Source organism: Indicator indicator, chromosome 13, assembly GCF_027791375.1.
Source record: "Indicator indicator isolate 239-I01 chromosome 13, UM_Iind_1.1, whole genome shotgun sequence".
NCBI lineage: Eukaryota > Metazoa > Chordata > Aves > Piciformes > Indicatoridae > Indicator > Indicator indicator.
In genome coordinates this window covers 7268899-7413077 of record NC_072022.1, presented here as the reverse complement: position 1 = coordinate 7413077, position 144179 = coordinate 7268899, and the positions used below count along the sequence as shown (strand labels likewise).

Here is a 144179-nt window from a genome sequence, read left to right as displayed (position 1 = left end):
ATTGCTGCTCAGGAGAGGAGACACTCAGTCTCACTGCATCCTGCTCTGCACAGGGTCATTTTCCCCTGATGCTTGTCTGCCAAACTGTGACATTAAGAAGGGAAAGAGCATTAGCCACTCTCCAGCAGCCAGCATGGCATCAGCAGCAGCTGGGAGGGCTGGAGCCATGGCTGTGTCAGGGCAGCTGTGCTTGTGTCCTCGCCCTGTGATCTGTCGACGTGTCCGAGTTTGCAGCTGCTGTGCTGCTCTGCTTTGCAAATTGTTTTCCAATACCATGGTCCTGTCAAGTGTTTTAGCACAACCTGAATTCTGCCTTTTTATGGATTAAACACGGGTCTGTTGGCACCAGCCAGGGCTGGTCTCTGGCGAGACAAGCAGCTGCAGAGTAAGTGGGTCAGGGAAGTGGCTTTTGCAGACACTAGCCAGAGCTCAGAGATGTGTGCCTGTGAGAGGTCATGTCTGGCATGCTGCTTTCCTTGCACAGAAACTCAGCAATCGCTTGCAGATGTGGCTCAGCACAGGCAAGCACCAACCACTCAGGTATTTGTGGTTTTCAGTGTACCACTATCCTGGACCTGACCACAAATCCATTGGTGAGAGTCAGGCAAGGGTGCTGAAAAGGCTGCAGAGCACATTGGCTTGACTGTCACATCTAGTGAATGCCAACCTGACCCACAGGAGGACACAGCAAGAGTGAACACATAGGTCTTCAAGGAGAGCAGGGGGTTGTCCCCCCTGCCTCAGGCAACACAGCTTGACCTGACCTCCCATCTGGCTCCTCTGCTCTCCTTAGTATGGGTAGAAAACAAAGAGCTCAGGTAACAAAAGCAGAACCACTTGGTACCTGCCTGCCCAGAGCATCTGAACTGTACTCTGACCTGTACCAAAGCATTTGCCAAGGGCAGGCTCTTGTGGGGTCAGCACTTTCCTCATGTTCCCTCTCTAAACCTAGCCAGAGTGTCAGTGGAAAATTGTGTTCAAGAGAAAATAAACTGTTTGACACCGACCACTCTCAATATGCCATCTTTGTCACTGCCTCATCCCACCCCTGGGTGTGGACAGGAGCAGACCCAGCCAGAGGAGCACCACTACTAAAACGGGTGGCTCAGGCCAGTATTTAAGATATTTACCCCACCAGCAGCCCCCATCTTGCTGCTCCATCACAGCCCTGGGCACAACTTCTCTTCTAAACCTCCAGGAGAGCATCTTGCTGTAAATCATTATCCTCACCAGCACTTGAAGTTTGTTCCTCCTTAATCCCTGTGTGACTTTTTCCCTCCTTCTGGGGAGCATACAAATACCTTTAGAGCTGATTAGGCCTTTCTGTGTCAATTTTGGGGTTTATTTATACAGTATAGTGTCACTTCATTATGATGCAAATGGTGGAATCCCTGGGAAGCAACCAAAGAAAGCAGAGAGGTTTGTTCACACCACTGCATGTCAGGCAAGCCAGGATGAAAGGAAGGGCTGGCAAGAATCACTCCCTACAAGTGCCACCAGGCTTCTGCTGTTCCTGTGCTGCTCATGCTCCTGCAGGCACAAGGCTGGGGCAAGCTGGGGCTCTTCTCCAAGCTGGCTATGGCAGATAACTTATCTCCCCCTTCACCTGTCTCCTGGCAGCTTGATCAGTTGTTGCTACCAGAACAGATTCCCATGAACTGCAGCACTTTCTGCAGCTGATGGCAAGGTGCTGCTGGGCCAGCTTGGCAGCTGCTGCCATCACCCAGGCACTGTGCAACCCTGTGCCCAGCAGCTGCCCAGTCCATTGCCCAACACCTGGTCCTGTCCCACAGCCTCACGCTCAGTCCTGTCTCCTCACCCTGCTCCTGCATCTCCATCGCCAAAGAGCAAATCCAGCCCAGTAGCTCATTGTGACACTCACCAAAGGAATATGCAGCAGTAGCTGGAAAACAGGTCCCCAGGAGGGGAAGGGCTGGGGGCTGTTGTTCCTCTGACCAGGCATGCAGCAGAAAGGGGCAGCAGGGGCAGCATGGCCAGTGAAAGAGCTGGCATGGGAGGGCATGGTGCATGCCAAGCAGCCATGAAAAGTACCAGAACACAGCCTATCCCCAGAGATAAAAATAGGGACCACAGCCACCATTCCCTTGTGTGGGAGTGCCCAGCTCCCCTCTAGATGCCCCGAGAAGGGCGATGGGGTATGAGTACAGCATTGTCTCCCCAAAGGCAGTGGCACTACCAGGACACCCTGCAAGGCTGGGGGTGTTAGCTGGTTTCAGTAAAGCAGGCTAGGCAGTGAAGCAGGTTAGGTGTTTCCAGCTGGTAAAACAGGAGGCTGCCTTGGGCACAGGCAGGGAGGCAGGGCTGTGCCCACAGCCCCGGGACCAGTCACACACAGAGCACTGGGGAAAGAAGGAGCCTGCTCCAAAACAATCACCCTCTTTGTGAGCAGGGAGGCAGCAGGATGCACGGAGAAGGAGAGAGGCTGCTGGAGGCTCACAAGCCACAGACCTCAAGTGCCGTTTGAGGGCTGAATATTTGCAGTCTCAGAGGACTGGCACAGCTTAATCCAGCTGAAGCAGTTGTGCTCAGATAAAGCCAGCAGGCACAAATGGCTGGTAATGAGGGAGTTTAGCTGGATGGGTACTGCTGGAGTAATTGCAGCTTGGCTTGGTAATGCAGCCAGCCTAAATGGGTTCCCGATATCCCATTATACAGTGAGCAGAATGCTCAGTGCTTGGTGACACTGCTCCTGGCCCAGCTCTCAGGGGATGCCCAGTTTCCTCCACCAAGGTAAAAAGGGCTGATTTTCCCTGGCTTCTGACTGTCTCTCCTAGGGTGCCTGCCAGAGGAGTACCAGCCAGGTCACCTGGCATGGGCAACTCTCCTACCTGAGCAGCACCCTCCAGGTCCTGGGACACCAGACCGTGTGTCCTGCTTGCCCTAAGGGGCCTGCATTCCCAGCACACCCCTGGCATGAGCTTGACTTGCTCCAAGGGCCTCTCCATAGCAAGATGTCAACATCCCAGAAATAATCAGCCCATTTTTAAAGGTTAGGAAGGCTCCTAGAAAATCCTCCCCTGGGTTTCCTTCCCTCGAGCTTTTTCTCACCCTCTGCCTCTCCCCTGAGATAGAAATCAATGATACTGCAGGTTTAATTAATGTTTTTGACTTCCAGCACAGGGATGTGATTTCTTCTCTGTGCTTTTGCCAGAAGTTGTCTTATCCTGCCAAGTGGGCAGGTAATCTGGGCAGGCAAGACTGGCTTCATACCTGCAGCTGCTAACAAGTCAAGAGGCTGTGCCTTTGGGATCTGTGGAATGCTAGCAAGGCAGACGTTGCTGGAAAAGCTGAAAGCTGAGGCAGAGCAATGCCAGGACCTTCACTGAGAGGGGAGGAAGAGGAAGGAGCTCCCAGCACAGGGGCAGCCAGGCTGTTTCTCCCAGAGAGCACCCTGGTGCAGGAGGACCATGGGCAGGACACTGGCCTTGGGAAGGGACACAGGAACCACTGCGCCTCACCAGATATTCCTCGATTGCAGGCAGCATCAGCACTGCCCCTGGCTGCTGCACCACAAGCCTCAAGTATGAAAAGTACAGGCAGTGGCTTCTCCCAACAGCAAAAAGGACGAGAGCTGAGCTGCTCCCATGAGACTCCAGCCCACTTCTCCAGCCTGTCTCCCCAGCAGCCCCTCAGCCCCCACTGCTTGGCTTGCCTGCCATGCAGCACCAGTGATGGCATGGGCTGCTGGCACCAGGGCACCCCCAGAGCCCTGATAATAGCCCTGATAATAGCTGGCACTTTGCTGTCATCTAGGGCTGGTTTGGGGCCCTTTTAGTTTTGTCCAAGATACTCAGACAATGTTAAATTAGGTTTAGCTTTGCTGGTAAAAGAGATGCTAATATCACTCAGCCCGAGGGCGAGAGCTGGAGCCACCTCTGTTAACACCCCCACACCTCTGCCTTCCAGAGTGGGATTTCCAAGCCAGCCTGCTCCAGCACAGACTAGGACTCACTGTTGCTCAAGAGCCAGCTTTAGCCACGACTCCTTTTTTATTCTGGGTGGCAAGAGCACGTGATGCTGGTGGCTACTCTAATTACAGAGAGGGCTTTTTCCTTAGGGTGTTTCATTAGTTCTGATCAGCAGAGATGTGCCATTAGAGCTAATGCAGTCTCTGTAGGTCAGTGTGGTTTGGAAGATGGTCAGGCAGCCCTGGGGTCAAGGCAGTGATGGAAGCAGGAGGAATGGGGATCTTGCTGCATTGGGTCTACTCAGCAGGCACAGCCTGGTACAGGGGCAGCAGGGGATTCAGGTTCTCAGAGGCATCAGTGCCAAGCTGGGAAGGCAGTACGTGCTGGCCAAGGCAGGGGAAGAGGGCCCAACTGCTGCACCATGCTGTAGGTCTCTTTTCCCTCATGCAAGGCAGGTGAAGATGGGAAAAGGAAAGCTCAGACCTGCTCTCCTCTCAGCAGCACCCGCCCTGTCCCAGGTGGAGCCAGGAGACATAAGAGGAGGTGGTGATCCTGCTTTTCCCACTCCTTCCTGTATTCCCATGCTACTGTGCTTCTGATACCCTCAGAAAACCTTCACATTAAGCCTATTAATTACTTGTGTTAAACTGTATTTGGGAGTTAAAAGCTTTGCAGAAGGGTGCTGACTGCATACAAAGCAAATGCCCCTCTGGTGTGTGGCTGAGCAGCAGTGTCTGTAGGCAAAACCCTTTCCCTTGCAGCTGCTGGTGGCTGCAGCAGGCAGTAACTGGAAGTGCTAGGCACAGTGTGTGCTGCCCATCAGCCAGCTTTACACCTCTGATGATCAAAGGGCAGGAGGAACAGCAGGTTTCTCCACCTTGCCACCAGCACATGGCTGAGCCAGGTGTGCCTGGGCTGCTGGGAATCAACTGTGTTGGGGCAGAGGAGGCTACAGGTGGGGCTGGAGGGTGCTGGTAAGGAATTTGCTCAGTGCTTGCCACGCCATGCTGTGGTTTCTGTGGAACTCAGAGCAGAGATCTGCTCACTTCCAGGCATGCCTGCTTGGGCAATCAATGCACCCCAACCTTGCTGCTTACTCAGCTTTCTGATCAGGCAGCTTAGCCCTGGCTATCAGCTACAGAACAATTTCCCTGGCAGCAGGGATGCACTGCTGGAACTGTGTGCAGCAAGGATGGAGCTGGGGATGCTGGGGGCTGTGAACTCTCCCTGACAGATCCCTGCTTCACCACAGCCAGACTAGCCACATCAGCCCAATGCAGTCCTCAGGAGCAACCTTGGCTCTTGCTCCTGGTAGTATCTGCCACTTCTCGGGGTGGCACACACCACATGTACCACAAAGGCAAGCTGACAGGAAGCATCATACACTCCTAGGATGGCTGTGCAAGGGGCATACTGGAGATCAGCAGCCTGAGAGGGGATCTGAACAATGCTCAGGAAGAGCTAAAGGGTGGGGGGCAAGAGGATGGGGCCAGACTCTTCTCAGAGGTGCTCAGGGACAGGACAAAGGGCAACGGGCACTAATGGGAACCCAGGAGGAGAAATTTCTTTGGTGTGAGGGTTCTGGAGCCCTGGAGCAGGCTGCCCAGAAAGATTGTGTCTCCTTCTCTGGAGAGATTCCAAACCCAGCTGGACATTGTGATCCTGGGCAAGCTGCTGTGGGTGCCTCTGCTTTAGCAGTGGGGTTGGACTGGATGATCTGCAGAGGTCCCTTCCAACCCCCACGATGCTGGGATTCTGATTCTATGACCTGCTCCAGCCTCCCCACACAGTCTGGGCAAGGAGGCAGCAGAGCTGTGTCACTGTGCACAAATCCTGTTAAATGCTCCATGGCTCTGAGTGGCAGCTCCCAAAGGACATAAGGCTGCTTAGGACATCCTAAGCTCTTCATGCAGATGAACACTTGAGGCCGTTAAAAAGGTCTTAAAAGCTTAAGGCAGGTAAGTGTTTAAACTGCTCTAAGCCCTCACAGTGTCACAGCTGGGCCAGAGGGAAGTCACCATCTCAGAGCCACCCCTGCATGGCAGAGCAGCCCTCCAGGGCCATCATGTTCTCAGCTGTGTTTCTCCCCTTAACCTGTCATCCTGTCCTCACCATCCTCCTCAGACTTCATCCACATGACAAAGGGTTGAGCCACCACATCCCTCCCAGCACTGTATTTATTTTCTGTCTAGACACTAGCACCCCAGCCATGGATTCCACTCTGTCCCATCAGGACAGTGATAAAATGAATGCGTTGTGTTTTGTTTTGTTTTGTTTTGTTTTTTTGGGCAGTTACAAGCTTAATTCAAGCTCTGCCCACTGAAAAGCCTCAATGAAATTGCAGAGAGTGCATTTAGTGCCTCTGGTGCCTCACAAGTGTTCTCATAAATAAATCTGGAGGCTTCAGTGCGATCTTTAATACACACTAAATAGGAGCCTGTCACAAACGTGTCCTCTTGCTAAGAGACAGCAGAATATATCTCACCCACAACAGCAGATCAATCCACACAGATTTTCCTCAAGTGGTTTCTCAGTGCCATTAATGACTCCTTCCTTCTGGTTGCAAAGAACTGTATTTGCAGTAACAGGATACCACAAATTACTTCACTTGCTTCCAAGATGCTGAAGCTGCCTTTAAGCTTAATACTGCAAGTTACTGCAGGTATCAGCTCCTCTTTCCTCTGAGGTACCATGAGAAAAGCCTTGCTGCCCGTCTTCCTCCCAGGTCTTGTGTTCCTACATGTTTATTTTTGGTGTGGGAACTAACTGAGCTCTCCAGTTCAGGCTGTGATTCTGCCCTGGAGAGGACCCCGGGTGCAGGGTGGTCACCAGCTAAGCTTCAGCCCTGCACCCGCAGCCTTTCCCTTCCCAGACTCCGTTACCTCAGCCAGGGCTGCCTGCACAGCGCTTCCAGACGCACTGCCACGGGCAGGAACGCTGCGTCCCTTCCCAGGGCTGCCTGCCTCGGAGCAGGGCTTGCTTTTAGGCTCGTAGGAATATCACTCTTCAGTTGGCTGTTTCACTTGGCTGGGATACAGCCCACCTGAAGCACACAGGCAGCACAAAGCCAAATCAAAACAAATGATTGCTCTCTTTCCACACAAGAGGCGCCGCATCCACCCCCTGGTTTGATACCTGAGTGCATTCTTTCCAGCAGCCTCTCCACCCCAAGCCAACCTTCCCACCACAGTATCCTACCCGGTGCACAGCACTGCTGCCAGTCCTGCAGACAGTCTGGTCTCAGCCATAAAAGACCTCTTGTCATCATCCCATCTTTTGCAAGATGGCACAACTGCCAGTTCTGACCAGGGCCATCCCTAACACACTGCTGCCTCTGAAGTCCATCCCGGAAAGCACCTCGGCAGCCTCGTCCCCAGCACCGTGCTGTGGGAGGGAGGGGTGGCCAGCATGTGATGGATCACCACTTTTAGCCCTGTGACAGGCATGAGAATCTACTGTTGGGTCTTTCATAGGTTTTTATCTCGATGTGGAGCCATAAAGAAAGTGCAAAAGGCAGCCAAGCACTTTGATGTGGATCAACACAGAGAGTTCCCAGCATTCAGGCAGCCACCTCAGGCTCCCCAGGTCACCAGAGGACGTTTGCTTCTTCCAGCTAAGGGCCCAGACCTCTGAGAAAAGCCTGTTCCAGCCCCAGGAGCCTGGCATGGGTGAAAATGTATTTGGAGGGAGGAGAAGATTTCCATATGAAAGAATGAATTGACTTGGGAAGAAATAGGGAGACTGCAGCAAGATGCTGACATGAAAAGCACACTCATGAATACGGACTGGGTAGGAGAGCCTACAAACAGCCATCTACACACTTTGTAAACGCATGCAGGACAAATGCTTGTGTGTCCAGCTCAGCACTGCACTGCCAGAGGGGCTCCAGGCCCTTCTAGCAGAAACCTGCAGCAGCATGCTCAAGATGCTCCTCTGCTGCTGCCATGAGCCTTGGACCCAGTGGATGGGGACACACCTGCAAGTCTCATCCTGAAAAGCTTTCCAAGACTTCCACTGCTGGAATAAGAAAGAGGGCTCTGCAGCATACTGCTCACAACACCACATATTCCTCCTTCTCCCCTGTATGCAGCCCTGCTCCCTAACTCATGGTCACTGTATGAGAGACCCTGGGACTCCAGCACAGCAAATACTGGGAAACACTGTCCCCTAAGGCCAAGGCACCTTTGTAGCTGAAGGATCCTCACATGTATTCCAGTTTCTTCAAACAAAATCCAGGCCCAGTCCAGCAAATTGAAACCTTTACCGTGGTGCTAAATTTCATACAGATTTTTACAGCCCCCCCAAAGCAATTGCTTGTGATGCTAGAACCAGACAATTACATCACAAGGGACAGGAAAAGAATGAGGGGATTTACGAAAAAAGCCAGGCCTCCTCAGCTTTTCATGTAGCACAAGTACTCACTCAGACATCCTTGGAATGAGAATTTTGCATTAAGGCTGATGATAGCCTGAAATAACTATCTCCATTCTGTCTACAAGGCTTTTATTCTATTAACTCCTGTGTCTTGAGCAGGATGATAAATTCACTCACTAGTGGTCAATTAGCACTTTTTTTTCCTTACAGCTTGTATTTTCTGCAGGTACCATCTCTGCAATCCAGCCTCTGCTGCTGCCCAGAGCACTTGCAAAAAGCTTTTCTATGCCACTGATTTTTAGTGACTGAGAAGCTTTGCTGCTGGGGAAGTTTCAGTCCCTAGGATGAAAATAAATGGGACATGGCTTTATGTCTTGCTACTCTGTGCTTTGCCAGTTCATTTTTTTTGTACAGAAATACCAGCTGAGTCCCAAGGACATGGAGCAGCACATTCAGAAACCCATCCCTCTGATCTCTGCAACCTTGTTCACCTTCATTTGTCCTCTCTAGGTTCACCCCCCCCTCATAGTTTTAAGGAATATCTTACCTTCATGAATTGGCATTTATATTCCACACCTGCTCTGTCACCAATTTTGTGCCAGGATTGCTGCAAGGGTGACAAGGACACATGCTGACAAGAGAGGCCACTGAAAAGCAACCACCACGAGACCTTGCTTCATTGCACAGCCACCAGCATCCTGAGGATCCTTATCTGTCTGTGGCACTTGGAAGCTACTGTGGAAAAAAACAAAACCAAAAATGAACAAACAAAAAAAAGAGGGGGAAAAAAAAAAAAGAATGACTTACTGTTGTGAGCTACAACACAATAAAAACATACTGAACAGACGAGCAGCTGCTCTGGGTCACAGCAAGGGTCTGCCTTGCTCAGGATGCCATCTCACCCAGCATCCCAGCTCCAGCAGACTCCCAAAGAAGGATGCAAGAAGACAGTAAGTCCAGTGGTACATCCCAGGATGTGCCACCAGCCCTCATGAACTTGTGGTGATATCTTGGCTTTATAGCCTCCAGTCCAGCAACAGCATCAGCTGCCTGCCTCTGGCCTTCAGCCCTGTTGATGGTCACCATCAGGACACCAGTGATGGTCCTTTTCCCACAAACAGCAAATTTGCCATTTTGCAAATGGCAGAGCTCTCCCAGGAGTGCAACCCCCATGCACGTAAGCAAGAGGCATTGCAGTGAGGCCCTGAGGGGCTGAGGAAGGCAGACAGACATGTTTTGGGACCAGCTCTGGATGAGAGCTGAGCACAGCATGGACACTCTCACGCCACACCAGCTCCTTTCCCACAGCACACACCAAAGCAGCGCTTCTGCTCCCAGTGCTCCTGAGATGTTTCTTCATTCCCATGTCTGATTTGGGAAGTGATCTGGTTAGGGAAAGCACACAAGTCCCATCTTCAGTTCATCTCCACCAAGCAGAGCCATTCTTTCCCAAAAGGGGTACAAAGGGAGATGCAGCAGAGGGATCGATCCTACAGCGACTGAGAATTGCCTTAGCAGCAGTTTCTTAAAAGACCAAGGCCACAGGAGATAATAGAGGAGGAGAAGCAGAAAGCCACCATCCTCTATGTCTGTGGCATGCCACAGAGAGGAGGAACAGGGTAGACCTGTCCCTGGCACTGCTGCAGGAATGCAGAGATGATGGAACAAAGCCTTGCCTCAATACTGTGTGATTTTTATGGACAGCAGCACAGAGCTTTGCTGATTTATATACTCTGAACACAGGTACAACAAGCAGCTTGGTAAATAATATGAAATGCCAAATGGGAAAGGCTCAGGGTCCCAGGAATATTTCTCAGCTCATTCTTCAATAATCTGACATTGAAAGTGTCCTAAATTCCTCAGACTGGACTCATAACTGGAAAATGCAACCATGGTTATCATCTCTGTAGTGACAAAGGGGAAAAAATCAAGTTCTGATTCCCTCAGCCCCTTCCTCTGCCTGGTATTTTTCCATGGCTTGGTTATCCTTTGGACTTATCCCAAGTTCCTTCCTGTGGTGGTCTCTGAAATTCATTTAAATCAGGAAATTACCCTGCCTGTTTTTCTCCATAGACTACATGTATCCAGGCTGACAAATCACAGCAGGACTGGATGTCAACCATGAATTAACTCTTCATATCCAGGGCCCTTTTGAAGGACACTTGCCCTGCCAGCTCCATGATACAAAGTGTGCCAACACCACAGCTTCTAGGAGAGGCTCCTTGGAGTTACCCTTTGCTGGATCCTCCCTGACTCCCCTTCATTGTCATTGGGACAGCTCCCAGCACTCAGGATGTGGGCACACCATGGTTTCATGCAGGTGCATGCTCTATTGCATGGTGGCAGCCAATGCATGAAGCAGCATGTGGATGCTAGCAGCATGCAGGCTGACCAACAGCAAGACCAACAGCACTGCTGTTGCAGGCTGGAGCAGGCCAGGACATGTCAGCATGAGGGAAGGGGCTTCAAGGAGCCCAGCCGCAGGGCTGTGCAGAGAGTCAGCTTATTTCTCAAAGGCACCAGAAATATTGCAGGTGTTGCTGCAGGAGGGGACCTGGTGGGGGTTGTTCTGCAGCCAACAAGCTTGCTGGGGCTGTATTCTTACAGATACATCAGCCTTTCTGGTGCATTAGCTCCAGGGGGAAGACCAGTGACTTCTTTGAGTTTGGAGCACTGCTGGCACAGATCACCGAATTGTCGGAGTTGGAAGGGACCTCAAGGATCATCCAGTTCCAACCCCCCTGCCATGGGCAGGGGCACTTTCCACTAGATCAGGTTGCTCAGAGCCACATCCAGCCTGGCCTTAAAAACCTCCAGGGAGGGAGCTTCCACCACCTCCCTGGGCAACCTGTTCCAGTGTCTTACCACCCTGATGGTGAAAAACTTCTTCCTGACATCTAATCTAAATCTGCCCTCCTCTAGCTCAGATCCATTCCCCATGCACAGATGCCTTTGCAACAACCAAGGAGAGGTGCCACATGAGCTCTGTGGTTGACTGTAGCCTTTACACTCACATTGGGAATGATTTGGAGACCCCAGGTCCTTCTGCAATGATAACTCATTTTGCAAGCTCACATGGGAAACCTGTTGACCTGGGAGCATATTCCAAGCAGAGCAAGGTGGCAGCTGCCCCCTCCTACCACCTGCAAACTGCACAGACCACTGCCACCTACCCTACCAGGCAGAGGGCCAGGGTCAGGAGGAGGGAGTTTAAAGAACAGGGCTAGATCAAGGCTAACCCCAGCCAAGATTCCCATATCCTCCAGCTCAAAAGGCCAAGCAGAACTTGCTGCCAGAAGACAAGAAGAGTTGGAAAAGATGATTAATCGAGGCTCAGAAACAAAGCTGGCTTGATTTCTTTTGAAATGGAGAGCAACTCCTCAGACAGCAGCCCTCATGAGCATGAACAGCTTCCAGTGGGGAAGAAGATAAGCCTCTGCCTGGACACAGTCCAACCCAGTGTGAAGAGAGACGTGTTAAGGAAGTGAGTGGCTCACAAACAAACCCATGGCTCTTAGTCTCAAGGTGGTGAAATGGGTTTGTAGGGCCCCAGCCACCTCAGCTTGGGCAGGTGCCACCTCAGCTTGGGCAGGTGCCCTGACTTTACACCTGGAGGCAGTGCCAGGCAGCATGGCATGGACACAGTCATGTCCTCGCCCCCCAGCAGGAGACAGACCCAACAAAGCCATCTGGGCCAGGAGATCCAAGAGGCTGGTTTACAGCCTCTGGCAGAAGCCCCAGGTGCTGTGACAGGAGCTGGCCAGGATGGAGAGCAGGGCTGCTGGTTGTTTCAAAGACTACAACACACCAGCCCTACAAATCAAATGGGGAGATGCAGTAAACTCATCACAGGGGGATTGAACAGATTACTCACTGGTATTATGCCAATGCCATGGAGCCTTGCTTCATCTCACTCTCCTTTCCAAGGGCTGTAAATAAAAGCTTCTTCCCTGAGCTGTTTGTGATGTAAGGAAGCAAAGCTCTCCAGACCAGAGAGATGAGGAAAATGGCAAAGAGCATTTATACTGCACATCAACTTCTAGGCTATGGGGAAGAGATCAGGGTGAACTACTCCAAACCAGCAGGGAAAGGGAGCCCCAACCCCCTTACTCAGAAGCACTGGGTGCAAAAAAACAGGTGACCTCCACTAGACTGCAACAGCTTGAAGCTGTGGCAGGCAGTCTAGCCACAAACCACACAGGCTGAGGGAGTGATTCTTTTAATTAGAAACAAGCCTCATCCATTAAATAGCTTGCAACACTTGAAGGGCTGTTTGTAAGGAAAATGTTTTATTTCCAGGGAGATAGTTCACTTATGGCAGCTGTAAAACCCCTTTAATGAGAGGATAAGAGCTCTGGAGCTGTTATGAAATCCACTAGGTTCATTTCTTGCCTTTAGCATTGCTTACAATTCAACTTGCACTCAGGATCATTAGTAGTACAGCAAAGGCCAAGTTAACTGCATCCAGCTCCTCTTCACTTCCAAGGCACAGCTGTGTGCTCCCAGAAGTCTTTCTGCACGACCCTCAGGGGCAGCTGCACCCCACCTTGCCAGGACAGGGCCAGCACACAGCCTCTCCTCACTCCACGTACCTGGTCCCAGCCACTGCTTGCTACACTCTCCATAGCTACTCAGGTCACACTAGCCCACCTGCACCCAGGGAGCCTGGGGCAGTTCTGCTGTGTTCTGGAATCATTTGGGCTTTACCACACAACCTCCATAGTGCTCAGAGCACCTTGCAATACCCAGACCACAAGGGCAGGTCCCTTCTTGCAGCTCCACCCTTGTATGAGGTAGCAGACTGGCCTATGACAGTACTGGGGGTGGGAAGACTGGGGCAGTGCACTGTCCTAATCCTAGTCCCTCTCCCACATGGACAATAAAACCCCACATCTATTCCCATTGGAACACCATTTGGCTTTGCACATTGATTGGTGAAACCAGACAGCCTCTCCTGGAGCTTCTTCTGCGTAGTATAATTAAACACCACTGACACAGCCATCTTCAACAGGGAGGCAGGAAAACCCTGCAGGGAAAGCTCCACCACAAAGCTACACCAGGGTACAGATGCAGACCCAAGCAGGTAGGAAACATATGGGACAGAAGAGCTCCAAACTACACCAGGGTAGAGATGCAGACCCAAGCAGGTAGGAAAGATGTGGGGGCAGCAGAGCTCCCGAAGCTGCCAGCCCCAGGACTCCTGCCAGCGACTCCTTCAGGATGCTGAGGCAGGAGTGCAGCCTGTGCTGACTGTGGCACCGAATTGCTGTGTGCTGTCTCCATTTATTTGATTTGTATCGCCCGAAGGAAAATGCTTTTGCAGTCTTCATGCACTCTAAGCATTTGTCTTCAGAATAAAAGCTCTAGAGACTTGCCATCACATGCCTGCCTTCCCATAAAGGAAGAGCAAGATCCAGGCTTTTTGAGCTGAATTGCAGAAAAGTGCTCAAGCCCTCTGCTGCTGCTTGGCCTCGCTCAGAGATGACCTTGCAAAGGCTGCTTCTGGAAGCAGCTCTCTCTTCCTGCTCCACTTTTACATTAGAGATGTCACATCCTGGCTTCTCTGCATTACCAGGAGGACTTTGATAGCCTTTGGAGGAGCCAGAAAAGTAGTAGCATGGCTCAGGCTCTTCCACTCTGAACAAATGCTCTCCAGACTCAATCATGCATAGCCAGGCACATGAGTGCCTCTGCTCTTGCACTGGCATCACATTGGCATCACATGGTGCACAGCCCTGTGCCTCTCAGGATGGGCACACATGTCTGCTAGGGGTCTGGGTCATTCCCCTCTGCATCCAGTGAGCCCTGGCAGGATTTCTTCCTCTCCAGACATGCACAGGGCCATGGGGGAGGTATGTGATAGGGGTGTGCATGTGTGCTGTGCTTAACCCTGCTCCTCCAGCCCCATGCACATATGCATGGCACAGCCCACAGCTCCCAGGGACATTGGCCTGGGTGTGAATGGCCTGGGTGAGCCCAAGACACAAGCAGAGAGCAGAGCTGCTGGGAAAGAGTTTGTCTCTGCTCTTAGGAGTAACGAGTGGACATTTTGGCTGCACAGTTTCACCCAGTGAATGCTCTGGTTTCGTTTTCATCTCAGATATCTGCCTTTTGTACAATGCATTTCCTGTAGTCCATAGCCCAGATGTCCATCCTGAAGCATATTATGGGGGATGTCCTTGCCTGTGGGGAGCAGCTGCAGTGTACCCTGGGCTCCACATGCTTCCAGACACCTTCACACAGCTATGTGGCACCTCTACAGCTGTGCACACCCTGTACTACAGCCTCCCAGCCAGCCCACTACCACCAGCCAGGGAGACCATTCCTTACTCTTAGAGGAAGAAAAATGAATATTTTCATTATTTCCTTCATAACTGACCCAAGTCCCTCAGATGAAGATGGTCAGGCTAGCAAATAGAAAACATTTCCCTAACTCTGCCCTGCTCCAAAGCACTGTTTTGCTCTAACATACTCAGCTTGCTCCAACAGCACTGTTATGTTGTACCACATGTTACTCCTCCTGTCTCTCACTTTCTCTTTGCCTCTTCTCCCTTCCCCTCCTGTTCTTCCCACCTGTATTTGGGACAAAGGAAGTGGAGATGAAACACAGGCTGCTGGTTCTTCCTGAGGGCTCCGAGTCGCCCAAACCAGTCAACTCCGTTCAGCCTCTGCCTTGCTTCATCCACTTCTGACAAGCTCTGCAAGGATCATGCTGTGTTTACTCTTTCCCCAGCGTGGTGAGGAAGATGAAACATGAGTGCTCAGTGTTTTGTTACAGGAACTGCAAAGAGGTGCTTTGCAGATGCAGTGGTCAGAGGATCCCGGAAAGCTCTGACCCAGGACACAGCCCTGGTTAAATGATTTTACCAAGTGCTGCCAAGGGGTTCTGCAAGCATCATGCAAGGCAGCCTGCTGCTGGCTGCAGAAATTATCTGTTTATTCCTTTTGTTAGGGTTTGGTTTTCCTCTCCCTCACTGCCTCTGAAGGAAAAAAAAGAAAGTGGGTGTTGGAAGCTTCCTTGAGTTCTGCAGTGAACTGTGGCATTGAGGATGCAGAGGGAGGTGACCCCACCAGATTATGGCTCATTCAGCAGCAGCCTGTGGGTGTTGCTCACCCAGAGAGCGGAGCTGTCTCTGGCAGCTCCCTGCCCTACTTCTCTTTCAGAAATGCATAATTGTGACATTGTGTTACATAATTTATCACGTTACATCAAGACCAGTGCTGTCCTTGTGCAGTTCATTCTGCTGGGTTTTTTGAGCTGCCAGGCAGGGGAGACAAAAAGAGCCTGCAAGCTGTTTTATCAATTGGAGGATTGACTTCAGAAGGCTCCGTGCTGCAGCCCCACAAACAGCCACTACTTTAGAAAAAGCTTTTAGAGTTCAGAGCAGAGCCTGAGAGACTCTGTCCCACGGCACACAAGCAAAATGAGCCACACAGTTGCACCTGGTACAGGTGCATACAGATGGCAGCCCCTGCCTGCACCCCACGCATGCCAGACCTTCACCACACCCTGGCATGCTGCTCTAACCATGGGGGGCTGGAAAGGACCTCAGTACACTAGGAAAAGCTTCCTCAAACAGCCAGATGCTCTCCAGTGCTCCCTTATGTGCTGAACCAAGACACAAGAAAGAGGCAGCCATGAGTAGGTGAAGTCCTCCCTGCTGCTGCCTGCCCTGCCTGCCATGCCCATGGGCAAGGCACAGGCTGCAGAGCCAAGTGAGCTGGTGTTTGCTGGAGCATCCTCCTGCAGGAGGGTTCCACACTCACAGCCATAAGCAGAGGAACAATCTGAAAATGCCTGTGAGAAGCAGCAGGAATTATGGTGCCATGGCTCATTTCCCAGAAGGTGCTAGTGCAAGAAGCAAGCTAGCAAGAAGCCAGAACAAGAAGCACCACCGTGGTGCCTCTGCACTTCCCATGGGACAAGCTGCACATGCACCACGTTTCTGCCTCCTCCACCAGCCCTGAGCAGAGTGCTTTTGCTTTCTTGGGACATATGCTACCTGATCCCAGCTCAGCCCTAGCCTGGAGCACTGCCAGGCAGCACAGTCCCAGCTGCATCTCCCTGTCCTTGGCACATGGGATTCCCCTGGGCTCCTGTGTCGGTGTGAGCTGAAATTCCCCCCCCCACCGACAATAACCAGGCTAGCTCAGTCTGGAAGCAAATGAAAAGCTGTATTTACAAGCAGAGTCTAAAATCTACAATGAAATGCAACGAATATGTACAAATACACAAAATTAACGACATTCACAAATATATACAATCAACAGAAAAAGCACAACCGATCTCCCTTTGCTTCCCCCCAAGGGGACCCTCCCAAAGGGGCCTCTCCCTCTCCCAGGAGCTTCCCCTCAGACCCCCCTGGACAGAAAGCAGAGTTTGTTAAGCAGAAAGTTGTTAACTTAGCTGCCAAGGTCAGTGTGTTATCTTCAGCCAGAAGAGAAGAAGAAACAGCAGCCAGACAGCCCAGCAACTGCCCCCACTGCAGAACGCAGAATGTGCAGAATGCCTACTTTGTTTTGGGTAATAGTTCTTAAACATTTCTATCTATCCAATGGAAGTGTTTAGAACAATCGTTATTTTGCTTTCTTACACCCAATAGTGACTTATTTACATTCTTTCACTTTCTCTGTTCTGAACTTTGCAAGGAAAAATTAAAAAGACAGTTTCAAACCATCACAGCTCCAAAGACTCTGCTGATCCCATGTGCTGCTGCTCTCATCACAGCAGTGCAGGCTGGCAGGCTCCATCCTGCACCCTCCCCCGTGCCGGGGCAGCAGGCAGCTCTCACCTCTCCTCCAGCCCGTGGGCTGATGAGCTTTGCAGGCACTGCAGGACTTCCTCTGACAGCCCACTCAGCTGTTTAACCTGGAAATGAGTCTATCAGCTTCGGGAAGGACAGCACGGCCTCAGCCCTGCAGCCTCCAGCCTTCACCCAAGCAAAGCATGCCCAGCCGTGGGACCTGCCCAGCAGGGGGTTGGTCCAGCTGTGCCAGGGCAGGGCAGAGGTGCTGTGCTGCTGCTGGTCCTTGCTGAGGTTATTTCTCCCAAGGCCACAGCAGTGGCCCTGTGCACCCACACCATTGATGAGCCCCAGCACAACCTCGTAATTGCTGCCTGGCCCATGACCTTCTGCTAGACAGGGATGCTCTGCAAGGCACCACCAGGAAGAGATGGCAGGCAGCAAACAGTCCTTGATGTCCCCAGAGGGTACTTGCCTCTCCCATTAATGTTTTTAATGGCCTGCCACTGATTTTTGCTGTCCCAAAACCGCCTGTGCAATAGAGGAGCTGATACACCATGGTGCCCAGGAGCTGGGGAAAGGACAGACACAAACCCAGCATCAGGAGCCTCAGCTCAGAGGGGAACAAGGCAAGGGACTTTCCAGTGCCACCAACTACCTCCCATAGCCAAATGGCCAAGGCACCAAGACAGAAGGGGGTGTCCAAACACAGTTAAGCATCTTACAGACCTGCCAGCATGGCTCTTGTGAGAGATTTGTAAAACAGAGCTGGTTTTGTTTGGAAAAGACTATAACCCTTCCTGAGAAGCTGAGCTGCTGCCTTACAATCCAGTTTCCTCGAGGTTTTTAATGCCACCTGACATTCTGAGGCAAAGTATTGTGTGCAAACAGATGCTCTGACCAAGTGTGAAGTGCAAGGGAGCATTAGAGATGCCATTTGGCTGTTACAAGCAGCTCCTAGGGGATCAGCTCCTGGTGTTGCATAATTTAATACTTTAACCAATTAACTAAATGAGTAGAAAAATCTTTCCTGGTAAGACAAGCAGATGACACAGGCTGATGGTGCCATAAACAGCAATGAGGACATGCTGCTAGTGCCAGTGATCTGAATCACCCAGGGAACAGCCACAGCCCCAAAATACACCTTGAAACCATGAACACAAGGTCAGGCTGGGACCTGAGGGTGCAGGTGTGATGAAAGACACTTGGTACAGGGAAGCAATGGCTGAGAATGTGACCTAGGGGCCACAGCTGATGAAAGCAATTAGGCTGCCCTGTGATGGCAAGACCAGTGATGAATCACTGTCCTGTGCTGGACACATCATCCACAGAAAAATCAAATACAGGATAGAAAGGACCCCTGTGGGTCTCTGGTCCAACTAGCAGGGCTATTGCAAACACTGGATCAAGGGATATGAGTTTTGGAGACCTTGAAGGACAGAAGCCCCACAGCCATTTCTCTAGTGATGTGGTCCAACCCCCACACCAGCCTCCTGGCACAAACAGAAGGAGGAAAGCCCAGCAGAGTGGTAGGAAGGAAAAGATGTGGCAGGCATAGTTGGTGGACACTAACACATGGGAAGGGGAATGGAGCCTTCCATCACTGCAAAGGGAGACCAAACAGCAGCTCAGGGCTAAAATATGACACACAGTGAAAGCCACCTCAAAATCACTGCAGTTTTTCTACAGTGAGACAGACCAAACACTGCCCAACTTACTGGGAGCTGGGGGACCAGCTGACACTACAGACCTCAAACAGAAGGATGAGCAAGTCCTCTGCCATGAGCAGGGGAGTGCCTGTGCCTGCCTGCGCTGTGTAAATAGCCTGGTCAGGACCAGCTGGGCTGCACAAAGCCAATAAAAAAGTGAGGGAGACTCATACTATGGGATTGGGTTGGGTACCAGGAGAGCTGCCAGCCTTGCTCAGAGCCCTTCCAAGGTAGCTGGTGAAATGAAACTGTACCAGCTAAATCAGCCTCCCATCATACCTCTGTTAGCCTTTTTGTCTTGCTCATAGACTCATAGAATTGTCAGGGTTGGAAGGGACCTCAAGGATCATCTAGTTCCAACCCCCCTGCCATGGGCAGGGATGCCTCACACTAGATCAGGTTGCCCAGTGTGAGGTGCCATACCTACAGGCATCTGTCATCACAGCTCCCTAGGGTGTGGGGCTGTGGCTGGGGAGCAGTGCCCTGTGCTCTGGGATGCTGCCTTTCCTATGGGCATCTTCCCAATTCCTTCCCCCTTCTTAAGGCTGAGTCAGTGTCCACACAAGCCCAGTGGGCTGACAGCAAAGCAGGCATGTGAGCTCTTGCACAGGGCCTGCAGCTCTGTGGAAGTGCCTCAGGGCTGAGCTGGGTGCTGAGCCTTTTTGAGGTGTGGGGGATCAAGCTGGGAAACAAGTGATGCCATTTGGTCTCTTCTGTGTGGATAGGGAGCTCATGGGATGCTCCAGGCTCTGTTCTGCACAAGGGCTGTGCTTGGGTTGTAGAGCAATCCATGCACTTGCTGGGGTGAAGCTGGCCAAGGCAGGAGTGAGAGTCTGGAGCAGGGAGGCAGCCAAGGGGTACTGCTGTTTAGCCTGGTTGAAGAGCTTCACCAACCACCAGAAAGCCAGCTGCCACACAGCTCTTTGGAGACTCACAGGCAGAAATGCAGCCCAGCCTCACACTGGCCTCCTTCAAAGAGTGTACAATTAAAAAGCAAATTGGCAATTTGATAATTTGTAGAGAAGAAACTAATTGCTACCTGTGCCTTGCCTCGGTCTGCCTGCTGTGACGACCCATGGCACAAGCTGGGTCACAAGCTCCCAGGGAAGGGCAGTTACTGGGGGAGGGGACTGCAGGAGCATGGTATTGAGAGACCTCTTGCCCTACAGCCTCAGCCATGGCCGTGCCCAGGTGTGAGTCAGGCACACTGGGGTGAGAGAGATTCATGTTACAGCACCCATTCCCTGCAGTGGGGAATGGAACAAAAATAGAAATGGGTAGATCCAGATTGGATGTCAGGAAGAAATTCTTCACTATGAGGGTGGTGAGACACTGGAAGAGGTCGCCCAGGGAGGTGGTAGAAGCCTCATCCCTGAAGGTTTTTAAGGCCAGGCTGGATGTGGCTCTGAACAACCTGATGTAGTGTGAGGTGTCCCTGGCCATGGCAGGGGGCTGGAACTGGATGATCCTTGAGGTCCCTTCCAACCTTAAAAATTCTATGATTCTATGATCCTTCCTAAACAGGAGACATTCCTGCCTCCACCACAACCTGGTGGCAACTGCCAGCTTGCTTCAGCCATGCTCTCTTTTGGGGCAGGAGCAAGCTGGAACAAGTCCCAGCTGGAGGCCATGCTGAGGTCTCAGGTTGCCATGAGACACCTCTGAAAGCAGGTTTCTTTGATTTTTCTTACTGTTCCCGGAACCGAAGCACATTTCCTGTGCAAAGTCCTAGCAGCCCAGCAGATGTGGTGCCCAGGACGGTGTGCATGCAGGGGCACAGCAGCAGGCAGATGCTCACCCTGCTGTGGGGCTCTTTCTTTGGAGCATCACTCTGCAGGGGACCCCTACTCCCACCCCCAGGGGAGCCCCCACCCTGCGCTTTGCATGCGGACAGCTTTTGGGTGTTGGCTCCTGTGCTTTCCAGTGCATGTGTAGGTAGCATGAAAGGCTTATCTGCCCCTCCTGGGGATGAAAGGAGCCATCACACCCACCCAGCAGAAACCTGCCCAACCGCCCCCCTCCCCTTATGCTTTGCCAAGGGCTGCCTTGGCATGGTGGCCAGAGAGCCCGAGGGGATCAGCACTTACAGCTCAGTGCCCACGCAGAGGGCATGGGGAGCTAGATGGTGAGCAGCCAGTGTGCTGGACACCCCCATGCTGTGAAATCTGAAAATGACAGGCCAAGAATGGGGCATGCAAAAAGCAGCCCTAGAGCAGCAGCCAAGAGCTGCCCCAGCACAAGTTGGCCAGCTCCCCGAAGCTGTGATCAGGAGAAGATGTAGGTCTGCATGGCACAAGCTTTGCAAGAGTTGAAGGTAGCTGCAAAAAGAAAGAAAGAAAAAAAAAGGGGCAGAAATTTATGACAAGCTGCATGTACATCAGGAGCCCACAAGACTGATGACAGAAGCAGTGAGCACAAGGAGGAATCTCTGCCTGGCCCCAAAAGGCAGGGGCTAACAAATCGTGTAGGCAGCAACCCAGAAAAGGAGAGGTATTTGATAAATGTTTCTGCTCTGCGTTTGGGAGGCAAAAGCCAAACAACACAGCACGTTATAAAATAAAAGAAAACAGTTATAAAACACTTTCCATCCTATGAGGGCTTCAGGAAGATGTTAAACAATAGCTACTGAGGTTGGATTTTTAAATCAGCAGGGCTGACACACCGGCGAGTGCAGAGGAGCTGGGGAAGGAGCAACCTAATTAAGCGCCTGCGAGTCCCCAGGACTTCCCCCGGGGTCCCAGCGCTGGCACGCTGCCTGCACCTCCGTGGAGTAAACAGGATGTCCCAGGCCAGGCTCGCTGACATCAGTCCTGTGCTGAGGGGTGAAATGGCTGCAACCGGCTGCCATCAACAAAGGTTTGAGGAGAGGAATTGTCGTTAGTGTCAATTAGCACCCATTTAATGCACAAGAGGGCTTGGCGCAGCCCTCTCGAGATTGCCCCGATCAGGCCAATTTGTGACGGCGCTGATGCAAGAAGCTTGCGTAAGGTGTTTGGCACTTCCAGGTGCTTGGAGCCAGCACACGGAGTGAGTGTGTTGGAAATCCAGACGCTCCAGATGGCCCAGAGCCTTGCTGCAAACAGGGCCACTGCTCAGCCAGGTGTTTCCAGGAGGCTCTGCTGGGGATTGATTCTCATCCCTCCATTATTTAACACCTCCTTTTCTCAGTGAGGGCAGAAGGTGCCCAGGCTCTGGTGAAGCCATCCTGGCACAAACACAGCCCCAGGAGCAGGCTGCACCCCTAGAACAGCACCTAACAGCCAGCTGAGGGCACGATGCACCAGGGAGGCTGGGGGAGTCCAGGGGAAAGGCTGAACACAGCCACCTGAGAGGGGCTGGCAAGTGCCCTGCAAAGCTGTGCCCACGGTGGGGTGAGCACCACAGGAGAAGGCAAGGAAGCTGGGTAAAGCTCAAAGAGAGAGACAGGGAGCGACGACAGGATGGGAGGACAGACTTCTCACGGACAAACGTTCCCAGAACACCGTGCACACAGGCCACAACAAGGTTAAAGGGCCAACTTGGTCCCAGCTTATTAAAGCTCTTTCTGATGTGATTAAATCTTTGGCTAGTGCTCCTACTTGGCAGACAAGGGTGAAAGAAGGCTGTGGTTGGAAATAAGATGTGGATTTCAATGCTGGCCCCGAAGAAGCTCTGTCTAAGCCTGCAGTGTGTTCCCCACCCTTGGCAATGCTGTAACCAAGGCTGGGGTAGGCTCAGCTGCCTGTCCTGCTGACTTGTCTCTGAAGCTGCTCAAGGTCCTTGTTGCATGAGACAGATCTTCATCAGAAGTGTGCAATGGAGAATCCAGGAGCAGGTCTGTGTCCACCCTGGGGGAAGCCTGTGGTGCCTGAGCAGCCCCAGCCCCCAGGCCACACTGAGGCACTGCAGCTTGGACAGCAAGGAGCCAGCTGTTGTCCCATCAGGGATGCAACTGTTTCCTTAGGGATGGGGATACCTTGCCTCCACACGCCAGGTGACGGAGGACATGTGGCTGCAGGGCAGGACCAGGGCTGAAGTTAGTGAAGCCACCAACACCTGGGCACCCTGGGAAGGTCATGGTGAAGCAACCAGCTGCACTGAGTGATGTGCTCCTGGGAGACATGGGTCTCCTTACCTCTGCACCAGTGGTCCCTAGCATGACTGTCCTTTTCAGTCTGAACTTAGGTCAAACTGGGATGAACATGTTTCAGGCAGGACAAGGAGCGTGACACAGCCTTGCAGCTCCACTATGGGCAAAATCTGTGCTTATGGACCAGCCCCCTGCCATGAAGCTCACCCTCATCCCAGCCCTGCTCAGTAGGGTGTGCTAGGGCTGCAGGCAGATGGAGAAGCTGCTGATAGCCTTTCATAAGTTTCAGCATGAGGACAGCCTCAGGGAGGAATCTGGATTTACAGCTGGCCTCTCCCTGCCTGGCTGAGCCCCATCCTTCATCATTTACCTGGAGCAACAACTCGTGGTCCCCATGGGCCTGCCACTTGTCAGGTTTCGATGGACGCCTCTCCCAGGTAAATTCAGGTGAAGACACCTGGCTGCTTCTTTTTTAGAAGACAGTTTGGTGCTGACAAGAAGCAATAAAGAAAACTTGGCTGATTAATATACTGTCTTCTTTGGCAGGTGTGTTAAAACACAGGAGTGGATAAAAAGGTGATGATAAGCAGCGTGATTAGAGACCCATCCAGGGAAAAGAACATGTACTTCAGATTGAAGGCAGCAGAGCACAACACCTGAGCCATGATTAAAGATGGATCCTGCAATCTGTCCTCCTGTGGAGGCCACCAGCTTCTCTGTAATTTGGCTTGTAATTGGAGTAATTACTCAGAGCTCACCCTAAGGAGCGTGGTGGAACATCATGTCACATTGTTTCCCTCTCTGGTGATGTGGCAGCTTCTTGTAAGTCACTCTGAAGTACCTGGATGTGATGTTGAAGGAGCTGGCTGCAGGCAGGGCAGCTCCATGTCACTGCCATCATGCACCAGGGCCACAGCTGAGTAGGGCTGTGCTGGCTGCTGCACCCAGCCTGTGGGAATGCAGCTACAGTCCCTCAGCCCAGCACACTTATCGGCAGAGGTAGTGCCCAGAAATTAATGGCCTGGCAATCATTTAATTCATGCTCCTCTTTCCCCCTTTCCATCACAGCAACACCACCCAGCAGGCTGGGCTACCTGTAATCCCTGCTCCACACTCAGAGCTGCATCTAATCTCTTCCAGCAGACAGCTGCCTTTCCTGATCGCTTCCCTCTACTCCAGCCTTGGCACATCCCTCCTAAACAGCTCTCTGCCACCATCTGCCCCTTCCCTGCAGCTTGGAGATGTGCCACAGAGGTGTGCTGATGGTCAGCAGCAAAGCATCTTCCAGTGGTGTGGTGATGCCCACTCATCTCAATGAAGGCTTAATGAGCCAGCCATGGCATGCTCATTGTGGCAGGCAGCACAACCTTCAAAATCTGCTTTGAAGCTGTGTTTTTGCTGTTTCAGCCTTGCTTCATTAGTTTTAGCCAAACCAGGGCTTTCATACCTTCATAAGAACCCCTCCAGCTGCTTGGCAGGCCAGCTTCATGGATCTTCACTCCCAGAGACAACACAAACATCTCTTGGCTGTAAGCATCTCAGCCTTCCCTGAGAAGTGCATTCCTGCCCCACAGTAAGCTGGACACTTACCCCACAGGTCCCCAGTGGCAGCCAGCCCCCAGATGAGCTCTGTGGGCACACCTAGCCTGCAGCAGCCCTTGCCTCCCTGCCTGGCCAGCAACTAGGTGCTTCTGGCCAGCAAACATCCCTAACCGAGTGTCCCAGCCTGGGGCTGGAGGTACCTCCTGGGTGTGAGCCATGGGACAGGTGGGCAAAGGGTGACAGTCCCTGTCCCCTGGCACAGCACTGAGGGAAAAGCCACAGGCCAGCCAAGGGAACATGAGGACATTTATTTGTCTCCTTGGGGACATCAGCTGAGGAGCATGTTTTGCAGAGGAGGCAGGCCAGCTCACAGCTCTGACCACCAGCAGCATGGGGATGCAGCAGCTGGAGGGGATGTCTGTGCCCTGCCCACAGCGACCACTGCTGGGGCTTTGCTCACACCACAAAGCTGGTGGAGTGGAGAAGCAGAGGAACCTGGCCTGGCTCTGCTCATCCCTGCTCCAGCACAAACCAAGAGCAGCACTGACAGGTGTGAGGATTTGGGAGATGCTGTAACTTGATGGGCAGAGAAGACTCTGCACTCCACAAGCAGTAGGGCACAGACTGCCTCGTGGCCCAGTTTTGGTGGCTTCTCTTCCCAATGGAGCAGCTCAGCAGCCCTGGAAATCAGACTGTGGCATTATGCAAGACCTGCCCATGACTGCTGCTCACTTCTCAGAAGCCATGCAGCAATCCTGCTCCCCAGAGTGTGACCTGCTGAAAAGCACATGTCCTGCAAACTACCAGGGCTTTCCTGGCCATGGCCACTGCTCCCAGAGGACCTGGAAGACAGCCTTCCAGCAGGCAGAGAGCCTTCTTTGCCAACAGCAACTTGGCTGGAGCTTGTGGTGCCTCCCAGCACCGGCTCGAGCACACAGTCCATTTTCCTGGCTGCAGCAGTGCTCTGCTGGGAGGTGTTGATTAGCCTGGCTGCTGATTGCCAGGAAGGGCCCAGTGTGGAGGTCCAGGAAGCTGCTCTCTGGGAAGAAGGAGATCAGGGCAGCCACTGTGTGCGGCTGGCTTGGTTAAGTGGGAAAGGGCTCAGGCCCCGCTTGGGCAGAAGGGGTCCCACCAGTGCCAGGGCTGGAAAAACATTGTGCTGGAGGGTGGCTCCCTTTTAAACTCAATGGACTGACATCAGTTTTGAAAAAAACACAGCTAAACCCTTCAAATTTTCCATCTGCAAATCACTTCACATCTGCACTTTACATGTTGGAGGAAAACAAAGACCACAAGACCCAAAAAGTTCTTCCAAGGTGTATCGAGAGAGCAAGGCCAGGGCCATGCAGTGAGCTGCTGCTTCTTCCTGTGTTTAGCAGGGACTGGAACCTCCCTCCTCAGTCTTTTTTTCTTTTTTTAATTTTTGTTTTGCCTTTTTTTGTTTGCTTGTGTTTTTGTTTGTTTGGGGTTTTTTTGTTTGTTTGGTTTTTTTTCGGTTTTGGTTTTGTTTTGGTTTGTTTTTTTTCCCCCAAATCACCTGCAGCTCCTCCCTGGAGCTCCTGCCTCAGCCTCCTCCAGCACAATGCCTGCATGCCTGTGCAACAGGACCCACAGTCCTGTTCTGCAACGTGGCCACCTGTGACTGAATGCCAGGAAAAGCACCATCCCCCCCTCCTGCAGGACACTGCCTGTGCTGTGAAGGCTGGAGAGGATGGCATGAAAAATTCCACCTGCCCATGCACCAGTGTACACCCACCTGTGCTCACCCTCCCTCAGACACTTGTTTCCCTTGGGCCAAAGGTCCTGTGGTGCAGACAAAAGGGACAGGCTGCATTTGGGGCCAGGTGTTGATTGAAGCTGGGCTATGAGAGATAGTGAGAGTGTTTAGACTTGTGATGTCTAATAATGATAAGCCTTCTAAAGAAAAAAAAAAAAAGATGAAAGATGCCCTTTGGAAGCAAGAATAAGGCAGGAAGAGACACCAGCCTTAAATTACTGTGCAAGCTGACACCACCTGTTAACATTTAATGTGCAGATAGCCTGTGTCCCACCACGGCTCCAAAGAAGCCTCTTGCATTATGAGTGTGACTGACTATGAGGAGCTAATTCCTGCCTCCTCCTGAGGGGTGCAAAAGCTGCCAGCAGATATTGTCTTTCCTGCTATCATTTTTCCCTCTGGAGGGGTAGGTTCACAAGGTGTGAACACCAATCCATGCAGAAAGCCCAGCTGATGTTCTCCTGTTGCATAAAATATGGCAGAGAAGAGAAGCCCCAGCTTGGGGGCAAGGAATGGCCAAGGTTTGGGGCTTTCACCTGAGCATGCAAAATAAAACACCACACCTTGACTGATTTTGCTTTTTGATTTATACCCAAAGACTCCTGATCCAAAGCCTCTCGTGCAACACGCACACATGGGAATTGTTTCTTCAGGGCTGACATTGTTTACTGGGCTTCATACAACCAACAGGAGGCTTTTAGTTTCCTCTCAAGGCTTTCAAGGCTTTCAAGACAGCACTGCTGACAGGTATTTTCACCTAACATCATTCCAACAGAAGAAAAATAGCTGAGGCCTCAGGGATTAACAGCCCTTTCTGTGAGAAACATTCATCACTGCTCATGCAGCTCTCCTCAATCTTTATTTCTATCAAATGCCTGTGACCAAAGATCTTTGCCCTATCCAAAAGCATTTCTTCTCCATCAGACACAGATCATCCAATGCTCCCTCCTGCATACAGATTTCATGGTGCTAGAAAACTGCAGTTTCCAGATCCACTGGGCAAGGAGCTTCACTGCTCCAGTGTACTCTGTGGGACATGGTGTGCTGTTCCCAGAGGGGAGGACATGGGATTGCTGAGGAGCCTCTCTGCAGAGCCCTGAGGAGCCCAGCTCCAGGAGAAGGGTCCCCAGACCTGGGGACCTCCCCAGCACATTCTCAGCAAGAGCCACCCCATAAGCCAGGAGGCTGTCATGGACCTTACCACAAGATGCTCCCAGAGACAGAAGCCTACCTGCTCCCTTCTCTAACAGCAGTACTCAGAAGTCCCACAGGCTTGGTACTAATGCCAGAAGGTTGGGAATGACCCAAAAACCATGAGATCAACTTTTCTCCAAACCCAGCAAAACATCCACAAGGGGCTCACCCAAAAGGGACAGCCATGATTCACCTCCCTGCCCTGTGGTGGGAAGGGAAGCAGCCCCTCATCCCTCCCTATACTAAAATTTGCCACAGGCAACAGACTGAAAAGGTCAGGGGACACACTCCTAAAATACCTCTCTTCTATGATTTGCTTTGTTTGAGCAAGGAGAAAAGTGGTACAGGCAGAGGAACCACCAGAGAGCAATCCTGAATAGCACCAGGGGGACCTCAGTCTTGGCATGGGAGTCAAGCTGGAAAACCTAAATCCTTCCAAATAAACCCAACACAAACCTTGGTGGCAGTTTTCCTTCTGTGTGGTCCTACCAGCACCCTGAGCTGCTCTCCACAGGGAAAGCCCATGCTGGAACATGCTCAGGACTGGGCTTACCCAGAGAGGTTACAGAATCACAGAACATTAGGGGTTGGAAGGGGCCTTGAGAGATCATCCAGTCCAACTGCCCTGCCAGGGCAGGATCACCTAGGGGAGGTCACACAGGAATGTGTCCAGGCAGGTTTTCAATGTCTCCAGAGAAGACATTCAGCCTCTCTGGGCAGCCTGTTCCAGTGCTCTGTGACCCTCACAGTGAAAAAGTTTTTCCTTCTGTTCACATGGAACCTCCTCTGCTCCAGCTTACACCCATCGCTCCTTGTCCTATCATTGGACATCCCTGAGCAGAGCCTGGCTCCATCCTCCTGACACTGCCCTGCACATCTTTATCAACATGAGTGAGGTCACCCCTCAGGCTCCTCTGCTCCAAGCTCAAGAGCCCCCCAGCTCCCTCAGCCTGTCCTCAGCAGGGAGATGTTCCACTGCCCTCAGCATGTCTGTGGCTCTGTGCTGGACTCTTTCAAGCAGGGCAAAGGTTTATATTTATTCCTAACTACAGAAAAACAATGGATCTGCCCCCCTGAGCTCCCCCCTCTTTCTGCAGAGGTTTATCAAAGGTCTGGAAGGCAGGTTTTGTTGCAATGTTAGGCACAGCTGCTGGTGGTTCTAAGCTGCTGTAAAGGTTGTAGGAGACACAGAGATGAGCAGCAGGCAGAAGTCATGTGCCTTAGTTTTTCTTTCATCTGGAAAACAAACTATGAAAGATTTGCTTGAAAGGGGCATTTTCTCTGATTGCCATTGATACTTCCAGCTGTAGAAATATCAGAGTATTTCCAACAGTTGTTTGTTATGGCAGCTTGAAAGGAGGAGAACCATCATCTGATCATTTCCAAGGCAGTACTGAAATGGAATTCACAACGGTGGTGCAGCAGGCATGCTGGAAGGAAGGGATGCCATCCAGAGGGACCTTGACAGGATGGAGAGGTGGGCACAAGTCAACCTCAGGAGGTTTAACAAGACCTACTCAGCTCTGGTGAGACCCCACCTGGAGTACTGTGTCCAGTTCTTGAGCCCCTATTACAAGAGGGATATGGACATGCTGGAAGGTGTCCAGAGAAGGGCCACCAGGATGAGCAGAGGGCTGGAGCTGCTCTCCTATGAGGACAGACTGAAAGAGTTGGGGCTGTTCAGTCTGGAGAAAAGAAGGCTCTGAGGTGACCTTCTTGTGGCCTTCCAGTATCTGAAGAGGGCTACAAGAAAGCTGGGGAGGGACTTTTTAGGATCTCAGGTAGTGATAGGACTAGGAGGAATGGAACAAAGCTGGAAGTGGGGAGATTCAGACTGGATGTGAGGAAGAAGTTCTTCACCATGAGAGTGGTGAGAGCCTGGAATGGGTTGTCCAGGGAGGTGGTTGAGGCCCCATCCCTGGAGGTGTTTAAGGCCAGGCTGGATGAGGCTCTGGCCAGCCTGATGTAGTGTGAGGTGTCCCTGCCCATGGCAGGGGGGTTGGAACTGGATGATCCTTGTGGTTCCTTCCAACCCTGACTTATTCTATGATTCTGTAATATTTGAAAATACAGAAAGTAAACTACAAGCAAACGATTAGAACCTCAACAATATTTGCAGCAGACAATGCTGATGTTCAACTGGTGAGACATTATCCTAATGACACACTCCTGGAAAATGAGGAGGAATATTTGCTTCTAGCTTAATTGCTGAGCCTGCATGCTGTGTAATATCACAAAGTGCATTCCAAACAAATTACCATTTGATCTAGAAGGTTGTGCAACAAAACTTTTCAACTGCCTTTTCTCATCATCAAAGGAATTTTGGGATTACAGGGGAGATGTCTTTTTGTTTGTTTGGCTCTGAGTGCATGGAAATGCAGAGGCGAGCCCTGAGCAGCCAGGTGGCTTCATGCTTTGCCATCTGTGACAACCTTGAGGTGTTTCCCAGCTCAGACATTTCCTCCTGCATGAAGTGAGGGCTGCTGAGCTGCACTGCTTAAGATAGGGACAGTGGGAAGTGGGCAGAGAAGCTGCCAGTGCCTGAATCTTCCCTGGTGCTGCTGCCTAGCCCATGCTGTGCTGCAGTCTCTGTGATGGTCACACACAAAAACCAGGCAGCAGGAGCAAAGTGAGCCCAGGACACCCACTGACCCACCAGAGCTGACACAGCTCTGAAGAATGTCAGCCTGGGCCAATGTCCTGCAGCCCTGCTCAGAGCAGCTCCCTGGAGCCAGGGGCAGCAGTGCCCACTGCACCCAGCCCTACTGCTGAAGCACTGCATGTGCAGCCTTGACAACAACCAAGGACACTCCTGTGCTACAGTCCTCACAGCTCACCATTTGATCTTTTTCAGCATAATTCATCATTTCAGCAAAAACACTTTCTCACCTAACACTGCCATCCCAGGCAGGTGTCCCAGAGGGAAGCCCACCCTCTTCTTCTCCTGGGACAGGTATTGCCTCCTCCATATCCAAGCTGAGCCTCTTCACCGTCTGTTGCCTTCACATGACTCTTAAGTTCTTCCACAATGCATCACACAGGTTTTTTTTACAAGGCTTGGTTAAAAATAACATGGGTTGATCTTCTGTACGTGAAAGACTGTGACATGTGCTCTCTGAGGGGGAAATTAGAAGCAAGCAGATGAACTTAACTAAAACCAGACAGCAGTGGGGCACACAGCTCTGCCAGGGCACCTCCTGTAACAGGACTCTGTGTCTTCTGCAAACAAAATGAACAGGTTCACCTGTGCTCCCCAGATGTGGAATTTGGAGGAATGCTTTTTACTGTGCTGAAATCTGACAGCTGTCTGAAAGTGGAAAGTCTTCAGAGAAGCCCTGAGAGCCCAGTACAGGCTCAGGTGGTGGGCAGCATGCAGGTGGGCAGCCCCAGCGCTGCTGCTGGGATCCTCAGGACATCACTAACATCCCAGCACACTCCCTGCACCTTATGGCTGCTGAGGTGGCTGCAGAGTGGGACAGACACCTTCCCTGTGTGGGTGCAGGACAGCCACAAACATCCTGTCCCTCAGCCCACTCCCTGCTGCTGCCCTCAGCACTGATTTAGCCTGGGTCAGGTCTGTGCCTGCTCGTGCAGCACCAGAAGGCTTCTATTCTACAAGTAACTATAAAGGGCTCAGGGAGCATCAATTATGGTTTTCAGACAACCGATCCACAAAAAAAGCAAAGTTATTTTGAGAAGGATAAATGTAGCTGAGGCCATTATATATAATTCATGTCTGCCCACAGCATTCCTGCTCTCCTGAGCATGGCAGCACTTCAGACACCACGTCCCATCCCAGCTGTGACTTTGGGGGCACAGGGACTTTGCTTTATGTCACTGCTCCTTCACCAGGAGGACTTCTGACTGTAGGAGGTCTCCCCAGAGCATGCCCTGCCACCCTCACATACCACTCTGTGTAGCCACACACACCTTACCTGGTGCTTTTACAGGCACATCCCCAGCACCCTGAGCTGTCTCTCCCAGCTTGCATGCAATGCTCTGGGCACCTGCTGAACCAACCCATCCCAAGGGAGCAGGGTAGGCATCGCTGTCCTGGCAGCAATATGAGAATGAAACAGGGAACGGAAGCCACATCACCCCAGCACACCTGCTTCCCAGGTCAGCATCCTGTCCCTTCCCGTCTGAGACATTTGGGACTGGCAGCTGAAAGGACAGCCAGCAAGTCTAGAGGTTGCCTCCCAATTCCATGTCAGACAGTGGTTTCCCAGCCGGTGCTGCTTTTTTCCGCTCTAAAGCCAGGACAGGATGGTCCCTTCACAGGGGGGCTTGGCTGAGCACAGGCTGCAAAAACCCACAGACAGGACAAGCTGCAGAACTGCACATACCAGTAACTTCCTACTGGAGACCAGAGAGCCGTTTTCAGGCTCTGTATGTGATGCTCCTGGCACCCACTCAGCCTGCCCAAATTCAGCTGGCACGTTTATTCATGAAGAACCTGGTACTCCGTTTTTGTGACAAGCGAATGACTGCCTTGGCAACTCCCTACTCAGCCCAGCATTATTTAAATGCTTGCCCTATTATTACTCTTTGATAATGCATCCTATTGCACACAACTCCTGAGGGAAGGAGGAGGTGAAACACTCTGTGCATTTTATATCCTCCTCCTTTCTTGGAAATACTTCAGCAGAACAATGAGTGGCAAAATAAATCCCATGGTGCATGCTGACAAATGGTAGAAGTTTGCTTGCAAATGACTCACAATTGGATATTTCATTACACTTGGTTTAATTGCACTGACTTCTTGGATTTCCTATTCTTACAACATCTCCCTCTTGGCAAAAGGAAAACCCTGGTGTGTCAGCACAGGCACAGTGTGCTGGCCCCGAGTTTCTCTGCCACCATATGCTAATTTTTTTCTAGATCAGTTAGTGCTTCTTTTGAAAATGGGATGTCCAAAGCCCTCTTCACTGCCCTCTTGCTATAGGTCAAAAAGGTTTGACCTGGAAAGCACCTCTTCTATGAAGAGACACTGAGAGTTGGGGCTGTTCAGTCTGGAGAAGAGAAGGCTCCCAGGAGACCTTCTTGTGGCCTTCCAGTATCTGAAGGGGGCCTACAAGAAAGCTGGGGAGGGACTTTTTAGGGTGTCAGGGAGTTATAGGACTGGAGGGAATGGAGCAAAAATAGAAATGGGTAGATTCAGATTGGATGTTAGGAAGAAATTCTTCCCCATGAGGGTGGTGAGAGACTGGAACAGGTTGCCCAGAGAGGTGGTGGAAGCCTCATCCCCAGAGGTTTTTAAGGCCAGGCTGGATGTGGCTCTGAGCAACCTGATGTAATGTGAGGTGTCCCTGGCCATGGCAGGGGGGTTGGAACTGGATGATCCTTGAGGTCCCTTCCAACCCTGACAATTCTACAATTCTATGAAAATTTACTATGCAGTGAATCTCACACCAGTTTTCCCACCCTACTGCCCAAGCTGGGAGTCAAGCTGCTACCTCAGAGCTGCAGCCTTTTCTTTTGAACACTGGCACAGACTAACATCCTCCTCCCTTCTGCACAGACACCATAGTTCATTCCTGTTATTTAATGGAATATGCCCCAGCCCCCCTGCTCTCTAGGTGCTGCTTTTTCTCTTCTGCTTTACAGACCCAGGACATCTTCTCCAATTATGAGACAGCATTTGCTGCAGGACACCTCTGCCTATAGCACCAAGAGCTTCCCCAATCACTGAGCAGAGATCCTACTTAATTGCAAAACATAATTTGTTCCCAGTAGAGGGTGGAGACTTTGTTGATTCTCCTTAGTTACACCATCCTTGTCCAGAACCTGAAGGCTGCTTTAATCCCTGGAGAGGAGCGGTGCTGCTCTCTGCCCTGACCCTGGCTCTGCTGGGAGGTGCCTCGTGGGGGGTTCACAGATGTATCACAAGAAATCCTGGTTGTTTTTATCCTGAGATAATGCTTAAACCCCAGGAACTGGCAGAATCAGTTGGTGACTACTGCCACAGGTACCAGACACGAGGAAGCACCCACAGCTGATGCACGCTGCCCTGCCCAGCAAAGAGCCTCTGTGCCAGCTCCAGCAGCCTAACTGAGGAGACTGAGGCTGTTGTCAGGGCCAGAGCTGGGGCTCCATAAATGCAGCCTGCAGGGATAGGCATAGCCAGGCACAGCACAGACTGGCAGCTGCAGCCACATAGCCCACCTGCCTGCCCTGCACTGGTGGCTCTCCTGCCCACGGAGCAGCTGTAGGGGGGTACCCCCATGTGAGCCTGCTGAGGCACAGCTTAGCATGGCAGCAAGTGAAGAGAACTCTCACCCTGGTCCCCTCTGCAGCGGGGTGCCTGGCTTCAGCAAGGCAAGGAGCTGGGGTCCATACTGAGAGAGACCTGCCCATGCCAATTCCCAGATTGCGTTCCTGCTCTCCACAGCTCTTCCTTGTATCCTTGGGTGATGCCTTTCTGCCTCAGCACTACCCAGCACCTGTCAATGATGAATTTCGTTCCCATTTTATTACCTACTGCTCCACATCAGCCATATTCCCACAGCTCTTCATGTCAGCTCTGCACTTCCCTCTCCTGAACAATCTCTGCATCAGTGGCAGGTTCTGCCCTGTCACCAGTATTCCCCATTTGCCAAGGAATGGGTTTTGACTGGTTTTGCTGCAGGACCACAGGGCCTGTCAGCTCAGCTGAGCAACCTTTGCCAGGCCAGCTCCCCATGCCCTTGTTCCACGGCCCAGGGACTCAATCTCACCTGCCCATTCATTTGTTCTTTATTGCCACTGGTGATTTTGTATAAAACATCCCTCCTGAGCTTGGCAGGTCTTGCTGGAAGCTCCTGTCTTTGCTGTGATCCCCAGGTAGCCAGAGAATTCCTCCAGCATAAAAACGAGTCTGAAAGTAATAAGCATGCAGAAAAAAAGCCAAAACCACTTTCTGACACACTGCCTTAGAGCCTCATGTGCCAAAGGGCATCTGCAAGCAGCCTGTTCCCTAAACTGAGACCAACCTTAGCACCCAAAGGGGGCTGCTTATCCTAACCAGCTCCAGGTAGGGGATGTACTATGACAAAGACCCCAAACCTTTCCATAGCGGCAAAATGCACTCAGAACAAGTGGTCTGTAGGTGATAAATGGAGATACTTCATGCCGTGCCTTCTATGAACACAGCTCTGTGCAGCCTGTGGGTGCACAGCGTTAGGATTGTTACCAGCAGGGTCACAAATTGTTGCTAAATGGGAGGAGAAGCTGGTGCCAGGGCTGCACTAGTGAAGGCACTGGGGACAAGCTTCCTGGCAGAGCCACAGGGTCCCAAGGATAAGCTGAGAGAAAAAGTCTGTTCGGAAGGGAGCTGGAGCCCCAGGGCATGGTTTTCTACCTGCCACAACAATGGTGCACACAACATCTGCCCCAGGAAAAACACAGCTGGTGCTCAGGAACACTCCTTAAATCAGAGCATCTCCTTTTCCAGCTGAGCAATGCCAAAGCCTCCTGCCAAGGACAAACCCACGGCTAATTCTGGCAGCTCCAGACTCTGCTTTGTTTCAGCTTTTTTGGTCTGACAGGCAAACTGTGTAAATGAACGCTGAGGCTTTGGGAACAACGGAGCTAATTCCTGTGAAACATCTCAGCTGACTTGCTCCAAGTGCTCCCCCATTAGCAGCCGCTTAGCGAAAAAATAATTTCCAGAGGACTACACAAACCGAACCCCAACGGCACTGAGACCAGGCAGCAATTGCTCTGCAATTAGTAATTAAAGCCACAAAGGCTGATGATGGTCAGAGACTGAGCCACTAAAAACCTGGCTGAAATAGTCACAAGCCAGCTGCTAGGGAACTTGTCCCTCCATGGCACAGCACAGCTGCTGAGGAACAGCTCTCAAGCCAATGCAGCAACCTAATAAAAATGTGCATTAAAGGAAACAAACCCAGCAGTTGCCAACCTGCATCCTAGGCTTACTGCTCTTTTTTTTTTTTTTCCTTTTCCCCTCTTTCTCTGCTCCCTCAGGGCAGATTTCATGCTACTCATGGCTCTTCTGAAGGCAGAGGAGTGGTTTGGGTGCCTGCTTGCTCAGCTGCAGCCAGGCATTTCTTAGCAAAGGCAAAATAATAGGTTGGAAATACATCTGTGGGGATTTTTTTGTTTTGTTTTGTTTTGCTTTGCAAAGTCAGGAACTCCATCTTAGTGCTGAAGCCTGTTGTTATGGTTTGTGTTATTCTTGGCAGGCTGGCCGAAGTGTGCTCAGTATGAATAGCAGAGAGCTGAAAAGTAAATATCATATCCTCTGGGAGCAGCAGAGAGGGGAGGGGGTGGTTCTATTGCTTAATGGAGCACCCCCAGCGCCTGTTTGGGTTAGGCTTACAGTAATTGCTCCCTAGGTGAGTTTATAGCAACAATTGATCGTTTCAAATGGGAAAGAAGTACAAATGAGTAAGAGAATAAACACTGACAGCGTTACGAAACACAGGAGAGGAGAGGAGAGCAAAAATCCCATGCAGCAAAAGCACAGGGCTGGGAGCAAAGCTGGCCAGAAGCAGGGGACACTGTTTGCCCTACCTGCAATTTCCCATGAGTGCTGAACGATGCAAGAAAAGAAACTGAGCTTTGTCCTTAAGCTCAAGACACAATGCTACATTCTACAGCCTCATCTTCCAGAAAGAGATCAAGGAGAACCCCCTGCTAACCCTGGAAAACAATGGGCTCCCAGCACTAGCAGCACTTTGATCTCAGCCAGCAGGTGAGAAGACAAGGACCAAGCAGCCTGCAGGTGTGACAGAGGAGCTCTGGGCTCCTTCATGGAAAACCCACCAAACCCTTTCACAGGCCCTGCCCGGGGCCAGTATAGCTCTCCCACGGGTGCAATGCCCAAGACCCACAGGGCATGGCCCCAGCCCCGCAGCCAGCCCTGCTCCCTGTGTGTTCTCACCTGCTGCTCACCCAGGGCTGCCGTGGGCATTGCTGTGCCTTCAGTGGGGTCCCAACCAGTTCAAAGCCAGGCTCTACAGTCTGCAGATCCCCTCTGCTAGGCAGGGGACTGGTGATGGCCAAGGACATGGCACCAGCTCCCAGGAACCAGGAGCTACCCATCAGCCCCAGAGTTCCTACCACAGGGTGACCACAGCAAACTCCTGGTGTCCAGTGGCAAACCAGTACTGCTTAATGCTTTCTGAGCCCCTTTTATTGTGCTTGTGCTAGCAGCTGCTACTGCTGGTTGCAATGGCCCCAGGCCACAGTCACAGGAAAAAGAGGGGATGCCCAGGTCTGACCTGTGCATCAGGAGATGCTCAGGTTTGGTGTGGAACCCAGGAGGAGTTGTTCAGGCTTGACCTCGTGTGCCTTGAGCAGCACCTGCCTGAGGCTGGGTTGCAAAGCAGGAGGAAGTCAGAGGGCAGGGAGGGACGAGGATGGAAAGTCCCCATGCTTCCAAAAATTACTACTGAGTGCAGGAACTGCTTGCAGGGGATGAAGCCTCTCTGGGCAAACAGTGCCCACAGGTCAAGCACAGCAAGTTCTGCTTCTGCCCCAGAGCAGCCCCGGTGGCAGCACCCTTTGAAAAGGCTGAGTTGGCAGCTCCATGCTGGCTGGCCCCAGGCTGCCACGACGGCTTCTGTGGCTGAAGCTCATTAGTGCCTGCAATCAGCAGGGCATGAAGGGGAGATAATTACATAGGCAGCACGGCCTTGGCTGCGTGCAGGGTCTATATATAGCACTTTGTGGGGTCCGTGCTGCCTGCAGTGCTTAGTCACAGCCCTGGGGACCCTGGGATGAGGCAGGCACTGCTGCACAGAGAGCTGGGCCATCTGCAGTGCCCAGGGAAAGCCATCTCCTACATTTTTCCCAGCTGAAAAAACAGTGGGCTTCCCAGTGGACCACCATTTTGAACCATAAAAAGAGAGGAATTACTATTTTTTGGTGAAAATATCTAAGAAAAGGTTTCAGCCTGGAGCCAGGGTGTGTGCATCAAGGTGTACTCCCCTCACAGCCCCTGGGATCTCACAGAGAGGAAAAGGTGCTCCCAGCCCTATGGAGAGCATTCTCTGGCTGCAGACAGTGTGCCCAGTGCCTGGCCCAGCAACAGGGGTGGCTGTGGGGGAAGAGAATCACCTAGCCTGATGCAGCCTTGGTTGTCACCTGTGGCAATACTATCTCAAAACTAACGTGATGCTTTCAGGCCAGTGACCACACCCAGAGGCAGCCCAGAGCTGCTCAGCCCCACGAAGCAGCCCCGTTTGCACCTTACTGTACCACTCCCCAGGGCCAGTGACACATGCTGCCTGGCCTGTATTTCCAGCATGGCCCTTTCCAAACTGATGGCAAGGTCCTGCCTTGGCACATGAGACACTGTGCCACTGGTGCCAAAACGGCAAGCACAGGGCTGAGTCCCTGCAGTAGCACCCTGGGCACGGCAGGGGCTGTGCATGTGGGGCAGTGCCAGGAGCCACTTGGGGAAATCACCGGTATCTTGGGACACACCAGGGTGGTGACAGAGCACTAATGCCAACCATGGGACTGTGACACTCCACCAGGAAGCCCTGCCCTCTCTCTGTTTCACCCAGCAACTCCAGGAAAGCATCCTGGCACTGCAGGGCAGGGGTGAGGTGGATGGCTCCCAGGGCCACGCAGTGATGACCCCCACACAGCTCACATGTAAATGAGAGAGAGCACCAACTGAGCAAAGCCTCCCCTGGAGTTCTTAGGAAGGAGCATGCTCTCTGGGCAGAGCAGCAGCAAACCCTCCTTGTTCTTCAGGGTGCATCATCATGGTGCACCACCTGCCCCAAATCCTGCTCCACGGCAGCCTCCAGCACACTGGCTGCTTGCCTTGCCCTGCACAGTGACACCTTGGGGTTTGGTGAAAACGTGAATCTAATACAGCAGGCTAATCACTGCTGCTTTCACTCACCTTTAGCCACCTCTTCACTGTTCCTTCCCTGGGGATGTGAAAATACCTGAAGCTGAGCTTTTGTACTGTTTGGAAGTGGACTGGTTCAGCAAAACATAGAGGGTAGGGTTAGGGCTGCAGCCTGCATTGCAGCCAGCCCTTCCCCTTACATCAGTTAGAGGGAGGAGAGCCTCTCCCTCAGCAAAGATAAATGGTCACCCATGGGCACAGGGGAAGGAGCTTAAGGAAACTCCTGCCACACTGTGTGCACCATTATTAGCTTAAGCCATCACTAGATTCCCATCCCTTTCTCTTGTACGTGCACATCACACAGGTGCACAGAGACACACAGCAGAGGCTGAGGGGAAAGAAGCAGGGTTGAAAGCAGGTTAATGTGTGTGTGTGCATCTCCTCCAACAATGAGCTTGCACTCACTAGCCAGGCCAGGGAGCAGAGTGCTCATGTCTGAAACCTGATCATTCACAGCACAGGCAGTTCCTGGATCCTTCCAAACCAACCTGCCTGGATCCTTCAAACCAACCTTCCCCTGCATCCTTCCAAACCAACCTGCCTGGATCCTTCCAAATCAACCTGCCTGCATCCTTCAAACCAACCTTCCCCTGCATCCTTCCAAACCAACCTGCCTGGATCCTTCCAAATCAACCTGCCTGCATCCTTCAAACCAACCTTCCCCTGCATCCTTCCAAACCAACCTGCCTGGATCCTTCAAACCAACCTTCCCCTGCATCCTTCCAAACCAACCTGCCTGCATCCTTCCAAATCAACCTGCCTGGATCCTTCAAACCAACCTTCCCCTGCATCCTTCCAAACCAACCTGCCTGCATCCTTCAAACCAACCTGCCTGCATCCTTCAAACCAACCCTTGCTAAGGTGATGATCATATATTTTTTTAATCTTGCTTATTTATTTGCACCATGGCCCACCTACTTGCATGACTTGCTCAGGACAGACACGAGCTAAATCAGTGATAAGCTGTGGGGCACCACATTCAGCTGTCCCAGAGATATACAACAACTGCTTTTTAATCATGGTGAGAAGAGCATGACACCTTCTATCGCACAGGACTGAGCCACAGAAAATCAGCCAAGAGTGTCTCACATCTGCAGCTTTATTCTTGTGTGAAAGGTTAAAGGCAAAGGTAGAAAAACAACCCTCTTGGGACACGCTCACAGAAGACTTCCAGGACAAGCTGGGCCAGTAAAGCTTTTATTGCTAAGAAGAACCAATGGAAGGCTCACCTAGCATTACATTTTTGTTTACAAGTAGCAGAATTTAAAGCACCTTTTCAGTCTTTAAAACCCTTTTGCCTTTCTGGAATGCTTCAAAAGGAAAAAGACCTGAGGACAGTGTCTGCTCTCCAGGCACACATTCTTGTGTGAAGTGCAGAGACGGACCACTGAGGAATGCCTGAACAAAACCCAGCTGCCTGGCTGAGGCCTCCTGCTGATCATCAGACAAGGCAAGACTGCACAGCACCCAGGGAGAAGCACCCTGCCACCTGCAAAAGCAGTGGTCACCTGATGGCCCCTCGGCTGTTTCCATGCCCCAGCCTGTGGCACAGACAGGTACCATGGACTTGTCCCAAGGCTGAGTCCAGCCATGGTGACTGCGGATGTCCTGCTGCAGCTACCAGACTGCTTCCTCCTGGAGAGATGAGGCGACAGGCAGTGGGATACTGAACGCTCTTGGAATCCCTAGGATTTCCCCTGGGATACAACGGAGCAGGGCTGGTCACCCTTCCACAGAGGCTGCTGGTGTAGCCCCGATGGCTCTGCAGGGCTTGGTGCTTGTGTGAGCAGCAGGTGGCCTAGTCCTCGGGGATGGGGGTGTTGCAGTTGCCGTGGTAGATTTTGACTTCCCCCTCGCACTGGAAGTACTGGTCAAAGACGTCGCTGTATCCGTGCTCCCTCCACCAGGTGCACAGCTGACGGTTCCACGTGCAGTCGAGCACGTGGAAGAGCTCTGGGTGCTCCATCCCCACCATGGTGAAAAAATCCTGGTCCCCGAGGTGTCCCTTGAAGTGGTACTTCTCTGTCAGCTTCTGCACCATGGCGGGCTCCAGCAGCTGGTTGTAGAGCTTGGACTGCCTCATGGCTTCCAGGTTCAGGAGCAGGACGCCGCTGTTGAAGCCGGGCAGCCCATCAGGAGGGGGATCCCCCACTTTGGTTTGGGGGTTCTCACGGCGATACTGCCAGAAGGTGTGCCTGCAAGGAGAGGAACAAGAGGAAAGTCAGGGAACACAGGCCAAAGAGCAGCCACCTCAAGTCTGGGCAGATCTGGATCACAGCACAGGATCTACCACTCACCCAGGGGATCTTGCAGTGCTTGTCCCCTGTTGGCTGGAGGCAGCCAGCTTCCCAGAGCAGCCTGGTGCTTCACAGGCTGTGCCTCTCTCCATCCTGCTTCACAGGATATTGCCCAGCCCTCAAATCACTCCTCTTGCTCTCCCCAAAAGCCTTTTTTGTTTCTAATCAGCATCACTCTGGTGAGCCAACTGGACACTGCATGACTGCTCGCACGGCTGTGCAGGGAGACCAAACTACATCCTCAGTGCTCAGGGTGAACCACCAGGAGTGTCCCCGTGGCTGGTACACACCAGGAAAATGTCCTGCAGTTAATGGAATCTCAGCAGCTTTGCTCACAGCATCATCATTATTACTATTTGATTATGGGGAAGCTCTGGATCTAAGATGAGCCCCAGTTTGAGGATGTGCAAAAAGAAGGCTTGAAATCAATCTGAGTGGCAGAAATATTTCTTCAAAATAAAACCAGAAATCCAGTGGCAACATCTCATTAGCTAAACAAGCACTGCCTTCAGTATTTGCAGCCCTGGGAAGGCTCAGCAGTAGCAGCTCAGGCAGATGCAATCTTCACCCTCATTTCCAGCTGCCATGCAGAGAAGTGGTACATACCTCGCAATACACAAAACTGACTTCAGAAGTTGATTCAAATACATGTCTAAGCAAGCAGCCCAAAAATGCATTTGGCTCTTTCCCCAGCCCTGGAGTAGTGAGCACACCTCAACATACACATGCTGGCTGCTCCCACTTGCAGGAATTGAATGCATCAAGCTATTACCCAAGCAGCTTGGGTTGAATCTGCCCTCAAAAAATCGCTTCCATTAGGAGTGAAATTCTTCTGTCCCCAGGCAGCACCCTGCAAAGCTGGCAGCTGAGAGCTGCTTGAACCAGTGGTTTGGAAGAGGGCAGGAAGGATCCATGGCCTCCACACAACTGTCTGACAGCCCAGGACTGCCAGCACCCTGCTCTCCTTTGTAGCTCTAACACTTAAGGGTAAGCTACAGCAGGTTGGTTTTTGCACTTTGCTGTGAAGATGCTAGGGAAAAATCAGTGTTAGAAAGCATGAGGCCAGCCTGCCACTGGTTCCTTTCTGAATCTGTCAGACATTGACCAGCTACCAATGACCTACCCCAAAAACTGATAAGAATCTGTTGGTAGATGGTGTGGATTTAGCACACAAAAGTGGTTTTGTGCTTGGAAGCTGAAGCTGGGCTAATTTGGGTGTAAGAAGATGCAGGGACATCAGGGACAGCTGCAGAGTCACAGTGGGTACTCACTCACTGCATAAATTTGAACTGCATCACTCTTGTAAGCTCCAACAAGCACTTGCTCAGAGAGTCCTACAGCTTGTAGAGAGATCAGACTATGAAATCCGTCCTTCTGGCTTGTCCTCTGGGTCCCCAGCACAGCACTGAGAGACAGGATTCAACAGCACCTGCACAACTATCCCAGCAGAAAACGTGGATCTATCAATGATGTCCCCCACGGGCACCTTTTCTGTTTCCTGATCTGGAGAACCACAACCGTCCTGCAGCATTGCTCTCTTACAACTTTCCGTTTCGATGCTTTAGATTCAAACCTCTGGCATTTCTCATTGCATTCAGGGTCTTTACACTGCTCCCTTTTGCCAGGATGGAAAGGGTTTTTCCAAATGCCAGTTTTCCATGGAAAGAGGGCTCAGTTTTTGAGCAGCTGTCTCCACGTCTCCTGGGGAAGGAGAGCGGAGGTCTGGCTGCCTCATCGGAGCCCACAGGCAGCAGTGCTCATTTGATCTAAAGGGCAGGGAAGGATAAAAGGGCTCTGCCTCTGTAAAGAGCAGTTGTGTCTTAGGGACAGGCACGAGGCCACTACTGAGATGACTCGTGGATACTCATGAGAGAAGGAAGGCAAAGTGGCCTCCATGCAGCATTAGGAAAGAGGGAAGTGGCCAAGACAAGATGCGGCCTTGCACTCATCAGCCTCCCAAAGTGCTCAGGTTCAGGGATCTGAGGAGAGACTGGCCCAAGCCCTCCTCTGCATAGTCTGCTCTCTCTGCTTCTCCCTAGCAGTGCCATGAAAGCCATCTCCATGCCCAAAACAGGATGCTGGAAGCTGGCAGGAGGGAGAGGGGGAGCAGTGTTGCAGATTCACGGATGAGGGCAGCTTTCCAGCTCCACAGCAGTGGAGCCAACTCTTTTCAAGTTCTTACCCCCAAAACCATGCTGCCTAAGATACAGGATTACGTGCTCTGCACGAAGCTAGACCAGTAAAAGACCAGTGCCTGAGCCCAAGGCAACCACTGCCAGGCTGCCGTGGGTAAGAGCAGGTCTGGAAGAAATTACTCTTCAGCCACGCCACTCCCCAGTGGGTTACTCCCTGAAGGCTGATCACAAGGAGGGAGTGACGTGCCCCTTTCTGCAGGGAGAGGAGGCTGACTGACAAGCAGCAATTGTTTAGCCCTTCCTCCTGGCGCTGGCGTGATGGGGCCATCCTCCCCTGGCCACACATAGGGACCACAGGGTTGAGGGGGAGGACAGGGCCACCCCCAGGGACCAATGCTGGAGCAAAATCCAGGATGCGATGAGCTGCAGGCAGCCCCATCCGGGAGCCGCTCAGGAACCTGCTTGCAGCACCACACCACAGCCTCTCCAGGGCTGGGCTGGGGCCAGCTGAGGGAAAGGCGTTCTGGCTGGGCTGCCGGCAGCACCTCTTCAGCCTGGATTTTGCTTGGCTTTTGGATGCAATGGAAACGTCTCCCTGCCCCAAGCCTCTGAAGCAGCCAGGATCACCCTTGGAGCACGCAGCTCAGGCAGGGCAGGGTGTCACCAGCCCCGGCTCTGGGGTGTCCTTCTCCCCACCCACTGGCAGCCCAAGCCAGGGCAGGAAGGCAGCCTGGATATGCTGACCATGGTGGGATGCAACAGGGCAGGAAGCTGCTGGCTGGGAGGAGGGGAGGAGAAAGGAAGAGGAGGCATTTTGGGCTTTTGTTAACTGCCTTGGCCCCTCCAGAGAGGAGGGGAAAGAGGTGACCCTGGGCCCCTGACCCTGTAGCATGGTGCGGGGGAGCCGTGCGGGGCCAGTGCCACGAGCACCGCCTGCAGCCCCGCTGGGCTTTGCTTTGAGGAGCTGTTTATAAACACAGCCGGCATGTGCTAGGAAACATCTGGAGAAGAGCATTTCCAAGCATTCAAACACCAGACCCAGGCAGTCCAGATAAAAACCCTGCTTCCACCAGGACTTCCCTTGCTGGCCCCGCACAGGGTGCTCCGGCCACACCTCCCTGGCCTCGAAGGGCAGCAGTCAGGAGCCTCAGCTTGCAGAGCTGCCATCACAGCCTCCACAATGCCTGATGGGCACAGCGGCCAAAGGCAGAAGGGACCACTCCATCTATCAGCTCTGTTCTGAGGTTCCTTCTCTTGCTTTCCTGTACAGCAACAAGTAGGGAGGAGACTCTGTCCTGACCCATGTACTCCCATGCCTGTGCCACATTTACTTCAGCTCTGGGTTATGGAAGAACACTATGGGATGAGCGGGAAACTGCTGGTAAAGTAGCAGGGTGCCCTCACTTGGCAGGAAAGACAGGGTGGAGGACTTACTGCCAGCTGGGTGACCAACAGCAAGCCCAAAGCACTGTCCCCACAGGCAGCAGACTGGGCTTGCGTGTCTGTACCTTTTTGAGACATTTAGGAGGCTGCAGCCCCACCACGCTAGCTGTGCAGCACCACTGCTGGCCTTGCTGATGAGGACGTGGATCCTCTCCATGTGGCCACATCTGAAGAAACCTGGACAGCCTGCAGGATTCCCTCCATGTAGCTGGGGAACTAAGGGGATAAGTCAAAAAGATATGAAGTGAAACCAGACACTGGGCCAGCCCGGGGTAGCTGCTGTCAGAGGATGTTCCTAGAAGGCTGCAGGGTCTCTGAATGCTGCTGTGCACTGTACATGGGCACTGCATGAGCCTGAGCAGCAAGGTACCCAGGGAGGAAGGCTGCACAGCCTCTCGCTCACCAAAAGGACAGGCAAAGCCAACAGCCACAGGATAAATCTACAAAAAATAAGGGATCAGCAAGATTCTGGATGCCATAAACAGCCCTAGACCAGCAAACTCCTTGATAGAGCTCACTGGTTTGGTCCCAGCTCTTGCCAGTGCTGGCAGAATTTGGGCCAGCTGCCCAGGAGGGCAGGATGCACAGCAGCAGCAGGCCAGCATCTTTGCCACCAAGGCTCTGTCACAGAGGTCAGGGGCTGGGGGACCCTGAGTCCCACCCCACCAGATACATGGCTCCTGGTGCAGAAGGTAAGCACAGGAGGCTACCAGCTGTCCCTCTCTGCACCACTCTGACAGCAGCCCTGCCACCCCAAACACCAACTAAAACAACAAGTGCACACTCTTGGTACCTTTGCACATGCTTTTCAGTTCCTGAGCCAGAAAAAGATGGGTGCTGCTGTCATCCCCAGCTGCAGCTGCTGGCAAACACTGCTGTTCCTGTGCCTTAAGCAATGAGGTGTGAGTTTGCCATGCTCCTTGCTCTGTGTCACTGCCAGTGGCCCCCTGGGGCAGGCAGGACATGGCACTTGGCTCCAGACCCACCTGCCCACCCACTGGTGCCCAGTACCTGCAGAGCCCCAGAAAGTTGAGGAGGCAGATGGGGAGGATGTGTTTGAAATGAAAGGGGAGAGAGCGAACAGACTAAATAACTGTAAAGGCCTCTGGGGACGACAGATACGAGCTTAAAAACCATCTGGCTCCCACAGCAGCCTGGAGAACCCTCTGACAGTGGCTTCTGCCCCACCCAGAGGAGACAGTGTGGGTGATGGGGAAGGAAGAGTGATGGAATGGGGATGAGGGTGTCATCTGTGCAGGGGGTGACTGTGGCTTTCCCACCTAATCCTCATCAAGAAGAGCACAACTTCTTGCTCCTTTCTGCCCACTTCTCCTCTTGGTTAAACCTCACTGTGGCAGGCAGCTGCCAGCCCTTACCACCACTATTCAACCAGGATTAGCCCTCAGGAAAAGGCCATTTCCCCTCCACCCAAAGGCGTCCCTGCAGTGAAGATGGGCCCTTAAAAGTCCCTGTTGCAGCTGGAGGAAGATGCCCCAGGGCTGTACCCAGTGCAGCACTCGACCCACAGTGCCCCTTCCCACCCCGGTGCTGCCAGATCTTGGCTGGGTGAGCTCAGCCCTGCCGCAGAGGGAGGCTTTGCAACAAAGCAGCCCTTGTCACTCGATGCTTATTTCCATATGCAAACATTAAACCCCTTAAGGAGCTGAGGTGGCAGGGTCAGTACCAGCCGGGCCCAGCATGCCTCAGCTGAGGCTGAGCAGCTGAGCACAGGATATTCCATGCCCAGAGATGAGCATCACCAACATGGCTCTGCAGGGAATACATCACCCTGGGGCAAAGCAACAGCAATTCCCAGCCCAGGACAAAGGGTAGGATGTGGAGAAGAACATCTCCCTCGTGAGGACAGGCTGAGGGAGCTGGGGGGCTCTTGAGCTTGGAGCAGAGGAGCCTGAGGGGTGACCTCATTCATGTTGATAAAGATGTGCAGGGCAGTGTCAGGAGGACGGAGCCAGGCTCTGCTCAAGGACAAGGGGCAATGGGTGCAAGCAGGAGCAGAGAAGGTTCCATGTGAACATAAGGGAAAAACTTTTTCACTGTGAGGGTGACAAACCCTGGAAGAGGCTTCCAAGAGAGGTTGTGGAGTCTCCTTCTCTGCAGACATTCATGGACACGTTCCTGTGTGACCTGCTCCAGGTGATCCTGCTCTGGCAGGGGAGGTGGACTGGATATCTTTCAGGTCCCTTCCAATCCTTCATGTTCTGTGACTCTGTGTGATGGTGTGCACACTGGGACCACTTTATCCTCCCCTGAGGGATTCATAGCAAGGGTCCAGTTCAGGCTGGACCTCCAGTCCTCCTCAGAAAATGCTGACAAACTGAGCTCGTCAATGCAAACATCAGTAATTGCTTAACAAACTTCTCACACAATGCACAGATTATGTCTGTGCCTGGCTGGTCTCAAGCACAGCACAGTCTGCATGCCCAACTTTCCAAAAGGTAGTATTTGGAGCAGCAAATCAATTCTTGATGACCACACTTCTGCATGGACTTAGCTGTCCAAAAATGGTCACACTTAAACAGACGATTAGTGGCAACTGGTGAATGTAGCTCACAAGCAAAACTCTCCCTTGGGATGTGGATTTTCAAGGTTGGTCCCCCTCACCATCTGAAATATTTGCACCCCGTGCTGGTGCTAAAATTAAAATCACCCTGCAAAAAGAGAGGGGACCATAAATCCCTGCCTGGGTCACATTGGTGTCCTTCCCTCTACAGACCAAACGTCTGTGGCACTAGGGGCACACAGTGTGATCAGCTCTATGTGTCAGACCATGTGCCTGTTCAGCACAGGGATGGACGAGGGCATCCCCTTCAGAGGGGCACTGTAAAACACCACAGGCATAATTACTGCCAAAATGGCAGATTTCTGTTAACAACGGTGAATGGAGTCTGCTCCAGCAGTGCTCTCCTGCCTGCTTCCCCCCAGGCCACCCTTGCCCACCAACAGGGCTCTTGGCAACAGGGGAGATGCTCCCCCTTCACAGATGCTCCCCTACTGTGGTGGGGAGGAGAAATCAAAGGCCTCTATCCCTCCATCCCTGCTTGAGAATTCCAGCTGTATGACACTAATGCTGCAGGGCAGTCCTGGTATAAAGGGAACCACCACTGAGCTTCAGAGAGCAGGAGGGCATTGTGGGAACCCCTCCAGAGGATTGTTGGGAGCTTCCTTGTGCAGTCTCAGCACCACACTGCTCCAGAAAGTACCCCAGCTATGCAGCAAGGCCTCTTGATTTCCTGCTGTTTGTTTGCTCCTCTATCAAAGAAAGGGATTCAGCTCTTGGGAGCTCCTTCTCCCCCAAGTGCTGGTGAGGAAGCCCTTGTCTGAGCAGCACCAGCTGCCCTCTGGCTGCCAAAGTGGCCCCATCCACTCCTCTAAGCTCACATCTGGATGCTCAGCCCCAACAGTCACTTTCCAGAGCAGATTCAAGATCCAAGCTCAGATGGTTTATGATCTCTGTTAGCATCTACAGCCCAAACTCCTCTCCCTCCCATGCTGCAACACCCTTGCTGGGGTGCAAGGAGTCACAAATGCCTGCACCTCAAAGGGCAGCTTGAACCTTGTCACTGCCCACAAACAACATTTTTTTCAGCAGTACCAAACCAAGCTGTGACCTCTCAAAAAGCATCCTTGTCCAGCACAGACCTGATCTTTCCTCAGTTCATGCTCTCCCATGACAAAAAAAAGTAACCACTGAAGCTGACAGCAGTTGAGCAAATACTGGATCTAACCACCTGCCCAGGATGTTTAGCTTGTAGGGGCTGATGATCTACCAGTGCATCCAGGTCCCCCAGCAACCCCAAGGGCCATTGGGGTGCCACCTGCCTCTAGACACTGAAACAGAGACGTTCAGATGAAACTGAGAAGTTCAGGAATCACCAACAAGTGCAGGTGTGGTAACTGGTATGTGCTCACCTGATGCACCTTGGACTTGTGTGCTGTGACCAACAAAAATAACCTCTAGCAAAGTCGTGGCAAACTTCTCAAGTAGCCCTCAATAAGGACCACCACCCATATGTGCTCTCTGCACAACAGCAAAGTCCTTGGAAGAAAATCTTGAGCCCATGCTTGGTCAGTCATAGAATCACAGCATTGTTAGGGTTGGAAGGGACCTCAAGGATCATCTAGTTCCACCCCTGCCATGGGCAGGGACACCTCACACTAGATCAGATTGCTCAGAGCCACATCAATCCTGGCCTCCAAAACCTCCTGACTGCCTTACCCAAACACACACAAGGGTCTTGTTTCTTGGAAAAGAAATCCCCTTTGCAATGCTCATTATCTCAGGAGTTTTTGTGCTAATTGGTGCACAGTTGTGGTTGTCACATCTTGTCCAGTCTGTTCATTGCTTTTAAATCCTGTTTCAAGTTTGCTGGGTGGAGGGAAGAAGTGTAACAGGTCCCACCTATTACTGCTGGGCACAAATGTAAACAACAAAACCATTTACCTTTTCAAGTTATGAATCAAGAAATGGCTAAAAAACAGAGCCCAGAGAGTTGTGATCAATGGTACAGAGTCCAGATGGAGACCTGTAACTAGTGGTGTTCCCCAGGGGTCAGTACTGGGTCCAGTCATCGACGACCTGGATGAGGGCACAGAGTGTACCCTCAGCGAGTTTGCCACACTGGGAGGAGTGGCTGACACCCTGGAAGGCTGTGCTGCCAGATTGGAGAGCTGGGCAAAGGGGAACCTAAGGAGGTTCAACAAGAGTAAGTGTAGAGTCCTGCACCTGGGGAGGAACACCACCACACATCAGCACATGTTAGAGGCAGACCCGTTGGAAAGCAGCTCCATGGAGAAGGACCTTGGAGTCCTGCTGGACAGTAAGTTATCCATGGGACAGCAATGTGCCCTTGTGGCAAGAAGGCCAATGGTGTCCTGGGGTGTATTATGAAGAGTGTGGCCAGCATGTCAAGGGAGGTTGTCCTGTCTCTCTATTCTGCCCTGTTGAGACCACATCTGGAGTGTTGTGTCCAGTTCTGGGCTCTCCAGCTCAAGAGGGACAGAGACATACTAGAGAGTGTCCAATGGAGCACTATGAGGATGATGAAGGAACTGGAACACCTGCCTCATGAGGAAAGGCTGAGAGAGCTGGGGCTGTCTGGAGAAGACTGAGAGGGGATCTTATTAATGTTCATAAGCATCTGAAGGGTGGGTGTCAAGAAGAAGGTGCCAGGCTCTTTTCAGTGGTGTCCTGTGATAGGACAAGGGGCATTGGATGCAAATTAGAACCCTGCTTTGGCAGGGGCATCGGACTCAGTGATCTTCAGAGGTTCCTCCTAATGCCTCCCGTTCTAGGAGAGCTCTGTCCCAGCCAACAGCCCTCCTGCACTGCTGTATCTAAACAGCTACCATCACTGCCTCAGCTGATACCCAGGGAGTCCAGCTGCTCCTCCTTGCTCACAGAGCCCAGGGTTATTTTTGGATCCCAGGAGAAGGTACAGGACGTACTGCCTCAGGCCAGATGTGCTGCAGCCTGGCCTGGCTGTGCATTCAGCACTGGCCTGCTCACAGCCCAGGACAACTCTGATCCTCTTCCAAACACCTGCCCAAGTGATTTAGCACTGCTGGTGCCAAGCTCCCAGCCAGTGCTGAGCACTGCAAGTGCCTCTGGGCCTGCAGGTTGCTCAGGCTTGCTTCCACTCATTAATGGGCTTCTCAGGCTTATTCTACCAGCTCTCAAACAAACACAGCCTGTGTGACAGAGCACACAGCATGCCTACAGCAGCTCCCAGATGATCACAAAGCAGGAACAAAGCTTTTCCTTTCCACAAAGCTACGTCCTGTTCAAGCTCTCCCTAGCTTTTAGGCAGAAGCAAAGGAGAATGGCCTTGCAGTCATACAAGACCTCAAGTGTCAGTCCCTTGAGGTCTGTAGCAGTCCCTTTGATGTAGATATCCTTTCCTGCAGGACAAACTTTCATCATTTTCACTACTGCAGACTCCCAAGATGCCTGCACCTTTTATTAGCTTCTTGTCTCAGAGGACAGTAGTGGAGATCTCATCCAATGGCAGGAATGGAGGCAGCAGCCACCCTTCCAGCCCCACCTATGTGCACTACTGAACCTGAGAAGACCTGGGACCTTTCCTGAGGTCCACCATCACAGCAGGTACTACATCCCTGCTGGAGAAAAGGAGTAAAAAGCACCCATCTGAGGACCTGGGGGTTAGGTCCTCCCTGTTACCAGCAGACCATTCCTCCCCAACGGGACTTCTGGGGGGAGCAACACTGGGGCAGTACTGAGGGTCCCAAGGTGCTGCCATGTGGCAGTGCCCTAACAGCAGTCACCCTACATGGGAAGCAAAGAGGCTGGGATGGGAGCAGGGAGCACAGGGTGGTGCTCTGCTCTGGGCTCAGGCTGAGGCTGCTGAGAGCAGCTGTGCAATCAGTACAGGTGTCCTGCTTCCTCTCACATGACACCAGCCTGACTGGAGGCATCCAGAACCAGGAAACTCAGTAAGAGCCTTCTGTAACCAGAGAGTTTTTAGGACATTTCTGGGAGTGCCACAGTGGTTCTCCACTCTGTTCATCTCAGCTGTGGGGCTGCTTCAAAATGGGAAGGCTTCTCCCTTTGCCAATGTTGAGCTGAGCCAGGCTGGCAGGAAGGCCCCTGGGGAGGTCTGTATGTGGATGCCCTCACTGTGCTCTGATAGGAGACCTTCCCCTGTGCCCCCAGGACCCCTTTCCAGACACCAGTGGGGAGGTGATCTGAAGGGCAATCCACACACAGCTTCAGCAGGAGCCACCGCTCTCTGCAGGCCACTCCAACCCACCCTGAGCAACCCCCAGAGGCCAGGCCAGCCCCAGGCTGCACAAGAGTTAAAGCCCAGCATTTGTTTCACAGGAGGGCCAGGAGATCCTGTTGCTCAGATAAATGCATCTGTCCAAGACAAACAGCAGCTAGGCATTGTTTCAGCATGAGTCAAGCAAGTGGAAACGCTCCCGTGCCATCCTGTTTTGCTGTCTGGAGGTTTCCCCTACCTTCAGGATGTACAAACAGGCTCCAGGATATTTCCCATTTGCTGTTCTCTTGCTCCTTCATTTCTCACAAGCCATCTCCAGTCCCAGCCTGTGCCTGAACAATGCAGCCTGAAGCCAGACAGCCAAGAGGCAGCTGGTGGGAACAGCACCACCTCCCAGGGAACAGTGCATTGTCCTCAAAATCTGCCAGTCTGCACCCAATGAGCCAAGTAGCAAGGATTCAGCACAGCCAAGTGGACTGATCTCCATCCACCTTCCTCAGTGCTACAGAGAGGGGAAGATGGCACCCAGGCCTTTCCCAACCACCGCCTTACTGATCTGCTCGGAAGGTGCCAGTCCACAGCTCGGTGAGCAAGGCCAGGAAAGTCCTGCTGACCCACCCCAAGCCCAGTGTTTTGCACAGTGCAAGCACAAAGCTGGTGCTCCAGGGAGCTGCACAAAGTGGGGAGGAAAACACAAGTGGCAACAGAGTGATCCTGCCCTCACTCGTTAACCCTCCTTCACCCCAACAACCACTTTCCCAGCTGATACTTCAAGCCTGCTCACGTGGCAAATCACACGGCTGGAGCTGGCAACTCTTCTTTCACACCTACAGTGTGTTTTTATCTCACTCAAAGCCTATAAATAGCAAGATCAGCTTTTATACGAGGACATTCATGCTTTGTCAGCTCGAGTTTTCATCTGGAAACCCTTTCAGCAGCAAGGTGCAAGCCCCATGGGGCGGAGGGCTCGGCAGGAGGGCAGGCTGGCGTTTGCACAGCTCGCCCCGCGCCGGGTGATCCGGAGACAAGGAGGATCAGGAACTTGTTTTCACAAGAAGATCAAAACAACGCAAGAAGAGAAGCACAACATGGCCCAAAGTGACCCAGAATGTCAAAACTGCAACAACAGAAAGTTCAGCCCAAAAATGCAGCCTGTGAGGGCTGTTACAGCTTGGCTTGTTTGTCCCCACCGCGGGCGGCAGGAGTGGCGACAGCATGGCTTTGACTCGGGTCAGATATTTGGTGCTCAGCCCGCTGGTCCTGTGCCTTGTCTCCTGCAGTGACAGAGCTCAGACCCTCCAGTAGAGCACCTCAAAGCTCGGCTTGATCCCCTCCAGGCACGCTTGGCGCCACAAACCACATCCAGACAGCAGAACACCATCCCTACTCCCTAGCTCTGCATGGTAATACTGCAAAAGTGATCCCTGCAGAGACAGAAGCAGGGAGTGATTCCACCCTGCACCAACCGTGCCAAACAAAGGCTTCATTTATCCCATCACAGGCTGCACCACTGAGGGGCCCTGCCCTGCTGGGCAGTGCTGGCTGGGGCTGACAGTGCCACACGGCCCCACTGCCACATTCGCCTGTCCCTGCTGCTTCCACCCTGCTCTGAGCTCCAGCAATTGGATGTGGTTAACTGGCACTGGATTTACCATTCTGGGCAGCAAAATCCTGCCAGGACACCCCAAAGTCGACACAGGAGCCCTCTGTGCTCCAGGCGTGGTGCTGCCTTATGGAGCTGAGACCTTAGCATCCACTTTCTTCTGGTCCCAGCTCTCCCTGCCAAGAGCACAAGCCAGCAGGGGAGGTGACACTTCTGCCATGGGCACAGACTAGAACAGTGGTGACTTCTGCAGTGTGAGCAACCAGAAGTGCTCTCATGAGCACACTTTCAGCTGGCTTGGGCTTTAAGGAAACGAACAGTAGTGATTAATGACCATCAATCCCCTGCTGGTGAACTTCTGTCTCCACCCTCCTCCCATCCGGATGCACACGGAGCAGGGATGGCTGCATACAGAGCTCTTAAGCTTTTTTATCTTTCTCCAAGAACATTTCCATTAGGATTACCAAATCTAGCCAAGCCATCTAAGACACTCCAAGCTCTGCTCAGCTGAGAAGCCACTAAGGCATCCTGAGTAGCTGATCTGATTCACCCTAGATTAAAACAAAACCTGAGGTTTATCCTTGAAACAATGCAGGCTAAACTAAACCAATTTCTTTAAGCAGAAGCCTGTGAATATCTGTGTCCCTGAAGCCCAACAACAGTGGCCTGTGAGTGAGAAGAGCAGGGCCACCCCTCAGTACACAGTTCCCACTGCCAGCTGCCACAGTTGGTGCTAGCTAGCGGACTAGGTGTCTGAAGAGCAAGTGACTGTGGGGCTCTCCTCACACATTGTTGCCCAAGCTCAGCTCCTACTCTCAGCAATATTCACAGCCAAAACCTCTGAGCCCAGACATACCACCTGATGCTTCAGAATGCAACCACAGCACCTCAGCAGGAATGGCTGGGCAAACACACCTGCAGCAAATGTGCAATAATCTAGGTATGGATTTTGGCACCAAAGACCAGGAACTTGGCCTTAAAAGCCCTGTAATGGTGTGTGAGAACAAGAAAACCACAGCAATGCTGTACACTCGGTTCATACCAACCTACAGATCTCAGATTAAGCTCCCTTGCAGGGATTAAAGGAGGCAGACTGCTTCCCCCTAGATTTTTTTCTAAAGACCAACCTGAGTTAAGAAGAGACATACCAGCTGCCTGCTGCCCACTCCCATGCCACTCCCTGCTCCCCATGGGGAGGGGACTGTACCTGTACACTGGCTGCATTTCCCTGGCAATCCCAATGACTGCTCCCTCTGGGAAGTTGTTGAACTCATCAAACAGGTCTCGGATGTTGGTCTTGTACTTCAGGTCCAAGTCTACCTGGATGATCTGTGTTATTTCTGCAAGCACAAAGAGGAAAAGTCAGCTCCTTCAGACAAAAATCGCAGTGATAATCAGCTTAATGGACTCCACCCAGGGAGGCCTTGGTGCAATTAGGCCTGTGGACAAGACTTGGCCAGTTTAGGGCAAGCAAAGCTGTCAAACTTTAACCATCATGATAGCGTTTAACACTGCACATTTCAGCCATGACTAACTTCAGAAACCATTTCTGGTGACCTCCTGCTTCCATCCTTCTATCTCCATCTTTCTGTTTTTACAGGGAGGGCAGTGAACCACTGGATCAAGTTGCCCAGACAAGTGGTAGATGCCCCATCCCAGGAAACATTCAAGATCAGGTTGGATTGGGCTCCGAGGAACCTGATCTAGTTAAAGATGTCCCTGCTTACTGCAGGGGGTTTGGATTAGATGACCGTTAAAGGTCTCTTCCAACCCAAAGCATTCTGGTTTTATCCACTCTCTTGTTCCTTCCAGAAGACCGCTTCTCCACATAACTGAAACAAACAAGAGGTAGCTTCAACCCAGCCGCTCCCTTTCTGGAAGTGCTGCTGCAGGAGCAGCCACACAAAACTGCACACTCACCTTCTGCTGTCTGCTTCTGGGAAAAACTACCAACTCTGTGAGCATTTTCCAGCTCCAGCTCCCACAGCCTGCCTGGCTGGAAGCATGAGAGCAATTCCCAACACAGACGCTATCAATAATTCAGTCAGCCACAACACCCTCAGCAGCACCTGTACAAGCTCTGCAGCTGCCAGTGACCTGACACAGGCCTCCCCCAGGGCAGAGATGACAGCCCCTGCCTGCACAGAACTGCTGACACTCTGCAGAAACATGACTGCCAGCAGTACCCTGTCAGAGACAGGGAGGGCTGTCCAGACGTGGAAGCATCTTCCAGTTGTGGTGGGAAAGCTGAGAGCAAAGACAGGCTGGATGACATCATTAGCAAAGCCAGGCCTGAGCTCACTTAATAGGGTCAGGCCCCTGCCTGCACTTGTCACAGCCTCCTCTGAAGCACACAAGTCCAGTTTGTGGAGATGTTGCTTGGGAGAGGGCACAGGAGACGTACCTCAGAGACTGTTTGTCCCAGGAGGATCTGGGGATGTTGTGAGGACTGCAGCAGACCAAGTGGAATGCAGCGAATGCGAACACTGTGAGAGATCAGACCACCAGATGGGTTCCCCAAGCCTCAGGCAAAGCCATGGTCCTCTTCTGGCCAGCCCAGCTCAGCCCTGCTGTGAGCTCAGTGGAGCCATTGCCCATGGTGTTATCTAATAGCAACACTATTTGTATGTGTTATAAAAGCCAAGAGCAAATTGGCCAGGTTGCTTAGTGCTTGGCACTAATTGGATTATAAAGACTATGTCAACCTATTTCAGCCCCACTCATCACACACAGGTGCTTTACAGCTCCCTGCAGGCTAGATGTGCCTGTCACCACAGCAATCAGCAAACCAGGCCCTCAGCTGCCCTCCTGCCCAGTGCTTGCAGGCAGAAGACACAGCCCAGCTTGCCCCATGTTGCCTGTACCCTCCCTGACTATGGGCAGGGGAATTTCTGCCCTACTGCCCATGCTCCAACTTCACACCAATGCAGTTCCTCAACTCCTTGCTCCATCGTGCCTGGGACACACCGCTGGCTGCCCTCATCCTGCCCAGAGCAGGAGGCAATTGCTTTGTTTTCAGCCCCCAAAGCCACTGTTGTGACTAGAGACAGAGTGATGCTGAGCACAGCCATCCTCTGGCACAGGAATGCAGCTTTGCCATTTCCATCGTGCTCAGCGCTTGGTGTTTGTGTTTCAGGCAGACACTGTGCAGCAGCTCTGAATCTTCTGCAGACCCTGCACTAATCCAGGGCTCTTGGCAGTTGGTCCTATCTACCATGTTGTCCTCATTTACGAAGGAAAAAGCCCCGTGAGGTTAAGCAAGAAATATACTGCTTGCTCTAGGAAGCATCCAAGCAGAAATATAAATCAAGGAGAAATAGTATCCAAGCTGCAGCCCAGGCTGTATCTCAATCTATTTTTTTAACATCCATCACCCTCTATCAGCTAAAGGGAAAGGCCACACTCCCTGCAGCTGGCAGTACAGCAATCCCCAGACCTCCCTAGCATTTACCACCACCATAATCCTCTGTTTGCAAAGATTTAAAGCCCAGGCGTAGTAATTCATTACAGGCTAAAGCAGGTCTTGACCTCAAAGCAATTTCCCTCAGCCTTCCTAACTGCTTTAGAAATTGCTAGCACAACTCAGGCAGATGAATAGGCAGAGCAGAGGAACAAGACACTTATCCCACATACCCCAAACCTCCCTAGCGGCTCACACCACAGTACTGCAAAACCCCAAACCCTTAACACTACTGCACTTGAGAATATCCAGATTGGTCACAAAACCTCCAGGGTGAGAAGACTCAAATCTCCAGGGGGAGAACATCTCAGACCTACAGCACAAGCTCACCCCAAGAGAAACAGTTCCCCAAGGCACTGCCAAGGATGGGGTTCCCAGAAGAATCCCAGCATGGCTCAGCCCAGTGTGCAGCAGCCTTCTGACGCCTTGTCAGGTTTCAATGAAAGCAGCTGCAAGGCACATCACCCAATTGTTCTCTGAAATTACAGAGGAGTGCTAGCTGCAATTAATCACAGGCCAGAATGAAAGCTGAGCTTGGGGGAAGCTTTGATCCTAGCCTTGCCTGCACCAGCACCCACACTCTTCCCTTGCCTTGGTGGCAGAGCGCCCCAGGAGAGACTCCACTAACAAATTAGACCCAGAGAGCACAAACTACTTTTGTTGGTTTTTTTTTTTTCCCCGAAGCAAGCACGAACTGCAACACTGAGACAAAACATGAGCAAGAGTGACACTGCTGCTGCTCAGCCAGATGCAGGCTGCACGGACAGATGAATGCCCAAGCTGATTTCTCTGCCTGGGCCTGGCAAGGGGCCAAGCACTAATAATTCTGATGCATCATGTTCTTTTGCCCTTTGGCAAAGTGATCTGTCCTGGCTGCCACGCAGGGAGTGGAGGGATCGCCTGCTCTCTTCGGCACAAACTGCTTGGAGGGGTCCAGCTGGAAAGGTGGGGAAAGGCTGACAGCGTTGTGGTCTGCAAGCCAGTTTCCTGACTCTGCCATGCTGTGTGCTGCCCTCTGCTCCATTCAACTCCAGCTCTTCCAGCCATGGAGTTATGCCACCCAGAAGGGAGATGATCTCCATTAGCCGTGACAGCTTTACGGCACAGGCTGGCCCTGTTTAACGCTCGTAATGTTTTACTGCAGCCTTGTACCAGCAGTCACAGCAGGGCTGCTGCCTGCACTCAGCTCAAACCCTCCCTCCAGCCACGTCCGGAGGAGAAAGAAAGCCTCAGGAATGGGTGACCCTACAGCAGGGTCTCTGGTGCTGGAAACCAAGACAGAGAAAGCAGCACCATTGGCCAAGCCATTCTGCACCAGGGCTCAGTTGCCTTAGAATGGGGGAATCAAGGTTAACCCAGAGCAGGACTGCAGAGATGACAATGCAGACCCCTTCTTGGGCAGGTGCTCCCTCCTTCCCCCAAGAGCCTCAGCCCAGGAAGGGGACACAGGTAAGCAAGGTCCCTCCCCTGTTCCCTACTGCCCAGTATCCTCTGCCAGGACATAGCAGAGCTATGCTAACATGTGGGTGGGCACCCTGGGTATGCATCAAACGGACTGGCAGGTTGTCTGATGCTCTAAGCAGCACCCAAAAGGCCCACTAGCAGGGGGAGCTTCTGCAGCAAGCCTGATGTCCCTTCTCAGAAGGCACTAACCCCATGGCCTGCCCCACAGCACAGCAGGAACAGAGTAGGGCAGGAGCCAGAGCAGTGAGTTGGACGACCCAACCAACATATGGTAAGTCCCTGGTCGTAAATCATTCTCAGAAGAGTCAAGCAGCAGTGGGAGCAGCAGTGGAGGGGCACAGGGAGAAATGCTGCTTTGGCTGACCCAGATGGGGCTGTGGGGATGCTGCACAGCAAGCAGCCTTGCCATGGCTTGCATTAGCTCAGCTCCCTCCTTCGAGAACCAAATCCTGCCTGGCAGTGAAGATGCTGCAGGTAACAGTGGGATGGCAGGTGACAGGCCAGGGCCCTGCCAGGCTGCACTGTGCCCCAGTCTCACACACATTCCTGCGGCAGATGCCTGTCACCAAGGCTGGTGGTGATTTGACTCTGCTCCCACCATCCTCTGTACTGAGGTCTCCACCTGTCCTAACAAATCTGGTTACAAGGACCTGGTGCACCATGCCAATGAGGAGAGATTCCTCTGATGTGTCAGACAAGCACCCCAACCTCCCTGTACCTCCTCTGCATTACAGCAGCAATTTCTGGGGCCAGAGGCTGGCACCTTGCACCCACGCAGAGCAGAAGAATTAAGATCAAGGAGGACATGGCTGGGACTGCTGACTGTGCCTTGCATGCTGTGTGACCTTTCCCCACAGAGCCAGCAGCAGCAGCAACACAAAGAGGAGAGCCCTCTCATCCTCCAGAGATAGTGTGGGGACAATGGCCTTGCAATGGCAGGGACAGATGGCTGCAGGATGCATAGCAGCTCAGAGATCCTTCTGCAGAGACAGCAGTGGCTGTATGCAGCCAGCTTGGGTGACTAACCTTGCAGTGAAGGGACGGGAGTGTCCCCTGCTGGCTGCAGCAATGCATGTTGCAGGGCTGCTGTGGGGGTCCTGGGAAGGGCCTGGAGGGTGGCTGTGCATTTTGCCACTTGATTTGCACTGCCCATAGATGGTGGGCAGGAGGCCCAGGCTCTCCAAGTTGGGGTCAGCAGGGCTGGAGGGCCCAGGTCTGGTGGTGTGCAAACACCAGGCACACCTGGACAGCTTGCCCTCCACGTCTCTCCATCACTTTGATTTTGGCTCTGATTACTGATGACTTTTTTTTTTTTTAGCCAGAAGGTTTTTAAGCTGTTCCCATTACAACAGTGTGAGATCCCACGGAAAGCAGGAGCTGTGATGAACCAGCAGTGCCTTTTGGATCCATGCTCCAAGCAATAAACCTCCTGGGGCAGGGCAGCAGCAGCCCCTGCTCCAGTGGGCAGCGTGCCTGGCAGCAGCAGTGCACAGCCCAGCAAAGCTGCCCGTGTTGGCTGCGAAACCAGGATCCTCCACCCTGGCTGGCTGAGAGGGACATGTGGCCAACAAAAACACCACTCCCACAGCCAGCACCAAGGCCGGGTGAAGGCACAGGGAGGGCAACAGGTTCTGGAGAGTGCTGCCCAGTAGGAGCAGACAGCCACCCCTGAAAGACCCTGCTGCAGCGTGAGTGCAGCTGCAGTGTGGGCAGTGATGCCAGCACCACAAGCCCAGGGTTTATTTACACAAACACATCAGATTCTCCATCCTGCCCTTCCTTACAGTCTCCTTGTGTGTAGCTCAACCCCCTGCACTGCTGGCTGCCCATGGTCATTCTCCCTCCTGCTGTCAGCAGGGCTGTGAGCAGCTTCCTCTGCAGCTGTGTGTTCCCTCTGCCAGGCCTTATTTTCTCCACACAAGAGGTTTCCCCCTCTGCTTCCAGGATTAATCACTGATGCCTGTGCACCTGACCTTGGCAGCACTGGAGAGCCTCGCCCAGAGAAAGGCAGCTGAGGCTGGGCTAGGCACACACACAACACGCTCCACAGAGCTTCTGCCAGTGTGCTGGCAACTGGGGGACTGTAGTTCCCCTTCCTAGGACCTAGCCCACCCTCCCAAGAGAAGATGTTCCCACAAAGTCCTGCACCAGCAGGACTTGCCAAGGTGCAGACAGCTTACCTTCCAGCTGCCTGCTTAAACACAGGTCCTCGCCTCTGCTGTGCAGCCAAGGGTGCCTCTGATCCTTGGGGCAGCCTAGCAGCTCCTCTCCCCCATCAAACAGCCTCCTCTCTCTGCAAGCAGGGTGCAGGGGAAGGGCAGGAGGCGAGGGGGGCTGTGCCCAAGCGCCTGGCACTAAGCAGGTTCCAGCAGCACTGATTAGGTGCCCTGCAGAGCAGAGCAGCGGCTGCTGCACAGCAATTCCAGCCTATCAGCTAATTAGAAAATGAAGCTGCCTGCCAGAAACAGATGACAAATCCTCACTACCACCCACGCAGGGCAGGCCCCTGGGTGAGCTCAGGGGTCTGGTGCAGCAGCCACAGCCCCAGGTATTGATGGCAGCATTACTCTGCCTTGCTCTACACCCTGCACCCATCTCCAGAGGAACGGGGTAAACTCATCAGGAGATGGATGCACTTTGTTCCAGGAAATTAATTTTTCCTGTGCATTCAAGTGTCTCTTTGCAATCCAACAGCATCTGAGGGACTAATATTTAACAGCGCCCAACAGCTCAGCTCTTAACTGGACTCCAAGGCAGAGACATTGCTGAGCATGTGACAGTTTTCAGGATGGAGCTGGAAGTGCTGCTTACTGTGTACTTAATACACAGTGCTGCTGGGGGAGGAATGTGAAGACACTTTTCAGAGCTGGGGGAAGAGCAGCAGGAAACCTTTGAATCAGACAAAATAAGGTTTAATTCCAGGTTGTCATAAATTACAAAGCAGTGCAGATAGAAAGCTGTGAAGTAACAAATGGGTAAGGTGAAAAGGGAAACCAAAAGGAGATACAGGAAAATAAACGCATTAAGGTGGACAAGCTCACGTCTTGATTAACTGCACATCATGGGGGAAGGAGCTGCAGGCAGATTTTGTCCTTGTTTCTTCCTGCTAAGCTCTAATGAACTGTGGCAGAGCAGGGAGCAAGGCCGTGGGGGAAAGTAGCCCTGGCACCAATGCAGGGTGACACCCAGCAGCTCCCACCCCTTGGGGAGGGGGGAATGGGGCTGGCTGGGGAGGGAGGAGGGCAGCATCCACCCCCAGCACTGGGTGCTGAGACCCCATCACTCTGCAGGGAGGGGAGAAAGAGCTGCACACGCCTGCCCCGGCCTGACAGATCTAGGACATCCAAAAATAATGGATGGTGGCACCCCAGTGAGGGGCAGCCAGCGGAAAGAATGAGAGGTGACACCACCGCCAGGGGCTGCAGGTCCTGCCAGCCCCCAGCGGCAACAGTGCCGCAGGGAAGGGGCCTCTGCCATGCCAGAGCACCTGGGGGGCTGCCAGGCACCTGCTGAGCAGCATCTGTGTGTCCCCCACCACAGCAGCCCATCCTGAAGGCTTCTCTGCAGCAGAGCTAGGGCCGAGAGGCTCTCCTGCCAGGACAGGCACATCCTGCAGACAGTCAGGCACAGTTATCATCTCCTTCTGGCAGGTGAGGAGCCCCCTACAAAGCCACAGCCTCTGGTGGCTACCTGAGGTGGGCTTATTTAGAGGTCTGCTGTTGTCTGCTCAAAAAAAGCACCCCAAAGCCAACACCCACAGCACAATGGGCTCGCTCCAGCAAGGAACAATGGCTGGCACTGCACTCCCTATAGCTCGCAAATCCATCACTCCTCATCCCAGGAGCTGACATGAGTGAGCACAGCCCAGAGACAGACTGGGGAAGGAATCTGGCTGGTTTTCACGTGGCTGTGACACGAAGCAGGGAGGGAGGTTATGAGAGCACACCAGAAACTATTAACTCTCCCTTCACCCCTGTACAGATGGAAACATTCTTGCCAGAATATAAACCCTTCTGCTACTGCAGCATCCCACGGGAACTGCAGCTTGGGAGCACATGGCTCTGGGGCTCTCTCTCCACCACAGATCCCAGTCTTCTCTGCCTCTTCACAACATCTCCACTTTGGTAACACATGATCAGGCCTGGAGCAAATGAGACACAGGCACCCTCCTCCTAGCACTGCATCTCTGCATCCTCCTGATGTGATGGTGCTCAGCAACACTGGCAAGGCTTAGCCAGAGGAAAGGCTCAGGAATGATGCACTCTCCAAGCACAAATTTATTACAAGTCACTGAGTTTTGGGGGTAGCTGAACCATACACCAGGAATTGCTCTGCAGATGACAGGAGGAAGAAGAGGAGGTGATGCTCCCCCCTCTCTCCCTGGTGGGCTCCACCTCAAAGACCTCTGAGGTCTTTCTTCATGGAGTGACACAGGATTAATGCACCATATGCAGTGCACACAGTTGCTGTGGAGGGGAAACACCAGCAGCAGGCACCTGGCAGCCTGCATGGCAGCAGAGCCCGAGCTGGGCACTAAGGATCTGAGCGCTGCGGCTGCAGGGGCAAACTCTCTGCACACACACCTACGAATGCAGCCTCTGCTTTCAGGATGCTGCCTGCCTGCTTTCACAGAAGCACACTAGCAGAAGACAGTGACTTGTCAAGGTGTCATTCTAAGAAGCAGACTAGTTTCCTAAAGCCTCCTTCTTGGCCTTTGCCCTCCCTCCAGCTTTGCTTGGTGGGAAAAGCATAAACTGATGCTCACAGAGGCCACTGTCTCTGAGCCAGGACTCCCAGAGCAGTCAAAGGCTGCTATCAGTTTCGTGGGAGACAAAGCCAGAGCCAGCAGCTGGAGCCTGCTGCAAACAGAACCAAACTCCAAGGGGCCTGGCACTTGGTCATTAACAGGCAGCTTAGAAGAACACCATTATAGTCTGGTCTATGCTTAATCATCAGTGCAGCTGCTGATAACAAGCTGGAGAAACACCCTATGCAGAGTGTGAGGCCAGTGAGACCACTGCGCCTCCCCTTCACTCCTCGTACCCAGGCACTGGGTGTGAAGCTCGTGGCACAGCTCCCTGTCAGCAGCCACTTCCCAGGACCCAGTGCCCCTTGTTCACCTGCAGGAGCTGGCTATGCTTGCCCCACCACACACAGCTTTGTCCTCCTCCATGCGCTCCTGCACAGCTTGCAGCTCAGGGAGATCTCGGGGCTTGGTGTCTATCACACAGCACCTTGCAAAGCTTTCCTCTTCCATGAGGCAGCAGAGTGTCTACAGCATCCTGCAGCAGGGAAGCTCCACAGATGGATGCACCCTATTTTAAACCTGCCTCTCACCGACTTTGATGCTCCCCAGCTCTTGCACAAACATTTGACTCACTTGTCTCACGGTTTCATGGACAGCACTGTTACCTGCTGGGCCAGCCCCCCGCAGAGCAGAGGGCCTGAGTCATCCAGATTTGTCCTGTACAAAAGCCACTGTTCTTCTCTGAATCTCTTTCAGTTTTCTTTCAAACAGATCAGGCTGATATGCCCTAAGTTTCAGCAATACATAATGACCAGTCCCACTCTATTCTCCTTTCTCCTAGTCTTTTAGTCACACAGAAACATAGCTACTTCTTCTACTGCTGCTTAGTTCCCTTACCAGCACCTGTTGAACAACCTTATCCAATGCACCTGCAGACCAGGCTCCTGCTTTTTCAAGTCAGCAAGTCCCTGGGTGAGTCTTCAAAGTGGAGTACCACCTAGCTCCTACTTCTCTTATCCATTACCTCTTGTAAGCACTGCAACCCAGTAATCTTAGTAATTTAGGCTGTATCTCACCTCACCAATTTCAATTGTGATAATTAGGTCAAGCATTTCCTCACCAAATATTTTATCTCCAATATTTTCAAACAACTAGACAGGGAGTTGGCTCTCTTCCCCTTCTTGATCCAATGTCTTCAAAGTATTTCAAACAGGCTGAACCAACAGCATTTGCCTCTCTCCCTGGATATTAGCTAGATGCCTTCCAATGGCTCTCTCAGTGCCTTCTACAGGCACACGAGTCACCTCTGGGATAAAGCAGAAGAGAAGCTGTACAAGAGGAGGAACCATCCTGTCAAGCTGCTTTTCCTGGAGATCTCCAAGCCTAATCTTTTTATGTTTGTAAGAGCTACTAGTGGAGTTAAACACTGCAGTCACACCCCACCTTGCCCTGCACTCTTCCCTCCACTGCCTCTGTGAAGATCCAGAGCCACATTAGCATAAGCAGGGCTCCATCCTTGCAGGCACTCCCTTTCAAGGCAGACATCCCAGTCGTGGCTCTGCTCAGCTGCATCCCACCACTGCAGGCAAGCAGAACCATGCTCCCATTCCTGCCCACCCAGAGCTCTGCCAGGACTAACAAGTTAGTGCTTCTGCAGCACTTGGAATGTGCAGCATGCTGCACAAGGGCTAAATTCACACACGGCAGAGCCCAGGGCCCCCTGGCACCCCATGCTCATCTCCCACCCTTTGTCAGGGCCTCTGCCTACAGGCTAGGCTGGTCAGTGAGAAAGAAACTGAGAGCTCCCCTACATGCAGCCAGGTGAGGAAGAGGCCACATTCAGAGATGCTGCTACCTTCCAGGAAGACTGCCAGCTCTTCTTACCAGCCAGGAAACCCTGCTGCATCCAGCTTGTCAAATATTATCTTCAGTTAAGTGCTGCTAAACACCCTCACTCCATGTAACACACAGTACCTCCAGCCAGGTTTCAGAAGCTGCTCCTAGCTAATGGACTCCACTCTGTCCAAGGTGGCAAATAAAGCACAAAGCTGCTTCTCCCTCCTGTTCCACTCCCCTTCTTGCTCTGTCTCTCCTCCCACCGAGTGATCCTGCTGCAGCATTGTCGGCAAAACCAATGGAGTCAAACACCAAACAGCAGTTCTCAAAGCTCTGACCAAGCTGCTGGTCTCTCCCTCAGCCCACTGGCTGCTGGGAACACCCAGCTGGTAAAACAATTCTCCCTAAAAACTACCTGCCTTGGTCCAAGAATTCCCTGGAGAGCCCACACTTCCCCAGGCTGCCCTTGTGACACTGCAACTCCTCCTCTCCTCTCCTGTAACACCAGGAATCTGTCCCATTATCTTGTCTGCTAGGCAGACCTGCCCAGACATTCCTCCTTCACACGTCCATAAGCAGGGTAATAAAAAACCTGTCAGATACTCTTTAGTTACACAACTAAGATAGCAAGTGATTAGGGGGATCAAAGCCAGGTGGGAAGTGAGAAGCCAGCCCTAGATGGGCATACTGAAGTGGAAAGTAAAACTGTCCAAGTCTTGTTCCTAGGACTGCTCTGCAAGACCCAAGAACATTTTATGCTGGCACTGTACTCAACCTAGCAGCAGCTCCTAAGCCTGAACTCTGCCCATCCTCTCTCTGTGTAACTATCCCATCACTTCTCCCTTGCAGAACTATTGTGATGCATCAAGCCCTCCTCCAGCTCCTCAGGCCTGGACAGACTGCATTAAAACAGGATTTATGAGCCTCAAGCACAGACAAGAGTTATGCAGTCTGCACCCCTGCACACTGCATACCAAGTCCCCAGCTGGTTTAAATCAGATTAACTCCACTGATGTAAGACATTTAAGGCAAGAGAGTCTCATGATTTACACAGCTAAGAAGCTATTACATTGTAGTTTGGCAGCTGCAGGTTTAGATCTGAAGATTTCTGGGCAAGGATCCCAAGCAACAGTGACAGACGGAGCAGCTGAATGGCAACCCCCATTTAGTCTCAGTGCCATATGCACACAGACAGCATGTGTTCCACAAAAGGAACAAAAATCCTGGAGTTCAATTTTCACTGCCATCAGTCTGCAAAGCCAGTGCCCTGTCACAACACCAAGGCTACAAACAAATCACTAAGTCATGATACTACAGAAATGCCTTCCTTCAAAAAAATGGTAAGTTTGGGAAACTAAAGCCAGACAACTTCAGTGCAAAGGTTGCTTCATAATGGAAAAAAAATCACTTTAGACTGAGTAATACAACTGTAAACAAACACATGAGAGAGTTTAATATTCAGATCAAGGCTTTTATTTCTGCTGGAGGATGCTTAAGCTTCCAACCAAATCTGGCTTGCACAAAAGAAAGGTGCTAACACTATGGAGCCAGATGTGTCTGCAGAGGCACACAAAGAGATGCTTCATGCAGGGCAGGTGAAATGGCACAGAAATACAGCAGGAAAAACACTAATACAGCCCAAAAAGGAAGGTTAGTCCTTTCTCCTTCATCTGACCAAAGCAGCTTCTTCACATCAGTAGAGCCTGGTTTGTCACAACTAGGAGAGCAGCAGGAGCCCAGTTCCATTAGCACAGCACCCAAGAGCCTGCAAGCAGGCAGCAGAGCTGCAGCCTCCCCTGCTGCCTCCTGTCCCATGCTGGCTGCATAGGGAAGGGGCCAGGGAGCCCTGCCAGCCCCATAAATCACCAGGCACCCAGCACAGTAAACCTGACCTCCCTTGCAAGGGAAATATAAATCAGATTTACTAGCAGCTTCTGAAACAAACACTAAGCTCATGAAACTGTAAAAATGCCTCTTTAAACATCCCATGCCCTCAGCAGGCTGAGGGAAAGCAAACAAGCTTTCCAAGAGGCAAGACAGCTCTGTGGGTTAACAAACTGAGCACAGGCATGTCAGAGAGAGCAGCTTCAGGCTGGCAGGCAGCACGACAGGGGTGAACACAGGGTAAGGAGCTGGGAGGGCTGCCTGAGCCAGCGCTAATGCTGCCGTTTGCATTCAGCACACCTCAGAGCGCTCCCACTGCAGACAGCACCAGACACAAAACACAATCGGCCCTGGGCGAACGGAGCTGAAGCACAGCACGCTTGCTGGAGCCCACAGAGCAACCATCAGTGGGGGGTTGGATGGGAGCACCTCACCCCACATTCCCCAGAGGATGAAGCAGCACTGCCTGCTCTTCCCTAACACCTGCCCATGCAAGTTAAACACCACTGCCCCACTGTTAAATGAGCTTGTGTAGGATGGCTGTGCCAGGAGGTCAGGGGAAAGTCCAGAGGAAGCCTCACGAACCAGTGCAGAGGGCAGAAGCTACTGGGAACAGAGAAAGTGGGACAGGGCTCAGCAAGGGCAGAGAGGAGTCACAGCTGTTCACATGCCAGCAAGTGCCAGACTGTGCCTGAGCGTGCATGGGAACAGCTATTTTAGCAACACACGCATCCAAGAACGGGCCACCACCGTGTGCCATCCACAAACAGCTTCAAAAAGCTGGTCACCTCCTCCTGGGGCAGGAGTATTGGTAAGCAAGACCCCAGGACTCCCCGATGCCACCATCACCAGCACTTGCTGTGGCACAGGAAGGGCATGTGGCCAGCCGAGGACGGAATGCTGCCATCACCTTTGCGTCGGGCAGGCGAGGTGGCCAGCAGGGAGAGCCCAGGCACTAGCACTAGAAACGGAAATGTAAGGCTGGGGGAGCTCTGAGGAAAGGGTTGGGAGACCAGTCCAAGGCTAGAGAGCATGCTGGTCCCAGGAGAAGCACCTGTGTGCAGCTAGGGAAGGAAAACATGGCATCAACTGAGCCAAGTCCCTTCTGCCCGCTGCCTTGTTTTCCTGCAGATTTGTTGTTCCCACATTCAGTAACTGCAGAGTGGAAGCACAGTAAGGAAACTGAAATGATCAGTGGCTGCTAATCATCAAAGCTTTCCATGAGCTCACTAAAGCCAAGAGGAAAGGCTGGTGTGGCACTTTCAGGCTATGCCTAGAAAATTTTCCACAGATCTTGAACAGAAAGTGGTAGAGTGTAAATAAATGACCATTGGATGTAAAAAGGAAAATAATTATAAGTTCTAAACAATCCCATTGGACAGGTATCTTCCATAAAACTTAGTTCTGTAAACTATCTTTCTCTTCTTGCTTCCTCTGCTCTGGTTGGTGCTTCTGCTGGCTTTCCTGACCTTGGCTGCATTGCTTTGTTGTGACTAGCTACTAACAAAACAAATCTCTGCTCTTTCTCTTGTGCCTTTGTGTACAGAAGGGTAGAGGGAAGAGAACAGGGAGGAGGAAGCTATTATTAGCTCCCCTGGTTTTGTCCAGGGGAGGTTCTTGTGCTGTTTATCAATTGTAAATACCTGTAAATACTGTATATTTTGTACATATTCATTGCATTTCATTGTAGATTGTAGTTTTACTTGTAAATACAGCTTCATTTGCTTCCAACTGAGCTGGTCTGGCAATTTGATGTTGGGGGGAATTTTCAACCCACCACAGCTGGACAATTGCACTCCACTGCTGCCTGCTAGCACAAAGCCACACCATAAGCATGTGGCACATCTTCCCGCTGATACTCCAAGGGGAAGGGGGCTGCAAACACACACAGCAAGCATGCTTTTCTCCTACTACTTCACAGCACAAATGCAGGGCCAGCTGCACTGCATCATGGAAATCTCTCACCACTCACACCAGTGGAGATCTGGATACAGGCAGTCTTAGATGGAAGGGTCTGCCACTCTGCAGGAAGGAGCAGAAAACCCTAGGAGCCCACCCCAAAAGTTTATTAACTTTCTTTGCACGTCAGATGACACTGGGTAACATCTGTGTGCAGAGGCAAGAGGCAGCTGCTGCAGCAGCTCGGTGGAAGCTTACCTTTGGGCATGATGCGATGCATTGCAACCGACAAGAAGAAGATGGAGTCGCTATAGTAGGTCCCTGATCCAGCACTGAAGTGTTTCTGCATGGCTTCAACGATTGGAAACAGCTTTTCCGTCAGCTCATTCACATCATGGACTACAACCTGAGAGAGACACCAGAGACACCACTCAGCTGCTGCCTTTGCTCTGCCTGCACCAGCGCAGGGCGAGGGGAGCAGATTGCCAAAGCACAAACACTGCTGGTGGCATTGCAGCTGCACAAAGGGGCCCGAATGTCCCGGCCCCTTGCCACAAGAGCCAGCCAAGTGCAGCAGGGAAAGAAAGGAACCGTTTTCACAGCCATTCCATGAGTGTGAGCTGGGCAGGGACTCCAATCCATTCACACAATCAAGAATTGTTCAGTGTTTTGTGTTGTTTTCTGGTCTGTTCCCACTGCCTAATGCAACTCCCTATCTAGTCTCCCATACGGAGTCCATCAGAAGAGGTGACAGTTTGCTCCAACCTCTGACATCCTGCCCTTCTGAGGCGAGCCAGACCACGTCACTTACCCTGAGGACCAGGACTTGTTCCTGGCTACAAAGGCAGACTGCGACACGGCCAGGGACACAGCTCAGATTTCCTGAACCTCAGCCCAGCATGGAGGCAAGATCTGCAGCACGTCCTGCCAGGGCTGGAGGGGGAAAGGGAGGATGGGTGACAGCTTGCTGATAGAAATCCAAACATGGGGAGTTAGAGCAGAGACAAGCAACTTCTCCTGATGGATCTCAGACTGCTTATGCTGCAGCTTTGCTCACACTCAGCCACCAGTGCTCTGCACCCCCTCAGTCCTGATGAGGCTTGTGCACCAGCACCAGCCCCACCACACCTGTGCAGGCTGTGGACCAGAAACAGGAGCAACTGCAGATGTCAGCTATTTGTCAGCTACTTAAATCTTACAAGTTTATAATTAATTTTGGTCAAAGTCTGATGAATAGGAATTTTCACATACACACAGAAGGACACAGGTCACTGAATCACACAAGATAATGAGAGGGATTTTCAGGGTGATTAACAGAGATGAGGGACACGACCCTGGAGCGGATGAGGGGGAGTGCAGGAATTTGAGTGTGGAGACTTGAGGTCGTACTGCCTTCTCCAGGCCAGGGAAAGCAGGAAGAGCCCCACAGGAACTAAAGATCAGTGAGGACATGACTTTGCAGCAGTACTTGAATCCTGGAAAGTGGAGCCTATATCTCTTGCTTGAGGGGTATCAAGACAGTTGCCCAAGCTGGCCCTGCCTTCAGCATAAAACTTAACCCCATGATTTTCACAGGTCCTTTCCAAACAAACCTGATCAACAGTTCTATGGTTTCACTGCTTTTCTCTACTACAACTTCACCTGCTCAAAGAGCAGGAAGGCTTGCACTATAAACATGCAGGACAGAGCATTTACCTCGTTTAAAAAGCAAACAAAACCAAACCACAACCTAAATGAAGTAAAGTGCTTCAGAGGAAAAAGCAGCTCTGGAGCCTGAGCTGGTACATCGACCATCCTCTGTATGGCACGATCAAGGGGCCGCTTTGACACTGAGTGAGGCTGGCAGAGATGGAGACAGTGAGCAGTCTAGAGCTTCCTCCCACACCTTCTTGCAGAACATGTTGCTCAAAGTGCTATCACATCAGAGCAGTGCTCACTGGAGGTGGGACCTGCGATATGCTGAACAAGGCAAAGTGATGCGCCCATCCTGACCGTGGTACAACAGCCAAGCCCATAGCAGGATACTGCTGGAGGGCAGTCACAGCAGAGTCCCAAAAGACTGTGGGGTGGACACCCCAAATGTCCATCCTTGGCCCTTGCCGTCAGCTGTAGCAGAGCCCTTGTGTAGTCTCTGCAGCCAGCATGTCCCTTGTTGGAGCAGCTGTGCTGCTGCCGCCCTGGCTGCTGGGCTTGGGGCCAAGTGCCTGCAGGAGGACAGGAGGAAAACCACAGAACACCATGTACTGGGAAAGTGCACTGGGAGAGCTCATCAGCAGGCACACCTGGCTCTGGATAGCACAGCACACTCCCCGGGATACTGCAGGGCAAGAAACTCCATTACCTGTAGGAGGAGGGCAGTGTTTCGCCACAACCCTGCCAAGCCATTAGCAGTGGCAGCACTGCTGCAGGGGGCAGATTGGCAGCACCAAGTGCTACTGCCAGCAGTGATCCTGGGTGACTAAACACAGCAAAACACCACTGCTCTACAGGTGCAAGGCCTGTGCACACAGCTGAGCACCACCAGCACCACTACTGGGATACACAATGCTCTCCTTGCAGCCCAGCTGAGCAGGTACAGCTTTGGCATCTGGCCAGTCTGGAGAAGCATGGAGGAGAAATACTTTGAACTCCCCTACCACATCCAGTAAAGGTCACCTGAGGTCTGCACAGCACATAGGAAACAGCTGAGCAGGAGGAAAGGAAAAAGTCAGGTGAACTCCAGTCACCTCTGAAACGAGCAGAAAGCAAAACCTCAGTAGACAAAAACCATGAGAAAACGACTCCTGAAACTCCAGCCACAGCATCATCTGCTTTCCCTCCCCTGCCAAAGAAAACAGGAAACTTTGTGTCTTTTGCCCACACTTGGGTCAGACACTTCTGCAAAGCAAACTCCTGAGCAGCTGAATCTTCCTTCTGCAGCCACAGGCTGGCCAGACTCTCCTGGACTGCAAGGGCTTCTCTTCTGCCCACTGCTGACTTTAGCACAGCTTGTTGATCTGTTGCTAATTTTGTACTTCATTATTTATTTGTGTAGCAGCTTTCGGTAAATCCCTGTCACTAAATCCACATTTGCTGAGGACGTCAAGAAAAGAAAGTTCTGGGGGTTTCCTGTGCAAGCTGTTTTACAAACTCATGTCCTGCACAGAGAAAAGATCCTTTCAGTTGATTCACTAGGGAAAACCACCCACATTTCATTTCTCTTGAACTTTCCTTCCTCATGCTGAGTATCTCAGCAGCTCTCTCATAAGCATGAGGTCACAGCAGCTCGGTTACGTGGCCCCCAGCATATCTTCACACAGCTCCAGACCCGCCGAGGAGTCGGTGTTTTGCAGCATCCTTCATGGGGCCAATCTAAACAAGCAACCAGGAAGAGCAAGGAGCAAAGCAGTTAATTTTATCCTGAGAGGGGAACGGAATAAATAAGTGATACGAATCAGCACAAGGAATGAGAGCCTGCAGCCCTATGCTGCAGGAAAAGAGCCAAGTCAGGGCTCTTTGTAAGCACAATGTCGGCCACAGAGACGTGCCCAGGTTTGCTCCTGGGCACTTCCTGCTTGCCAGGAAGCAGAAGCTGCAGAGACACAGGAAAGGACACATTCTCTGCAACTGTGAGCATAACAGCCCCGGTAAAAGCACAGCAGAAGCTTCACAAGCCAGGGCTCGGAGGACAAGGCACAGGCAGGGCCTGGCTGGGTACCAGCACACCACAAGTCCTTCCTCCATCCCTGCTGCTCCGGGGTGCTTCCTGGCCAACTTCCTCCATGCTGCCGCCTTCCACCCCATGCCAAAAAGCCACGCAGGCACAAAGCAGAGCACCAGCTCCATCTGCTGCTCACTGGCGGCATGCTGCACTCCCAGCTCCACATCTGGGACACAGCTGTTTAAGGCACTTACATACCAATCAACCCACGTCACGACTGCCCTAGCACTGGAACAGTGCGAGTCTACCCTGCCCAGCAGGGAGGGCCCAGAGTTCTAGCTGCTCCCCGACACCCCACTGCACTGCACCCCACAGCCCCTCTGCACGCTGTCCTGGCAGGTTGCAGCCAGCAGTTTCAGTTTCCATTAGATTTTGAAGGTTCCCACACTTGCTTAGGAAGAGATCAGAGGTGGCCTGTTTTACCTTCCCAACGCTGGGATCTGGGTCTGATTCCCTGGTTTTTGCTCTAACACAGGACCCAACTCCGCTAGGGGAGCAGAGAAATGACAGCTACAAAAGCAGAACCAGAATCACATCCTCATCAAGAACAAGTTCAGGGTTTTTATCAGTCCTGCCTCAGCAGATCAAGCTGCCCTCAGCATTTCACCAAGCTTTGTCTCTAGGCTTGCTCTAGGAAAACAACACAAGAACCAAGAGAGTGTTCTGGGGACACCAAGAGAACCAAGAAAGAAAAGGTTTCAGGATGGGGATGGGTTACTGATGGCGCTACCTAAGCACCAGATCAACCACCTTCAATGTTTTGGCACCACCTAAGGTCCAATTTAGGGTTTCCTGCTGACAAAGAGGAGGAATGGGGTGGGCTACAGCATGAACAAAGAGGCGCTGTCACCTGCTGGCCTCCCAGAAGGTAGTCCAGCATTAGGGGCATGGCTGTGTACTTGAGGAGCAGGCAAAGCCTCTTCTCTGTACTGAGCACTTTATCTAAAACCAGCAAGTGAACAGATCTGAAGTGCACTACCAGTCACATGCTACCTAATGAAACCAGGACACATCAGGCTTTGCCAAGAGAGAGGGAAGAAGCTGTGTCACTGAGCAGACTTCAGTGGAATCTCACTTGAGCCTCCTGACCACACTGCTTGCTTACACACAGCAGATAATTTCTGGCAAAAGACCTACTCACCAAGGCATGGCGACAGGCTTTACGTGTGCCCAGAAGCATCTGCAGAGGCCTGTTCCACAACAGACACATCACCTCATGCTCCCATCTCATGCAACACTCACAAGCCCATGTTCCCCTGGAGAAACAATACCGACAAGGCTGCCTACAGAAGAATGTGGTTTCTGAGAAGAGCAGGCAGCAGTAAGGCAGCCATACACACAGAGGAATATGTGTAAGGGATCTGCACACCATGGTGGCCCATGGGTCCCCCTATGCCAGAGGGCACAACACCACAAACCTGAGCTAGGCTTTTGCACCACACCATCATGGGGTACCATCTGTCCACTCCACCGCCATGGGGAGGAATCCTCCTGAAGGTAGCTGTGCACACCCTCCCAGATAGCTGAGCACTGCCAACATGGTACAGGCTACCCACCACAGATATGTGACCTGACTGATCACCAGCACTAGTGAAGTGCTGATCAAGGAGAGATGGGACAATTTACCAACAAATGATCTATAGGAACAATGTTAAGCTTTCATCTCAGCAGAAGTCAGCTGATATTTAATATCTGAAAGATGAGAAACAAAGTTACATCAGAAGTAGAGGATGCCTCAAAGCAATACTGCAGAACCATAGGATAAGAGAGTCAAGGTACTGGGAGCCTCTGGACTCAACACTCCCCCAGTTTTTATCTACCTGTTTGCCATGAAGGAAAGCCTGACCTTGCATAGACTGCACCTAATGCATGTTTGGGAGACCAGTCTGTTTCTCTGGCTGGTAACTGGAAGAAAATTCCCATGCGGGAGCACTCCCAAGCCTTTGCCAACTCTCCATTCCCCTCTTCAAGAGCTGCTAGCAGGGGGGTGACAGCCTTTTCTGATCAGTTCTCCAGGACCACTTAGAAAGCCACGTATACACTAGCACACAGTGTGGTCCTTGTGCAGAGACACTGAACCAGGACTGTCAAGGCAGTTTCCAGAAGAGGAGCAGCACTACTCACAGCAACTGCTCCGGCAGAAGTCGTTTGCCAGAGGTGTTCCCAGGCGACACAGCCACCCAGTCCTAGGCCCCATAACGACTGAGCGGCACCGGGGAGCACAGCTGTGGTCACAGAGAAAAAGGCCTTCAAAAGATTCGACAGACAGGAAGGAGATGGAAGCACACACCCTCCCTAGGGAGCTGGAGCAAGTGCTGTCAGCTGGGAAAGTTTCTTTTCACTCGACTGCTGCTTCATCTGACTCCCGGGGATATTCTCATTATTCAGCCCGCGCTCGCTCCTTCTGAAAGCAGCAGGCAGAGAGGGGCCGGTAAACGAGAGCCCCGGGAGGTCCGCGGGCTTCAGCATCCCGCGGGGCGTCCAAGGCCAGGCCCGCAGCGCCACAGCTCCACTCCCCGCGGCCCGCCCCACAGCGCACGGCCGGCCCCCGCCCGTGCGCTCGCACCGCACCTGGTGGCGGAAGGCGGCGCCGTGCAGCAGGTCCCGTAGCAGGCCCAGGCCGATGTCGTGGCTGGGGCCGTCGGTGACGAGGTGGAGGTGCAGCGCGTCCCCGCCGCCCAGCCGGCCGTGCCGCAGCAGGGACCTCAACGCAGCCTGCGCCTTGGAACGCAGCGCCGGGCTCCGCTCCGCCTTGGTGAACATCAGCAGGAGGTGCAGGTCCCGGCCTCCTCCCGCCGGTTCCCCTCCGCCGGGGCGCTGCGGGTGGCGGTGGGCCGGAGCTGGCGGCGTGGCGCGGAGGCGGCGGGTGGCGCTGGAGAAGGTCTCGCCGCCACCGCCCAGGTAGTAGAAGGCGCAGACAGCCAGGGCGGCGGCCAGCGCCAGGGCGCACGGCTGCGAGCGCGCCCAGCCCCGCGCCGCCCGGCCGGTCGCCGCCATGCCGGCAGCGGGGCCCCCACTCCCCGCCCAGCGCCGCCATGGCGGGGCGGAGCCGCCCTTCCCCGCCCAGCGCCGCCCACCAGGGACCGAGTCCGCTCACAGCATACAAAGGTTTAATCAAGTCCAGTATTTACAATCCTTACAGCATGTACAGTCGATTAACTACAAAGGGAAGGACAATAATGCGTTTCTCATTTACAATGACAAACTACAGGGAAGTACATTCAAGTTCTAGATACAAAGTCTACAGATTCATTAAGATGTGAACTAGGGCTGGTTATACATTCTTTACAGGTACAGTTTAAGGGGGAAGAAAGCATGGGAGAACACAAACATTTTACTGCTGGAATGCTTAAAAAATACCAAGTACAGAAAGACACCTGGATAGAAGAAAAAAAAGTTCATTATTTCAGACAGTATCCTCTGCTTGAGGAAACAATGGCTTCTCAGTGATTGCTATCAAAACGTGGGAAATGTGGGATGCTAACAGAAAAGGGAGTGGGATTTTTCCTCCTCTATCATCTCCTTCCATGGGAAGAGAAACAAGAAAACACTGGATATGCAGAAAGATAAAGTAAGTGTATGAAAGGGGATATACCAAAGAGGTATGTTCAATACTTTTCCCCAGTACTGCCCTTTCTGGAGTTGTCCCTGCTTAAAAGATGTGCTTTTGTGCAAGCCAGACAGCAGGGCTTCGGCCAGCAGGCTGCACCACCAAGTGGCATGAACTAACTCAGGAAAAGTGTCCAGCGGTGAATAGGCAGAGATGGTAGTTTGCAAAACTGACTCTCAAAATACTTTTCAGTGTATTAAATAATCAGAATAATCAGCTCAGTCCTTTTGGCAGTGTGAAAATACCATGTCCTCAGTACTCACATGTAATTTAATTCTATTGAACGGTCATGTTCTAGTCACTATATCATTTGAGATTCTCGTGATCAAGAGGCAGTGTTAACATCCATGCTTTAAAACAGATGGCTGCAGAGAAATGCCAAAGTCCTAGAAACATCATAGCAACCTTCTGCTTATTCTAGTTCTCAGGTTTTTCTTTAGTGCTACAAAGTTTTTGACCTATTGAGGAAAGCTCTGATGACCTGACAACACAGGTATTTATGTCACACTGGGAAACAAGAGAAACTTCCTCTCACATGGGGATTTCTGACAGCAGTTGGAAGGTCTGGTTGCATTTTCTAAAACTTTTTCAGCTCAGTATATAAACAGGTAAGATATAGCACAGAGTGAAAAATGCAGTAGTGACACAGGATCCTTCAACACACTAACATTAGACACCATGAAAGGCACAATCCAAAGCTTCTGAAATCAGTGGAAAGCCTGTCACCAATCTCAGCGGCTTCTTGGATTAGGTCCTAACTGGTAAGGAAGGATGAAGCCCATAACATACTAATGGACAACTGAAATGTGCTCCAGTATGTGCAGCTTGTGAAAGCAAAGAAGAACTATCATCTGTCACCTTCACACACATTTATGAGAACAATTTCCAGCATATCTAATATAATTCAGTGGCATAATTTGGTATGGCAACTCAGAAGTTTATATGCACTGTACCAATACTAAGGTAGAATAGGAAATCTTATGAGTCATCAAAACAATAGAGACCATTAAGGAAACACCACAGACCATTTCATTCAACAGAAGTAAATTACACTTCTGAAATTCAAATGCACTAGGATGTATGTTGAGCTTCCTGCTATTTGTCTTTCCAAAGGATTTTTGGAACACATGATCTATCTCTGGCTAGGAAAAATATTATGAAAAATCTTTTCATGGGCTGACTAGTAAATTACTAAAAATCCACGTGGAAGTTGTTAGGAATCTACTGCTTTGAACCTCACCTATTAAGACCTAGTATATTTCATACAGAGAAACATGAATTGGAGTTGAGGCTTTCCATTACCTGGTACAGAATACAAGATGTGAGCCTACACTAGAGCCTGTCTACTATGTTAGTCACACTCAGGTTTATATAGTGATAAAAATGGAAGTTTCCAAATATCACTAAGTAAAAAACTAGCACTTGAGTTACAACTCCATATGGATTCCAGATCTTCAGAGCCCTGGCAATAATCATGCTGCATATTACAGAGGGCTGAATCCTGTGAGTTAGAGGCCCTGAAGCACTGAGCCTGCCAGTGGCTGGTAGGACTAAGCCCTCAACACATTTTCTGTAACTTAACAGTACATTCATTTTTGCTGATAAGTAACATACCATATATTGCACCTGACCTGAAAAAAGCTTCACCTGAAAGCAGTTGATACTGGGTGTCCTAGCATGCCTAAAAGGACTGGGCAATGAGGCTGTAGGATCAGAGAGACATACTCCGTCAAGCCCTGAAAGTCCAGAGCTCCTGATGAGGAGTGGGTACACATGACCTGTGGATGAAGTACGTCATTAGTCCTTAGCCTAAACAGACTGATTCCCAGACAGGTAAAAAATCAGGAATGCAGTATGTGGATCTGCAGAGATACAAGGAAGAAACTTCTGGGGTATTTTTTTGGTCTACAGGAAGTTTTCCTGCAAAATTTGTCATAGATTTTCATGACTAGGAAGGAGAATACCAGTAGAGATACTGAAAAGTCTCTTGGACAGTTTTCCAGCAGCATGGACTAAGCGATTATGCCATCAAACTTTAGGTAGCTTTACATTACAGCCAGCCATGCTAAATACTGCCTGTCATGCAGGCTAGAAAAAAAAAAACAACAAACAAAATCCACCATCTTAAGAAAAAACTATGCCTAAAATGTATACTACACAGTCATATTTTACATTGTCCCATCCGTACACAGGGAGCTTTGCTTTCTCTAAGATCTACTAAAACACCCACTGCTGTTAAATACTGCAGAGCAGGAACTACATTAGCATTTCATAGACAGCAATTTCAAAACCTCCTCTCTAGAAATTACTGCTTACAGGTGATATTTCTACATTTCCTACTATTCAGGCTAATGGGCAGAATCTGCTTTTCCTTGCATAATTAGACTACACGAACCAAGAATTGTTTTCTATGATTCTTTTGCTTGGAAAAAGAATCTATTGGACAATTCTAGAGCATTATTAACTTTGCAGCAATAATCATCCAGGTTTGATGCACTATCATACATTTTATGCAAAATTATAAATATTTGGACTATGTTAATATTTAATGTGCCAGAAAGTATAATTTTACTATAGTTTATAGATTTCCCCCCCCCCTTTATTGCTTATTTTAGCCAGCTTGGAGAAAAGCCAATTCATTTCCTAACTACATTTAAACAGCAGGTTGGCACAATGGCTATTTGCATTATTAAAAACTCAAACTGATGCTATGTTACCTAAAAATTCTCCTGAACTTGTCCATAGGACAGAAAAAGGACAAATAGTTGCATCTGCTGGCTTGAGGTTTCAGGTGATTACCTAGGTATTAAATAAGTTTATGCATGCACAACAGCAGAGTGCAGCTCACTATGGAATTGCATTGCTGCCCACAGTACAGCTGGAGACTGCTCTCCTTTTTTACCTGGCCAAAATATGTAGCAAAATTCCTAGGTTTTCTTGTGCACATACACATCTTTGCAGATTATATAAAGGAAGTTGCTTCCTGATAGAAAGGACTGATTGCCCTAAATTTAGGGTGGTTCCATTACATGTGAGATTCTACATATTTATCTTAGAGCTAGTAGTGAGAACAGCAAAAAGATGAACAGCCTTCCTGTAACTATTCTACACAATCTCCATTGGGTGAAAATTTACTTTGATGAGTCAAATTTCAAGTTTTTGTCAAAATGCTACCAAAAAAAAAAAAACCCTACATTGTATACAGAAGGATTAAGTTTATTTTTCATGAAAAGTTCCACATACTCATTTAAAAATGTTCTTGCTGCCCAGAAAAACGAAACAAAACACAAAAATAACAAAACAAAAAACTGAAAATAGATTGCTCTTAAAAATTTGGTCCTCCAGGACAGCTACCTACTGTGACTGACCTGCAGCCACTAGCATAAAGGGCATCCTGGTGTTAAAGCTTCCACTATGAAAGAGCTGTGGAAGAGCAGGAGTTACCATGTCTTGTTACTAATAGCCCACCTTTAACTAGAATCAGTGTAGGAGCAAGAGAATTGGTTAAGTTACAGGCCCACATACAGAAGGACAACTCTGGAAGTTATTACCTGATTTCCCTCCCAAACAATCCCAGAAAATGCAACCCAGACCTTCCTGTCAGAGGCACGTTCTTTATGGCAAAAGGGAAAGAGAAGACAGTAGGTAACACCAGAGAGCAAAGGTGGTCTGACCATCCTGAGCGATGCTCTGGCTTTGTGTACAAACTGCAGACAAGCTTCAGGCTTGCTAAAAGGAACTGCTTTTATACTGAGCTAGCAGGTACTGCTCCTTCTAACATTTTCTTCAGCTGCTGAGGTATATGTCCTGTAGAACACAAACCAACTCCTACTCCCCCAGCTACCACAACCTAAAGCTACGTTAGAGTGGTCATTTTATCCAAACTAACCAAATGCATGGAATTCATTCTGTTAAAGTAAAAAAAAAAAAACAAAAAAACAAAACCACAAACAACTTGCACTACAAGGATCAGGTTCTTGACACTTAAGACTTCTGGGAATCTGGCTGCTGGAAACGGTTTAGCTTCTCTGGATTATTTGATGCCATTTGAGAAAAGTCACGGAAAATGTCCTGATAAATTTCATCTCCTGGGTAGAAAAGAAAATGGAAACAGTTTTAAGCATTTTTGATAGTTAACATCACCCACCACTGCACAAATGCCTTACTGTGTGACCAATTACTACGTAACACTTATTCATGTACAAAGATTTGCTTATAGATGGAATGATGCTGATGTTAACACTTTGGGACAGTTTACTTGCATGCATGTTTTGAAGAAGCAAATTAAACAAAGCCAAACTATACCTGAAATAGTACCTCAGAGGCAGCCACACAGAGGAAAGTTCAGAGTTAGAAAAGAAAAGTGAAAGCATTTTAAAGCAACATAAAAAGAAAAATGTTTGTTGGGTATTAAAGAATAAAATTCTTGCTTTGGCAAAGAATTGCTAACCAAGATTCTCTTCAGAAAAGTAGAATTATGGCGTAAAGAAATATTTACTTGGAAACAGCTCAGAATTCATGTAGTCAGACAGAAAAAATAATAAAAAAAGCAATCCTATATAGAAAAATTACCATTCATAAATCCTTTTGGTCTTAATTCAGCAAATGTATTTCAAATGCATTACTGAACATTCATTACATTTTTAGTTTTATCCATATAAGTGATCCTACTTTCCTTAAACATCTTTCAGGTTTTGGAGTGTTGTTTTTGGTTTGGGTTTTTTGTTTGTTTTGTGGTTTGGTTTTTTTCTTTTTTTTAATCTTCATCCTTTGTGCTTAAACACAACTCAACTACTAATACACATTGCAAAATGAGGGATGGCCACAATTTCCACCAGGCCTACCTCCCTCCCCCTCCCTGTCTGCACAGGAAAACACATTCAGGAATGATTGCTACTTGAGTCAATGCCAAGTCATTCTTTTGCCACTTTAAAATGGACATTTGCACATTCTTTCATCTGCTGCAGCATTTTGGGCCTCAAGCTCAGGTTTTGTTTTAAAACATTAACTGTATCCTACTGCCTTCAAAAGGAATTAAATGCATAAAAGCATTTGCTTTGGTCAGGCACCATGCAGCCATTCAAATTCAACTGTCTTCCCAACACAGATGGCTACATAGGACACAAGATCCCAGCACTACTGTTCCTTTTGCTGACAGCTTGGGTAATAACATGATAAAGAACCTAACCCCAGCGTAGAGGATGAAGAAAAGTATCGTTTTCAAATAACAGTTTTAAAACGGATAGTTTTGTGTTTAAAAGTTCACTCTACAGTGAAGATACACCATTTTGGTTTTCCATTTTTTTAAAGCACATTTCCAATATCAGAACTATTACTCTTTTGGAGATGAGACTCCCTGTGAAAACAGTTTCAGAACTAATAACTGACCTTCCAGAAATATTGAACATGCATGGCATGTGGGTTTATATAAAAGTGTAATGACACCGATCTTCCCAGACTTCAAAAGATAAATACATTCAATGCTGCTCTACTAGGAAAAGTCAGCTTTAATTACATTCCCTTTTGGTTTTCAGATTTAGTTTCAAGTATGTTCTAGAGGTGAGGCAGGCACTGGACATGTTTTACTGTAACAGTTTCCGATAACTGCTTGCACTGGGACTTAAGCACCGAACAGAGGGAATTGGAACATTTACCAGAAAGACAGCTGAGAAGAGCTCAAATTTGAATCAAGCTGGTATGAAAAAAGCAATCATGCTTTTAATACAGAAGTGGGTTCCTCTGGTGAACTAGGGCTGTGTTTCAAGTTGCTGTATTTGGTTCTTTCAAATTGAAAGAAAAAACCCAAAAGCTATTTTCGCAAGACATATTGTGGCTCTGGTTTTGGCTCTTTTACATAACAAAAATATTACATACAAAAATAGACTAAAATAAAGTGTCCCTTTAGTTTGCATGCTGCATTAAAATATTTCATACTGTAAACCTTATAATTATTTTAAAATCCTACTTGAAAATTGAATTGTGGAAATTCCCTCTCCAAGCAATGTTTTCCCTAAAGTGCAGATTTGCTGTACAAAAATACTCTAACACTGCTTTACCATTTGACAACAGAGTAACTCAAAAGGCACACATCATACAGACAGGAAGAAAAAGTAGCAATACTAATATCAAATAGTAGCAGACATACTGTAGCACCAGAAGATGAGCACGCAAGTATTCTACAAGAACAGTACAATGGTGCATATGGCTTCTACCACCAGAATTTTTTTTTTTTGTAGAACCAGCTAGCTTCAGCTAGTTCCCATTCTAGGAGTGTTTTGGAAGACCAACTGTACCTTGCAAAGCAACATAGATATCCTCTCAGCAGCTCAAAGCAGCTGGGTGTACTTAAGTTAGAAATATTGATGCCATTAGCTACATCAGTAATTATCAACTGCATTACTAAAGCAGACAGATAGGCAGTTGGCTTCACTCTGATGACAGCAAACTCACATGCTGATATTTACCCTCACATAGCTCCCACTAAACATACAATTGCCTTGAAAATTCTTCTAGAAGCATGATTTTGGAAAAGAGGAGTTGTAAAGTAAGGGCAGTGCAGATAATTTCACATGTATATGCAGTGAAAAGGACCTTCTTCCACTACAACCACATAAAGGTATCATGCCTTGTGACAGCAGACACAAGGTATGTGCTTGCTTACAGAGTTAACACTTCTAGCAGGCTGGCCAACATCAACATTTAAAACATTCAAATATTTACTTCAGCTTTTAAAATAGATTTCAGCAAGTAAAGAATCAAAGAGACCAGAGATTTGCTATCTAAAAATACAGCAAGATCACCTGGCTGGGACACTGCTACAGCTTGAGGCCTTAATTTCAAAAATTATTTTAATGCTATCCTCCCCCTGCTTTGGGGGAAGCTCTGTTATGGGCTGCTCTACTTTCCACTGTCAAGCTCACCTGCTTACAGGAATCAGACACTATCTGCAAAATCAGTGGATCAGATTGTATCAGCTACAGTCTCTAGACTCTGCTGTAATACAAACTGGCAAAAAGGTCAAGCATCTGACTGAAGAATCTGTCTTAAAAAAAAAAAAATTTAAAAGAAGATGTCAGGGAAAACACTCTCCCACATCTCCAGTTTAAACACATTCACATTGTCATGTAAGCAGTGCCTGCATTTGTTATGAATGAAGCATTTTTTCCAAGCACTTTTAATGTTTAGCAGCCAGCTGAAGCTTTTTGGACAAACTACAAAAAGCTGTTTCCTGGTTTGCAGTAACTTTGGATCTCTGGCAGGTCAATCAAATGCTCTGAATTTTTAATTGATGATTTATCACAGAACTTCTGAAGCAAAATACCTGCCTACCTGAAAACAAAGGCATTTTACTATTCGAAACTGACAGTCATCATTTTTATGTAGTAAAATAAAAATGAGGAGACTCAGAAATACTTGAGTGTTTGTTACCTTCAGCCTGGCAGTGAAATAGTGTGCATTGTACCAGAAGACAGCTTTACATTCAAACCAGCCAAACTAGCAACAGGCTTTTTTTCATACACATAGCCTACTGCATTTTCTGAGAGGGGAATTCTTCCTCATATTCAAGTATACACTTTTAAATTATCTGTTGCTCTGCCAAAGAGAGCATTTGAATGTCTGAGTGCATATAACACTTTTATTGGTTTAGTTTGCATTTCTTAGAAGATTTAAAAATAATTTTCTTTAAATAAAAAAACACCTCTGTGTTTAAGGAGAAACTAAATAAATTTGGTTTACTTAAGAGAGTTCATCTAGGATATTGGCATGAGACTCCATGTTGCCCCTCAGGCATATTCCAGCCCAAATCTGGTAAAAGACAGCAGCACAGACAATCCTTATGAATCAGTGGAAAACACATAAGGGCTTTCTAGGAGTGAGCCAAGACTACTACACACTCAACCTTAAAAATCAGGTTTGCCTTTCACTGCTTCGAGGTACAGTGGAGCGTTCTCAGCTGTCTAACCTGACAATCAAGTATGCCTTCACTATTGACATCTGCATAAGATTAAATCAGGTTCCTATGGAAGCAAATCCTAATAGAAGAATTGGCTTGCAGAAATAATCACATCAGATAATAGTGTATGTTGGGACTGAGTGCCTAAGAATTAAGTTGCACATATTCATTAAATACTATTTGTTATCTTTTTGTATTGGTTGGCTCAGATGTCTGCCAATTCTTCTTTTTTAAAAAATTATTTATTAAATCAAATGGTTTGTTACTATGCATACAAAAATACATACTTCAGAATGACTGCTTTGTTTTCTTAATTGTATCCTAACAAAGAAAAATAATTAAAAATAAAATTTGAGGAAATAATAAGTTTCCTATTTCTGTCTGGAATGATTTTGATATATCTGGTGTACATTTTTTACAGTGGTGTGCAACCATTTGTTCTTTAAAAAGAAGGAAAGGACCATTCCACAGGATGGAGAACAGTATCCTGTAATAAGATGAACTCCTCAACTGTCGCTGAGCAACCTGGATCAGAAGACTTCTATTAAATGATGTCAGGTGAAACCTAGTATTACATGAATGTCAATGGAACATCAATAGGAGAAAACTGTGGACAACTACCAGCAAATAGGTTGGTAATGGCAGTAGTAATATACACTACTAAAATAATGTATGTCAAACGCTCCTATTAGGTCCTGTAAATACTCTGACAGTCACATCAGTGAATTTCAGTGAAGCTTGAACATGTGTTAGTTGTTTATAAAAACCCATTATTGTATGAAGCCATCTTAAACCACCCTCAAGTCCTAAGAATCCAATTGTAAACTGATAAATTCCTGAATACACTTCCTATACTGCATTTCAGTATGGTTATTAGTAGAGTATTGACCTGGCTGTCCATAGAGCCCTTCTGATTCACGCATTTCTTCATTCATCCTTGCCAAACGCAACCTACGGGAGTTAGGAAACAAAAAGAAAAACGTCATCTTTCAAGTACTAAAAAGACTGCAAAATTCCAGACCTACACTGCACTCCTGAACCTCACACCAGTGATAGTTCATTCCCCTGGATTTTTCATTTGCTCTCCTTGTTTTTACATAAAGAAATCTGGACATTCCTGGTATTTTTAACTTGAAACAGGATGTGGAAACCCAGTTACTGAGGCAAAATCAGAAGGTACAACTTACAATGTTACAATGTCTGCATTTGCAGCTTCTACTGCTATACTCAGTGGATCTTTCCCATCTTCATCAGTGGCATGCTGGTTTGCTCCTCGTTTCAGGAACAAACACACTTGTCTGTTTAAAGGAAAATAAATAAATAAATCCAAACTGGATACAACATATTTGGCTTAAACCATTAAAAGTTTCCTGAACACATAAAAACAGCACTTTTCCTCTAGCACAGCTAAGACATTAATATGGAAGTAAGCAACAACTTCAACTATTTAATCCACATTAGAAAGCCAGCCTAACACAAATCACAGCAGCAATGAGCTGAATCCTTTAGAAGTGAGGTTCTACCTTCCTAGATCATCTTAGGTTGTAGAACTGAAAAAAACCTCAACCCTCTTACCACAACAAACAAAAACCACTGAGCAGGGTAAAGCTAGTTTCACAAAATGGACAAGGGTGTTTAGAGGTGTGTGTTTTGCTAGGAGATAAGATTGCTAATTCAAAATGTTATTTCCTCTTAGCACAAAAAAAAACCCAAAACTGTAAAGAAAAACTTAGCTGACTTGAAATATATGGAAAATGCCATAATATTTGGGGAAATGAGGAAGCTTGACATTAACAGATATAGTAAAGGATGTCAATTCACAGATCCTGGGGCAGTGAGTTACCCAGTGTGTCCTAGAACCGTGGCATGGTGCAAAGGTCCTCTTCCTTTCATGTCCCTGATGTTCACATTGGCCCCGTTCTGCAGCAAAAATTCACAAGTAACCAACGAACCCTACAGAATAAAAGTGAAGAAACAATTCAGTCCCAGATCTCAAGAGCAAGAGCCAAACCAGTTCTGCCTTCTCACTACTGAATCGTGTGGCAATAGAAAGAAAAGGGATTTGCCCTGGTATCAAATTTAAACACAACTGGGTGACATAATTATAAACAACACCTTAACAGGAAAATAATAGTTCAGAAACAACTTTGACAACACATTGTAAAGAAAATTTTAGCATCATGCTATCATTCATTAGGGAAACAAGCAGTTCAAAAAGAACAGTGACACAGAAATACCCCTCTTATTCCCCTTCCCCTCCTCCCACATCAGTTGGTGCTGTACATCACATACCCCTCGCACTGCCTGAATGAGTGGTGTTGTTTTGTTTTCTTCTACGTTGACCCAGTTTACTTCAGCTCCATGGGCCAATGCTTCTGCCATATCAGGAAGATTCTTCTCAAAGGCAGCTTGATACAGCTGCAATCCTGGATTAGGCTGTTTGGAGTCAGAGTCTTTGGACTCTTGCTTATCTCCTTCTGGAAAAGAAAAAAGAAAGGAAAAAAAAAGTTGCTTACCTAATCCCTGTTTTTATAAGGTACCTCCTGGAATTCTGACCAAAAATTTTCATACCTCTGGCATAACGTAGCTCAGGTTTTGCATTGTTGCCCTTTCCTGCCAGGAGAGGTCACAGATGCCTTTAGTTTGTTTCAGCATTTAGGCACGACCACTTCACAGAATTACAAAATCACAGCATCACAGGAGTAATGTTAGGGGCTGGAAGGGACCTTGAAAGATCATCCAGTCCAACCCCACTGCCAGAGCAGCATGACACAGGAATGCATCCAGACAGGTTTTGAATATCTCCAGAGGAAGACTCCACAACCCCCCGGGCATCCAGTTCCAGTGTTTTGTCACCCTCACAGTGAAAAAGTTTTTCCTCATGTTTCCATGGATCTTCCTATGCCTCAACCTCCACTCATTGCCCCTTGTCCTGTCATTGGGCACCACCAAGAAGAGCCTGGCTCCATCCTCTTGGCACTCACCCTTTACATCTTTATAAACATGAATGAGGTCACCCCTTAGTCTCCCGTTCTCCAAACTAAAGAGACGCAGCTTAGCAGTGCCCAGAAAACATTCTCTCCACATTACTGGCATGTGTGAATATCCCTCAACCTGGTTATCCCATGTCATTTGTAACAAATTGTTTTAAGTTAGAGCTGTGTTTTATCCTATACTGCAAGACAGGAATAAAACTAATTTCCTGCAGATGTGCAGTCATACAAACCTATCTTTATCTGCAACAGTTTGACATGCCAGCATATGAGCGTAATACTGTTCTGATCTAATCTTTGTTAAAAGAGACCACTATCATTTAACAGTTACTTGCTGTGGCTATAATCTTTTGGGCTAAAGCATAATCTTTCTTTTCATGTTAAGAAGAGTTATACAAAGTGAAGTCTGAGAGATATAGACACCGTTATGTTTAAGCTTTCATGAGTTACAGGATCATAAGAGTTTCTACCATGCAGTCAAAGAAAGGATCCAAGCCACATACTGCTTGTCCACAAACCACAGCTGTTAACTACTGGATGTAAAACATCCATCTGAAGAGCATTTTGACATAGAAGTTTATAAATAAATGTTTGTGATAATCTGACAAGCCATGCTCAGTAACTCCATCAGATCAGCACGCTAATATTAGATCACAAAGAACTCCATTAATCAATTCACAAAACTTTGAGTCTATAGGGGTGTAATGTTTAAAGACATGGGAAATTCCATGAAAGTACAAACCAGAAAAATTAGGCAAGAGTGCTCAAATACACAATAGCTACTATTTGTGACTTAACAGATATTCTATCTCCAAGGATTTAACTATTTGTAAAATGGTTGTGCCTTTCTGTGGAGACTTTTCACATCAAAATGCAGCAAGCAATCTATCTGCAAAAAACCCTAAGGTCTGGCTCAGTATTCACCTGACTAGAGACAGCATTTCTCTGAACTTTAGAAGGGCTCAGCGTCATCCTTGCTACCAAGCCTGGAGGAAAGAAAGGTCACTGATGGAATTATTACCCTTGTTAAAGCTATTTCAGCCCACCAGGAGGGAAGAGATGTGATTTGTATCAAGTACTAATCTCTTGTACCCAGAAGTTGGTTTTGTTTTTCACCCTGAAGCGCAAAGCCTAACGCACCTGGTTCATACAAACTGTTAACTGACACAGTAGAGGCAAGGTGTTCTCTGCTGTCATCAGCACTTGGCTGGATCCCACTGTCACTGCTTCGTACTGTTTTGGGGAGAAACTGTAATTACTATGCAGACCATAAGTTACCTACTCTTGACAGATACCATGATAATAAAGCAAGCTCTTATACTTGGTCCTGAATATATATATATATAAAAATATTTAACAACTAATAATTATTCAATACTCTTAATGAATCCATAGGAAAAAAAAATGAAGTCACATACTGCAACCATAACATTTAGTAGTATTAATAAAGTCAAAGATTATTAGAAAGGAAAAGATCAGGATAAGTAAAAAAGCTTAAATTATTTCATGAGAACACTAAGCGATGCAATAGGCTGGAGACAATAGATTAAAGGCAGGGAGATGGCCACAGCACACAATGGATCACTAGTGCAAATACTGAACACGCCATAGCTGTAGTACTTACTACTACGTAGTTTTGAAGAGGTATCAAAGTAGGAGAAGAGTGAATCTAGTTCATCAGGACAGAACAGAGACTCCCGCCTGGCCTCGTCGCTACTTACAGCAACCGCTGGGACATGCAAGTTAGCAAAGCACAAAGCAGGCAGTAAGGAAGGGATAGGGCAGGAAAGAAAGTTATTGGAAAGATTCAGGAGGATGAAAATACGGAGGGAAGAAGGTGGTTAATATGTTTCTGAGTGATAAGCATCCCCACTCCAAAATCTTCCCCACCTAAAAGTGCACATCTCTGAACAAGTTTTTTTCTCCCCTACAGGTCAGAACTAGGCTGTGACCCACTAAAAAAGAGATTCCAATTCCTCTGCACAAGGCAGGCAAACAATTAATACAAACCCATGCCACTTGAAACTGAATGTGTGCAATACAGCTAAGGAAAGAAGCGTGGAAATACCTTTTTGGGATGCTGCACCTTGGTCCCCTGCCAAAAGGGATTTTTCAGGGCCACTGTGCCTTTTTTCTTCCTGACTTGCAGGCAAAACTTGTGTTCCAGATTCAAGCAAAGGTACTGATGCAGGCTGCTTCTCTACAAACTTTCTTTCCACATATTTTGCTCTGATGTATGCCTCCCTCTCTTGCCTGTCATACACAAAATCCCTGGAGTTAGTAAGCTCACAGTTTTGTATTTTCACATATTAAAAGAACAATTATTTCATACTAAATCCAGTAACCCAAACCGTAGTTTGGCACTGCATGTAAGATACCTCCAGCACATTTTATGGAAATATGAAAAGCACACTAACTCTGTCTGGATTCCTCAGTAAATTTTGCATAAGGCTCAAAAGAAAATAATTTTCTTGTGCTCATACATGTATGTTTTCTTTCAGGCTGTAACTTCAGAGAGCATAGGTGGAAGAAATAAGCATTAGTTACTGTATGCTACTTCTGGGTATTAGTCCTTTATACACGGTTCCTATTGTTAATAACCAATTCACACAGTATGTGTTTAGTTTCTGTAGTAAATACAAATGGCAACATTTGTCAAAGGAACATCAAGATTGCACAAGACAACAGTAACAAGGCTCAGGCAGGCACATGGAAACATTTTCCTTTGTAACCTGAGGTTATCCCCTTCAGACATACACCAGTTGTGACAAGCTGATGAAAGGAGTTATAAAAGTATTACTACTGAAACTGCTAAAAAGCAGTTACCACTGGAAGGAATAGCTAGCAAATCTCCTATATTATTTTTTAACATAGTCTCCAAACTGCCAACATTTTATAAAGCACTGTTTTCTATAGCATAAAACGGCCTGACAACAAGCAGTACAGAACTAGAAAGCTGGTAAACCCCCAAATTTTTAAGACATCTTACATAGCAGGAGTTAAGAAGCTACCTCCAAACACCAAATAGCATCAGAGAAATGGAAGACAGCAGTACAATTATGAGAAGGTTGCTGTAAAGCAGCAGAGCTCACGTACAACGTAGGCAGAAAGAGAGTGTTGTGGGCATCATGGAACAGAACTCAAGAACAGTCATTGTAACCAAAAGGCTGTAACCACAGGCTCCTTCCAGGAGCACACTCACAGAGCCAATACTGCTGGCTGCGACGGTTCAAAGAAGACAAGAATTAAAAGCAATATGCCCATGTTTATGAGACAGAACAGGATGCTATAGAGCATCATCAAAAGGAGGAAGTGAGATCAGAAAAAAAGAACAAATGCACAAGAAGTTGAGAAGGACCAACAGAAGGTATACCCAATAGAGATAGAGTGAGAAAAAGGAGAAAGCAAAGCATACTGGTGAAAAGGGAAAAGGAGTACCTCAAAGGAGCGTTACACAGTTAACTGGCAGCATCTTTTAAAGCTGGCGGCTGAAGGAAGCAACAAGAAAAGGAAGGAGGAGGCACTGCTAGTAAATTACTACCTTTGGCTTCCAGGTTGTGGCTTCTTTATTCCCACTTTTTCCAACTTGGCTTCATATATTCTATTTATAACATCATTTCCCAATTCACACATAAGCTATGAAGCAAAATAAATAAATTCAAATACAGTTGCAAAAGGTTTTTTTATCTACCTATTTAGTTATTTTAACCCCACTTAGTCTATTCTTCCAGCTTGGTGTTTTCACTGGTAAAAGTACACTTACAGAAATAAGCAAGGGTTTATAGCATGATAATGAAACAATCAGTGAACAGAAAGACCATATTCTGGGTAAGATGGCAAAAAAAAAAAAATATACTCAGTCCTCTAACATGCCATTGCTCTCTGAAAAAGGGCTGCAAAAACTATCATCTGTCATTCAAGAAACATTGCTGTGCAATAGGAAGGGCATCTGCAGGCCTCATTAAGAAAGGTGCTCTCTTCTACCAGCTTTACTGTTGGCTATTCTTATCCCATTGGCAAGAGACAATCCAATCAATTCTATTCCATCTTGTCCAGCAGACATTTCTCCTAAATCATAGTGTGGTGTTGCCTATAGAAAAAGGCCAAAGGCAAATAACAGCCTGCAGTTAATACTGCAAGGACAATTTGGCCCATGAAGTCCACATATTGACAGCAATGAACAGACCTACTTCTAACACCAGGTAGAATATGCAGTTCTGATACTTACCTGAACTTCTGTAGCTTTTTGTTGGTTTCCTCAGCATGAACACACTTACATTAAAATAATTTAAGGCCACACCAGAAGAGAAACATCCCTGTCTCATACTGTCTTTTGGTTGTTCAGAACAAAGAAGCAATACCCAAGTACCAGAACAGGACAGCCAGGAACAAATGCTCTGCCAGCAAATATCCAGCTGCACACATACATCTTCTCCTGAGTTCCTGTTTCAGTATTTCAATGTCACATGATTTTCATAACCATGTTTCACACTGTAATTTTGGCACACAAACAGCATATGAGAACAGCTGCAGGAGTGTTCTCCTGTAAGCCAGCAGGAGTTAAAAAAAAAAAAAAAAATCAGGATCTCCTTTTAAGAGTTGACATTTGAATTTTCAATTATGATCATGCTTTGGTGTGATACAGCACTTCCAATATTTTTCAGCCCACTGTATCGTTGATCTATCAACAGAGTTCTGTTTTTTTATGTTCAAAGGTTACTTAACTACTCAGAGGGCATTAACGAACCTGAAGCTGACATAAGTTCTTTTGACTTGCAAACTAGTAACAAGATGATTACTGCTACTGCCTGTATTGTAAAAGAAACAAAAAAGCAATGTTCAACCATAAACACTTTCTACTCCAAAATGCAAATGCAAGACATGCACTAAGTAACACACATAAGTGTTTCCTGCATTGAACTTGTTGATGCAAAGGCTATAGAACAAGAAATGAAGTACCAAACAAACTTGTTTGAAAAACACTGTCATACCTTTAGAAGTTCAGGTTCCCATGAATCCAGCGTTAAAGATCTGACTTTTGAAAAGTGGACTCCCAAACTCCTAAACAGCATGAAACAAACATTAGCCTGTAACTACCATGCTTTGTCTTACCCCAGACAGCTTTGCCATTAATTTATGCAAATAAAGCAGTTACCTCAATTCTGTTTACACACGGGAAGTCTCTAATCTTGCTTCAGTATACATTTGGAGAGGCAAACACCACCCTTCCTACTCTAGTCAATGCACAAATACAGTTCTGAAGAGTTCTCCAACCTGTGTATTCCTGAGCACTCAATGCACAGCGTGATTCCAAGGTTGATACTGGCCCAGCGAGGATCTGCCAAACCACAGTCACAGCAGGCAGCGTTACCAGGAATACACTGAACTCGCTGGAGAGCACTTTCTCCCTTCAACAACTTCTCTTTTGTCTCACTCCCAGATTCTAGGCTGCCAGTGGAAGGGGATGATTTCTTCTCCTGTTTCTAAAAAAAAGAAAGAAAACAAAACAAAAAAGGAGATACACACAATGAATTAAAGTCCTACAGATGCTAACAGTTCACTAGAATCCTAGGATTGTAACTTCTAAGGCCAAGGAAAGAGAGAACTGAAAAAAAAAAAAGGGTTAGCTTTTTAGAAGAAATATGAACTGAATATAGGAGTATCCTACGAATTTTAGCTACACTACAGAAATATCTCATCAAAACAGGCCAAAATAGCATTAAAGTGAAGTGAAAAATAGACTAGATATAAATCATAGCCTTCAAAATCTCATTGCATTTCCACTGGAAGACAAACAATGGATTCTTTGTTTCTTCCACACACACAAGAAAAGTTATTTTCCATAGTTAATTTTCAGGATCTAAAAGGGAGTTGTGATTTGGCTGGTGGTTGTTTAAACTCACCTCAGATTCATCCCCTTTCTCTCTATATGCTGTAGCAATACTGGTCTGAACAGCCTTAATCCATGCCTGCCGCAGCTTTTCCGAGTCAGCCTGAAGCATGCAGCTTCTGTGAGGAAACACATGGTCAGATCCAGAGAGACTAACCAAGCAGCTAACATCAAACAACACATGGTTCAGTGAAATACAGCCTCTTGGGAAAGTTTCTGGCTATCAGCAGCAGTATATTGCTTAGCAGGCACCACGTAATAAACTCATCCACTTGGGGCTAACAAAGCAGCTGGCCCCTCTATGAATTGTGATCTCCTTGTTGCAAAGCTATTTGCAGGTAATGCCAAACCATGACCAATGGTAAAATATGACTCTTCAAATAAACCAGAGAATGGTTTAGCTTCCTATTCCTTTTCTTGTCTCGGTTTTATATCCTCACATGCAATTTACCTCTGTGACAAGATACAGTTATCAGTCCAAGGAAACACAATTTCATTCACAGAGATCGAGAAAATTATTTCAAAGCTCTCTGAGAAAAATGGAACTATTTTACACATCAAGAGTCAACGAAACAGGTGATGAAGTATAAAACTGTTCCAACATTTAGGGGTTGAAAAAGTACAGGCAAGCAGGAGCAAAATGCACATTAAAGTGAATTACAACTGAAGAGGCAAATTTTAGGCACCACTCCATGAAAAAAAAAAAATGTGTGAGTGGAGAATATCAATAACCTCCCAACATAAAAGCAGGCTGACTTATATCAAAATCCTTAATGAGAAATCTATGACCTGCCCTTGCTGCAGCAGGGCTGCCAGACTTCTCCAATACAACCAATACGCTGCACTGTTCAAGGTGAGATACTTTTATTTGGTAGTTGCATTTAGTGCTTTCTGAAATGTAATTCAAAGCTGCTGAGACAACTTATAAATGTGTTTCTCTCACATCACACCAACGAAAGCTTTGGAGAAACCGAGAAGCAGCTTGATAGTTGTATTGGGTTTGGCCAAGCTGGAGTTAATTCCCCAGTGCTGTGTTTTGCAGCAGCAGTTGATAACATAGCAGTGTTTTGGCTACTGTTGAATAAGTACCCAGGCTATGTCTTTTCAATGTTTCCCTGCCCCAGGAGTACACTGAGGGATGGGCAGGATCTTGGGAGGGGACATGGCTGAGCTGGCTTACCTGGACTGGCCAGAGAGGTATTCCATGCCATATGACATCAGCTCAGATATAAGAATGAAGTAAAAGAAGGAAGTGGGGGGATTGGTCCATGGCGTCTATCCTCCCAAGCAACTACCAAGCTTAGAGAGCCCTGCTTCCCGAGACCGACCATCGTCCTGCTGATGGGAAGTAGAGACTAACATCTCTCTCTTGCTTCCGCGCCGTCTACTGCTTTTGCCTATTATTGTTATTAAATTTGCTTCTACCTTATTATTAGCTTTGGTCAATTTCTTTTTCTTCTTCCTCCCCTCTCCCCCTGTCCATTTAAGAGGGGGAGTGATAGAGCGGCTTTGGTGGGCATCTGGCCTCCAGGCCAGGGCCAAATCACCACAATAGTACCAGCTATTAAGCTATAACAGCTCCACAAGCACAAGCTGTTTATGAATAATGCACAGGAATGAATGCTTATTTCAAATAAAATTAAACTAAACACTAGGAACACTTCTCACAGCATCACCTACTCTTAGCCAAAATTTTAGAGAGCAGAATTGTTCAGATACTTTTCCTGCTTCGATCTGTCCCAAGAGAAATGTCAATCTTGCGTTGCAAGATAACTGAATGCAATGATTGGGTTTTTTTGTTTGTTTTTTTTAAGTAAGTGTGCTCCATCACTTCTCCTTACTTTGTTGGGGAAACCACCTCAAAACAGAAACGTCTCTCGATGTCTTCACAGTGTTTAACCGTGCAAAGCCGCAAGTCTTCCACAACTACTGTGGGATTATCCTGAGAAATGATAAGAAAGTCACACAGGGGAAAGATAATAAAGTTGCTGATAATCCAAAATGTACCATTTCATTCTATTTGTTTCTTTATACTGATTTTACCTCCAAAAATGAAAATTATCAGTAGGTCGAACAGGAAATACTTGGCAGCAGATATTTAGATCAAGAAATACAATTAGCTTACAAATAAGTCAGATTATACCAAAATCAGCAATACTGTGAGTGCCAAAAAGAAAAAAAAAAAAAAAACCACCAACCAGAAGCTGGATGGAGAGGTTTTGAAAAATTGACTCAATTAATAAGAATTTTATTCTAAGATGATAGCATTTTTAAAGGTGCATTCAAAAAAAACCCAAACCACACACACACGCCATTGGAATTCATCAACACAAAATGTCCAATTCAGAACCTCAACTGTTCGTTTCCTTTCCAATGACAAAAAAAAAAAATGAAGAATCTGGATTTGATAACATCAAATAACAAGGAACAGCCTCTGAACCTGGCCTATTAACATTAAAGAATTCCTCCTTTTTGGAATTTCCCCCTCCAACTCCATATAGTTCTCTAGTTTTTTTCCAAAATAAGATCATGGCCCCAAATGTTGATAGAACATTTGATAGCTTGGGGCAGACTAGTGCTTGCTGCTAGAGTACATAAATTAACTTTTCCAGCAGCAAAGAGACTGATATTGACTCCTAAACAGCATTTTCAGTATTAAATGCACACACATAGCACCCCTGACTTTCATAACAAATACTTGTGCACCTTTTCCCCCTGTTCTCTCCTCAATTGCTAAATTGGGTATGTGAACTCAGTAAGCAATTGGAAGGAGCAAGCCCTGAATTGCTCAAAGAACAGGACAGAATATTTCATTGTCAGCAAGCGTGTACAAGCCTTTTGAGACCATCAACTTAAGTATCTTCATAAGCCTTCTCTGCAATGAGGTAACAAAACTCACAGCAAATAAAGTCCCTGTGCAGGCATCTAAAAAATTAATTGTGGCTATTACTCTCATTTTACAAAGGGTACAACTAATTGACAAAATGCCGTAGGTTGTTGAAAAGCCCACAGGATGCCAATGCCAGTACTGTTCCTCCTTCCTCTGATCAACCAGGAAAACAATCCCAAGCCAGTTTTTGCTGCTTACCTTAAATTTCTTCTGGTACACAAGTTGGTTATTTTGTATTGAGAACCAGCGCCTAGTCAAATGAAGAGACATCCAGAGAATACATAACTGATTTCACAGTGCTTATTGGACTGAAACGTGCTAACATGTCATCTACAACAGAAAGACTGCATAAAAAATTTAACAAAAGTAATGCTGCAGTCAGTTTTGGCAAGTATTTGGTGAGAATAATGAGGACAAAGAAAGCAGAGACAAAACAGGAAAGAAAGCCAGGTTCAAATAATTTGAGTCCTAAACAAACACATTTGTGTTACGACAACATTAGTTAAGCTACCACACAAACCAATTTCATTTCAGGGAACATTTACTTCAGTATTTTAGTAGTAAGATGCAATTTTAAAATAATTGTTTGCTAACACAAATTCAGATGGCTTGAGTAACAAAAATACTTCAATTACGCAAACAGCTCACTCCTGAAATATTTTGGAGAGTAGAACCAAGAAATAACTTACTACATGACTAAAAATACTACAGGGTGGCTATCCCATGCAGGTTTGATGTCTTTCTGTATTTGGTACAGTGTGGCTATCCCATACAGGTTTAATGTCTTTCTGTACTTGGTATTTCTTAAAAAGGTTTAGATGCTGAAATAAAAAGGAGTGCATACAAAACCAGCAAATCAAAGGAAAAACTTTTAAGCAGGATTCTAACTTAAGTCTCAACTCTATAGGAAAACATCAAATAAAAGATCTAAGGAAGGCATCCTATGAAATCCAAAGCAAAATGTAACACTTGAACTCCTCTGAAGTGTATCCTTCCCTGTCAAACTTGCCATTCAGACTGGATACAATTCATTCAGAATGGAAAGACCATTCGTATTTTGGAAAAAAAAAATATATAAGCCCATCAGATCTCTTACATTTTAATGAGGCCACTGAATAGAACAAAAAGCTGCAAATATAACCATCCCTTTCTAGCTCTTCTGAGGATGCACAAAGTAAAAGCTAATCAACCATCGCTGGGTTTGACGAAATCAAAAGGAATGTAAAAATTAATTCAGTTCTGCAGTGAAATTTACTCTTCTTGTTTTTATTTTGTTCAGGCTTACTATGTACCCTGTTTTAATCACAGCACAGTTCCTCAATGATCTCAAATATCCTGCTTATCCCACGTATCACTTTTTTTCTGCCCTGCCAATCAGTTGGAAAGATAACAACATACAAAACATTGTATTGCAAAATATTGTGCTATTCTCCATAGGCTGTTGATCTTAAAGCTACAGTTCACTACAATTAGTAACAAGAGGGTTCCATATATTTATTCAACCACCACAAGCCATTCATGAAGAGAAGCACACAAAGATGGTTAGGAAATACTAAGGTATACAAAACAATTGAAGTCAAATCAGAAAAATCTAGTATTTGTTAGATAGTTAGTACTTAGTAGACAGATGAGATTCTACCTTTTAACAATTCATCTTTTCAAATGTTGTAAAGATCTACTTAAAATTTAAAAGCAGCAACAGGATCTTCTTTCAAATACTGGCTTTCCAACACAATACCACTCATCTTTTTCAGTTAAGATAACTGAGCAGTATAATGCAAAAAGTTAAGCACTTTTTCAATTTATTAAGAGCAGTAGTTTTGGTCAGTGCTATTTAAAAGGTATCACCTTTACCATCTATTTAAAAAAAAATTAAAATGTAGGAACTAAGCCTCAAACATGAGCATAAGGCAGGTTACTGCTAGTATTGAAATAGGTAACTCAACAACAACAAAAAAAAGCAGGCTACAAAAGGAAAATGAACTCAAGCTTTTTAATGTGTTTTTTTGGAGCACAACACCAAACAGAAAACCGTGAAAAGCAGTGTCTAAGTGACAAAAGAAACAAAAATAAACACAGCCTTGCCCCAAGAAAACATGCAATGGCCTTAGGCAGTGTAATTAACTTAATGAATGCAATGTTTCATTTATTCTACAGCTAAGTATTTAGTGAGTTAAAGTAAATAAGTTCCAATCTGATCAAGTGGATGTTGAGAGAACACACAAATTCTAAACCAAATTGGTGTCATCTTTCAAGTCCAGTCTAGAAGTTTTTAAAGTCTTCCAACTCCTTTTTTATTCCTTGTACAGAAATTAAATCTGTTTAAGAGAACTTTCCAGTTCAGCCAAAACGTGTGAGGCTTTGGATTACTTTTTTTAAAGAAACTTTTATTGAACAAGATCAACAATATAGAATAAAGCATAACTTGTAAACCATTCTTTTGAAGTAGATGCCAATGGAGAAGAAAATGAATACACTTTATTGTGTGCTTGAAAAAAATGAAAGTGACTCCAACACATCAGCACCACAGCAGTTTTATCCAGGTCAAAAACTTGGGAGTTACTTCTTTTTAACCAAGTGTCATCAACAAACCCTACTCATTAGTGCAGGAAACAGACTGCTGGGGGTCTACAGCCAGGAACAGAGGTACTGAAGGTACTGCCACAGGGTGTACCACATCCACCCTGTTCTAAGGACTAATGTTTATAAGCCTTTAGGCAACATATCTGCAGCAAGTACTGACCATTAAATGTGTCATTCTGACAAAAACAGGACAGAAGCATGGCAACGGAAAAAACATACTTGGGGAATTGTAAAGCAAGTTGAACTGCTCCACTCAGCAGTACTTGGATATAGTTATCTGGGTTTGGAAATGGAATGTTTTCCATCACTTACACCTACATAATTTCAAAGGACACTTATTAGATAGGAAACATTAAAAACTACATAGGAAAAAAAAATTCTCCAGAGAGTAATAAAAAAACCACAACAACAAACAAAAACCCCCAAACCACAAAATTCAAATTATTTCAGGTTTACATTAGAAAAAATAAATCATGTTTATTGACTGTCAAAATGAAAGCTTTTTCACTAGCTGCTCCCAGAAAGCATACAAAACAGAGTGATTAAGAATGCAGAACATGTAAAAGTTATGTGGATAAGACAAATCTCACCAACTTCAACTATAAAAAAAACACAACAAAAAAAAAACAAAACAAAAAAAAAAAATCAAAGCACTGATCTTGTATACTCAGAAGTTTGAGTGCAGAAACTTTGCTTGAATGCCTTTTTAAATAAAACTAGCTTGATCTTTCTAACGCTTTTTAAAGGTGTTGAGCAGCAGGTATAATGGCATCCCAGGCAGAATCCTTCTGTTATTTTCTTAGACTGAGCCACTTAATACATCCATTGCGAGTAATCAAAATTAAATGCAGGGTTAATTGAGAGCTTTTTGCGTGCCAAAGAAACATTGGGAAGGTATAAAAAGCTGTTTGGTACCTGATGTGATCTGGCTTTTTCCTGTCATGTGAAAAAATGGGGTAGGATTAAAACATAAGGGAAAGGAGGAGAAGGAATGCAAAATGAGCAAAATAAGCAAAGAATTAGCATGATCTGAAAATACAGCAGAATTAAAAAGGAAAACATTTAATGCCTCCAGCCTTAAAACTATTCAGAACATACTAATGTTTGGTGAGAGCTTTTCTCCCTACACACATTTATTCACACAGATCTTTCTTCACAGTACGGACTTCTGTTTCCAGCTGAAATTTCAGGAATCAAAACAGCTTTCCACGTCCTGCCCCACAATAATAAATGCACCTGATTGCAGATCCTGATGCCTTAAATAAAATTGTGTACAGAAAGACAAACAGATAGACATAAATTTTTAAAAAGTCTCTATACCTGTTGGTGTAAGACTATCCAGTATCAAGATATCATTTTGATTCCACCAAAGTATATTATCTGAAATACTCATGTACATGACATTAGCCATTTAGTTGCAATAGAACAAAACTGCAAATCTCCAGCTTGTTCAAAACGCAGCAACGCTCAGCTGCAAATAGCTCTTGTGGTTTGTTCTGCAACCTGCTCAAACACTGTTTCTCAAAGCAGTGTCATGCAGAACTATCCTAAGAACAGGATGATGCCAAATCCCAAATGACTGAAGTGTTCAGACAACTAAACACAAGTTGCCAGCTGCCCCAGGAAAAAACTGCACCACCCTAGCAAGAAGTTAGCTTGGGATTGGAAACAAGGCAAGTTTTCATTCTTTAGAACAGATTTCCCCCTTTTGAAAGGGGTGCATCATGTAGTTTTGATCTTTTTCCTCCCTCAGCAACCAGACTTTTTCCAGGATAACTCCCCATGGGGAATTCATGGATTCATTGATCAAGACATGCACACAGAAGCATCACAACTCTCTAGTTTGTTAGTTAGAGCCATACTTATGTACATCAAACTCAGACAAAACCCATCGTACTATTTCCTTCTCTCTTAAGGCTTTAATGCCGGCAAGTAATACACTGATAGTGGTAATTGTGATGATATTTGGTGCCTTGAATTCAGTCTTAGAAAGGCCTTGAACTACCAAAACACCAACTAATACCAACAGAGGGAAGATAGCTTTCTCTTTTAAATACATGTTACTACTGACAATGAAATCAGCAGTTAGCAAGGAATATCAGTGCCATCACATTGGTTCAGAACACCAGGAAACTCTAGGATTTCTTTCCAGGGAAATTCTTCTTGTGTTTATTTCACAGCTGGTTGATATTTTACTGTCAAAGATGGGCATACAATGAAGCAAGCTAAACTACTTAGCCACTAAGAACACTGGAAATATCTTGTCTGTCTTGGTGTCTCTGTCTTCAGCTCTGAATTCCCTTCTGTAAAACACATCATTCTCAGTTTCCTCCTTTGGTATGTCTTGTACATTTTTATGCTCAGAACAGTTGAAGGGCACAGTCTCTACTTGTACTCTATCTAGTGACTGGAAAAACACTAACACCACTAGTATATAATGAACTTGAATCTGTATTATCTCCCTGCAGTTGAAACTGCAATACCACTTAAATGAATCATTCCACCAGTGGAAATTGGCAGTGGGAAGGGGCAATAACCACTTCAGTGCCTCCAATGCAGCAAGCAATTACAAGTGCATTCAGAAATAAAAGCAAGATAAAAATCAAAGAATGGTAAGGGTTGGAAGGGACCACTGGAGATCATCTAGCCCAACCCACCTGCTAACACAGGTACATCTAGATCAGGCTGCATGGGAACATGCTCTTGATTTTTATTAAAACATGAAAATTTGGGCTAGACTCAGAAACTAATAGTTGTTTCCATTAAGGTCCTAAACACCTATTTTATGTATGACAATAGTAGCAGTAGTTTCATAATAACTAATAAAGGATTGTGAATGTGAAGCACAAAATTCAAATGATTGATTCTATTCCTAAACTGTGTTTATAGACAGGCATAAACTGTGTTTAGAGATAGCCAGAATATCTAGGGATATTTTCCACCTAAATTCTGAAGCACCCAACTTGCCCATCACTGAGATAAATTATTGAGAATCGAAGACTAAAAAAAAAAAAAAGGTTAAGGCTTAGCTTTTTTTGAATACTCCTGTGACAAACAGGGAAAACCTATAAGCAAATATAAATCGTGTAGTACGAGCAGTTAGGTCTGACTCATTCACTGGGCTGTTTACCTTGGCTCTCTTAATGTACTGTTTGGTTATGGTTTTATATGTTCAAACCTGTAACATAAATTCAAAGAATGCCATTGTCTGCCTTGACTTAATTATGACTTCCTCCTATTTAAATTTCCAAGAGTTAGCTTTAATTGAATCCCACTCCCTAACCATGTTAAGGTAAGATGTGTGCAGAAGTCATGTGGAAGAAGACTTTTGCCAAGAAAGGTTGAATCAGATGAGTCTTAAGGTCCCTTCCAAACTTGAATTCTATGACTCCATGAATATTTCTCAGGCACTTTCCAATGTTTCTGTCCCGCTTCCTCCTGTTACCTCCCCACAGAACAAGGTCCTCATGATTTCCAGAAGAAGCACCCAGAAAGTGAGTCAGAATTTTGCCTTCTGTCACTTTTCAAGGGCCTTGAGTGAATCCTGCTAAACACCTTGCTTAAAAGGACCCTTTCAGCCTGCTGAGAATGCAAGAAAGAACAATCTCCTGTCCTGTTATGCAGATTTTTCTCAGTATATTATACTAACATTTTACTCCAGACTATGCTTCTCAAGCATCTCTCAGTTTCTTCCCCCCACTGTCCTTCAATGCTTCACAGATTTGTCTTGGAGAACTCTGAATTCTACTTGGACGACACTAAGTCAGAAGATACATTACAATGGACAATCAGACCACAAGACCAGTCTAGAAGTAGTCCAAAGCAAAATCTCCTATAGTAGTTGGACATCACTGTTTAACACAGGGACAATCTTACTGACATCAGTGGCCCTTGCATCAGGCTACAGATCTAAGTGAAGCAATCACACTTTGCTACAGACTAGTGATGTTCCAAGATGCTCAAAGAATTACAGAATAACTAAGATTAGAAGAGACCACACACCCAAACACACATTCTGGCATTTGAAATACAGCAAACAGTTTAATAAAAGCACTGCTCCAAAAATTGCAGTACATAAAATAGCAAAAAAAAAAAAAAAAAAGCAGCTCAGTATCACAGCAAATTAACTGTATCTAACTAGACTGAAAAAGCTTCAGCATGTATTATATTTCCTTGGAAAAAAAAAAAAAACAGCACGTATATCCTTGGAAATACAAAAGCAATCCTGTTCAGAGAGGAAAATATTTAAACAATAGTAAAATATATACTGTTAAAGAGACATGACTAATGATTTATTTGGAATCCCCAACAGGACATGAAAATTAAGCAGAAGTCATCACACAGAACAGGGATTGGAAAGGCTAACAATTGCATGCTTATTCAGGAAAAATAAACTTGAGTATTTGAGTCCTTCACTGTGTTTCCCTGCTTTCAATGACTCTACAACTTCTATTTTATCCTCTGTTATTTTCCCAGCATATCTTGTTGTATGCAATCAATAAGGATTGCTCTATTTCAACCCCAAAGTAAGGCCAAACACAATGAAAGAGTCAGACTGTGCACAACAAAGCAAGATTTCGGCACACTGAACTCCTCCAAGCTTAGATGCCCTCTTAGAAACAGTTTTGCAGGTTTGCAAACAACTAGGACAGAAAATAAGGAAAAATAGCTTTGAAGTGTCATCTCTAAGTTAATGAACAGAGCTGCCCAAGCATTCCATCAAAGCTGTGGAATCAGCAAGTTGCACAGGTTGCAAGTCAGACCAGAGTTTAGCTTAACAAGCAGCATCATAATAAGCTAGTAAATAGAGGTTCTGAATAATTACCTGTTCCAGGTCTTGAAGGCATTGCTGGCTCGCTTAAATAGATAACCTTCCATAACAATACCATTGGCTGCATCTACATTGTATTCTAGTTTAGTATCATCACTGGAATAGTCCTAGTACAATGGAAAGAGAAAAAGACACTGCAGTTTCAAACAAAGCTTCAAATATGGACAGTACTCATGTCAAAAAGCAAACATTTAGGAAGAATGTTTTGCTTGCAGCACTTCAGGCAAGCCATGACTCTCAGCCCCTGACAGATTTGTTTTAAAAGCATTTTTAGGTGATGGGAATTCTGAAGATTTTTACTTTACCTGCACACAGTGGCAATTTCTTGCTCGTATTGGTGAGCATGTAAAAGGCAAACGTTACTGACAGAGTATCTGATGCTTCATCTCTCTACTCCAATGGTCTTACATATATATTCCCAAGAAAGGGGAGAACAAGGTAAAGGGGGAATTGGGGTTAAAAGTCAAAACTGAAAGGCAGTTGCAGCCTGTTGCAGACAACTATATATAGCCAGTTGTGCATTTGCATTTTCTTCACCTCAAGTGAGGCAGATCACAACTTCAAAGAGAAGTAGCCAAATAAAGATGATGCTATCAGTTCTCCAAATTAAAGAGGTCAGGGTGCTGGGAATGATGCCAAGAACTTAGTAGTAATTTTTTCTTATGATCTTCAACAAAAATAAAGGTAGAAGTAGGACCAGCGAATATATGTTTCAATCTAATCACAAATAGTATCAGCTAATAACACTTTATAACAGCTTTAGAAGGGCTAACTGCTTCACATCTCCAGCAAAGGGAGAGCAGACTAAATAGTAACACACACGATTATTTGCTTCCATCTATCATCTGAAACAGCAGAGACTCCTTCTAGGAAGCTACAGAGCTCAGGTATTCAGCAAGTGCAAGGTTAACAGCTACCTAGGGGCACATGAAACAGCACAGATAGAATGACCTAATTTATCACAAAACTATGCTCAGATATCAAAATACTACACATGGTATTTAATATCACTGATAGTGAAATATATCCTTAAAGTACACTAGCAACATATGGCTTCTTCCTCTTAACTATGGCAGAAGAGGAACATGACTCAAAAATAAGTTTCAGAACAAGAAACCCCAGGTTAAGTACTGAAGATATAGGACAGTTTGTACCATCATTCTCCCACAACTTCTGCAGGTACATTTTGTAAATTCCAAGCATCAGCTTTGTGTGACAAGCATCCCTGTAAATCTACACTTCACTCCTTAGGGATTTATCTATATACAGGGAAAAAGAGGCCAAAATCATATTAAAAAGCAATGCTAATAGCCCTGTGTATTAGTGCAGCCTGAACAGAAATCTTCTGCTACACACCATGTTTACTCTTACATGTGCAGATGATCTGGTCCAATCCAGTGATCACAAGTATTAAAACAGGCCCTTTACACTCCAGACCAGACCAGCACCAAATTCCATAAAATTCCTCAGAGTGTTTTCAGCTATTACCAATCTGAATGGATTAATTAAAGCTGAAATGTTAAATCTAGATTTTTATTCTCTCACTAGCAGAAGATCTGTGCAAGGTTGCCAAAAGAAAATGGAATGATCCTATCACTACCAAATACTGACCTTAAGAAACTTCTAAGTTACAAATAGAAGTTTCTCAAAAATCATTCAGCATTTAATAACTTTGCTCCTCTGCTTGTTTTTTCAATCAGAACATGCTGAACATTAAAGACTTCATGTAAGCACAAACATCTAAATATCACAGTACAACTTTAAAGTCAGTATTTCATAGTTGATGACATTGCTAAAGTGTTAGAAGTCCTTCCTGGTTTGGTTGGGTTTTTTCTACCCCCTTCTTACCGTCTCAGGAAAAAAAAAAAGGGGGGGGGAGGGGGGGGAGAGCAAACTCCTATAAGCACAGACTTAGCCATGCTGATGTCACATTCCCTCCCCTCCCAAAAACCTGATAAATCACTCGAACTCACCAGCTCCCAAACATAATGAAACCTGCTGAAGATTTGCATCTTCCTGCCTCAGTAAAGCCTGCAGATCCTTCTCTAGTGAAAGACAACATAAACTCCCTTCAGTCTTTTCTATCCAAATTGCTCTGTAATCACATTTTCCTCCAGGTTTGGAGAACTACTGCAGAAAATACAACCATCTTTTCCAATGCATCCAGATTCATGCTTTGAGGCATATACAAAGCACAACAGCAAAATGTCTTTGGATCGTTTATCATGCTACACTCTCAGTCCAACCTCTCTAAAATACTGAGTCTTCCTCAGGAAGTGCACTTAGTGTCATTTTTAATAGTTTCCTTGACTGACTTCCACATTTATAGAGCACATAAAAGACACAGGGAGTATGCAGACAAATATTTAATATTTTCCTAACAATCTATAGTAGACTATCAGCTGCGGGAGGAGGGAGTAAAGCTTCCATCTGCTTTATCCATAAAATTTCATTGATAAAGTTGTGGTCAGGAAAAAGATCAGCAAACACTCCCCCCCCCCCAATCCCTGCCCCATTTAATTTCATTTATAAAGAATAAAAGTAGAAAAATAAACTAGTTGTGTTTGACCCTCTGTCATTAACAAATAGGAGAGTAACAGTCACATTGTAGTTTATTTTTATCTTGGTGCATGAAATAGTGAATCACAAAAAATAATCAGGAGGTGGAGAGAAACATCTGTATTTTTCCAATGTCCTGCAGAAGAGAATCACATGTTAATGAACCCAATCACTTGATGTGATTCAGAATTCTGTATTCCTTAAGCAAATGCATAGCTAAGAAAGAGTGGATTTGAAACATTATTTAGTTATTAATTAGGTGTCAGTTGGGACTAAAGTAGGTTCACCTAATTAAGACTAAGAAAATTAAGACAGTATTACAAAAGCTACACTGGAGTGCTGTAAGGCACGTTTCATTCAGATTTGAAGGATGGAACATCTATGGCTTCAATTCTGATACTAATTTTTCCGGGTTGGCCAGCTACTCAAAGAGAGTCATGGAATCACAGAACGTTACAGGTTGGAAGGAACCTCAAAAGCTCATCCAGTCCAACCTGCCCCCTGCCAGAGCAGGATCACCTAGATCAGGTCACACAGGGACACATCCAGGTGGGTTTTGAATGCCTCCAGAGAAGGAAACTCCACAACCTCTCTGGGCAACCTGTTCCAGTATTTTGTCACCTTCACAATGAAGATGTTTTCCCCTCTGTTCACATGGAGCCTTCTGTGCTCCAGCTTACACCCACTGCCCCTCGTCCTATCACTGTGTATCTCTGAGAAGAGGCTGGCTCTGTCTCCTGACTCTGCCCTTCACATCTTTATCAACATGAATGAGGTCACCTGAAAAGTCTCCTCCTCTCCAAGCTAAAGAGCTCTCTCAGCCTGTCCTCAGCAGGGAGATGTTCCACTGCCTTCAGCAGCTTTGTGGCTCTGCGCTGGACTCTTTCAAGTAGTTCCCTGAGGTCCTTCTTGATCTGAGGGGCTGAGAATTGGACAGAATACTCCAGATGTGGTCTCACCAGGGCAGAGTAGAGGGGGTTATGCAAGTGAAGCATATAGCATACTTTGAATTTTCTTCCCTTTTTCTGTAAATGTTCATGAAGGATGTCAATGGCTCATTGCCACCATTCCTACTCATCTGGTGGGTCACAGATTGCTTGTTATTCCTGAGAGTATTTCAGTGAATGTATTTTCACATGAACATATCAATTTACCACACACACTGGATGCATACTTTCTGTTTCTCTACATATAATTATCATTTTACCATAAGCAAATCCCACCACTTCTCAGCAGCAGTGATTTCAATTTACTTTCAATATGAAGACTGCTAGCAGGCAGTGAAAGCTATTCAAGCCATTTTTACCAGTAAATCTCCAGGGGTGCAAGTGTTGGCATTTTAACATTGTGTATGTATTCATATGGCTTTGCTTTAGAGAAGCAGAATTTTAAACATTTTCCCAAAAAGCCAGTAAATAGGGGAGGATAAGTACCAAAGAAAACACTGGTCTGAGAAGTTACTCCAGAACATACTAAACAGAAGACACTAATTGTGCACTTCCCACCCCATCTAGAAAGGTGCTTCCATTCCCTTCCCATTGGCGTTTTTCACACCTAAATTGACAGTCCCTTGAGGAAGGGTTTAAATCAGACACAACAAGCAACAAGGTTTACAGTCCAAGACAAAGTGAAAGAAGGCAAGAGAGTCACTGAGCATACAAAGTCACTTGAAATACTGGCACATGTCTGTTGACACAGGAATTACTTCTCCATGGCAGCTCCAGCTTATGCCTGCTTTATGAATCATAGAACAGTTTGGGTTGGAAGTGACCTCTACAGGTCACCTAGTCCAACTCTCCCTGCAGTAAGCAAAGGACACCTTCAACTAGACCAGGTTGCCCAGAGTACTGGAGAGCCTCACCTTGAGTATGTCCAGGGATGAGGCCTCAACCACCTGCCTGGGAACCTGTTCCAGCATTCTACTGGTTGGGGTAGCATCTGATATCATGTCGTGTTATTTACTCAAGATGTTAAATATTTCCAAATACTCCTCACTCCAGCTGTTTCCTGTGCAGTTCTCTAGACAGAGATTTTTTTTATTACTATTTTTTAATGAAAAAGGAATTTGAATGCAAGGAAAATATTTGAACTTTCTTTCCTGTATAGACTTCCCTTCTTTTGGAACAAAATATTAGCTCTGTCACAAAACCAAAAATCCATATTGCTGTTTGGGTCAACCATTTTTTAATTCAGCATGTTACTACAGGAAGGGGCTGCAAACTGCTCAGAAACAAGAGGTAGGTCTTAAGTGATACTGACACTGGGATGTGGCTGTTTTGATATGAAACTTGCCCTATGAAAATGTATTGCAAAAAGTATTGCAGAAGGTTGACCATGACATGTCTAGATGAACAGAACAGGTTGCCGAGGGAGGTAGTTGAGGTCCCATCCCTGGAGGTAGTCAAGATGAGGTTTGACAGGGCTCTGGGCAACCTAATCTATTTGAGGATGCTTACAGCAGAGGGGGTTGGACTGGATGACCTCTGGGGATCCCTTCCAACCCAGACAATTCTATGACTCTAATGTGTTCCTCCAGATGAATATGTAAAAAAGTAATTTCTCACAAACAGACCAAAAAAAATGTTTCCTGTATATTTGACAGAAAACAAAAGTTAAATAAAAATACCAGACATTAGATCTCTTAAACCAGAAATCAAACTAGAGTGGTTATCAAGCCTTCCCATGAATGTTGCTTTAGCTTCTCAGACAACAGCCTAATTCAATAGGATGATGACAGGGAAAGTGAGGTGAGCTATCCAATTAGTGCAATTGCAAATACAGGGAAGTGGGTGGGTAGGGGCATGCACATGTGCACTTAACTAAACATTTCTGGAAAGGAACTGTTCTTCATGCAGACAATGAAGAAGTGGCATCATTCTGAAGCATTAGATTAAAACTTCAGTATGTTAAATGCACATATACTTCATGGAGTATGCAATATGAGAAGCAGAACTTGGAGTAATCATAAAACATGGAAGGATTTGGCACTAGAGGATTTGGTAACATATGGCTAAGAGGCAGCCCAGTGGAAAGGAGAGAACAAGGCTGCCATCCTGATCAGACTGACCAGATGACAAATAATGATATAAAGAACAAGATCCAAGGTCTAAAGCAATTCTGAAGATTCTGAAATCCTGATGAGCTGGAAGCAAACTTGGTAGGAAGGTTGGGAAAGGCAAGTAGGAGACAAAAGCCAGACAGACCACATGATCTGAGTAAGAAACCAAGGAAATTATTTGATGAGCTATAAGAAGAATCTCCAATAAAGCATGCCTTCCAATGCCTGGATGTGTTAACCTAAGCATTATCCTCACATAAAATACATCAGTGACCTCACTGATAAGGACAGAAGACAACATAAACACAGCTTGAAACATAGAACTTTACAAGACAACATAGAATACAATCTGACTGACCCCATTATAGTTTAGAGAGGACAGAATTGTTACTCAATTAAGATATGATTGCCATCTGTACTAGAAACATTCATATTACACAAAACACAGCTTATCAAGTTTCATCAAGCTTAAAAATGTCAATAACCATCAATACTATTACAAAGTTTACCTGTAAAGCAGCCTTGAGCAGCATTTGGAGAAAAGAAAAAGACAGACTGTAAAGCACCACTAGCAATAGCAATGACCACAATTCATAGTTACAAGTCTCATTATAAGGTAATAGCCCACAACTTACATCCTCCACCAAGCACCACTGTTCTCAGCTGCTGCCCCTTCCTGAAACTAGGCCCCATTGAGCCCAAACAAATCAAAATTTGATCGTCAACATTAAGTCTAAAGTTCCATCCCTCTCCCGTTTCCCCTCTTTCTTCCCCTTCCTTGCCTGTAGTTACCTCCTGTCTGCCTCCAAACACCACCTATCAGCACTGCCCTAGAACCCATCATCCTATTTGCTTAGTTTCATAGTTACTGTAGTTCTACTGCTTCCCACAAACTCCTGCAGGAGTGACAGGATGAAGTAACAGATATTTTCAGCAGCCAACAAGGTTACTTGTTCCATGAGTACTAATACAGACTTGTGCTCTACTAAGGCTACCTAAATGACCATCTTAGCATGCTTTCATTTCTGAACTTATACATCAGATTTCATTTATGTTGGGCTTTCTTTTCTTTTTTTTTTTTTTTTTTCCAAAAAAACCCAAATCTATGCCACCTGAACAGATGCAGAATGTATTTGAATGAGAGTAAGAAGTGTTGCATTACCTTTAAACTGGCATCTAATCCCTTTCAAAAGTACCTGCTGTATTAGCTCACTACCGGAGAGTTCAGTGGAAATATTTTACCTTCTAGCATTATACCTGCAAAACCAATACTGATCTAGAGCTTCTGAAACATCCAAACAACAGAAGTCATTCCCCCCACAACAGCAATTATCTGCATTTTTCTCGGCAAAAACATGAACATACAAATCTTCCCAAACCATCAATTTAATGTTAACACACTCACATTTGTGTGCAGTTGAATACCTTATACTGAACAGCCCTTCCAAAAGTTCCCCTTTGCTTTTCATGTGCATTAGCAGCTGCAACACTACTTCAAAGTGCTGCACTTGTATTTGACAGCCTACAAAAAGTGATACATACAACTGTGCAGCACATACACTTTGTCTACTGACACACAGGAGAGGAAGACAGCAACTTTTACAACTACAGTGAATCCAAGATGAGTTTTCAAGAGCCCTAATGAATAGTTACAGCATTCAAATAAATTCTACAGTTCTATTTATGTTTCAGCCAAACCTAAATAGAATATTCTGTTCTGTAACACAAAATGAGTACCTGCAAGCTGACCCTATGCTTAGTGATATGCAAGTCTATTTCTCTGCACTAAAGACAGCATCCCTCACAGTTCCAATGCAGAGATGCACCACTGGGGAGAGATGCCAAAGATACAAAAAGGTGTGTTCAGTTTGCCTTTTACAATCTCTCAAGTACCTTTTGTTGAATAGTGGAGTGCTTTTGCTCCATATCTCTCTTCTCCTTTGCAGCATCTACAGCCAACTGATCCAGCTGTAAAGAGAAACAGAAAATTGGACCTTTAGATATCAAGAGAAATTTGGCTCAGTAGATTTCATAATGCTGACATAAAAAAAAGAACACAATTATGTCTAGACATTGCATGACTTGGTTTTACTTGCATAATACAATCATTTCTCTGGTCACAAAGTGTTTACCTTGAAGAACCACTGAAGCCTTGTTTAAAGCACTGCACTACCAGCCTGAATTAACCTCTACCAAAGGTGTCCATTTCTGGTAAGCCTTAGGAGAACTGTTTCAAAGAACAGCATGGTGCCAAGCATATGCGACTCTATACCGCATTGGTGCTCAGTCTCTGAAGAGCATGACTCATGCTTTAGCTGCTCTGCCTGGCTGGCCTTTGCAGCAGCACTGGCACTGGCAGCAAAAACTAGAAAGGACCAAATGCTACTGATTTTTCCCCTCCACAAAGCCAGGGGAGCTGCCTCAACCAGGCTTTGGTATCAGGTCACCAGCAGTATTTGAGAGCAAGATTCCTTGAAATTATAGATAGAATCGTTCCAATTGGTTTCAGTTTCAGAAAACAACAATATGATTTTGCAAAGAAAGACTGTCACAACAGAGAGGATTTAAGTTACCATCCCTGCAAAGCTTGTGATAGTAAAAGAAGACATTACTGAAAAATTGCTACAAATATGTCCATAGCACTACCCTATAAACTTTTTCCTTTTAAAGTCAAAGCATAAAAGAGGCAGGAAATTTAAAATATCCTGGAAGAGAGTACTTTTTGCCCTTTTTTTCCCCCCTTTTTTTACAGGTTTTCATGTTTAGATAAGAAATATGGTGGAGAAGCAGATGCTGCTCCAAAAAAAGTTAGCTTGGCACTTCTGAAACATTGACTATGAAAAGCTGATGAACCCTTCCTTTATCCAGCCTAGAAAACAAGACTGTCATTAACCCCAGTCACAGCATCTTACTAAATAACAATGCAGATGCAGTACTGAACACAGCAGTACAGCCTGCAGCTTGACATCTGTGGGACAGATCTCATTCTCCAGGCTGAGAAAGAGGAGACCAGGATCAGTGAGCAGTTTTCCAGCTGAAGTCAGTCATGTGGCAAAGTGCACAGCATGACTCACAGAGCCTCTAACAAGCATACAAATCGGATTGCCTCCACCCACTGCCATAACCACAAGTGAGAACCCCTGCCAACCCTGCTCATTTTCCCCAGTGCTGGATACTCCCTGCTCAAAATCATATAAATGGGAGATGTAAGGGACAAAATCTGCATATTAAACCCTTGTGCTAGACAGCCTCCAACAATAAAGAGCCATCAGATAGCCAGATCACCTGGATGCAGTTTCATATTCTGCTACTTTTCTCAGCTCTTCTGGCTCCCTGGCTGCTTCTCTGGCTCAAATGGCTGTAGCAGCCCTTTCACACCTTACAGGTATTTGTGAACACAAATACATTAAAGACTGAAGTGTGCAGAGATCATATTTGTGTAGCTATAATGCTTAAAACTTATTTTAAAAGCCTCAAAAAGAGAGCCTGGGCTGCCATTGTGCTCAAGGACTCTTTGGCACCCAGAACCTGGGGAAACCCATTCTTTTGTGATAAAGACAAGAACTGGTCCAAGTGTTGTTCAGGACTTAAAGGAATTCCATTTCTTGCCAAAACCTCAGACTCAGGAATTTGCATGTGGCCCCAAGAAAAATTCTTCCTTCTATCCTGTTGAATGAAACCAAAACCGGCCATGCTCAGATTAAGGCAATTACCTAATTAACCTTACATACAGTGTTTGTGGATACACTTACCACTGGATGGGTGCCAAAAAGTTCCTAACAGCAGCTCACTCATCATTTACTCTTAAGACAACACTGCATCATTCCAGTTTCCAAGCTCAGACCAGAATTTCCCCTTTTCACCCAGGTGAGCAGCACATGAACTGTCTTAAAGAAGACCAACAGCATACAACCGTCAAGAGCTGTGGCCAACCACACAACTAAGCTATCAAAATCCCAGCCATTATATCACTACTGAGTAGTCTTTAAAAAAAAAAAAAAAAAAGTTTTCCAAAGCACCACACTTACTGGTAAATGCTACAAAAGGTATTCTCTAGAGAAATAAGTCAGACTACAATGGTTAGCTTTCTGAATAATCATTTCAGAAGGAAAATTCAAGTAGGTTTGCTTTTCAAGCTAATCCCACATTTCACATGAAAAGTGCCAAATGCCATCATTTCCATGCAAGAGCTTGTATCACACTTGTGCCATTAAAGATCTCCCTGTAATGATGTGACTCACAAGTAATCCCACTCAGACCCGAAACACCCAAAAGCAAAATTGCTCAATCCTACTCCATCATGTAAGCCAACCATTGTGAAAATGCAAAACAAAAGAAATAAAAATCACAACTATATTATTGAAGTGAATTTCAATTTTAATACTTCAGGTGCCATTAAATCTTGCAGTTCAGATCATACGCAAAGTTCACCTTGGAATGAAAACTCCACCAACAGAAAGAACCTGACCGTATTTTCAGAAAAGTCTAGCAAATCCATGGTTTATGTCACAACATCTCTGACCTACTAAAGGTTGAAGCTTCAGCCAATACAAGCTGCAAAGTCATTAACTGTTCAACTCTCAAACTATTTATAAGCTGCTTCTGTCACAAAAAAAAACAAAACAAAACACACCACTTAAATGCCATGGTCTGTCACAAAAGAATAATTTAGGAAGCTGTACAACTTGAGTTTATGTTTGCTCCAATTGCAAAAATATTTTAAACATTCTCAGCTTTGGATTTACTTAATCCAACTTCTTCAGTTGCTATGATACCAGCACCAAAATGAATGTTACACAATGCTCTTTACCAGGGCAGGCAAAAGGATGACCAGTTATTTAAAACTAACTTTGTGCTCAATGAAATGGAAACATTAAAACCTAGCTGGCAGCATAAACCATTACCAGCTCCACAGTCTTTGTCTTCTTTGCCCATGCACTCTTCTGCAGAGGTATTGGACATACACATTCTATACTATCCAAAACTACAGTTCAACAATTGCAACCCAAAAACGGAAGGATGTGATAGAATAAAAGGTACAACTGCGGACAGCTATGTGCATCTGAACCAGGCAAGAATAACCAGTTCACAGCAATGTCATTTCTTAAGATGTTCAGTGACATCTACTTCAGATGAATGAAAACAGATGTTTCCTGTCATCCACTGGCATTTTTATCTGGATAGACAGAATTTGGGTTGGCTTTTCTCTTTGTGAATCATACTGGGAAGTGACAATAAATGGGTTTGCATCAATGCAGTTCCTGCAAATCTTTGGGGGGGTAGGGGGGAAATAAGTAAAAAATTAAGTGTTGTACAAGTATTTCCAGGTCTGTTCAACTTGCACTGAAAACAAGTCAAGACACTTCTGAATCTCCTTCCAATACCACAGACAGATCTTCAGTTGGGTATTTTATATTCTTCACATATTTTGCATAACATTTCAACGCCTCCTATGTGCAGTTGCCTGTGGTCCATCTAACCTTTTCCTGAGTCACTTCAGGAACAGACAGCTTTCAGTTTCTAACTATTTTGATCCACACCACTTACAGTGGTTTGCTTTGATCACAGCAGAGTTCCCTTTCTGTTGAATAAATCTGAGATGCACCTGGTATGTAGGCATGTCTCAAGTTTTCACCCATTCCAGCATATAGTTATGAATTTTCAAGTCTTTTAAGTCATTTCTTACCTGTGCACCAAGGTCTTTCATGTAGGGTTCAAGTTCACTAAAAAGATCATAGCCTTGATGGAAAAACGCCAGATGGGCATACATGAATGATAACATCTAGAGGGGAAAAAAGGGCAATTTTTAAAAGGGTAAATATGTATCAGATATTACAAACATCACTCAAATAATTCACTGGGGCAAACTTAAAATACAATTCCAGGGTCACTTTCTGCTCACCTGTGTCCTGGCAATTTTACATCAATATCTCAGACAGTTTGCAATGTTGTAAATAAATGTGCAAGGTAGAGGCAGCAAAGAAACAAACCAAAAATCTCAAAAATTAGTTAATAGGATAAAGTTCATAAGCAGATTGCTTTTGTTTAAGAGCAGAAAATGACTTCTAATTCATGTCACCTGAAACTTTTGTCATCTCCTGTTTAAATAGGACATGTAAAATAAAGAGGGTTTACAGAATATTTACTAATGATCCAAAGCCATAGCCTTCATGAATACAGCCAAGACGACTGTCACAAAAAAAGAGAACAAGTTGGGAAGATGAAGAATGGCAAGCAGCTATAAAGCTGTGATTCAACTAAAGTTTTTTCTATGTAAAGGAATTAAGGAAATTATGGGAGTGCATCTTCAGACCTGGGAAAGAAAAGCACCATTTAATTTGTCAGTCTCTACCTCAGAAACTTCACAGAGGTAATATGAAGCAGAAAAGAGAAAACAATCAGGACACACACTAGCATGCAGATAACATCTGTATATTAATTTAGCAGACACCATGCTAAAAGCATATTCTGTATTTGCTATTACACATGCCATCTGCATTTGAAATGCCATGTTTTAAGAGAAGGCTGAATCCATCTCATAATGGATTACCAGCACTTACTGTTTGTAAATTAATATTGCAGACCTAAAGAGCAGAACACCTGGCAGACAAAGTTTGATTTTACCTGTTATATACACACCAAAGAGTCAGAATCTTTAAGTGTCCAAATCTGAACCAAAAGAATTGCAAAAACAATTAAGGAGCAAGTCCTGAGGTCCAGTTATATTGAAGGTCAAACCGGCTGTCACCTAAGTCCCAAATGTACCAATAATTTTTTGATGGGCAAAAGTACCAATTCTTAATGCACTGCTTTGAAGTCACATTTGTAATTTCAGACAGATTTAAACATTGCCTATGCAGAAAATACGATGGAGCTTACCGATTTTAAGATTTCTGCTCTCCTTTTAGACTGAAGAACGTTGATCTAGGAAGAAAAAATTACAAAACAAGCAACTTACTTCTTTTCTGCTTGCAAGTTTTCTCCACAGAAGCAAACTTCCAATTACTTCCCAAAAACATCAAGGTTAAAACATTGGGAGAGCAGAAGTCAATCACACAAAGCACTTGTACAAGAAGATGCCTGCTAGCTTTGTCATGCTATTAAAGTGATGCCATTAGAAAAAAGCTTGAGAAGCTGAAATTCACAGCTGTAAATCACAACTTACAAGGGAACAATCTAAAGACATCAAATGCTAGCTAGAAGTAATATAATACACCTTTCAAGCAAGGAAAATTTGTACTTATTTTCAAGATACTAAATTCTACATGTTTCAAATACCCTTTCTGACAGCATGAGGTAACCCAGCCCACCAACCCCTTGAAGAAGCTGCATTCAGCACCACTGCTTTCTCCTGCCAGAAGAGAGGAAAGGACTGATGTGTGTTGATTTTCCCCCCTTGGGCTGACATTGCCTGAAGTCAATACATCCCAAAACTGGAATATAGCCCCAGCCTCTGACACAAGCAAGATGGTAATTTCAGTAATTAGCTTTCCACATATACTTGCTCTTTGAAGCTAGGTGAAGTCGCTGACCAATGGTGTTGCCCTAGAACTTGAACAATTTCACATCATATGTAGGAAAAATAACTGATTTTTCACATTTACCTAGTGCCTCTATCCTCTTTGTCCCCTAATCTTTAAGGCTGTCAGCCAGAACTACAGATTTTACTCTACAAACCCCATTTAGCAGCACATGTATGATCTTGCAATTTAGCATCTCTATGTCAGTTTCAAATTCCAGCAAGAGAAATAAACTCACTGAAACTATAATGAAAACCAGATTGTATTTCTGTACTTAAATGGTCAGTATTTTGGAAAACTTTCTGCAGCAAAAATAATTAAGATTTGTTTGTATAGAACAAACCCTCAACCTGATGGGCCAAAAAAAAAAAAAAAGAAAGGAAAGCAAAAGGTTTTGAAATAGAGCTTAAAGCAAATATAGCTACAGAGACAACAGTTGTGAGGCCAGTTCTCCAGAAGAAGAGTCACCCAAGTAGAACTCCTAAAACTGAATCCATCTTGGCCTGTACTAGGAGATGCTGAAACTTTTCCCTGTTACTTTACCACAGAAACTGCTCACACATTGAACACACAAATTCCAGGAGACAAATGATCTGCAGTTCAATGCACACACAAGGAACTGGCTTGTAGTAGTGACTGCCAGCCTTCCCTCCCCAGCCCCCACTCCTATTTCACACACTTAATCAAGCAACACATAATTCACATGGCTTCTTAAACACCAAGACAAACTTTGTCCTTGGAAAGGCAGTAGAGTTTAGTGCTGATCACTGACCATCAAATCTGTGTGTGTGTCTGGGCTGATCAGATGAATTCCACTTCACTTGACAGAAAAGACATCAGTTTAAACAATGGTTAACTAAGCCTTCACCAAGCTTGAAATAACTGATTGGACTGTCACAAATGGAAATGATATCTAATATAAAACCAACATAATTGTTCTGTGTTTGATCACAGGAGAACCCTAGATCCATTTAGGAGTCCTCAAACCCTCACACTACCAGAGCTGCAATAATGCTGTTTGGTTGCATTTGTGGGTAACTAAGAAACAGATAGGAATTCTAAGTATTTACAGCAAATTTATTATTATACCACAGAACTCAAAGTAGCCAGACAGAGAACTCAACCTCTCAATGCTATCTAAGAGATCTGCACTAAACAGCAGAAGAGTAGTTGTGTTCTTGATGTCCCCTGTAGTACAACACCAAACTTGGAGGCTTCCAGATGAGCAGGATTTGTTAAATAAAACACAAAGCAATCACCTGAAATTGGATTAGCAGCCAACATCCTATTTCAGAATTATTCAGTGAATTTGTAATTCCTAGGGCTAGGGTTCAGTTATGATTTCAAGGATACATGGAACTACAGCCAACTCATTAAATACATTAAGATAAGGATCAAGCAAATATTGTTTTTCTCAAAAATGAATGCCCGGGTTGAAAATTAAACTGTGTCTTCACAGCAACAGCAGTGAAAACCGAAGCATTAAGCAGTAAGAATGTGTCAAGTAAATTAATTTTGCACACATTTCACGAAAACAAAGTACTTGCAAAGTTATTCCTTCTTCACTGAAGCTCCACAGCTTCTGAGAAGCTTACAATAAGAGCTTCTCAAGACCAGTTCTCTAGCTGTAAATATTGGATGGTTTTGAAAGCTAACTGTAATCGCAGCACTTACCTGAAGAACGTAATCCAGAGCTATGTGTCGGAAACATTTCCGGGTTGCAGTCAGAATGTTGGTTGCTTCCTCTACTTCATGCTGCTTATTCCTTTGAACTTGGGCATTTTTTACCAGAGCATTCTCTTTTTCTTCACTAACTTTTTCAAACTGTTTCTTGGCATCTTTGAATTTCCTAATATCTCTGAAGAAAAAGGCAAGATGGATAACAAATGAGTTCCAAAGTATGAAATGAAATGCTTAAAGACACACTACACAGAATGTGCTCCTGACTGATACTGCTAGTTTTTGTTTTCATATTCTCCAAAAAAATGCTTGGATCAAAGGGAAATCATACAAAGTATAACAGAAGCTTTTCTGCCTTCCTCTTCTAAGGAAAGGTTAAAAAAAAAAATCATAATTTAAATAATCATAGAATCATAGGATGGTCTGGGATGGAAGAGACTTCCAAAGGTCAACCAGTCCAAGGTCACTATTAGGTCTCCCTGGAGCCTCCTCTTCTCCAAGCTGAACAACCCCAGCTCCCTCAGCCTGTCCCTGTAGCAGAGGTGTTCCAAGCCCCTGATCATGCTTACTGACAAAAAACTTTGGTAAGCACTTCCACCCCCCCTAATGTTAGACAGTGGCAACATGTAATTAAGATGAGTAATTCCTACTATTTCAATTTTTTTGGAAGCTGGATCTAAAAGCCTCACTGATTTGGGGTAATTTTTTTCAAGCTTCAACACGCACTCCTCAATTTATGGCTGCCAATTTCCCGGAAAGGTGTTTCACCAACCCACTCTGATCAGATGTTTTTAAAACCTATTTTGCCTGTAATTTTCCTCATTACAAGTGCAAATTAACTTACTCTTTAACAAAAGTCTGAAGCTGTGCTTTAATTGATCTTTGGGTCTGGTCAAATAGGATCTGAAAGAAAAGCATTATTCTGTAGGTCAGTAACTTGGGGGTATTCATAACTTTTCATTTTAGACATATACATTATGCAGAAACAGATAAGAATTGTTATTAAATCAGTGTGTGTCTGATACCAAAATAAGGAACCTTTCAAAGCAGTTCTGAAATAAATAAAAAGACTAAAATAAGGAAAAATAACACAAACAAAAGACCTTTTGCTGGTCTTTTCTTAAATACTGTAGTTTTAAGGATAGACAAAAGCTCCTGGCATCATCATCTCTGATCCTGATAACACAACACATGCCCAGTTTCACAGAATATGTTTGTTATGACTATGAAAACAGTCAAGGTATATTACTGGACAAACAGCTTTGAAAAGAACTTTTATTATTCTTAGAGACCTTTGCAATTCAACCAGCAGCTGAAAGACAAATGAAACCATAGAAAGAACTTGCCCTTCTGGCAAAAACCCCACAACCAAACCAAAACAAGACCATACCAGAAATGAATGATGAAAATGTAATGTACATGATTGATTCACACCACTCCTTTACACAATGTTTGTAAAAAACACCCACTGCCAAAATGCTAAGAAGAATGGCTGCTGCTTTTTCCAAGATAAAGCGTTCCAAGCCATGCTTCTCAAATTTCTTACAGTTTGATGTGTCAAGGGAGAGAAGTAGAATACAATCTACTCATTTAAATTGTAAAGCTTGAGAAATTCATTAAATTTCCAAGGCCAAAGCATACCTGAATGTTAGACAACTTCCATTTTCTCTTACAGCCCCAGAAATTCTAACTGTGCAATGAAAACACAAATTGCTCCAGCTTCCCCCCTCAGAGTTTTTGGGCAGCATGGAACAGTTCAACAGCTACGGCACAAATCCTTTTGTCACTTATCATTGTGTAGACCACAAATGATGACTTAATCTCCAACTCCTCTATACCTCCCATTCTTCATTACACAAATATACAAGACAAGAAAAAAAAAAAATTAAAGAGGTGAAAGAACATAAGGAAGTAGTAGTTGGCCCACCTGAAGAGAATCTTTTCCAAAAGGTAGAGATCTTTAGCATGAAATAATTTTATTGAGAAATTCAAACCCTCAAAGTTTCAGGTCAGCGTATTTGGTTGGTGTTTTGTTTTTTGTTTTTTTCTTTTTTTTTTCTTTAATGTTCTCATTTTTCCTATTAATAAAATCTTTGAATGAAAAGCCATGTAATGCCAAGTGCCAACAGGAAAATCCCTACCAACTTGTTTCTATTTTCTAGAAACACTGAAGGAGGAAAACATTACTAAGTTTAATTTGCCCATTAAGTGTTACTACATCCTCCATCCAGCCTCCAGTTTCAGAAGTTTTCAAGACCAAACAGGATAAAACCCTAAGCAAACTACTCCAACCTCAGAGCTGACTCTGATTTAGGCTGGCAGTTCAACCAGACATCTCCTAACCAGAATTATCTTACACCTAATGGTAACACATATAGAAGATTCTGTTTGTATTCCCACTTTGGGAAAACAGAAACCCAACTAGAATAAAGAAAGAACTTCTTGACAAGCTGGAAGTCATGCTGGGACTACACCCACCACTGACATTTAAGCTTGCCAGTGCCTGAGGACTGCACCAATCAAGATCAATACAGACAGAGTATAACCAGATGGGAACTCAGCTGATTAGTGGACTCCCAAAACACAAGCCTTGCAGTTCTGCTTACAGTACTGAAGAGGGAAAAAAGTCCTATGCAGAAAAACACACACACTTTTTTTTTCCCCCCTAAAAGAAGAGACAATGAAGTGCCCAGACCACGATCTGACTGGATTTAGCCTTTGCAACACATTACTTTTCACACACTCCAAACCAAACCTAAGCAAGCTTCTATTTGCCACAAGCTGTCCAAGCTACTCCCACACTGCTGAATCAGCAAAGATGCTACCTTGGCCTGGTTCTTGGCCTTATTTCTAGCAAAGCCTATTACTAGAAAAACGATAATCATCCAGGTCTCAGTGGGACCATCTCCTACACCTTCCCTTTTTTATCTGGAGGATGCCACCCTCTTTTTTCTTCCCGTAGCTTCTCCCTGATGATGGCTCTCCTGCCAACTTCGTCAACAGCAGAGCTGACACTGAGCTACAAAGTCTTGCTGAAGTCAGCAGATTCACAGAAAGCAATGAGGGATCACAACATGTCTGACAAAACTCTCCATCAGAGCCCCATAACATGCTTCACTTCTTATATTTGTGTCTTTTGCTAAAGCCATTCCTCTACTCACTATGCACAGCAGGGAAATGGAGGAAAAAAATAAAACAGGACAGAAGTGAGTGTAATCCACTCAGATTTGCAGAGAGATCTTTAGTATGGTTTGTTCTTTGCTTTCTGACTTCAAACTGCCTTAAAGGGAAGGCTGTCCTGTGTCAAATTGTACCAAAGTCCTGTAAACTACAATAGTGTAGAACAACTGCAGCAAGAATATAGGACCTAGTTCAGATGTGTTAAAAAGAGCATACCATACAGCAAGGGCATGGTTAAGAGGGTAACCAGGAGCAAGAAGTGGGATTGAAAGTGTAAACAGGGACAGCCAACTGGATTCATCTACCCAGTCTGATCTGCAGAAATCACTGACGTCAAAGTAACACTTTCTTCCACTACTGCTGCTTTCAACCTTTGCACTAGATTGTCTCCATCCAAGTATCACTGTCTCTCCTCTTCACAGTTTTCACTATACCAGGGCTTCCTTTCCTCCTTGAAGCCTGCATTTTCAAAGAAATGCCTAATAAGAGAGTTTTTGGAAGCTAAGTTAATGCTAACGAACTTAATTTCAGCTGAAGATATTTGAACTGCATTCTCTATCTCATTACTTTTTTTTTTTTTTAAACACCACCAAGAGTTTAAGTGCTGCATATTTTCAGCACTTTGGAGACATTTCAATTGCTTTCAAGCAATTTGCTCAAAAACTGAAGAAAAGCAGTAGGGGCCCAGTGAAGAGGAAGAAAATAGAAGAACAAACACATCCCTTTGTCTTTCAGGATACAAGATTAAAATCTCGAGGGAAGAAAAAAAAAATGTTTTCAATCCAGACAAAACTGACCTTTCCAATGAAGTCTGCTATGCTAAAAATCACTATTAGTCTTAAATCCTGGCATTTTCTCCTTCCTCTACACTTGTTTAAATCTGTCATACTTCCAAAAAGATACTTAAACACAAACCAGAAGTGCTTCATTTTGTGCATTATAAAGGATGGAGAAAAAGTAGAAGTTGTGAAAAAGCATAATCATTTTTTCAGGCCACCCAAGAAATATGCTCATTGTTTGCTACTGCTGCCCATCAGTTTGGTGGAAAAAAAGATTAAACAACCCATTATTTACTCTGTTTTACTGCACTGGGTTTTAGTCAAGATTAAGAATACCAAACAAAAGCCAAAGTGAGATAAAAATCTGCAGAAAAGAGGATGTTTAGAAATGCTTCATAAACTAAACATAAATAAAATATTTCAAGTATAACATGAGAGGATTTAGTGCTACTTAAACCATGATGCTATCAACATGAAAATCTTCAGCATTATCCTGTTACCAGATATAACTGGAGGTAAGCTGCCATGACAAGTTTCAGCTAGAAACACTTACATTGTGATAATTGATCATCTCCTGTAAGGTGTCAGAGAACTTTGTCAAGCTGGTCTGTAAAGAGAGAAAAACAAAATGGTTTAAATCAAGCCCTACCAAACACGCAGCATGGAAGCAGCATTTCAGAAGTCCACAGCATTTGAGTAAAGAACCTAGAAATTAATTTTCCTTAGCATGATTATTAAATTAAAACTATCATGCTAGAAGGATAACATAGGAGCAATATCAAGTAAATTTATTGAAGTTACAAGCAACAAAAATGTTATTGCTACCCAGCTATATATAAAGAACCAAACTGAGAGCAAAGTAGGAAAAATTAACTTGACTAAGTTATGGAAAATTCACATAATTAAACAGATCTACAATATTGAATATTAACTACTTAATATTTATGAATGTTTAATACTCTAACTTTGAAAACCCTTCATGCAGCCATCTGTACACACACACTGTAGAAACCACTGGCTCTGTTTAGAAGCACTGACATCAATCTGTAGGATCAATGGCTCAATTTCAGTTAGAAAATTACCATCCCTAATGTATTTAGATAACTGCTTATTGCTTACACAAGTGTAACAGAATCAAATAATGTTTTATCAGTTTGCCATCACACTACACTTCCAGCATGTAAATTTCTAAACAACAGTTTCAGTTGCACACAGACTATACTGAAGTTCACAGGGATCATCTCTTTCAGCTAGTGAGTGGAGATGAATCACTGCAATTGATGTTCAACCACATAACCATTAAATACAGATGATATACACAGGGATATGCACATTACTACCTGGATATTACACAATTTCATACCCCATTACAAAGTAACACAGGCAGGAGATATTAGGTGTTCCAAATTTGCCTAACATCAGTATGAGGTTACTCCAAAGTGGGCTCTATCTTAAAAAAAAACCCAGTAATTCACATTTCTCTATATCAGAGAGTGCCAGTTCTAGGATCCAAGAGACCAGCTGAAGAAACGTAGTTGCAGAGAATTGGCTCATGACTAGAATCCCCTTATTTAACAAAGTAAATAGGGCTGCTGCTCACAGCTTCAATCTGGCTTTCTCTATTCCTGGCAAGATGACTATTCCTAACCTAATACATATTTTCTGGAATTTGGAAAACACTTTTCGTTGCAAGTTAAAGCTGAAACTAAACAGCACAGACACTGCACCACAGTCAAAAAAAAGCTCACTCTGAAGAGTTCTCAGAGAAAGACAAACAAAAGGCAAATAATAGCATAAACTTCATCTGCTTCTCTTACCAACTGTTACATTTTACCCTTTTAAGTTATGCTTTTCTCCTTCCATTTTCACCTCTTAAGAAACTTACCTCAACCAATGCATCTTTACAGGAATATTGTGCAAGGTCTCGAATTCCATTCATGAACTGCTTGTTGGCTGTGCAGAATGCTTTCCCAGTATCAATCATTGCAATACAAAGCTTCACCAGCTAAAAAGAGGCAAGAGAAAAGACAAAGTGGAAGTTTTTTGGTTTGGTTTTCACACTATCATACAAACAGGAAACACACTGACCTTAGTTAAGCCTAAGAAACAAAGACTTCAAAAGTTAAACTCTAAATTCAGAGCTCCTAGTGTATAGTGACAGCTAGAAGAATACTACTCTAGGTCAGCTGATACTCCATTGAGAAGGTTACTACTCTTTATTGGTTTTACTGTTATCTGGAATTTTGCAGATATTTCCTGAAAAGGGTGTACAAAAAGTACAGCAACTAAAACATAAGTGGTTAGGACCCAAGTAAATTATAAGTATTTTATGGTTTCCAAGCCAAAGAAACCCACACTACTTGTTTCATCTTGACACACTCAGAGTACAGGCACCAGAAGGCAAAAGGGTATGAGCAGAAAGCACAACTGAAGAGAGATTGTTCCACCTCAGAAGGTGAAATAATACATCTTCACTCATAAAACAGACTAGCCTTTCTCTGATGGGTTTCCATCCCTACCATTCACTACTTAGGTCAGCACCTTAACTACGACAGCACTCAAGTCTGATATGAAGGCCATCAGTACCTTGTGATGGATGTTTTCCCACTTCTGGAATCATTCATGCACTAGACCATTAATGAAAATAAAGAAGCATTCATGTGATCGTTAAGATGCTCTTTGGAGAGAAGGCTTAGAATTGAGTTCTAAGCTCTCTTCTGGAGAGAATCCAACAGAGAGCCACAAGGATGATTAGGGGACTTGAGCATCTCCCCTATGAAGAGAGACTGAGAGCCCTGGGGCTGTTTAGTCTTGAGAAGAGAAGACTGAGAGGGGATCTCATCAATGTCTATAAATATCTGAGGGGTGGGTGGCAAGTGGAAGGGGCCAGGCTCTTTTGGGTGGTTCACAGTGATAAGACAAGGAACCATGGGTTCAAACTAGAACATAAAAGATTTCACCTCAACTGAGGAGAAATTTCCTTATAGGGAGGGTGACAGAGCACTGGAACAGGCTGCCTGGGGGGGTGTGGAGTCTCCTTCTCTGCAGACTTTCAAAACCCACCTGGATGCATTCTTGTGCAGACTACTCCAACTGGTCCTGCTTTGGCTGGGGTTGGACCTGAGGATCTCTTGAGGTCTCTTCCAACCTCTGATACCCTGTGATACTGTGAGTTCCCTCACACTAAACCAAACTGACAAAAAAAAAAAAATCGGAAGACTGAACCTTATCTCTGAACAATTTTTCAAGGACATTACACAAATTTTCATGAAAACCAACACAGAAGTACTTGATACTATGTTAGGACAAGGAAACAATCCAAGTGACCTTCCTGTGTTATTTACACAGTAATTTTAATGCTGACTCAGATCTTCTTAGGAAAAGAAATCTGATCATCATCTCCCACGTTGTTATGAACGGCATGCCATGTTTGCTGGTTTGGGTTGGGACAGAGTTAATGTTCCTCAGGGTAGCTAAGAACAGGGCTATGGTGTGAAGTTGTCTGGCAACAGTGTTGATAATTCAGGGATGCTTAGTTAACTGCTGAGTGGGGCTTACACAGAGTCAGGACCTTTTCTGCTTCTCACCCCACCCCAGCAGAAAGTGGGCTGAAGGTGCAGAAGGAGTGGACACAGCTGGGACAGCGGATCCCACCCAACCAAAGGGATATTCCAGACCATATGACATCACACTTATCATATAAACCTGGGCAAGGAAGTGATGGCAGGTGTCTTCTCAAGTAACCACTACACACAGAGCCCTGCTCTCCTAGAGATGGCTGAACCTGCAGGCTCATGGCAAGTGGTGAATGAATTCCTTGTTTTGCTTGCCCAACTTTTGCTTGAATTATTAAACTGTCTTTATCTCAAACCACAAGTTTTTGTACTCTGACCCCTCCAAATCTCTCCCCCCTCCCAATGCAGAGGAGTGAGCAAGTGGTTGTGTGGGCCTTAGTTGCTGGCTGGGGTTAAACTATGACAGTCCTCTTTTGGTACCCAGCATGGGGCTCAAAGGGTTCAAGATAACAGCAGATCTGACTGGAATGTGCCAGATCAAATTTATAGCTGTGATTGCTAATCAGACATTAACTGACAGGCCTCTGTGATTGCCATGGGACCTTACTATCAGTCTAGTGCTCTTTTGCTTTCAGTTGCTTTCTGCACTGCTCATCTCACTCAGCTGTGCCTAGGAGCATTTGATAACAGCAATGGTGATGCACCTGGGCTGGCAGAGTACTGCTGCCATTTCTCTGCTGATATTCTGGACCAACTGGCACTCCAGTGTAAACTCAAGCCAAATGACTGTGACCTGTGAGTGAGTCCATGGAGGACATGGACACCCTGAAATGTCTGTGGCTGTAGGTGAGTCCACCCGAGAGCAAGTACATCTCATACTATCTGTGGCTGTGGTTATGTTTGTGCTACAAGTATACTTCTGAAAGAATTGTTGCCCAAGGGTAAATCCATGCTATTACAGGTACACCTTTAAAGCATCAGTTGCTGTGCATGGTCATGCTGGAACACATCAAAACATACATAAGCCCAGGACAAAGGAGGCACAATGCTGGGATAGTCAGTGGGGTGCTTAGTTGCTGGGGTTAAACCATGACACCCAGCTGCTTGAACAATGAGGAGAAAAAAAAAAAATATTTAAAAATCACTATCAACATGATCCTTTCTTTCCGTCATTTTTGCTTATGGTTCATAATCCTGAACCCACCATCATTTCTTCCAGCTGGGAAAACAACTCAGATGAAGTAGCCCAAAGTCATAACTGTGTGACAATAAAACTAAGTTCAGTATGACTGAGCAGAAAAAGTAATAAATCAAGTTTAGACAAATCATTACCCTCAGGCCAGTCATTTCAGGTCATAAACCCATCAGCAGTTCCACCTAAATTCACACCATATCAAAATTAAGTATTCTATATTTATTTTCAATTTAATTGCAAGCAGTAACAAAAGTCTTCAGACTTGACACTGACTTTATTTCTTTCTGCAGCCAACTCGCAGCTGCAGGAACAGAAATTCATATCCAAAAGGGAGCTAAGAAGGAGGGGGAAAAAAAAAAAAAAAAAAAAAAAGACATCTGCCTACCACACTAGAACACAGGCAAAACACAATTTAAACCATTTAGCATAAAAGCCACCCTAAAAATACTAGCAAAGAAAAAACAAAAGCCTTCAAATACTACCAGTTAGGTAACCAATAATTGGATTGTAAGGAACTGAAAAGATGGTACATATATAGTTTTCTATACATGCACAAACCATGACAAAAGGCAGGATGAATTATACAGTAGTTAAGCTCTCCAGATGAAAGTGAAGAATAAATACACCTATCCTGCTGTGACTGTGCTGCAGTCTACCAAAGCCAGAAAGCATTGACTTGGAATCTCTGAAAAAAAGGCTATCCAGATGTCCTCACAGCATGCAGCTGTCACCAAACATAAGCTCAGTGCAGGGATGGGCGTCACTGGCTTTTACTCACAGGAAAGCTGAGTTAGTTCACATGCAGTTCCCACTGTGGGGCTGTCACGAGTTTTGAGAGGGCCAGAGGCAAGGGGGTGTTGCACAACACAGCTGGGGGAGAAAGCCAGTTCTCAATGGCTGTGGCTACTGTTCCTCAAACCTGAGCCTCTGAGGCCCAGCTGTGCACTCAACCCAGATCCTTACACTTGGTCAACCACCGTTTCCCAGCTGTGAGCTTCAAACCAAAACCTAAACACACCTTTATTTTCCACAACAGCCACTGTTGAAATGAAAAGCTTACCTTGTCAAGTTTCAGTTCCAGTTCTGTCACATCTCCTTCTACTTCTTCTAAAGCTGCCCTGCAAGGTTAAAAAAAAACATTTTCCTGTAAAACTTCACACAAAAATACTCTAGGACTGGGAGAAGGGGGAGGGACATGTTAATTTAATCCTTTTTATTGCCATCATAGTTTCACTTAAGTTTCAACTATAAACCAGCATTTATTTTAAAAGAGCAAGAAGAATTGCAGAAAACTTCACAGTGAAAAGATGTAAAAAACCTACATCACTGATAAAACATCTCAGTAATAAAGATCTGAGATGAAATTATTAATCCTAACATCTGCCACACTGAGACAGGTCTCCTCTATCCTTGTGTAGCAAACAGTCTGTATGTGCAAAGGGACAGAAACAAAAGGACAGGAACAAGAAGTCTGAGTGAAATCTCTTAAGCAATTCTTTGGCTGACTCTCCTGTCTGAACCCTGCAAAACCTACAGCTACTTAATGAATGGCCTTACAATGAGATTACGAAAAATACAGCATTTGCCAGGAGCCAAATGACTTAGCAGTAAATTCAGATGGCACACTTGTTTATACCATTTGCCTCCTAGTTTAGACTGGTTGTAACTTTCAGGCCAGTCAAGTTTTACTTGACAGTAAATTTCCTTTCATTAAGCATTTCCAAAGCGTAACTTTTTTCTGGCTAGAGAGCTGACATTTCCTTTGGCACCTTCTTCCCTGATTACTACCTGAAAAATAAATGAAAAAATAGAAGAGGAAGGATGACACTTTGTTCAGAGTTTATGAACACTGCTGTTTCATCAGGCTATGGCCTTGAGAGCTTCAAAGTACTGACTCTTGGCAATGAATGCTGGACTACAGAAATCTATTCAACAGGGCTGGGATTTCACATGACAGAGTTTGGTAGGAAGAGCCCTGTAACTGAGTGCCTCATTCTCTCAGTCATCCCAGCAGAACTGTTCCCCAGCAGTAGTCTGCCTTGGAAAAAAAAAAAAAAAACAGCAAACTGGTAATAGGAAGTCTTCTGAAACACTTTTTGGAAAACTGGATGAGACACATTTCATCCCTATGAAACACTCTTCCTGGAAAAAGTGAGACAAGTCAGGGAAGTATGATTTGGAGCAGGAATTTAAGCCAGCTTTACCACTGAGGAGAGAGTACACAGGACCACAGCTTTACTGTCTCTTGCTAATTCCGTTCTAGTTCACATGAGTTCAAGCCAAGAACAAAAAAATAAAAAGCACTGGATCAGGCCCCAAACTCAGGAAAGGCAGTTTTGTGTTGTTTTTTTTTTTTTCCCCAAGAACAGTTCTGAAAAACACTGCCAATTGCCTGCAGTTCTCAAACATCCAGCATGACATTCCCAGCTTTTTGCAGATTTCACTAACACGTAGTTGCATTCCCACAGTTAGATTGGAGGGTTTATGTCTAAACACATTCCTGTTCAGTTACATTTGGGCTTCTGCCTCTTCTCTAGCATCAGACCATGAAGGATTTCAGGCAACAACTTTTCTTTTACTTTATTTTATTCTATAAATCATTAATTTTCATTCAAGTCTCTAGAGTTAAATCTTGTTTCAGAGAGCATTACAGGGAAAACAAACAAAGAAAAACCCTACACCACTAGAGTAAGGAAGTGTATCTCCACATTTATACTTCAATTGTGTATTTGCCTGTTTATAATCACAGTGCAACCAATTTTTATTTGTTTCTTTGGCATTAACATAAAAGCATGATTAAGTAGCTTGTTTACACTACTGCAGCAAGATCTGATAAGAATTATTTTTTTAGTGTCTTCAAATAGCAAATAGTTCTAGCTCCATAGGACTTAATGAGCTAAAACGCCTATGATTCAAGATGAAGAAGTAAGATAAAGGCAGTTAGAGCAGGTAGAAGGAAGACAACACATCTGCTCAGTAATTAAAGCTCTGTTCCAAGGGGAAAGCATTAAGACAGAATAAACTCAACTGGAAGTGAAATAACAGAACATCAAAAAGATAAAAGGCAGGTCAAGAAAGAAGTTAAAAGCAACACAGAAAGATATATGGGAGAAGGAAGACATACAGCCCCCTCCACCACTATGATTCATTTCAGGTCATCTCTGAATGATCACAGATGCCTGAAGCACCAGGTTGGTTCTCTGGGCTACTTCCTACCACTGCCACATGGAGAGAAGGTATATCTGTGCCCTACAGCTGAATATGGATCAAACAGCTGGTAGGTTCCAGTAAAATCCCAATTCAATTCTTTGTTTTTCTGCATAGAACTGGCTACTTTCACTGTTTCTGTCCTATAACAACTAGTAGAAAAGTTAGTCCCACATAACCATATTCACAGTAATAGACCAACACTAGATTACAAGCACAACTGCAATGGAAAGCATCAGACTACAGCTACATACATCCAATAATGGACTAACACCATCAAGCTCCAAAAATTGTTTTCATACCAGGCTATGGAACTCATTAAGAAGAGCTGATCTGAGCTGTGCCATGTTAACACTAACCTTGTTTTTCTTAATTTAATACTTTTCGAAGCCACAGAATTCAAGGGAGCATTTCTCTCTCTAGAACAGCTGTGTCAAGAATTACTTAAAATTCACAGAAAATCATAATCATTCTGAGTAACTTTCACATCTGCAGCCAAAAAAGTAATTCCCAGCTCATAGGAAGTGGTCATAGAACAGCTGAAGACCAAGTGCCAGACCCGACACGTACCAAAAGTATTGCTCCTTAGTGAAATGGGAGCTGGGAGCAGGGTTTGCATCAGGTTAATCTTAGCCAGAAGGCTCTGACATTATGAATAAGGATCAGATCTGCCCCAGTATCTGAGTCAAAGTCAAACATCTGTTAAAACACTGTGTGGCAATGTATAAAACCAGAACAGCTGCAGAAGGGTGGAGGACAGCTTTTATAAGTGAGCCATCTCCCATTCTCTTCATGCTCTGTAACAAGGACTTTCAAGAATGCATTTCTCTCCTCTGCTGTTCCTCCTTTTCTCCACCTCCCTTCCTAAAACACAGTTCCATTTGCTAGATACAGCTTCCTGAATGGTTGCAGCAGCAATGCAGGAAGAGTATAGATGATAGAAGAAAACTCAAGACCTAACTTAGCAGCCTTTTTAAATGAGGATAGAGTCACCAGTTACATAGCCCAGCATAAAACAAAGGAAAGATGAACTCCCTGGTATCCATCACAGGTGCTCCTCTTAACCAACCCATGAAAGACATTTTTTCCAGGTTAAGGTACCATGGGACTCCAAGAATCCCAGTAACTAAACAGAAGGATGACAGCTAAACTCTCCTCTAGAAAGATAATGGGTCACTTGTGCCACAAGCTGCAAACACACAATAAGGACGTAACTTAAGTCTGGACTAAAGCACTACATGCTGCTGACTGTAATACCAAGCACACAACTCGGTAATTGCAAGGGCTAAAGCTGGATAGAGCTGGTTCCCAACTGGCTGAAGTGAAAGCAACTGATCCTTCTAACTCATGTTAAGTACAAACCCAAGACAGAAACTAGTAGAGATTGGATAGAAGCTATGTGTGCACCCCACAGTGGTATCGCAGCTCTAGATAAGTGTAAAAATCAAACTACATCAAAATCACCAAGCACTCATGCTATAACTTTGTGATACCAGACATAGCTTTCAACCTGTGCTGCCCAGATTCTGACAAAAAGATGAACAGGATAATGATTTTTTATCAGTTTGATCTCATTTATCAGACTGAAGCAAAAGCAGCAAAATCAACACTGGAGTTGCTCATGGATCACTCCTGACAGTGTCTGCATTCAACACCCTCACTAACAGAAGGAAATAGGACTAAGTCATTAAATTTCTTACAATGACATGAGAATTTAAAGCAAGGTAACCTCAAAACACCTTAAAGACAACTTGGGGAAAAAAACCCCACAAACTACTGAATCTGAAAAACTGGAAATTATGAGATACCAAAATGCAAAATCCACCTGATGATTTACAGGAATGTCTCCTCCTGTGTATCAGAGACCATCAAGTGATAGACAGCAAAAAAGGCCAGTAGACATGAATCAGAAGATGGACTACAAGCTGTAAATATGATGTAAAGGTAAATTAAAATGCAGGTGGATCACACAAGATACTACACTTGCTCACCTAACTGGTCTGTATGCTCTCTCTCCACACATAGTTGTTGCACCTTGGTATCACACTTCAGACACCAAGCAATAGCTTACAGATTAGTTTAGAAACAAACACAGACTAACCGCTGAGGGTAAAAGAAGGCTGGGGGAACACACATAGGAGACCATGAGTATTATCACTGTACAGAGAAATGCAATGCTGACAGCAAAGTCCTCCAGATAGAAAAATACTGTGAATACCACAGGAAAGAAACTAGCAATGCCGTAACACACAACAGTGAGCTCTATTGGGCACACACTACAAGCCTCAGTAACTCATCTCCTCTCTCTGCTAAAAAAACTACAGATCGACACATTTCAACAAGAGCCTATAACATCACACCACTGTGGTAAAAACACTAAAGGGGAAATAATTTCCCTCTGCTCCACCCAAAACAACTTCTAACAACTTTAACACTCTTGACCCTCTCCACTTGGAATGAGAATGGAGGATGGAAGTAACACAACCTTCTCAGGCAACTGTTACCATGCTCAACCCTCAGTGCATGCAAATGACATGCACTGCTGCATCCTCCTACCATCTCTTTCTACTGTGCACCTAAATCCAAAACCCCACACCTATACCAATCACCTGAACTCCACAATCTACTAGGTCCTCACCCTCTCCTAGAATTCCATGTACTCCGTTGAAATAGCCTGTAGCTGCAGGTTTTTCATTTTGGTAATATCTTTCTTTTACAAGCATAGCCCCAAATTTGTCATAACATTCCAGACTTAGCCTGGTGACAGCTAAATAAAGGGCAATTATCTCTTCTCTCAACTTGCCAGCTATGCTCTTGCTAATGCAGTCTGGCAGATCTACCCTCCAGAATATGAACAGCTGCTTCCCCCAATCATTGTATACTTCATATGATTTCCTTCATCTATCATTTAGATATAAAAAGGTATCTAGAGGCTTCTTAACCAAAATGCTAACAAGGAGTACACTTGTTACATATACAAGTATATGTATACATGTATAGATGTATAACACGTATAACAGCATCAGACAACTACAGATTAAAAATGAAACATGACATATTAAGGGACAAATAAGTCAGAGACTGAACAATAAAGCCTAATAACCTTGGATACATACAAGAAGAGTTGTGTAACTTATCAGATGTGTCATAACCATTACTATGGTCTAAAGAAAGAATGCTGTTGTAGCCTGTCACAGAGCCTATTGAAGTCTTGGTTTGGCACCACAGAGATTTTTCCCCACTGGCACAGCATCCCTCCATGCTGAGGAACAGATGATGAATGCTCCCTGACATACCAAGAGAAACTTCCTCAGTCATGCTGAAAGTCAAACTGATCTATTAGCCTTGCAGCTGCATTTAATGTATCCATACAGAGTCTATAAGGGCATTTGTGCTACCTGTAGGCCCTGCATTCTTGATCTTTCTTTTTCATTATTCGTTTGCAGTAAATTGCCAGAAATTCCCAACAGTGCTCTTTTCCCAATAGTTTTCCCTCTTATGTTTTTCCCTAAGCTTTTTTAGCTGAAGAAAGCCTGATAGTTAGCGAGCCTAAGTAGGAAACGAGCAACCCTTTTCTTCCACAAAGATTCTGGTAAGCAGGATTTTCTTCTCCTTTCAACTTAAGCATTACGGTCATTATGAGACAGTTGTTAACAAAAAGGGAACGCAATGGTGACCATGAGAGCTTCACAGCGAAGTTGATTCCATTGCTAAATGTAAACTCAGATAATGCTGCAACATACCACACAATACCTGCCCTGCACATCCCAGGAATGAGAAAAAAGGTTTTCAGAAGGCCTTACTATCAGGTAAGGAAGTAGAACTACAGTATCAAGATGTCGCAACAAAAACAAGGGCAGCAGAAACAAGCTCAAGAAACTGATGGTGCTGTGCAGAAACTTTTTCTTGGTGAAAACTCACAAGCATCCCAGGGCTGCTTTAATCTTTTATATCTCAGCAACTACCCAGAAGCCTGAACACAGAAGCAGCAGCAGAAGTGAAGGATTTGAACATTTTCAAACACATAGTGAGGTCAGGAAACGGAAAGATAAGTTTAAGCATGAAGCAACCAATTGCAAAGCATGTAAGGTAGGACATCACTCCACCTAAATACTACACACTATTAGCCTCAATATCTAGAGTTCCTAGCCAGGTGCTAAGGAGCCATATCAACTTTTCTTTTAAAAGCTGTAAGCAATAATCATCTGAGCAAGACTGGAGAAATTAATTCCTGATTTGGAAAGATACTCCTTGTGTATGTCAAATGCAGCCAATATAAATGACACGGTAGGTGTCCCTGAGAAACCAAGAGTAACTGTCACTGCATTCCCCCAGTATATCACTCTCAGAATTAGCACGTATCAGTATCAGAACTGTAGAGAAAACCTCCTATAAAGCAGAGGCAACTGGGTCTCAGAGTATTCTGTAATTAATCAAAGAGCATTCTTTACAGATATCACATCACCTCAATCTAAGTCTTGTGCTTGCTTTGATTTTGGAAAAGGAAGGCAAAATCTGTCTCTCTGTAATCTCCTTAGTTGATAACTTAAGCCTACAACAGTTAGTAAAGTTCTGTTGAGTAGAACCTGTAAGATGGCAAAACATTTATAACAAGAGCTCACCATGTTTCACAACAGCTAAGGACTGGTAGCTCTCTACAATTCCAGTTAATTCCAGTTATATCAGATGGATCCTCTTGATTGAAACCAGAGAAAAGCTTCAGATGGGCTATGAAGACTGAGTCCCCTACACAAGTATTTACCCTTTTTGTCCATTTCAGAAGCAGAATGTTTTGGCAATACACTTAGATAAAATCAAAATGCTCTATTTGACAGTCAGAAGAGAGGTTGCAGCTTTGTTGCAATAGACAAATTCTGGACTTCAACTTGTTTAGTTGTTAGATCTATGTGTATACACCTAAGTGTATTTAACATGAAAATTAATAGTTTTATCTTGTAGTTTTACCCTTCCCTTACACCACAAGGTCTATCTCACACTGCAGCAGCCAGTCAAATGATCCAATCTCAAGATAACAGAGCACACAAGCATTAGCAGCAGCAGGAGAACACGGTGCTACATACATTTATGGAAAACCTGGTCTCCTTTCCTATTCACTCCTCTCAAATGATAATGGGTGATCTATTTAAAAAAATCAGCATGTGGAATATTATAAACATAAAAACTACAAAATGCATATGGTACACCCACAGCCCTGGAAAGAGTTTAAATATTCCTTGGGTACACTCAGTATCTTTTCTCCCACTACTTTTAGTCATCAGGAGATGTTAAAGGCCCTGAGCTTTCAGTCATCAATGCTAGTTGCAGGTAAGTTGTTTCTCAATCAAACAGAAGCTTATATATAATTTATTAATTAGTTACTAGAGATTTTTCATCTTAAATCAACTATAAATCTTTGTAAACAAAATCTTGCCAGACAGAAACCTACAACTTAGAAGATATTTCGCTATAGTAGGCACAGTTAACACTTCATCTTGTCCTTTTCATAATTCATTTTGGGATGACTTAAGTAAGACAGAATAAAGAGAACTTAACCTTCAAAAATCAGATACCTGACAACAGAAAGCAAGCACTTCAGGAATTTAAATGAGTACCTTTTAAGAAAACCATTTCTAAAAATGGAAGACTCTTCTGGAGAGTAATCCTATGGAGAGGGTGTGCACATGTACACACACCTTTTTTAAAACAGAGTTCAATTTAGCAGCAAATTCAGCTAGCAGTTGTATCCTCAATGAAATCGCAGAGATTCTTCAGTCATCTTAAGCAGTTTTTATCCTCAATAACAACCCTCCCTAGCAAAGCTAATACATTTGTTCTGTTCTTGCAGTATGACTTACCTGATCAAATACGGATACCTACGCATAAACACTTGAGTTACTCATCCCAAATCACCTTTGGAAGACACAGAACAAGCCATTTCCAGGGTGCAGTTCACCTTATTCTAACCAATGTGGCTAAAACAAATCAAGAGGCACTTAGGGTACAACTATTTATCTTCATTAAGATTTAAAGGAGCTTAAGCCTAAGAACTGCCTTAAGAAAAGACAGCTACACAGTAGATGAGATGAACTATTTTTCCTGTTTGAGGAAGTTAAGAAAGGAGGGCCCTATTTCACTAATTACTCAACTCTTCATACAGACAGGAACTCCAACCAGCTTACATAAATGCTACATATCTAGATGTGACTGCTATTTTCAGCTCAGCACCAAGTTTTTTTAATGTCTTTTGCTAGTCACAGTTAAGATCACAAGGCTTAACACTTCTCCACTTAATTTTTCTTTTTTACCCACTTTGCTCTTCCTTAGGTCATCTTAAACCTAAAGTGTTTTAGCAGCAGCACACTACATAAAAATAAAGATATTGTAATAACACTATCTTTACACTAGAGTCAAATGAAGAGTCTGACTACTTTCATTAAGTCCTCTAGAGAAGGCAGGAAGGATGATATTCACAGCCAGAAGTTAGACTTAATACTACACATCTTTCCTTTGTACCAAAAGAGTGAATTTGACTCAAATTTCAAACCACAACATGTAATTCTAAACATCAGTACACAAAATTTTGTTACATGATCTACAGTGTTACATTAGTAATTGAAGACTATATTTAAAATGCACAGAAATGTGGAGTGTGTTTTCTATCCATGTGTTCCTACTTAATATCTGGAGTCCAGAGGGATGGAAATCTGGAATTCTTTTTGCATAGGCCTTGTTGGGTTGTTTTAGCTGCATTAAATGAAATACATTTCACCACATATGGCTTCTCCAATTTCTCTTTGTCTTATACCCAGCTCAAAACACAATAATACGTATTGGAAATTCAGAAATTTCCAAGTCACACTATGCAAACTGATCACTAGTTCTGCTTTATGTTTATCCATACAAAATTGTCAGCAATGGTCTTCCTTTAACAACTATTCATAAATTCATAAACAGAAAAAAGTAGTTTGTTTGTGTGTGTGTGCTGACTACTGTTAGACTCTGGTGCAAAACCACAAGACAGCTATTTAAATCCCCATTACTGTTGACACAAGAACTCTAAAAATTATTCTGCCCCACCATGCCTGCAGTATTTAAAGTCTTAGAATTTCAAACAGAAAACTTAGAAATCAAAGTCTGAATTACAGAAAGATTCATGCCACACGTCTGACAGGCATTCCTTGTTCAAAACCTCCTCTCATTCATAAAACACTTGAAGGAACTGCTTTGCAGCAAATTGTTTTCTTAGCCTATCCTTCTGTCTTCTCATCTTGACGAGGTATACAGGACATAAATTTCTTCTCTACACACGTATACCTTATTTACGGTGCAACAAGACAAAACAACCGATTTACTCCAGGTCTGAGGCCTAGCTACTTTTAATATTCATAAACTAAATGTTAACTGTCAAGTAATTATTCTGATGCATATGCAAGGGCTTCTCTCAAAGAGATCCTCAGGAAAGCGACACAATCATGAAACCATCAAATACCTGGTTGGAAGGGACCTCCAGGATTATCTGGTCCAACCTCTGTTTGGAAAACCACTGTCTATAGACAGGACAGCCCAGTATACTGACCAGCTGAATCTTAGAAGTGTCCAGTGTTCTGGAATCTACCACTTCCCTAGAGAGATGAGGGTTTTAGTCTGCTTTACTGGACTGCTTAAAATTGTTCAGTTTAAGATCATAATGATAATATCTAATATTTCTTGTGCTCCTGATCTAATCTCTTACCCATATGAGAGAGCAGCAACAAAACCAGGATTTACACTGTCACACAGAAGCATGGATAACTCCTGCATATATTAAAGAAATGCCACAGTCCACATGCTATTCTGTACTTCCTCAGAATGACCTCCATTGCAGATAGCTACTTCAGCTCTTCTTTTAGTTACAACTCCACAGCTACCAAAAAGCAAACCATCTGAACTATTGCCTAAACTCACAGGGATATCTGAATCTCAAACAAGCAGCAGGGTATCTGCTCAAAACGATCACTAATGCATTTGCAAGGTTTAAAGTTCTACACGTTTTTGAACTGAACTCTGCATGTACAAGTGAGAGGCAAAAAAAAAAAGTAACTAAATTAGAATTTATTCTTCTATTTCCTGCCCACGTAAACATAAGGCACTGCAAGACATCACATCAAGTAACCACATGGTGTTCTTCGGTGAGGTATTTTGCACTCCCTCATGACACTTTGCCATTTCCTTCTCCTTAAGATATCAAATTAATTGATTTACACCAAAAGGCCTCCATCAAGACCCAGGCAAAGGGTTCTTGGCTCTCTAAACTATGATTTCAGCAGGAGTGTTTCTGCAGTCAATGAAAATGACTTTGCTTTTCCTCCCACAGCAGGCTATCAGGAGGGAGTTTGCTCTGGGGACTTCTTAGAATTATTTACCATAGTAAAACTTTACCAATAGCTCAAGTTTCAGTCGTATTGTTTACTGCACACAGCAAGAACAGGAAAAGTGCTAACTCTAAATACTATATTTCTGAGTACAAGGTTGTCAAGAAGAGGACACTGCTAAGATAGCTAAATAAGCACATTTACTATTTGGTGGCAAATGATTTCCACAGATACACAGAGGAAAACACAAAGCTACCCACAGCCCACCTAGCTTAAGATAGACTGATTTCTATTTTACAGTTGCCCATTACCTAATGAATATTCTAACCCTGCTTTCCAGAGATTTAACACTGATATTCCTCCCCCCTCAAATACAAACCTACTATCTCCATAACCTCAGTTCTTAATGTAATTACATGAGATGTGCTTAGCCAACACAAATGAGGCACTCCAGGCTAAAGAACCAAACCTCTTCAAATCTATATTTAACACCTGGAGAACTGTAATAGCTTGTATAATTACATTAGCATGGCACATACACATAAATAAGCTGCCCCAATTCTGCAAGTACTCACAAAAGATCAGGCTTAATTAATATCAGTTCTTCAGCAACTGATCCTGCTGCTGTGCTACAGCAACATGTTAACCAGCAGATTCTGTTACTACTTCAGCTGTAAGCTCCATTCTCAGCATGTGGGGTCTTTTAAACGTTCCCAGATAAAAACTTAGAGACCAAAAGCAAAGAAATTAATATTTTAAGCTTCTACTACCAATTTAATATATAGTTAAGATTTTTCAGTTTGCTGTTACTCAACATAAATCAGAATCAGACAACAGAGAAACAGAATCACCATTAAAGCCCCCTAACCTGCTTTGCAATTCATGAGAGAACTTTTTCTAAATTCAGACAATTTAGGAGCACTTGCCAAATCAAGGGAACGTGATTTCACAACACATTTCTCTAATCTCTATTGGGAAGGACTGTTACAATTTACTAGCAAATTTGAAAAAGGCTTTCAAATATTTCACTGTAAGAGATTTCGATGAATGCACTTCAGAGGGCTCTTAGGCAAAGCTTCCAAAATAGTCCTCTCTCCTTAGGTCAATTACTTTCTTAATGTACATTTGAAAGATATAGTCACAGATTTAAAAATAAGTAATTGTCTAGAGTCTGAGTAGAACAGCACAGTCACTGTCATCTCCACAAAAGCAAAGGATTAGAAATCTAGAAGCACTTCAGCAAACTCCGTCAGAGTCCTAGCAGTAAGGACAGAGATGATGTATAACCCACCAGGATCCCACTAAGACAAACCTGTACATCACAACACTTTAGTTATGAACAGTGCTGTTCTGCAGTCACTTACTAGAAACTCTGAACATAGCCACACAACTATGAAAAGCAGTAAACACAAGCTTACAAGCAAACATTTAGCAGCTTTCTCTTCCCACTTGCTGATTTTTGGTTGCTTGGTTGCTCTTTGTTTGGCATTTTTCCCCCCTGTTCTTCAGCAACACTTTCCACCTTGCCTTGCCAAGTAAGTTACAAACTTGTTTTTCAGTCCCAAACACTGAGGGCACAAAGCCCTGACCAAAAATTTCTTTGGAAATTTCTCCTAAAACAGCTAGGTAAATCTGAGCAAAAGAGTTCTTGGTGATAAACCTTTTAACATCTTAAACGTGGCTGAGTTTAGCCACGTGAGCAGCCTCGGTGATTTCAGCAGTACCACAACCACATTCAGACCACCTGTGCTGTAAACCATGCTGGATCAGAAGGGTTTGCTTGCTGCTGGCAGTACTGTCATGCAGCAGGTCACCCCTGCCCCGCAGCACCATATTCACTGCAAGTCAACAGAGAAGGCACAAGCTGACTGATGTTCTGATTTCTGTGCTTTCTTTCTTCAGCATGTAACTGACAGACTAAAGTGTTTAGTTAGCACACAGCAATGCCCCTGACTGCTGAACAAGACCTACCCCAAATAGGTTAAATAAGGCACTTTCTTACACTACTCATATTTTAAAGTGCCCAAATACTGCTCCCTGAGAAACTTATGCTTACTGACTGAACTCTGGTTACAGAGTAACTGAACCGGGGAGGGGGAACAAAAAAAAAAAAAAAAAGTAAAAAAATCTTGAAAGCCATCAGGTAGCATGAGTGACCTGTTCAGACTGAGTTCCCTGCATAAGCATGAGGTGCATCTCAGCTGAGCCCATGTAGATGGGCAAGAACCAAAGCCACAGAAAAGCAACACCCATACCCAGGAACACCAGTGGCAAGTCAGTCTGTCTCACACCACAGGCCTGCCTACACAAAGCAATGCTCTAGTTCAGTCTCAACGGATGACTCCTCAGACTAGCCCCTTTGCACAGGAAATGCTATAAGCACCACTTCCATCTAGAAAGTACCCATGATATGCTTGTACTAAGAATGGTAATTGGCAACAGTTTCATTTATGTTCTCTCATCTACCTCAGGCATCCATTATCTGTTCTGCAGCTGGGGTCTCAGGAAGCAAATACAAATTTAAATACAAAAAAGTTTTGAAATTCAATAGGTAAAGATAAGAAAAACTATCTCCCAAAAATTTACAACTTCTTACTGATGCATTTTTACAGACTGGAACAGACTGAGGGTTTTTCTAAAGAGTTCTTACAATTGCATACATTACAAGCAACAGAATGTTGCCTTTTCTTTTATTTGTTGTTAATCAAGACTGTTAACTTACTTGCAGCAGCTCTATATCCACATCACTAAAACTTGCCTCTGTAAAAACGTAGGTTTTGGAGTGATTCAAGTGGCTGCTACAGCACAAAACCTCACTCATTAAGAGAAAAAGTTCTTTAGTTACCCAAAAAAAAAAAAAAAAGGCAAATGAAACACCAAAGTGAAAGCCCATTCCATTGAACTCTGAAAAAATTCTCATTGTTTAAAGTATTATTTCACAATATTATTTGCATATAAAAAAACCACTCCAGAAATTCCTGATTATATACACACAACTTGCCAGCACAGCTCAGTTCCTACTACTCAAGGCCTTCTCCAAGGCCCCTCCCCAAGCAGCTTCTTCATTCGATGCAAAGTCATCGACAGGCTGTTGAAGAACTGCAAACATTTCCACGCTAGATCTTTTGGTCTGTCCACACTTTAAGAGAAGGAGCCATGAAGGAAAAGCACCTGACATCAGCACAACTCTTTTCAAAGCAAGTTTAAAAAAAATATGATTGCAAATCTGCAAAAGCATGCCTGAATTCACAGCCTTTCCCAAGTCAGTTGTAAACCTCAAGTTTCCAATCCCAGGCTGATCTGGTACATCCTAAGTTTACAAACCCAGTGATGCAAGAGGCCACCACTGCTTCAGGTTTTATAATTGAAAGCTTTCTTTATCTACTGAGGGGAGTGGAGGTAGACAACACACATTCCTCACAGTGCCATGAAATAAGCCACTGTACTTCTGGGGTGAATCCCTAAAGCCATTATCATCTAATTACCTACCAGCAGCTCAACAGTGACAACCCATGCTCCCTTCCTATGCGTATTACGCAAACAAACCAACCTTGATTTCTTTGATTTGGGTAACTACCATAGCCCCAATTACAGCTCACAGCACAAACAGATCAATGTGAACTGCATGAAAAACAGATAAGCCAGAAAGCCATGTGTCTGAGGCTGGATGTAGTAGCATGTGTTACAAGATTTAAATAGCTCCCTGTGAAAACAGGGATTTGGTGACTCAGGAACTCTGATTCACCCATGTCCTCCCAGTTCTCTCCATGACTAGAAGAAAGCAAACTATATGACATTTCTGCACACTCTATATCTCCCAACAGGTTTATGTAACTGCTCCAACAGGTATACCAATGGGAAGGACAGAGACTACACCCACCTGATCAGCAAGGTCAGGAGAGAGCTGCAGCTCTGCTTTGAGACAAGGAACACAGCACCAGAAGGTGGCTTATGTCCACACTACTCCCTGCAAGAACACTAGGACTTTGTAATGACCTTGCTCTATGTCAGTGTCTCTATCATCCCTTAATAAAACCACTGCAGTAAACTTCATTTAGAAAGTTTCTGGTATTTGGATTAGGTAACTCCTAAGAACACCAAGAATGACAGCTGTAACAGAAAATACTAATGACTAATAATGAAAGACACTAACTTTGTTCAGAAACACCGCAGGATTTTTGCTTCATTCTTTTAACCACCTCCTATCAGTTAAAGGTTGGAAGGATGCATTGGTGACAGCAAGTGATTACACCAGAAGGTGTTCTGCAATTTCTTCAGAGGTAGTAGTATCAACAACTGTCAGAATGACCATAATGTACTAAAAGACTCTGACAAAGGGGGATTTCAGTTTTTCTCCTTGAAGGAATCAAGAGGGAAAAAAAGGAGAATGATACAAAGTGAGATCAAATCAACTAGCAGCTCTTAACTTGAAGAGACAGCAGCACACTTCTGCTCACAAATTTTAGTCATAATTTCTTGCTTTCCCAAGTGTATTCTATACTTCAACAGGTATCAGCAATTAAAGTACATATATATTTAATGGTATCATTCTAAGGTTAAATTAAGCCAAACTACGACTGCATTGTCACCAAACAGCATAGATCCACGCTAAACAGTTGTGTCAGAATGTACTTGTATTAGCAAGCATGTCCAACTCTAGGTGAAGTTTGGGGAGTAGCTGAGCCAATGCACAAGCTCCCAGCTGCATCAGGGGAGGTCTCACTCCCCAAATCCTTACTCTAGCCTTACTTCTAGCAATGAAGTTTCCTATTCCTTCTCCCCATCAGCTTTAGTAGGTTTCACACCCCTTGCAGTGTTTCCTCAACCTAGAAAACCATCCAGTGTCTTCTGCCAGGGTAGCTAGCTTACTGAAGGATTCAACAATACAAGTTACAGTCATCAGAAAAATCCACAGAGAAGCAGCCAAAGACAAGCTGGCTGCAAAGACAGAAGCAAAGGAGAAAACTGGGAACTCGCAAATTCTGCCAGGAGTAAGTTATTCAAGCCTTCTTCTCCAACTTCCTCCAAGTCCCACAACCACATGATTGCTAAAGTTAACACAAGAGGAGGTGTGAACATAGAGCCAGAGACCAGAGGAAAAGCAGGACTGTTTCCCTCAACAGTCAGAGCTCACCTAATTTGTACCAGCCACAGAATCACAGCCACTCCAAACATGAGCTCAGCATGGGACAGAAGCACAGCAGTGACACATCACATGAAGTCACGGAGCTGTTTTCCTCTCCATCAGCTGGCAGGGTGATATCAGGCACAGGAAATGGGCCTAAGTGCACGGACCAGCCACACATCCAACACACGCAGAATCACGTTGAGTAGACACAACGATGGAAAACATTTACACAGAACAGATAAAAACACACGAAAAAGTGGAAAGTTGTCCAACTTAGACAGAGAAAAGCCTACATCAATGACAGCCAAGCGGTCACTCGAGTCGGGAAAAACAAAAGAGTACGTGCCCTAGTCTGACAATGGGAAGTAAGATTATACCGAGCTTGTTTAGCACTGGCACCCCAACAGAGGGCAGATCGAGTACGGATGCATGCAGCAGACGCAAGCAGGAGACACTGGAAGCTGAAGTGTAAGCACAGCTCTGATGAGCACAGAGGCAGACCACTGGGGAGTTCACACTCTTGAGCTTGAGCAAGCATTTCTTCAGCTGCTGAGCATTTCCTGCACCAGCTGCCTGCCACCCTTCTCTCGCCAACATTTGCTCAAATGCGAGTGACCCCCGCAGCGTTCACTGCGGACTGTGCTACTTCCACGGGAGCCCCAGACCCCGTGCATTGCCCATCCAGTCCCAAACATGCTGCCCCCTTTCCTCGTACTCTCCACCGTCTACGTCTCCTTCCTCCTCGGAATCCATCCGCACCCCAACAAAGCCCTCGTCCTACAGAGCCCCACAAAAGCCCCTTCCCCACACACGGTTGCTTGACCTTCTACGAAATTCCTCATGGTCACTCTCTGGACACACACTGCCCCTGCCCTGCCACCCCCCACCCCCCGCTCAAACACTGCGCCCCATATCCCTTCCTACATAACCACCTCCCCGCAACAGCCCCGGACCCAGCCTCTCTCCTCAGAGCTGACGGCCCACCGCTCGCCATCGCTCTCCAGGAACCCCACAACTCCCATTCCCTCAGCCCGGCCTACCCCAGCAGCCCCTTCCCCACCCTGCCGTCATATTCGTTTTCATCAACCCCCTGCGTGGTCCCCAACACCCTTCACCACTCCATCGTGGCCCGGCCCCCCGCAAGACCCCAGCCTGGCCCCTTCCCGACGGCACCTGAAGCGCGGCGAGTCCTTCAAGCACTCCTCGAAGTCCACGGTCACCTTCATCCTCCCCTGCCGCGGGGCGCGCCGCTGCCGCCGCTGCTACTGCTGCTGGTGGCGGCGGGGCGAGCCCGAGGCGAGCTGAGGCCGGAGGCCGGCCGCCGGGCGGAGCTAGGCGAAGGCGGTGCTCAAAGACAGGCGGCGGGGCCCGACGGCGGGGCAGCTGCCGCGGAAACGCCGCGCAGAGTAACACCCCTGCCCGCCTCCCGCGCCCAACCACGACTGACGGCCCGAACAACCAATGGACTGCAACTAGCGGCACAAATCGCCAATAAGACGCCGATATAGGCAGAGCTTCTCCCAAATCGGCGTGGGGCGGAGGAAGGACATCCAGTCACAGGAGCCGGGGAGCCTTCTGACCAATCACAAGGCGAGAAAGGAGGGCATAACAGGAAGACAGCCCAGTAAGCGGGCCACGAAGAGGAGACTGCCAACGGCCGGGCTACTTCCTTATCGGACGCCCTAAAGAGTGATGGCCCGGCAAGCCAACGGAGAATCTGCCTTCGGCCTCCCACCAATTGGCAAGATCCAATGCCACGAATATCCGAAAGACCAATCCCAGCGCCCCTAGGCTCTGGGAGGAGGGGCTCCAGCGCTGC

At 46.1% G+C, this 144179-nt stretch overlaps 2 protein-coding genes across 2 annotated transcripts; both read right to left on the bottom strand.

Annotated features, from left to right (window-relative positions):
• Positions 1–39452: 39452 nt before the first annotated feature.
• Positions 39453–74434, bottom strand: XXYLT1 (xyloside xylosyltransferase 1). Its single transcript, XM_054386053.1, has 4 exons — positions 74009–74434; positions 67996–68143; positions 53655–53787; positions 39453–40406 (listed from the first exon to the last, which is right to left on the bottom strand). Exons 1-4 carry the CDS (start codon positions 74432–74434, stop codon positions 40010–40012), a joined length of 1104 nt encoding a protein of 367 aa, XP_054242028.1. The 3' UTR covers positions 39453–40009.
• Positions 74435–79031: 4597 nt separating this feature from the next.
• On the bottom strand, positions 79032–143586 carry ACAP2 (ArfGAP with coiled-coil, ankyrin repeat and PH domains 2). Its single transcript, XM_054385963.1, has 26 exons — positions 143534–143586; positions 126735–126792; positions 122850–122969; positions 121518–121571; positions 117850–117908; positions 117000–117183; positions 114685–114729; positions 113492–113587; positions 109699–109773; positions 108315–108326; positions 102183–102295; positions 98273–98293; positions 94973–95024; positions 93726–93826; positions 91898–92003; positions 91269–91477; positions 90986–91055; positions 89536–89630; positions 88063–88247; positions 87619–87723; positions 87135–87227; positions 85294–85478; positions 84845–84954; positions 84189–84299; positions 83891–83952; positions 79032–79135 (listed from the first exon to the last, which is right to left on the bottom strand). Exons 1-26 carry the CDS (start codon positions 143584–143586, stop codon positions 79032–79034), a joined length of 2478 nt encoding a protein of 825 aa, XP_054241938.1.
• Positions 143587–144179: the final 593 nt, after the last annotated feature.

Bases quoted from the DNA above. Each gene is read 5' to 3' on its own strand.
- ACAP2 (XM_054385963.1), bottom strand. From the start codon at position 143,586: ATGAAGGTGACCGTGGACTTCGAGGAGTGCTTGAAGGACTCGCCGCGC. The intron at 121,572-122,849 runs GTAAGTTTCTTA...CTCTCTTTACAG, and splicing joins GTAAAGATGCATTGGTTGAG to ACCAGCTTGACAAAGTTCTC. The intron at 113,588-114,684 runs GTAAGCTCCATC...TTTCCCCTCTAG, and splicing joins GAGCAGAAATCTTAAAATCG to ATGTTATCATTCATGTATGC.
- XXYLT1 (XM_054386053.1), bottom strand. From the start codon at position 74,434: ATGGCGGCGACCGGCCGGGCGGCGCGGGGCTGGGCGCGCTCGCAGCCG. The intron at 68,144-74,008 runs GTGCGGTGCGAG...TGTCTCTCTCAG, and splicing joins GCGCCGCCTTCCGCCACCAG to GTTGTAGTCCATGATGTGAA. The intron at 53,788-67,995 runs GTAAGCTTCCAC...TTGTGCTTGCAG, and splicing joins GCATCGCATCATGCCCAAAG to AAATAACACAGATCATCCAG.